The sequence below is a fragment of the Paroedura picta genome, chromosome 7, assembly GCF_049243985.1.
Source record: "Paroedura picta isolate Pp20150507F chromosome 7, Ppicta_v3.0, whole genome shotgun sequence".
Taxonomy (NCBI): domain Eukaryota; kingdom Metazoa; phylum Chordata; class Lepidosauria; order Squamata; family Gekkonidae; genus Paroedura; species Paroedura picta.
In genome coordinates, this window is record NC_135375.1 from 122053106 (window position 1) to 122194712 (window position 141607).

Sequence of the window (141607 nt, forward strand, 5' to 3'; positions counted from 1 at the left end):
TCTTTGCCTTTGTTCTCACTAGCCGTGGATCCTTTTGCACCTTCCCTTCTTATATTGTACTTTTATATGCCATTAAAGCAGGGGTAGTCAAACTGCGGCCCTCCAGATGTCCATGGACTACAATTCCCAGGAGCCCCCTGCCAGCATTCGCTGGCAGGGGGCTCCTGGGAATTGTAGTCCATGGACATCTGGAGGGCCGCAGTTTGACTACCCCTTAAAGGCTTCTTGTTGTTGCACCAAGTGAGGTAGGTGGGGCTGAGAGAGCTCTGAGGGAGCTTTGACTGGCCCAAGGTCACCCAGCAGGCCTGATTTATCTCAAAGCATCTGACAATCGCCTTCCCTTTCCTCTCCCCACAACAGGCACCCTGTGAGGCAGGTGGGGCTGAGAGCTCAGAGAGAACTGGGGCTGGCCCAGGGTCACCCAGCAGGCCTCTTGTGCCTCAAAGTGGCCTTGTTGGACCTGCCGGATGCCTCTTATGAAGCAAGATGGGGAATGCACATCATCGTCCGGGACTGTGAGTCGCATGCAGCAGGCGAGAGGGGGTCAGGAGGAAGGGCAAATGCTATGACCCACCCGATCCCAGGGGCTGTGTCCAGGCGCAAGGCCCCTCGTTTTCAGTGGGGCTTCCTGGAAAGCAGGCCTCCCTATGCCGCCTTAATCATTGGCAATTTGAACATCAGTCTGCTTGGTTTGTGTATTTTTTATCCTCCTTTGGAAGCATGGTAAAAAAAAACAAAAAAAACACCCAAACTGCCAAACCAATTAATCATATACTGCAAAGGGGAAGTATTCAAAGTTTAAATCATGTCCCAGCATGTGATTCCCTCGGATATTCTTTTTCCACTTCCCGAGTGGAAGAATCTTCCTCAAATGGTAAGCAGGGATCTCATCTTAGCCTTAACTGCTAAGGATGGGGTAGGGTGGGCTCACCTTTGACCCTGCTTGGTTTGCTTGGTGGTGGGTTTTCCTCCTTTGGAAGTTTTTAAGCAGACGGTAGGTCTGACAGAAATGCTGATTCTGCGAAGTGAGGCAGGTGGTGAGTGGGTGGGCAGGAGGGATCGTGCCCACGCTTGGCTCTTGTGGCTCTTCCTGGCATGTCTGGGGAAATGCCAATGGGCACTTTGTGTTCGGGAGGCAAATTCCTTCTAGGCCCGACTGCCTGGGGATTCTGGGATTTTTTTGTGGAGAGAGCATCATCTGGGCATGGAATTGGGGTCACTGTGGGTGGGCAGGTGGTGGTGAATTGGACTAGATGACCCTGCATTCTGCAGGGGGTTGGACTAGATGACTCTGAAGGTCCCTTCCGACTCGATGCTTCTAGGATTGGCTCTACGGATAATCCCACAGTTTGTCTGCCACTGCCTTTGAGCCGTCCTCTCCACCCACCCAACACACCGAAACCGACAGAGAAAACTTTTTCACGCAACTCACTCTTTCGACCACAAAACCATTTCTAATGTCCTTTTGCTGGCAATAATGATGCACCCATTTTAATGCCGCTTTGGTGAAGCGGTTCAGGGGTCAGACTAGGTGCCTGGAGACCTGGGTTCGAATCTCCACTTGCCATAGAAACTTGCTTTGCCACTCCTTTTCCCTAACCTTCCTCGCACGGTTGTTGTGCAGATAAATATAGAGGAGAGGAGAAGGAGGCAAGCTGGTTTGGGTCTCTCTTCAACAGGGACAAAGGCAAGGCATCCATGAAGTAAATGTTGAGAATACAGGGTGATGAATGGTTGGAGGCTTTCACAGCCCAAATCAACTGGCTGTTTTGGGTTTTCTGGGTGGTATGGGCGGGGTCTAGTAGCTTTAGTCCCTGATGTTTCACCAGTACCTGTGGCTGGGGTCTCCAGACATGGCAAGATGGGAATTTCTCCAGGCCAAAGTGTGAACAGTTCTTGGCATTTAATTATCTTGGGGGGGGGGGGGGAATTTACGCATCATAATCCTGTCTCATCTGGGAGGCACCCAGGGGATAGATTGGCACCAGGAAGTGTTTTCCGGGGGGGGGGGGAGGGAAGAGACAGGAAAAGTGTTTCCTATTTCTAGTCCATCCCCTGGAAAATTCCCAAATAAGTCAGGAATGTGGCATATCACACACAGATACACGCACACTGCCTCTGAAGATGCCAGCCACATTTCCGGGTGAAAACCACCAGACCACGGCCACGGAGCCCGGAAGACCCACAACAACCTGAATGCAGCGCAGTCTGAAATCGTCCAATGTGTTAAGGCAGGCTTTCTCCACTAGGGTTTCTTGGTGGCCCCAGAACGGTTTCCTGAATGGGTGGGAATTAATTAATTTGTGCATATTTTTTAAAACTTGTTAAACATTTATTGGGTAATAGGACCATAAAGAGTCATATCGACCCCCCCCCTCTCGAAATGGCCAATGCTGGGCCTGGAGGTGGTGGTGGGGAGGGGCCCCAGGTGGGCGTGTCCACGGCTCTGGTTCCCAACCATATTTTGCATGATGGCGCCACTTCTGAGGAATGTGATAGGGGATCCAGTTGAGAGAGGCTACCTTAAGGGGTCAATGCAATTGTCACTCTGGCACTCATCTAAGGTGGCCAGGTGCCCACTGGGGGAGGGAGGTTCCCTGACCCCAGGGGCCTCTGTGATGGATGCCTTCTGGTTCTGCCCCCAGGTTCCCCAGCCAGGCCCTCCCACGAGGGGGAGTAGTAGGCAGACACTAAGCGGCATCTGCCAATTGGGGAGGGGGGTCGGGGGGGGGTGAGGGAAAGTCTGCCTGTCATCCGCCCCACAGAACCGCCATGAGATCACTTAGGTAGCGAGGGTTTGCCCAGTGAAGGAAAAGAACTTGGACCCCTGCAATATTATTTAATTGCTTGCATATCATTTGCAAATCGTGTGAAAAAACAGAGAGAGCAAAAGAGAGGGAGACTTTCTTTCTATCTATTAAACTGAAGGAGGACAACCCAGCTGGATTTGCACTAGTCGGAAATCCATTTCACACTCCCTGCCCGGCTATATGGACTTTGCAGCCATTGACGGCATTGACTCAAGAACCTGGAGATTTGCTTCTGGAGCTTTGGTCTCCAACCGCTGTTCCTCTGGCACTGGATCCGGATCCGGCGTTCTCTCTCCACTTCTGGCCACGGTGAATCTGCTCATGCGTAGGGCCTCCTCGTAAATGGGGGGTGTCTCACTCCCGGGAGAGGGAGGGGCCCCTGGCACAGCGCTGTGGGAATGAGCCACGGCGAGGATCCGTCGGGCCGCTGGGCCAAGCGCCGAATGGAGGGCTGAGAGAAGGGAAAAACAGACGTGCTGAGGAGCGCCTGCAGAGCCCACCACTTCTCATGTTTGTCCCAACCTTCAGCAGCAGTGCTGGTTGAATTCCAGATCAAGTTTAAGGTGCTGGTTCTTACCTTTAAAGCCCTGGCCAGGCATTCCTAAGGGACTCCCTCTCTGCCTATGTTCTGGGAAGAGCATTGCGCTCCATAAATCCCAACCGGTTGGCAGTCCCTGGCCCCAAGGAAGTATGTCTGACCTCAACCAGGGCCAGGACATTTTCAGTCCTGGCTCCCGCTTAGTGGAAGGAGCTCCCAGAGGAGATTGGGGCCCAGACGGAGCTTACCCCGTTCCACAAGGCCTGCAAGATGGAGCTCTCCCACCAAGCTTTTGGTTGGAGCCAGTGACATCCATAAGAGCCTCCTCTGGATAATCCCTTCCCTCCTCCCAAGGAGAATGACTTCTGATGGTTTTACATCTGAATGGAATTGCATGGTTGCACCGAGATGTTGTTGTCTCAATTTCATGATGGGTTTAATTAAAGTTTGTATCGATGCTTATGTTTTATCGTCATTAATGAACTCCTGTTGTTCACCGCCCTGAGCTGCTAAGAAGAAGAAGAAGAAGAAGAAGAAGAAGAAGAAGAGTTGGTTCTTATATGCCGCTTTTCTCTACCCGAAGGAGTCTCAAAGGGGCTTACAGTCGCTTTCCCTTTCCTCTCCCCACAACAGACACCCTGTGAGGGAGGGGAGGCTGAGAGAGCCCTGAGATTACTGAAGAGGAAGAAGAAGAGTTGGTTCTTATATGCCGCTTTTCTCTACCCGAAGGAGTCTCAAAGGGGCTTACAGTCGCTTTCCCTTTCCTCTCCCCACAACAGACACCCTGTGAGGGAGGGGAGGTTGACAGAACCCTGATATCACTGCTCAGTCAGAACCGTTTTATCAGTGCTGTGCTGAGCCCAAGCTGGCTGCATGTGGGGGAGCGCAGATTCAAACCCAGCTCGCCAGGTTAGAAGTCCGTGCTTCTAACCACTACACCAATCTGGCTCAACAATAATAACACTTGTTGTTGTTGTTGTTGTTGCTGCTGTTGTTATTCAGGAGAGATGCACAGTGCTCTGAATGCACATGAAGCTCTCTTCTTTAGAATTCACCCATGCGCGTCATCCGGAAGAAGAGAAGACAGCAGCAAGGAAGAAAAAACAGTGAGCAACCAGCAACCATGTGTTCCTATGGCTGTTCTCTCCTCCAGAGCTTGGAGGCTAAGCAGGGTCTCTCTTCAACAGGCTAAGCAGGAGGCTAAGCAGGGTCGACCGTGGCTAGTATTTGGATGGGAGACCTCTGAGGGATGCTAAGGGCATGACACAGAGGCAGGCAATAGCAAACCACCTCCAAACATCTCTTGCTTGGCTGCCAGATCTCCCCGGCTCTCCCAGCCACCCAACACAGCATTTTGCTGTGAGATGCTTCCTGAGCTGTTGGGGCTTGTGCATCACTCACAGGTGACGGTGCTCTGAAGGGTGCTGCTGTCGTGATCGAAGGCGATGACCGTCACCTCGTAAGGCCGAGCGCTGCGCTCCTCCCCGGCCGGCTGGCAGTTCAGGCAGCAGCACTTCACGCAGACGGAGACCAGGCCGCACAGAAGGAGGAGCCCGCCAATGGCGACCGCAAGCCTGGAAGGGAAGAAAGAGGGCCAGAGCCGGGATTGTTGTTCATGGAGCACAGCGGCGGCCAAAGGGTGGCTCTCCAAATGTCCATGGACTACAATTACCATGAGCCCCTGCCAGCACGCTGGCAGGGGCTCATGCTAATTGTAGTCCACGGACATCTGGAGAGCCACCCTTTGGCCACCTTGGATGTAGGGGAAGGGTCCTGGGAAAGGGTTAAGGTGGGCCTGATTGCCTGAGCCAGGGTCGCCACTCTATGGTGAGTTGGGTCGAAGGTGCTGGAGTTTTTCATTCACTTTATTTTTAATGGGAACCCCAAATGTCTTCTGTTGTTCCCTCTTCTCTTTTTATTCTCATAACGGCAGCTGAGAGCATCTGACTGGCCCTGGGTCTGGTTCTGGGGCTCAGTGGGGATTCGAACCAGGTCTTCCCAGTCTGAGAGTAACACTTTAACCATTACACCTTGCTTGCTGGATGGCTCTGGCCAAAGAACCTAGCTGTCACTTGCAGGCCCCGTTGGAGTTCCTTTAACCCCCTGCTTTCTGCTGCATGCACCAATTGCTTGGAAAGTTCAAGGCAGTTTGGCAAACTGTTCGCAAACCAGGAAGAGGGCAAAATTTGTGACCCATTTTGCTTTGTAGTTCAGTTCCTGCCCACCCCAATGCCTCAATGAGAAGAATGGAGAAATAACCAGCACAATCCCCCCACCCCACATGCCATGGAGGAAACAGGGAACTCTTAACGGACTTTCCCTTTTTGCACTTACCAGATGTACCAGATGTGGATCAAGTGTGCATCTGGACAACTTTAGGAGAGGGAAACGTTCAAGAGAAGGTTAGTGTCAGCAAAGCAACCAGCTGGTTTGCATATGGATTTATAGCATTTAAATTTGCTTTAATTAATCGGTTCGTGGAATCGCTCCCCATAGCAGGGATGCTGGAGGGGGAGAGGTGCTCTGGATTGTGTGTGCTGCTCCCACTCTGACATACCTTCCCTTTAAAACCCCCCACCCCGGGCCTGTTTACAATGATTTACATCCAATCTGTACACCACTCCACGGGAGCGGTATAAATAAAACAGTAAGGGGTGTGGGGGAGGGCTCGGCCCGGGATGCAGAAGAGAGCCCATTGGCCCCTTGCCCCCGGACTGACGAGTCAGGAGGTGCTTTGTGCCTCCTGACCCGCCCACCGCCCAACCTGGGCCACCTTCGGCCGACAGCCGCCATTACGCGGCTGTCCGCTGACAAGGCGGGTAGGCGGCCAGTCTAGCCTAGCTTGCGGCCCTGGGGGGGGGAGGCTGAAGCCCCGGAGTCATCCCTTGGCCCGCCCCAAAGCCCCGGAGTCAGGCGGGGGGGCAGGCCGGGAGGAGGCTTCGGGGCTAGACATGCTTGCGGGGGGGCGGGCCACCTAGTGCCCGCTGTATGTTTCATACAGCGGGTTTAATTTCTAGTAATATTATACATTTAATAATAACAGTTATTTATAAATACATAATTTATGATTTGATAATATTAATCAATGTATCATTATTAATGAAGATCAAGGGGTCCCTCTACAACTCCGTATTCTATACTGAATGGGAGATTTTGACTGAAGACCCCCTGAGGCACTGGAGGGGGGTGGTCAGAGGGGAGGGTTAGTTGGGGGGGGTCTCTTATCTGCTCACCACCGGGGTATATTATTTTAAACAGGGACTATTGGTGTTTTAATGGTTATGTATTTGGGGTTTTATAGTTATTGTAACCTGCTGCGGGATGTTTATCAAGAGCAGCAGGTAATAAATCCAATGAATAAATGAATGAATGAATGAATGAATGAATGAATGAATGAATGAATGAATGAAGTTGCCTTTGCATTGGCTGTCCCTACTGTGTGCCTGTCTGTTCTGTAGAGATCAGGTGAACATGAAGGTACCATTCCTACTTTCCCTCCCTCCCCAGGCATTGAGTCATACTGTCATCTGACTTATGCATTCCGTGTGAGAAACAACAACTGAAGGGCATGGTGGGGTAAAACAGCCCCTTTCAACCGGTTGCCTATGGAGGAACCCCATAAATATTTTCCAGCCTTTGAGGACCCACAGAAGTGGTGCCGTGCCCCTTCGGAGAAGTAAGATGCAGGAACTGGCCAATCAATCGATCCATCATTCACCGTTTTTCCAATGTGGAGAAAGAACTGAGGCCTGTAGAGCAACAGGGGAAGCGCTGTCTAGTGCTGTCTAGTGGTCCTGGTATTTGGAGAACTTGAGAAGATCCAACATTTTCTTAAATGCCCCCCTTTAACCACACCAAGGCTTCACAACCTTAGTTCAACCTTCATCTCTGACTCCCGTGGATACCCACTTGAGTGAAATCAGATCTAGGAAAGGTTTTTGGTTCTCAGTTCCTTGGAAGACACAAGTGGCGGCCGCCCTCCTTAAAGGCCCAAGGGGACCATTCACCCAGCCCCGCAGATCTCCCCTTTCTCAAATCCTCATCCTTCCAGCTATGGGGGCACATGGGAATCTCTGGTGTTTCAGTGGGTTTAGGGGGCGGAAATACTCACTGGCCAGTGTTTGTGCAGCTCCCCTGAAGTTCCACCAGAGGAATCTTCAAAGAGAAAGAGAACTTCAGAATGGTTGGATGCTGCGTTCTCGTCCTTTAATCTTTGCTCATCCCATCTTCAATCCCCCCTCCCCCCCCAGGAAATTCACTGTTTCTCCTTCTGTCTACTCAGATCTCAGCATCTCCCTTCACTTTTTTGTTGAGACAGATGTCTTTTTTGGCCTCTGGGTGTGTATCTGTATTGCCTTCAACCCGCAACTTATAGGGACCCAGCAAGGGGCTTTCAAGGGAAGTTAGAAGCAAAGATGGGTTGTCAGTGTCTTCTCCAGTCCTAGACCTTTCCTCTTTCTTCTCCATGGCTGAGAAGTATTTTATTGTCAGGAACCAGGCAGAAGACACTCAGTTAAAGTCTGTTGCAAAGGGAACTCCTCGAGATCACAGTTGTAGTGAAATCCAAAAGGAACCTTTATTCAGCAGGCTAATACAAAAGTATCCACAGGCAAAGTTTGATGAACAAACTCTTTGGCAGAGACAAGGGATCAAAAGCCCCAAGGGGTTACCTATACAGGAGTCTAAATAAGGGAGGGGGGAAGAGGGGTCTACAGGCGGGAAAATACTATAGTTCTCAGGAGGGCCATCTGGCCTATGTTCTGATCTGAAAGTTACAAGTGTTGAGACTTCACAGATTCTAGCAAGGCCAATAAGAGCAGGGAGAGATAAGTTGTTCCAGCAGAGAGATGCTTTGGTATGCAAGGGAGGACAAGAACTAAAAGGCGATTTATGGCTTTATGACAACAACCCGGCAGTCACCGGGAGAACACTGGAGAAAGTTGGGGTTCATGACATTTATACATTTTGAATTATTTCTCATTAATTACCACCTTCCCACGTGACTTACCTGCGATAGACATGACCAAGCTGAGATGATCACGACGTGGCTGCCCTTCCCCATGAGTAAATGCTTCATTTCTTCTGCTGCCCAAGGCTTCATCCTGTTTCCAAACTCATGTTGGCCCCATGCAGCCCTTAGACTGGGATAAGAAAGAGAGAAATCTTCCCCTGTCACACAACTTCGGTTAATGTCCCCAATTTCTTCTGGGAGAATGGTTCAGCTCTCTCATACAGACACACAAAGCCTTACACACGCTCCTTTTCAGAGGCAACAGAGCCCTACAACTCCCTGAAAAGCACCCGTGCCTTTTGAGTGTGCCGCTTCCGCTCTCCCCACCTTCCTAGTGCAAAGTGAAGGTCGTATCGTTTGACCTTCTGCTCCACCTGGGATGAGAGCGCCGTACTTTCCTCTCTTGCATCTGAATATTTATATCAGTTCTTCTGCGAGGGAAATGCTCCTTCTGGGTCAGTAAATTGGTCGCGTAATTCGGAGCCAGAGTCCCTCGGCATTCCGTTCTGGGAGTCTGACCAACCCAGTCCAGCCTTTTTCTCTAAAGCTCTCACGTGGGTCATCTCAACGTGAACCTAAAGCCGGCTGCTGCCGCTTCCAGAAGTTCTGCCCCTTTTCCATCGGCAGGAAAGAGACTGTTCCTGCTTTCTGCCTACAATTATTCTCCCGCAAGCGTTTCCACGAAATGGAATCGCTTAATGACCCCTGTTGTTCTCTTGATTGCAATTCCACTTGCGAGCCACTTCTGTATATATGAGCTGAGTTTGTGTGTATTCAGGCGCATCATTTCTCTGGGATGCTGTATCAGGAAAGGTTTGGCTGTTTGGCCATTCAGGTTTTCAGTCGGCCAGCCTGAAGAGGGCTTAGCCTGAAGATCGCTTTCGCCTGGGCCGTGTGATTCCCATGTGTGCGAAAGCTTGGCCAGTGTCGGACATAAGAGGGGTTGTTCTCCACTGCTGCAGCCATGTAGCTTTCCTAATTAATCGGGTGAATCATTACTCCGGCATAACTTTCAAAGGCAGAAAGCGGAACAAATGGGCCCGTGAACACATGCGAGAGGAGTTCCAACAAGTACCTGCCGCTTGCGGGTTGCTCACGCGTGACGATCGCAGAGCGAGGTGCATTGAAAAAAATAATTCACATTTAGGTCCCACCTGAACCTCTCAGAGGGAAACTGTGGAATGTTTTGCCATTCAGGGTTATGGTGTAGGGCAAAGGGGCAAACGAGTTCATGAAGAAGAAGAAGAAGAAGAAGAAGAAGAAGAAGAAGAAGAAGAAGAAGAAGAAGAAGAAGAAGAAGATGATGATGATGATGATGATGATGATGATGATGATGATGATGATGATGAGGAGGAGGAGGAGGAGGAGGAGGAGGAGGAGTTGGTTTTTATACCACATTTTTTACTACTCAAAGGAGTCCCAAAGCAGTTTACAATCACCTACCCTTCCTCTCCCCACAACAGACACCCTGGGCGGTAGGTGGTGCTGAGAGAGCTCTGAGAGGACGGTGAGCAGCCCAAGGTCATCCAGCTGGTTGCATGTGGAAAAGTGGGGAATCAAACCTGGTTCTCCAGACCACCATTCTTAACCACCCCACCATCCTGCACTTCACCACCCTAAGTAGCTCTGTGTCCTTTTCACTAAAGTCTAGGAGTGTGTGTATTTGTGTCTCTGTTGTGTCTCCCACAAGAATGCAACAGAAAGATGTTTTTATTTGAAATGAAGTTATGTTCTTGCTATCTAAGACCTGTCACAGAAGAACCACGCAAAGCATTAAATACAGCATATAAATATTTATTTACATTTATAGGGGGATTTATATCCCACCCCTTCACTGGTAAGTCTCAGGGCCGGTCACAAACACAGAATAAAATAATCCCAAATACATTTAAAACATAACCCTCGACCCTCCCTCCCTTCCTGGCTGGACAGTCCACAGAGGAAACTAGGTACTGAAGGCCTGAGTGGAGAGGTGTCATGTTTTCATCAGGCGCATTTTATGGATGTAGGTGCCTGCCAAATCCCCAAACGGAGGCTGTTCCGAAGTCTGGGGCCACCACGGAAAAGGCATGCCGCCACCCCAGGCACCTCTGAAGGAGGCGGAACTGCAAGTCGGCTCTCTCTTTGAGATCTCAGTGTTCAGGGAGGTCTGTACGGGAGAAGGCGCCATTTCGTGCTTTATATATTAACTGACCCGGTGTGCCCTAAAATGGAATGCCCTGCATCAGAGAGAGAAGCTTTATGAAGGACAGCAGCTGGCAAATAAAGCAGCTGGAAGACTTCCTGCTAAACTGGGGCCGTAATGAATAAACTACAGAAGTTTTACCCAATTACATTGAGCAGCGGGAGTCAATGGAACGTATCCCTTGACAGCAATTTCCCCAAATTACACTGAGCGACAGATGAGAAGGAGGCGCTTCCTCACTGGTAGCTTTTCATCAGCAGCCATTTCCTCCGATCTTCCCACGAGCAGAGAGAGCAAAGGACAAACCTACTGAAAATATAGGCAATGATGTTGAATTCAGTGGGCTTCAGATCTGCACTTTCTGGCCCCACTTCTGCACCCTCCGCTCATGAAGAGCAGGAAGCAGAGAGGACTCCACCCCCCAGCCCAGCTTCCTTCCTGCTTCCCCCAAAGGTGTTTCTACAGCTCGGCCATTCTGCAACTTGACCTGCCGCATCCAACAGGCCTCCCTTGTCCTGGATTCTATGCATGTCACCATTCATCCTTGTGGTTAGATGAGACTAGGGATGCCAGACCCCCATGCTTGGGCACCTCCCCCCTGTCTGGGCTCACACAACTTCAGTCTGGTATGGAATTCCCAATCGCTCTGGGTGTGTGCAACATCAACCGGTAAAGGTAAAGGTATCCCCTGTGCAAGCACCGGGTCATGTCTGACCTTGGGGGTGACGCCCTCCAGCGTTTTCATGGCAGACTCAATACGGGGTGGTTTGCCAGTGCCTTCCCCAGTCATGACCGTTTACCCCCCAGCAAAGCAAGCTGGGTACTCACTTTACCGACCTTGGAAGGATGGAAGGCTGAGTCAACCTTGAGCGGGCTGCTGGGATCGAACTCCCAGCCTCATGGGCAGAGCTTCAGACTGCATGTCTGCTGCCTTACCACTCTGCGCCACAAGAGGCTCTTACATCAACCAGTAGAAAGAATCAAATAGCTATTTGTGTGAGTGCAGCCATGGGAGGAACCCATGAAATTATATATATAACATTCTTTGCCTCACCACACAACATAGGAGAGAATAACAACTGGTTGTGGGAAAGATATAACACTCTCGAAATGTGTGTTCATTATATTTCATGTATTTTTACCACTGTTGGGGCTGAATCCTAGAGTCAGAAGGGACCATACAGGCCATCTAGTCCACCCCCCTGCTCAATGAGGGATTATCCTCAAGCATCTAGTGGGTTTCCCTGGCAAGTCTCAGCTCACTCCCAGCTTGGCCCTCCCTGGTGGCTGGCCTGCAGTGCTGCCCTGTAACCTGTTTCTTGAACATTTCCTTTTCCTTCCTTCCCTCCTCCTGCAGTTCTTTGTTCATCCAAACAGGCTTCTTGGATCCCCTTCGCTTTGATCAAATTGGGCTTTTTAAATACTCTGTAATCCAACCCTGAGTGCCAGTGAGAAGGGAGCCTATTAAAAAAGGAGATAAATAAAATTAAAGGAACATTCTGTAGTTCCCCGTCCCCTTCAGGCCCAATGCAATTTGGCCTTTCAGCTGAAAAGCGATGGAAAAGGTTTGGTTATTTCTGTCCTGTGGTTTGAGGTCAAGTGCCGAAGGGAGTGATTCAGTCGATATTTGCGTCCTGCTTTGAATACGGGAACAAAGTTGATCTTAAAAGCACGGCTTGTTTTTCCTGGATTGCACCGAGCAGCTTTGTTCACTAGAAACAACTCCCGAGAAGCCCGGCATTTTAAAAAAATGGCTCATTTTGGATTTCACAGTAGTAAAGGTAGAAAATGCCGGTGTCAAAGCGAGCGTCTGGTGACTTTCCGTAGGGCGAGCCTGGGCCAGCCAGGGCAGATTTTTAGGGTTGCCAACCTCCAGGTGGTGGCTGGTCATCTCCTTCATGGGGACAGAGATCAGCTCACCTGACTCTTCTTCTCACCTGAGAGTTTCCGGCAGTTTCCTGGTGAGTTGAACCCCCACCTGATGCTCCCATTTTGCAGCACCCCTTTCCGGAAATTGGCACATATTCTGGGGAATTTTTTCCTTGAGGTCGTATCCGACCGCCCCCCCCCCCCCCGTGTGTTCCACGATTCCTTTGAAAAGGGGCTGTGTCGCCACGTTCTTCATGAGTGACCGAACCTAGACCCTGAAAGAGGGTGACGCCCCCTGCCCTGTTTGCTCCTTCTTCTAGGCAACATAGAGGCATCCAACAGGGGAAGGAAGAGGGAGGCTGCTGGGCGTGGGGGGGGGAGTAAGTGGGACACGCATGGCCACACCAGCCCCCTGCTCCGTTATGATCCCCTCCTGCTTTGAGGAAGTGGCAGGAGTCCAGTCATGCACTGAGTAATGCCCCCCTTCCCCTTCTCTCCAAGCCACAAAATCCAGCGCGGCTGTGCATCATGCCCTTGTGACTATAAAGCCTCTCTCTGCTTGTACTCAACTGTGCGGGGCTCCGGTTCTCCTGGAAGCCAAACCCAAAATGGCTGAAGAAGTGACCTATGCTGACCTGAAGTTCATGACTCTGAGGCAGACCAAGAAGCAGCAGGAGGAAGGGGGAATCAGAGACAAAGGTACCGGGCTGCATACCTCCCCCCCCCCACCCCCAAATCTGGATTCACTCGGAGGCATTTCTGAGGCAGACCAGAAGGAACAGACGTGATGGTTAAGTAGCTGGAGGGCTGGGCTTTCATGCTCTGTCTGCGTGTCACTCCAGGAAGCAATTGGAGACGGAGGCAGAGCTACCCTTGTGGTATGTTTGGTCATGGCGGAGTGGTTAAGAGAGGCAGCCTCTCATTTGGAGAACCGGGCTTGATTCCTATATCCTTCACATGCAGCCAGCTGGTTGAGCCTGGGCCAGTCACCGTTCTCTCAGAGCAGTCTGCTGAGAACAGAGCTCTCTCAGCCCCATCTATGCTACAGGCCTTCTGTTGTGGGGACTGGAAGGAAAGGCGATTGGAAACTACTTTGATATACATGAAACCAGCTGGGTGACCTTGGGGCAGGTCTCGGTTGTCTCGGAGCTCTCCCGGTCTCACCAACCTCACACGAAGTTTGTTATGGGGAGAGGAAGGGTAGGCAATTGTCGGCTGTGTATAGAATGGCAGTGTACATTTGCTAAAGAGAGCATGTGCTAACAGGGGCTCATGGGGATGGTAGTCCATGGACATCTGGAGAACCATTTGGCTTAACAGGGTATCCCACATTCTCTTGGAACGGCAGAGGACCACCTTAGTTTCTCACTGGCAGATATAAATCCATCCATTACACCCCGGGCTGGGATTATTGATTCTTAACGTAGATATGTCTCCTCCTATGGCCAAGGAAGGCTCTGCAGAGGAAGGCCATGGCCAACCACCTCTGCTTCTCCCTAGCCTTGAAAGCTCTTTCCTGAGATCACCTTAAGGCTTGGATGAGAGGCCATCAAGCAAGGCTCTGCAGAGGAAGGCCATGGCCAACCACCTCTGCTTCTCCCTTGCCTTGAAAGCTCTTTCCTGAGGTCACCTTAAGGCTTGGATGAGAGGCCACCAAGGAAGGTTCTGCAGAGGAAGGCCATGTCCAACCACCCTGCCCTTGTAAGCCTCTTGGCTGGGCATGCCATGAGTGAGTTGCAGCTTGAGAGCACTTACATGCAGAGGCATTCCAATGTCAAGGTTTGGTCTTCTGACACCCTAGATCTCTTTCTTCAGGGCTTAAGAGCCAATTAATGCTAACTTAATTCTTTCATTGTGATTGGTTTTGTGCAATTCTTTTGACACTGGAGTTCGGAGTAGAGTGTTTGGCTACATAGGGGCAGGAAATGAAATCTTGCGAGGTGGAAAGAGGTGATTTCAAAGGCAATATTTAGGTGTCAGCTGTTCTCCCCCCCCCCCCAGCCTCTCCACTGGTCTCCCATCGCTGGCGGCTGGCGGCTGCGATTCTCGGGATCTTCTGTGTGGCTCTCCTGGGCGCTTCTGGAGCTCTGAGTTTCAAAGGTAAGCAGCAGAGGGACGGCATTTGGCCATTGCTGGGATTCAGTGCATTTCTGCCACTCCTGGAAGCTCATTGGGGAGGGTGGCCAACTACCAGCTGGTGGTTGTAGACCCCCTGCTATTTCATCTGATCCTCAGGCAACAGCCATCAGCTCCCCTGCCTGCTGCCAAACGTGGCCTGTACGGCATTAGAATCCTTCTGGACAGGAGTGGCCAAACTGTGGCTCTCCAGATTGCCATAGACTACAATTCCCATGAGCCCCTGCCAGCATCTGGAGAGTCAAAACACGCTGCATCAGAGTGCTTCCCCTGTTGGAAGTTCATACTCTCATTAGTCTCTAAGTTGCTGGGGGACTCACGTGTCGCTATTCTGCTGCACAGCAACATGGTGGCCCTGTAAAAGACTGCTTGTGGAACAGGGCCGGCCACATCCCACCTGACCACTGGTGCTGGGAGTTACCAGGAATAGGAAAGAGGCCCAGCCCACACGCAAGTAGGTGCTTACATCACTGCCCATGTGACCCAGAAGTGATGTCATCACATTGAGGGGGACACTCTGGTATTTGGGTAAAACCTCTATGGTAAATTTGGCTTCTACCATAGATTTCTTGCCCAAATTCCAGAGTGTTGCCCCAACACTTCCGGGTCATTTGGGCAGTGATGTAGACACTAACTTTCTCTGAAGGCAAACAGGGAGGAAGTATTCTCAAAGGGGCAGGAAGTCTCCAATTGGGCCAATTGGAGATTATTGGAAAAATACCAGGAAGTTCTTGATCTAATCACGTATCTCCCTCATGCCCCCTGTGGGATATTCTCAAATCCTGCACACTACAAATCTTGCATATTCTAGCATTAAATAACACATGGTAGAAGCAATCATAACAGCAACAGCCGCAGGAAAATTTTATTTATCTTTGTTGTGGATTTAAGTTTTGCAGGTGCACCGAATAGCAAGAAGGCAAAATGAAAACCTGACCCAGCAGAGAGAGATGGTCGAAAACCTGCTGACGACGCTGAGTGTTCTCCAGGACCGGAATCTAAATCTTTCCGAGACTGTGCAGCAGTTGTCAAACAAGGGAAGTAACAGTAAGTAGAAAAGAGCTATAGATTTTGTCAAGGTATTCTGATTATAGGTTTGAGAAAGCACTATTGGATCGCTGCTGCCCTCTACAGGATAAAATGGGAACCAGGGTGAGTGAGTTTTGTTTTCCCAAAATCCAGTTCAGGGCAGTGATAAAACCATCACAGTGACATAGCAGCCACTTTGCTCAAGAGGCCCCAGAATGTTCCTTCTGCAGGTGCTTTTGTTACAGGAAACTGCACAAAACCAGAAAAGTTGATAGATTCAAGTGGGTGGCCGTTTTGGGCTGAAGCAGCAAAAGTTTGAGTCCGATGGCACCTTGAAGACTCAAAAAGTTTGATTCAAGGTATTCTGGAGAAAGGGAGGGCAGCTGGAGTTGTTGTGACACCGCACCAGCCAATAGTCACAGATGCCTTCATGATAGAAGAAGAAGAAGAAGAAGAAGGAGAAGGAGAAGGAGAAGAAGAAGAAGAAGAAGAAGAAGAGTTGGTTCTTATACGCCACTTTTCTCCACCAGAAGGAGTCTCAAAGCGGCTTCCAATCACCTTCCCATTCCTCTCCCCACAACAGACACCCTGTGAGGGAGGTGAGGCTGAGAGAGCCTTGATATTCCTTCTTGGTCAGAACAGCTTTATCAGTATTGTGGCCAGCCCAAGGTCGCCCAGCTGGGGAGGAGCGGGGAATCAAACCCAACTCACCAGATTAGAAGTTCGCCCTCCTAACCATGACACCGAATTGGCTCTCCACACCAAGCTGGCTTTCCTGGAGCCCCGTTTAACACTGAAGCGGTACCCATCGGAGTCCACTTTGAAGGAGGAAGGTTTGCCGCTTGTCATGGGCTGGCAGCCATATTTGCAGTGGATGAAGATCTCTATAATCTGTTTGGCCACTTCATTATCGCTGACCCTCCCCCCCCCCATGGTCAGTTTGGCATGGTCATTGAGGTGCCATGGGTTTTAACGTAAGTCCTGTTCATGTGTTGCATTGGAAAAACAACTCAAAACCTGTGCATATTTTTTGTTAATATTTGCATTGAGCAATTTTCATGACCCACTTAATCATGTGATATAAAACCCAGTTGGTCCCCAGTTGCAAACTAAATGTGGGCCAGCACTTTCTTGCAAACAGACACAGGCATGTACAAGCGAGGTATACATACATTCCGTGTCACATGTGACATGTGTCTGCTCCTGTATCCGGAGAGGGAGATGCCCCTGGCTTCTTTTCCTCTGCCATGATCTCAAGAATGGCTTTAGACAAGGCAACACATTTAGAGTCCAGTGGCACTTTTAAAACTGACACAGATGGATTCAGGCGTGAGCTTTCCTGTGGATGCACTCTTCCTCAGACAATGGAACAGGGATCATAAGAGTACAGATATAAGGAGAAAGGAAATTAGTAGCAAATCAGGGTTTCCTTTCTCCTTATATCTGTACTTGTACGATCCCTGTTCCATTGTCTGAGGAAGAGTGCCCGCACACAAAAGCTCACACCTTGAATAAATCTTTGTTGGTCTTAAAGGTACCATTGAGCTCGCATTTTGTTGTGCTACTTCAGACCAACATGGCGACCCACTAGAATCTACCTTTAGACAAGACAGTCTGTCTGTAGGGGCAGAGATTGGTGGGTAGAGCCTGGAGAGAGCAAACTCTGTGGAGCGGAGGGAGCCCAGTGTGTATATGTGTGGAGAGGGGGTGATGTCACAGACTCTGTCCTCCCAAGCAGCCCTTATCTTCAGGGGGAACCGATCTCCTCAGTCTGGAGAGGAGCTGTCGTTCTGCCCCACCTGGAGGCCGGCATCCCTATTTCTGTGGTGTGGCTTCTTCATGGTCTTTCTCTTTTTTAGGCCATCGATGCAGCCCTTGCCCAGAGCGGTGGATACAGCATGGGGAGAACTGCTACTACCTTTCAACCAAGTGGAACTCCTGGGAAGAAAGCAAAGTTCAGTGCGCGACACTCAACTCCAGACTTCTTAAAATTGAGAGTAAGGAGGAGCTGGTAAAGACTGCCTCTCTTCTTTCTTCATGATTTGGGTACCATTTCACAAGGTCTCCATGTTGGTCTACAGCCAGAAAGCAAGATACGAGTCCACTAGCCCCTAAAAGACCAAAAAGATTTTCGGGGAATGAACGTTTGAGAATCAAATCTTCCTTAGTCAATAAATTGTTTTGTGCATTTGGAGGGGGGTGAGTAGCGGGGTACCTCAGGGCTCGGTGCTCAGTCCGGTACTTTTTAACATATTTATTAATGATCTAGATGAGGGGGTGGAGGGACTACTCATCAAGTTTGCAGATGACACCAAATTGGGAGGACTGGCAAATACTCCAGAAGATAGAGACAGAGTTCAACGAGATCTGAACACAATGGAAAAATGGGCAAATGAGAACAAGATGCAATTCAATAAAGATAAGTGTAAAGTTCTGCATCTGGGTCAGAAAAATGAAAAGCATGCCTACTGGATGGGGGATACGCTTCTAGGTAGCACTGTGTGTGAACGAGACCTTGGGGTACTTGTGGATTGTAAACTAAACATGAGCAGGCAGTGTGATGCAGCGGTAAAAAAGGCAAATGCCATTTTGGGCTGTATCAACAGAGGCATCACATCAAAATCACAAGATGTCATAGTCCCATTGTATACGGCACTGGTCAGACCACACCTGGAGTACTGTGTGCAGTTCTGGAGGCCTCACTTCAAGAAGGACATCGATAAAATTGAAAGGGTACAGAGGAGAGCGACAAAGATGATCTGGGGCCAAGGGACCAAGCCCTATGAAGATAGGTTGAGGGACTTGGGAATGTTCAGCCTGGAGAAAAGGAGGTTGAGAGGGGACATGATAGCCCTCTTTAAGTATTTGTAAGGTTGTCACTTGGAGGGCAGGATGCTGTTTCCGTTGGCTGCAGAGGAGAGGACGTGCAGTAATGGGTTTAAACTACAAGTACAACGATATAGGAAATCAGGAAAAAAAAATTCACAGTCAGAGTAGTTCTACCTAAGGAGGTGGTGAGCTCCCCCTCACTGGCAGTCTTCAAGCAAAGGCTGGATACACACTTTTCTTGGATGCTTTAGGATGCTTAGGGCTGATCCTGCATTGAGCAGGGGGTTGGACTAGATGGCCTGTATGGCCCCTTCCAACTCTATGATTCTATGATTGATTACTGGGTTTCCCAGCAGTATTGGCCAACCCCCTTATGATTCTTCTCTCCCAACAAATGAAAAGATGCCCAGTAATAAGTGTGCTAGGGCAGTGGTCCCCAACCTTTTTATCACCGGGGACCACTCAATGCCTTTCACTGTGGCCCGGTGGGGGGGGGAGTTTACTCCTCTACTCTCAACCACTGCCCTAACGCTCTCTGATCGCTATGGTAATGTTTAAACATCCCTTCAAAATAAGAGACAGACACGCCACAACAATGAACATAAGGAACATTTTATTTTCATGGAAATTTTAACTCATGACAATGACCAATCAATGGGAACCCTGAGCTTGTTTCTCTGCGATGAGATAGTCCCATCTGGGAGTGATGGGAGACAATGACACCCAAAGTGTGTTGTAAAGGGCCAGGGGGGACAAAGTAAAGGGCCGGGGGGGGGAAGGGTCCAATTAGTCGAGGGTCCACATGTGGTCTGCCGCCCAAGGTTGGGGATCGCTATGCTAGGGTACCAACTTCCGGGAGGGCCTTGGAAAGCTCCTAGGATTACTACTGATCTCCAGGCTACAAATAATAGTTCCCCTGGAGATAGATTCAGATGGGCTGCCGTGTTGGTCGGAAGCAGCAGAAAAACATTTCAGTCCAGGATGGGTTTGGCAGCCTGTCTGGAAGCCACCTTGACTTGGGATTATGCAGCACAGAAAATTCTCCAAAAAACTGCCAAAAAATACACCTTATTTTTAAATTCGTAACATGGCACCATTTTTGCATCATGAAACCCCTTGTATTATTTTATGCTCCCCACAGTTCCGGCAACGTTTTTTCAGTGAGGCTTCTGAAACTAGACTTATGGCGACTTTTCTTGTGTGACGGCACTGAGGACAGTCTTTTCTTGATACATAAATGTTAGTGTGTTTCTGGTCTCCTCCCCTTTTCTGCTCACAGTCCCTCATCTACCAATGGGCGCTCGAGCACCTGCCGCTGATACTGTGTCTTTGTCAGCGATCACATGAACATGCCATCTGCCCCGGCAAGCAAGCTAACTTTATTGCTATGTAAATTAGTAGAAATGACCCTGTGGCATGCATGGCATTTCCTCCCCAGTTTTCCACAAATGCTCCTGAGATGACAAAGCTCTACTTCTGATCAGTGACCATGGGGGGGGGGGGAGGGGGGGCTTGTTTGAGGGTTTATCAGACTGGCAAAGTGGAGGAGTCTGAAATGCTGGATCCAGGTTGCAGGATAATGGGGAAGTAGAGCTGCTTCAGGTTATGGACAGAGGCCCCCATTTTGGGCTCGACAGTGATTTAAGAAAACTTTCACTGAGGAAGGGATGGTTTAGTGGGGGCTTTACGTTTGCATGGGAGCCTGCAGTCCATCCTGCCCACTCTCTATGAGGAACAGTAAACCTCAGGAGAGGAAAGGTGGTACTTTTTGGCATTCAGAACATTCTGTTTGTCCCACAGAAAAGTCTCTATGTCCATGAACTACAATTCCCATAAGGCCCCACCAGCAGCATGTGCCAGAGTCGCAGTCAAGTGACTTTGGAAAACAATGGAGGAAGTTCCCTCTCCCAGAGTTACAGTCAGAACAGTTTAGGGTGCAGAATTGCTCAAAAATGCAACAGCACAGATCAGAGCATGTGCACAAATGGGAATGCTTTTAAAAAGGGTCGGTGAATTGACTGCAGAGGAAAGTCGTACATGCATAATAGGCCCTCGACCCGCTTCTTCTCCGAATGAACGAGCGTTTTTTCTGGTCCAAGACCAACCAACAAAAATAGATCCCACAATAAAACTTTCCATGGTAGTATCATATATATTTCATGGTGAAAATATTAATAGCAGTATGAATAGATCTATATAGGTAAAATACATTTTAAGCAGAGAAAATACATCAAAATGTATTCCCTTCATTAGTCCAAGAACTTCTAAATCTAGAAGCCAAGCATCCAACTTAGCTCCTTTAAAGATTAATTCTGTATTTCTTTCTGACAAAATATGCAGGGGAAGCCTCGGATGATAGGGGGATGACAGCTTCACGGATCTGGCTCTAGATCAGGGGTAGTCAAACTGCGGCCCTCCAGATGTCCGTGGACTACAATTCCCAGGAGCCCCCTGCCAGCAAATGCTGGCAGGGGGCTCTTGGACATCTGTCCATGGACATCTGGAGGGCCGCAGTTTGACTACCCCTGCTCTAGATCTTACAGTCAGGAATGGCAGATTCAAAGGTCTCGAGGTCACCCCATCGCCACTGAGGCTTCAGTGTCCTTCAGGCGGAATCTTTTTAGAACTGCCTTCAAGAACAGCAGAAGGAAGTTCCTAAAGGCCAAAGTGCTCTTGTAATGAGGGCTTCAGCCAAACCTCATCCAAGATGGTTGCCCCAAATAGTACATTTTTCATTTTCTTTAAGTCATGTTGTCTTTCAGCTTCCCGAATCCTTTGCTCAACTAGCACTTTGGCCTGTTCATAAGTCATGGTCAAAAGCAATTCTTGTGAGAGGTCACAGATCTACTCCACACTGAGTTGAACCAAGGAGAGACGCGATTCTCCTGCGGGGCCAAGGGCTGCAAGATCTTTTTGGGGTTTTTTTTGGGGGGGGAACTAATTCTAATCAGTAGAGAAACACAGCAGACTACATCTCAGCCTCAACCGAAACCATGCCAGCTTCCAACCAGCAGGGTTAGAAAGACCCTTACTGAGAGCTCCCAGGGGAGCCTGGAGATCGTCCAGAGACAGCCTGGAAAACAGGGCAGCTTGTGTGTGACATTATAGCCCGCTCTCCCTAAACCCCACCTCCCCTGAGCTCCACCCCCAAATCTCCAGGAATTTCCCAACCTGGAGCTGGCAACCCAACCCTGGCCACCTCTTTCTCCACCATAATCTGTGCCTTGTTTGTGTGCCGGCTGGCTGGGCAGACACAGCACTGTGGCTTTGTGCGTTCCTCTCTTTGACAGTGGTGGGTTTTTTGGCAAAATGGAAACTTATTTTTGCCTTTCCTTGTTTTTTTCTTTCTCCCATTCAGGCTTTTGTGCTGGAGTCAAACCAGGCCAATTACGCTTTCTGGATTGGCCTGATCCGCAGGACAGCTGGCTCACCTTGGCTGTGGGAGGATAACAGCACCTTCCCGAGTGACCTGTAAGTCTGTGTGTGTGTGTGTGTGTGTGTGTGTGTGTGTGAGTGAGTGAGTGGGGTCCTCATGGCGGTCCCACTTGGGTGAGAGAGGGAGCCATAGAATCCTAGAGTGGGAAGGGGCCACAGAGGCCATCCAGTCCAACCCCCTGCTCAGGGCAGGATCAGCCCAAAGCATCCAGGATTAGTATCTGTCCAGCCACTGCTTGAAGACTATAGGAAAAACCCCTCCCTCCCTCCTCCTCCTTCCTTCCTTCCTTCCTTCCTTCCTTCCTTCCTTCCTTCCTTCCTTCCTTCCTTCCCTTAGCCTTGAGTCCTATTCTCCTTCCTTCCTTCCTTCCTTCCTTCCTTCCTTCCTTCCTCCCCTCCTTCCTTCCTTCCTTCCTTCCTTCCTTCCTTCCTTCCTTCCTTCCTTCCTCTCTCCTTTCTGTCTCTTTCTCTCTCTGCCTCTGTCTCTCCATCTGTCTTTCTCTCTCTCTCTGTTACTTTCCTATATCCATCCATCCATCCATCCATCCATCCATCCATCCATCCATCCATCCATCCATCCATCCATGTATCTCCTCTGTCTCCCATCCATTCCTTTGTCTTCTGTCTTATATTCTATGTTTCTTCCTGTCTTTCTTCCATCCCTCTATCTCCCCTTCCTTCCTTCCTTCCTTCCTTCCTTCCTTCCTTCCTTCCTTCCTTCCTTCCTTCCTTCCTTCCTTCCTTCCTTCCTTCCTTCCTTCCTTCCTTCCTTCCTCTCTCTGTCCTTTCTGTCTCTTTCTCTCTCTCTCTCTGCCTCTATTTCTCCATCTCTCTTTCTCTCCCTCTGTCTTTATCCTTCCACCCACCCAGCCATCCATTCCTTTATCTCCTTTCTGTCTTCCTCTCTCTACCACAATTTATCTCTCTCTATCTGTCTCTCATGGACTCATGAGCATGCACAGTCCGTGGATATCAGCCCCTTCCACTAAATATCAGCCCCTTCCGTGGATATTAGCCCCTTCCACACTGTGACCCGCCACGAGCCGCAAGGGAGTGGCGGGAAATAAATCTAATAATAATAATAATAATAATAATAATAATAATAATAATAATAATAATAATAATAATAATAATACCCCTTCCACTGCTGAACTAGACTCCAAAAATCCTAAAGTGGGAAGGGGCCATGCAGGCCATCTAGTTCCACCCTCTGCTCTATGCAGGATCAGCCTGAAGCATCCAGGAGATCTACCATTCTAGGAAGTGTGTGCATTCTGGGCATTTTTTAAAACAACAAATGATTATTTTTCTCTTACAGGTTTAAAATTCCGGAAGACGGCTCCAGTAATTACCCGATCTGTGTGTCTATCCAGGGTGGGAATCTAATTGCATCGGATTGTTTGGGGTACCGGTTCTGCATGTGTGAGAAAGTGGTGTCTCCAGCGTAATTATGATGTAGAACTTCAAATGTAACCAAACATTGAGAAAATGGCTCCTTTGGAGGGGGGGGGGGATTCCATAGCATTATTCTTCACTGAAGTCCTTCCCGGCCCCAAATTCCGCCCGCTCACAGCTCCACCGCCAAAGTCTTCAGGTATTTCCCAACCCAGAGCTCCCAGCCCTAGAGAAAGCAGAGTAATTGTGTAAACCCAACAGATCCGAATGGATTTGTACTCAGCCACACAGCATCTTGGAAAGCAACAAGTCTGATGTGAGCCAAACCAGCTGGTGCTTGAGCATGCCATCGCAGAATGTCGCTTGACAGTCTGTGGCCCCTGGAGGGCAACGAGGATGCTCTGTCCTCTTAAGAACATCGGAACAGAAGCCATATTGGATCAGGCTAATGGCGCCTCCAGTCCAACACTCTGGTCATCCAAAAATTCACCAGTGTTGCCAGAACACCAGAACTCTGTTTCCCCTCAAGAATACTGGACATCCACATAAAGTGTCCCTTCTATACCTTGTGGCTAAGAGCCACTTGTGGACCTCTGCTCCATGTGGTTGTCCAGTCACCGCTTGACGCTGTCTGTGCTCTTAACGCTGTCTGTTCTACACCAGGGGTAATCAAACTGTGGCCCTCCAGATGGCCATGGACTACAATTCCCATGAGCCCCTGTCAGCATTCGCTGGCAGGGGCTCATGGGAATTGTAGGCCATGGCCATCTGGAGGGCCGCAGTTTGACTACCCCTATTCTACACTATCTGTGAATTTCCCATTCCACACTCTGCCCCCATATCCTCCTTGCTTCTCTCTCTCTGTTTTAATTAATATTTATTAACTGCCACTCCTGGATCCTGCCGGCTGATGGTGGCTTACAATAAAAATTTAAAACCCACATAAAATACATAACAATGCCCTATGAAACAATACTAGTGGCAAAAACCCAACAGATAGAGCTCCCCCCTCCCGCCCATCCGTACCCGGTCGTAACAGCTACCACCACACCCGGGGGGGGGGGCATCTTCTTCTTCCTGGGTTTCCTGGAGGTCCACTTCTGTGGGATTAAAAGAACATAATAGCCAGGCTCTTCGCAAGTAGGAAACGTAAGAAAAGTGGTGATGATGAAAAACAGCAGGACAAACCATGTACAGTTCTCTGGAAAAGGTGCCGTGAGGGGACATCGCAGCAATATATTTTCTCTACCACAAGTACAACGTTAGTGCTGTCTCGTCTTTTATATGAGAGGATGTTGGTCGAGCTCCCATCTTGCTTGCAAGAAGTGATTTGGAGAGCCAAACACTCAACCTACAGTTCATCAGAACCCCAAATGCTAGAATAGGGCCAATCGTGGCGACTTCGCAACTAACAACAGCGCATTCCTTTCCGTGACGAGGGGGCGAGCTGGCCTACTGCAGAGGCAGGACGATGCGAAAAGCACTATCAAGGACCTTATGCGGCTCTGGACATCTCTGAAACATGCCAAGTAAACTCACGAAGTCTGGATAATCTTCCCCTATGGCCTACTGTTCAACTTTCTGAGATCAAAAATTTGATAGGTACACTGTGGCCGGGTAAGGCAGGTGGATTTGACTAAGTCCCCCCGGACCTAATTAAAAGAAATGCAGAATGGTGGGCACCGGTATTGGTCAATTTATTCACGATGATTGATAAGACAGGGAAAATTCCAAAGGGTTGGGAGGTAGCAATCATTGTACCCATACATAAAAAAGGGAATCGGAATGACCCAGCCAATTATAGACCGATAAGTCTACTAAGCGTAATAAGCAAACTCTACGCAAAACATCTTCAGTGGAAACTTCAGGATTGGCTGGACCAGAATAATTTTCTGGCAGACGAACAAGGAGGATTTAGGGAAGGTTGTTCAACACAAGATCACTGTACAATACTTGATCATCTCGTAGTTAAATACTCTTCCAGCTCTATGACAACCCTGTATGCAGCTTTTGTTGATTTGAAATCGGCTTTTGACTCTGTGTCAAGGGAATTACTATGGGAGAAATTAGATAAGACTAACATAGATAAGCGTCTTCTATTTTTGATACGTGCTATGTATGAAAATACTACCATCAGAATTAAGTGTAATGCCCATGGTCATCTGACTAATTCTATTAAAGCACTTAGGGGAGTTAAGCAGGGTTGTGTTTTATCACCCCTACTGTTTAACATCTTTATAAATGATATGGTTGAACATTTTCGGAATAGTGAATTACATCCCCCCATTTTAGCTAACTGCTCTATGCAGATGACGCTGTCCTGTGATCAAGAACGCCACATGGAATGAGAAGGGCCTTGGTTCTACTGGGTACTTACTGCCAATTGAACCAGCTAGAGGTCAATCATTCAAAAACAAAGATTATAGTTTTTGGTAACAAACCTAAAACATATACATGGCATCTCAATTCATCACCCATAGAACAGGCCAGATTTTACAAATATCTGGGAGTACTATTCCAATCTAAGGAAGGCCGAGCGTCAAAGAATTGAGGCTTTTGAACTCTGGTGCTGGAGAAGACTCTTGCGAGTCCCTTGGACTGCAAGGCGAACAAACCGGTCAGTCCTAGAGGAGATCAACCCTGACTGCTCTTTAGAAGGCCAGATCCTGAAGATGAAACTCAAATACTTTGGCCACCTCATGAGAAGGAAGGACTCCCTGGAGAAGAGCCTAATGCTGGGAGCGATCGAGGGCAAAAGAAGAAGGGGACGACAGAGAATGAGGTGGCTGGATGGAGTCACTGAAGCAGTAGGTGCAAACTTAAAAGGACTCCAGGGAATGGTAGAGGACAGGAAGGCCTGGAGGATCATTGTCCATGGGGTCGCGATGGGTCGGACACGACTTCGCACATAACAACAACAACTATTCCAATCAAATGGCCGTAGAAACTCCCATATATCATACATTTCCTCAAATGCCCAGAGAAGCTCAGGTGCCATTCAGAAATTCTTCTGGCACAAAGGTGGGCGTAATGTTCCCTCAGCCCTTAAGCTGTTCAAGGCAAAACCTCTAGCACAGATGGTGTATGGGGCCCCACTGTGTATAAATGCCAATATTTCCAGCCTAGAAAAGACCCAGGCTAAATTTTTAAGATCCCTGCTCCAAGTACCAACCAGCATTTTCAACGCTGCAATCCAGGTGGAAAAAGGAATGTATTCTGTCCAGACCAGAAAATGGATATGTACGTCCATGTACTGGTTAAAATTGCTTTTTTCCACAAAGGGTTTGCTTTACCTAATGATGTCTGAATCATTGGTTGTGCCGTGGATATCCATTCTTGAGAAAAAACTTTGCTCATATGGTCTATCCAAACAGTTAATACTGTCTCTGGGTTTCAACCGAGCAAAGGAAACGATAAAACAAAGAATCCTAGATATCCTTCGCCAACAGGATTTCAATCAAGTAAAAAATCCACCTTTTCCAATGCCTCCACTTAATAATTTGAGGCCATTTCCTTATTTATCTAATCTTGTTTTCCCAGAACATAGGAGATCATTTACTCTCTTACGATATAACATGCTCCCATCCACTTTTGGGGAAGGCTTAATTCAAAAAAATACCCAACTGTGATCGTTTATGCATCTGCCAGGATGGGAACATTGAGACATCTGAACATGTATTACTCCAATGTAGGCTATACGATCAATTCAGGGGAGAACTTATATCTTCCCTACAGAATAAGCCCAACTCAGAGGCGATCACAGACATGTTGTCAGACAAAAGCACAGAAATAACTTATGTTGAGGCCAGATTTGCTTGGAGAGGAATCAAAACAAGGAAGATCTGGGTGGATTCGGAGCAACTTAGGTAAAGATACTCTCAATTGCTTGAGATAATGCTTGTGAGTTTTAAAATTAGAATGATTCTTATAGCTGGAATGTTTTTAAATTTTATACTATTTTAGTTATCAATGATTCTTTTATCTTGTTAATGCCAGTTGTTTTTATGTATTTTGTAATTTGACTACTGGTCTAGTACCGTAATAAATTTATCTATGTCTATGGCCAATCGTGGCAAAAGATTATTGCGCATCCAACAGAGTGCTTTATGACAACACCTTCAGCCTATGAAACAAATTTTAGTTGAGACTTGCTACTTTTCTGTCTCTGAGACCCATTCCACACGGGCAGAAAAGGCTGTGGTGCTTATATCATGCTTTCATACATATTCCTTTTCCTCTGGCTTTCCAGATAATCCTTCTTTATTCATGGCTATCTTGGGCAGTTCCTCGTGCAACTTTCCACAGGCCTGCTTCTGCTCAGGGACCTCCATTTACATTTTCCAAAACATCTTTGTTTTTAGGACTTTGTACCTGTAATTTCAGCTGAGATACTGACTTACCTCCATCCAGTTTATCTTCCTGCTAGTAGGAAAGCCCATTTAAAAAATGGGCCCTGGAAAGGGTTTCCCGCAGCCTCCGCCGCCAGCTCCTTGGTTGGGCAAGGGGCCACAGAAAGCTCCCCCCCCCCGCCCAGTAATCCGGTGTCTCCAGGAGGAGCTGCTCAGCCTGCGAAGTGGCGAAGAGGCCTTTGCGGGGCAAACAGCTAGGGAAAGCCCCCCCCCCCCAGCGTCTGCAGACACAGAAACCTGCGAGCCATGGATGTACCCTACTTGCCGGCCAGGAAGCTTCTGGCAGTGAGGCTGGGAGAGCAGCTCAAAGAGGCGGGCGCTCCAGGGACCGGCCCAATCCAGACTGGGCGTGTCCAGAGTGGCCCGCTGGAGCAGAAGCACCGGCTGGATGGCAGATTCCTGTGTCCCGAACAGCATCTGGACAGCAGACGGACAGCACTGCCCAGATGGCCATTTCACAAATAAATAGAGGAACTGTGGCAAGGATTTCAACCAGCCCATTGTAGGCTCCAGCGAAGAGCCTCTTGTGGCGCAGAGTGGTAAGGCAGCCGTCTGAAAGCTCTGCCCATGAGGCTGGGAGTTCAATCCCAGCAGCCGGCTCAAGGTGGACTCAGCCTTCCATCCTTCCGAGGTCGGTAAAATGAGGACCCAGCTTGCTGGGGGGTAAACGGTCATGACTGGGGAAGGCACTGGCAAACCACCCCGTATTGAGTCTGCCAAGAAAACGCTGGAGGGCGTCACCCCAAGGGTCAGACATGACCCGGTGCTTGCACAGGGGATACCTTTACCTTTACCTTTATTGTAGGCTCCCCTCTGCCACCCACAGCAAGCGATATGGCGGAAATATGGGCAAGGCGTGTGAACAAAATGGTGGCTTGGCAAAAGAAGGAACATTGTTCAACAACGATACATTTTAAACTGTACTTTGTATTTTACTGATTGTGGATTTAAAAAATGTTGCGAACTTCCCCGAGCCTGCTAGTGGGGATGGCGTGGTTAATAAATTGAAATTATAATCATAATTTTAAAAATCAGAAGTGGTTATTAACACTTAAATATTGCTTGTTCCAGAAAACATTTCTATTATAATTTAGATTTAGATTTATCCCTCTAGTCCAGCTCGTGGTGGTTTACAGTACAAGAACAAAAATATAATACAATATAATAAAATTACGGTGAAAAATTAATAAGTAGTAACAATTAATAGAGCCTCTTGTGGGGCAGAGTGGTAAGGCAGCCGACATGCTGTCTGAAGCTCTGCCCATGAGGCTGGGAGTTGAATCCCAGCAGCCGGCTCAAGGTTGACTCAGCCTTCCATCCTTCCGAGGTCAGAAAAATGAGTACCCAGCTTGCTGCTGGGAGGTAAACGGTAATGACTGGGGAAGGCACTGGCAAACCACCCCGTATTGAGTCTGCCATGAAAACACTAGAGGGCGTCACCCCAAGGGTCAGACATGACCCGGTGCTTGCACAGGGGATACCTTTACCTTTACCTTTTAAGAATTAATACGTAGATAGATAAGGAAGAGTTGGTTCCTATATGCTGCTTTTCTCTACCCGAAGGAGTCTCAAAGCGGCTTACAGTCGCCTTCCCTTTCCTCTCCCCACAACAGACACCCTGTGAAGTGGGTGGGACTGAGAGACCCCTGAGGTTCCTGCTCGGTCAGAACAGCTTTATCAGTGCCGTGGCGAGCTCAAGGCCTCCCAGCTGGCTGCATGGGGAGGACGAGCAGGGAATCAAACCTGGCTAAACAGTTTAGAGGCTCCCCCTCTTAACCACTACCCCAAGATGGCTCTCCACCAGATATTCGGAGATGTCTACATCTACATCATAAAAAAAAACTTTTTTCATATAGAAATCATCTTCAAGATGATAATTAGTTGTTTCTCCCTCCTGTAAAACTTTTAACAAGACTGTTTCACCTGCCATGAGACTTCTCACACCCTCTGGGTGCATGTGCCTCTGCCCAGGGATTTCTTGAGCGCAACTTGGACATCCTTGTTCCTCAGGCTGTAAACGACAGGGTTCAGCAAGGGAGTAAACAGTGTGTACGTGACGGAGATCAAGGTGTCCTCATCCAAAGTGTACCTGGATTGGGGCCTCAGGTAAATAATGGAAGCGCATCCAAAGTGCACAACCACCACAATGAGATGGGAGGCACATGTGGAAAAGGCCTTGCGCTTGCCCTCGGCTGTGGGGATTTTCAGGATTGTGTTTAAGATTAAAAGATAGGACAGGAGGATCAGAAAGAACAAGAACAATACCATTAAAATACAAATAAGAAAAATGACAATTTCTCCAATGTAATTTCGGGCGCAGGCCAGCTGAAGCAAAGGTGCTATATCACAAAAGAAGTGATGGATTTTATTCGGCCCACAGAAGGGCAAGGCAAAAACGAAATATGTTTCCATTATAGAAAACAGGAAACCCATTGTTACTAAAAAGACCACCAGTTTAGTGCAAAATCTTTGATTCATCAGAACCGGATAATGTAGAGGTTTACAGATGCACACGTACCGGTCGTACCCCATAGCTGTGAGGAGCAGGCAGTTTAAGTTGGCAAAGGCCAGGAATAGATACATCTGTGTAGCACAACCGGCGAATGAAATAGTTGCTGTTTCTTTAAGAAGATTTACAAGCATATTGGGGATGATGGTGAGCGTGTAGCAGGTCTCTGAACTGGAGAGCATCGCGAGGAAGAAGTACATGGGGATGTGGAGGCTGGAGTCACGCCTTATTGTTGTAACAATGATGATATTTCCAGCCAAAATCGCCAAGTACATGATGGAAAACACCACAAAAAGTGGAGTCTGCAGGCCAAGGAAATTGGAAAATCCCATCAGAATGAATTCCATTGTCACGCTTTGATTTTCTCGTTTCATTCTTGGAGCATCTGGAAAGAAACCATTCCATGCTTACAAACCATTTCATGCTTTCAAATTAGAAATACTTTATACCAGCGATACTCAGTGGCTTGGGAGCCACGTGGGACCTTTGGCTCTTTGGAGTACCACTCCCTAACGTGGCACCAGCCTCATGTTTCCGGGAAGTGACCCAGTCCTTTGTCCGGCTAGGCTTCTACTTCCCCTTCTGGGAAGGGCGGAATATAAACACTGCTATTGTTCTTGTTAAGGTAGATAGATGTGTTGTTCAAATTGTTTTATTGTATGCTGGTTTTATGGTTGTGGGCTGCTGTAAGCCAGCTGTACTGGGAGTGGTGGGATAGAAATACAATTAATTAATTACACTGACAAGTAGAGTGGTTTCCAAACTGAAACTTCAAGGAAGGAATGAGCTGGGAGTATTTTCGGGGTACAGGCCTCGTGCCCAGGATCGAAATAAAGTTGGCTGTAATAATGAATTCCTCTCCATGGGCTTAGAAGACCCCTTTGTTTATATCAGCCTTTCCCAACTTTTTTACTGTTGAGAAAGTCCTGAAATATTCTTCAGGCTTTGAGAAACCTCAGAAGTGGTGCAATCCTGCAGAACATAGATATGTACACTCCCCTTCCCACCCTCTCCAGGCCCATCATTGGCCATTTTGGAAGGGGGGTGGTGTCAAGAGCAGACAGAACTCACAAACAAACTTCTATAGAAAGACAGCTTTAATTGGAAGTAGATCTGAACACTTTAACATTCAAAGTCAAGACTGTTCGATATCAGAAGAGCAAGCAGTTATCAATACAATTCTCCCGCCAAAACCCAAGCGTTCCCAAGGGGAGGGGGTCACCCTCTCAACCAGGTGCCATCCCAGGCTTCCTGCCAAGGTGCCAAAGTTAGCACGGCCTTGGTCAGGCCGGTGCCCCAGGCTAGCAGATAAGATGTTTACAGGAACGCAGGCAACAATGTATCACAGCAGGGAGACTATGCAGTGTGAAAACGAAGAGATCAAAAGGAGGGGGGAATCAAAGGAAAACTACAAGCGTAAGCATTCTGGTTACATGGGAAAGTTAGCAAGGACAAAATATACCAAGATGGAGTCTCTTAGGTTCACTGAAATCAAACATGGCAGAGAGCAGGGACTGATCCTGACAGGTGGGTGGGTTGACATGACCATATATGGTTATAACAACTGATAAATGTTTAACAAATGTAAAAAAATATATATAAAGCATTAGTTAGCTCGCACCCATTTAGGAAACCCTTCAAGGCCCATCGAGAAACTCTGGTTGAGAAAGCCTGATTCATATCATGGAATTATTTGTGTACATCAAAATCCTCCAGGAGTCAAGTTGCATGAGATGTCTCCCCACAGACAGTGGGGAACTTTCCCAACCAATCTCTATCAGAATTTTCCCAACCAATCTCTATCAGCATATTTACCCGTAGCCAATTAACCAAAGAGTCAGACGCTGGTTCAGAGTTGCTCCCACCTGAACAGGGAATTGGCATGAAGAAAGGTGGAGCCCGTTGTCATCAATGTATTGTCATCAAAATCATGGATGATTTCTCCAAAGGGCTTTAAATGGAGACTGAATAAGTGGCAGTTCCCATATTTTAAACAACTTATCTCCAACAGCAACTTTCTGAGTTCTATCTATAAGGAAGAAGGAGAGCTGTTCTTTCGTACCCCACATTTGACTGCCTGAAGAAGTCTGAAAGATTCTCACAACCACCCACTCTTCCTCTCCCCACCCTGTGAAATAGTGGGGCTGAGAGAGCTCTGAGAGAACTGTGACTGGCCCAAGGTCACCCAGCTGGCTGCACGGGGAGGAGTGGGGAATCAAACCCAGTTATGCAGGATAGAGGCTGCCACTCTTAACCTGGACACCAAGCTGGGTCGCCATGACTGAATGCCTGAATCCAATCTAAAGCGCACCCTTCAGCCCCTACTTCTGACTCCAAACTTTCCCACAGGATGGCATCATTCACCTCACAAAGGTGGTCGAGAAGTGTAGTAAAAGCAGCAGAGAAGCTTGCATTTTGTCTGCATTTAGACAGAGATCATCTAGTCCAGGGGTAGTCAAACTGCGGCCCTCCAGATGTCCATGGACTACAATTCCCAGGAGCCCCCTGCCAGCATTCGCTGGCAGGGGGCTCCTGGGAATTGTAGTCCATGGACATCTGGAGGGCCGCAGTTTGACTACCCCTGATCTAGTAGGACAACCAGGCCATCTTATCCCCATAGACAGGCCTGCACATACATACATCTATCTATCTATCTATCTATCTATCTATCTATCTATCTATCTATCTATCTATCTATCTATCTATCTATCTATCTATCTATCTATCTATCTATCTATCTATCTATCTATCTATCTATCTATCTATCTATCTATCTATCAGATTTATTCCTCGCCTCTCCCCAGAGGCCCAAGGCTAGTTACAGACATATAAAACCCCAACAAAAACATACAATAAAACACATACAACATGTCACACATAAATCCCCAGAGCAGGATGTGGTAAAAACTCAGTTTATATCTACTCTGCCCCTTGGTAGCCCACTATCGAGGGGGAGGGAGACAGAGGGTGCCGGATGGACTTCGCTACTGCCGCTGTAAGGGGGGGGGCCAGATCTTCCATGCGCCCCGGCCTCACCCCCCCCCCCCCGACCTGGTGGAAGAGCTCCGTTTTGCAGGCAGGAAATGGAATTAAAGGGCAGGAAAGAAGATTTATCGAAGAAGGCCTGAAGCTACTCTGCAACCGCTTTTCTTATCATTCTGCCTGGGCAGTCATAGACCCCGCAAGTCTTCTCTAGCTGGCTGTTTTAGGCCATAAAGAAAGAGGCCCCGGGATCATGACAGAGATTCTTTGGCAATTTAGATACTTGGGATGTTGCTTGGGGCTCTGCCCAGGAGCTCTGGGTTTGCAGAAATCGCAAGGAAATTATATGCAAAACCCAATGAGATTTTAAGAAGCAGCGATCAAGCTTACAGAAACAATAGGCTAGGCTCTGTCTGCTGGGTCTTGAATACACATCTGCTAAAACTAAGCATCTTATACCTTAACTAGGGGCCAAGCCCCTTGCATTCAGGAATACAGCGGGAGCTATATTGGTGGTGGGTGGGGTGGAAGAACTCTGCCCAAAGCCGTCTGAGTCGACATTCTGATCAATCTATCGATTTATGGATTGCTTCTTCTTCCTGTAGCATTCCTCCCAAATCCTTTCACAGACCCGCAACTTGAGATCCGACTGCACTGATGGTGCCTGGAACAAAACTGGAACTCTTTTCATTCCAAGAAGGTGTTCTGCCCCTGAGCTTTGAACTTCAGTCTACAAAAGGGACAGAGAGCCTTTTTGCTTCATAGAAGGCCCTACAGAAATTGACACTACATTCATTAATCAAGAAGGAACATATAAAACAGAATACTTACGGGGAGACAAACTGTAGGATGCCATTCCAGTGGACAGCTAATTTACCCAACATCTTTCTTTTTATATGGTTTCTGTACAGCAAGAAGGCTTGTAAACATGTCTCTAAGTCCCGTAGGATGCTGTCTCTTTGGTATTTCTTTGAAATTGAGAGCTGAGAAAGTAGAAGTAACAAGTTCCTCGAGGAAATCAGGAAAATGTTTGGGAAGTTTCCCCTCCAGGATCATGTTAACTGATTTAGCCTGGAGCAGACCAACCTCCCCTTTGATTTGTCAGAATTTGCTCAGGGCCCCTGGCCCCAGAGAGGTAAGACTGGCCTGGTGGAACACTCTAGTCTAATGAGACCAGAGTCCTGCGGGATCTTAAGGCAGGGCTGTCCCACCAGGCCTATGGCTGAGGCCTAGAAATAACATCAGATTATGCTAGCCTCCCATAGACTCCCCAAGGACATTTTAGTCGAGTTGGTAGAACTCCCTGTAAGGAAGAGCCTGGAGGCGTATTGGTGGATCGTCAAATATAAATACAGTTTAAAATTCAAAAATGTTATAATTTAATTTATGTTTAATTTATCTGTATTTTGATATTATATCGAATCCTCTTGTGATCTACCCTAAGCCACCTGGGAAGGGCAGAATGCAAGTGTCAAATTAAACAACTGGAGAAAAAAGGAAGCTGCAAACTGCATACACAGCATTCGAAGTAAAGATCTACAGACTTGGCTTCAGTGAAAGCTGAAAGTAAGCTGTGCATGCCTAATAGGCCCTAGAGACATTTAAATTCAGGCTCAGGCCTGGATGAGGGACAGAAATAGCTTTGGTCACCTTGATGGATGATCTTTGCCAGGACTGTTTCTGCACTAGTGATATTGCATTTTTAAATGGTTGACTTTTTCATCTGTTTCCACAATAAAATTTGCTTAATTTGGGAACGGCCCCTTCCTAATCACATTTTTGAAAGGGGGAAGAGAGCCAAGCATGGTGGGAGGCCGCCTCTGTCAGACTCAGTGCAGAAAGCATGTTTCGAATTTCAGTCTGGGAAATGAGCAGAGGAAAGCCCAAGTGTGGAAAGACAGAAACTCTGTTTAACAGAGTTAAAATTAACGTAATGTTCACAAATATTTTCCTATATAAACCCAGGTTGCCTTCAGCCATGTGGTGAAGACCCCTGTGCTTTGAGGGCAGCTGCAGAGTCTGCAGAGCCTAGCCCTTTGTAACCTTTTGAACTTGAAATAATTTTTTTGAGTTTTTTAGAAGTCCCAGTGATGGGACTTCTATCCACACACGCCTGCCACACCCCCAGAACTAGACGTATTACTAGACGTCTTTTGCAGAAGGAAGCTAAATGGATCTTTAAATTAAAAACCTTACAACCTGAGGGACTAAATCATTTGTTGGAACTAACAAGTTTTTTTTAATAATTGACTTTTGTTTATAACAAGTGTTAAATGGAGTAAACTCCTTTAGAACAGCGGTCCGCAAGCTTTCGTTTGCGCCGCCGCCATGCCGGCCCTTCCCCCTCCCGGCCCTTCCGGGCCGCCAGCAAATCAGCCACTAAAGTGGCCAGTTAGCTTGCGGCTCGGCAAACTTCTCTTCCCTCCACTCCCGAAACAAGAAGCTTGCCGGGCTGCGAGCTAATCGGCCGCTTTGGCGGCCGATTTGCTCGCGGCCTGGTGAGCTTCTCGCTTCGGGGGGCCCGCGGGTTGGGGCCCACTGCTTTAGAAGACTTGGAGAGGAATCTGTATCAGAACAGGTGCAGTTTATTAAACAATATACCCATGAGTCATAGTGAAATGTATGTTTTATAAATATAGTGGTTGTCTAGAGGCTTTGGGGTCACTTATAGGATTCCCTAGAGGCTGCCTACCTTGGTGGACCTTTGATATTAGTAGACCCAAGATTTATGTCTTAGAATATAAGGTATGGATATTTGGTATATGTTCTTTAACAATTTGCTTTTTTGCCTTTAATTCTTTTTAAATAAAATGTATATATCTGTTTCCATATATAGGTTTCCTGCTGAAGACCAACTTATTTATTTATTTATTTATTCATTCATTCATTCATTTTTTATATTCATATTTATATATCGCCCTCCCCGGAGGCTCAGGGCAGTTTACATTGAACTTATGAACCATACGTAAAACAATCTGCATTAATAACCATACAATAATATTAATAACAGTATAACAATTTTTAGTTATATAAAATATACATATATATCCTTTATGTTATATAAGGTCTGCATGAGTCCTGTCAGTCCAACCTGGTTTCCTTTTTTGACCAAGTAACGGGTTTGCTGGATTGTGGAAATTCGGTAGATGTCATTTACTTGGATTCTAGTAAAGCTTTGACAAGGTTCCCCATAATGTTCTGATGGATAAGTTGAAGGACTGCAATCTGGATTTTCAGATAGTTAAGTGAATAGGGAACTGGTTAGAGAACCGCACTCAAAGAGTTGTTGTCAATGGTGTTTCATCAGACTGGAGAGTGGTGAGTAGCGGGGTACCTCAGGGCTCGGTGCTCGGCCCGGTACTTTTTAACGTATTTATTAATGATCTAGATGAGGGGGTGGAGGGACTACTCATCAAGTTTGCAGATGACACCAAATTGGGAGGACTGGCAAATACTCCAGAACAGCGGTCCGCAAGCTTCCGCTTGCCGCGGACCGCTGTGGAGTTGTGGGCGGAGAGGGCGGCCCCTGTGAGTCGGGTAGCTTCACCAGACATCAGCCTACTGGAGGGGATACGCCAGGGCGGTGGCCCACTTGACTGGCCCCAAGGCACCTACGGGCGAGGAGACCGTCTCAAGCACGGTGGATGACAGTGCAGAGGGTCAGAGTTCTGCTTCAGCGGACACTGAGCAGTTGTCTGGGCCATCACGCAGGAAGAGGCGAAGGAGGTCAAGCCACAAGAAACATTGCAGGGCACGGTGCTCCCGTTCCTCTGCTGAGTCATCCACCAGTGAGGAGGGGGAAGGGGTGCATCAGGACGGCCGCTATTGGCTTGAGGGGGCTTTTGTCCCAAGTCTGCCTGCCTGGCTGCACAAACGGCGGGCTGAGGCCAAGCGGCTTCTGGCTGCTGATACCTTGGCTGGGTTTCCCACGGACCCACCAGACCAGTATGGGGATGCTGATGCTCCTCTCGGCATACACCTGCCCCGCAGGTTACGGGTCAGGGCCCTGGATGGGTATTTTGTTGACATGCTAGCGGTGGTCTGGTTGGGTCCCAAGGGAGGGGACATGGGGAGGCGTAAGGATAAGCGTAAAAAGGATGTCCCCAGATGTGAACGCACCTTTCAGAACTGATAGAGGGGCTACGTAGGATAGTTGGTGCTTATTGCTGCTGCGTACTCTGCAAGGGGATGGCATTTAGTGCGCCACTTATCACATGTTCTGGAGGCCAGGGAGTTTGCTGGGGAGGAGGCAGCCCTGGATTATGATCAAGATTTCAGGGAACTGGCCTCCCATAACCTCCTGGCTAGATGGGACATTAGGAACAGGGATTCATGCTTGGTAAAAGTCGGGCCTAATGTGCACCAGGCACGGGAGAAGGAGTGCAGGCTGATGCCACTGCGGCGCCAGTTGGCCTTCCCATGCTGGGATTTCAATCGCAAGACCTGTAGGCGGCCTCTGTGCTGGTACAGCCATGTATGTGAGCTCTGTGGGGGCGGGCACGATGGCCAAACGTGCACTAAACCCAGTGGATCACAGCAGCCCTTTCGTAGGGCCAGGCCCACCATGCAGAAGGATGGGGGTCCGGGTACAGGATGAGCTTTTGCAACGGCCTAACGCACTTGCTTGCACGGCTGGTGCCCAGTGGGGTCTTGCTCCCACTCCAGTAAAGGTAAGTGACCTCCGCCTGTGGCTGGACAGGTACCCTGACAGGGTGGCTGTCACCTATGCTGGAAGGGAAGGGAGCATGTGAAGGGTGGGCGCTACTCAAACAAGAGCTATTGCATGCTCAATCAATGACTATCCCAGAAAGATGAAAACACTGCAGGAGCTCTAAGAAGCCTATTTGGATGAACAGAGAACTTCAAGAGGAACTAAGAAAGAAAAGGAAAATGTTCAGGAAATGGAGGGAAGGACAGGGCTCTAAAGAAGAGTATCTACAGGTTACTAGGCACTGTAGATCAATAATCAGAAAGGCCAAAGCTGAGAGTGAGCTAAGATTGGCCAGGGAAGCCCATTGTAACAAGAAAAGATTTTTCAGTAATGTGAGGAGCAAACGTAAAGTAAAGGAGGCAATAGGCCCACTGTTGGGTGTGGATGGACAAACTCTAACGGAGGATGCAGAAAAAGCAGACAGGCTTAGTGCCTATTTTACATCTGTTTTTTCCCACAGGTCAAAGTGTTTAGGCACATCTAGAGATGGCCGTAGCCAAAGGATAGTGTCTGAGTGGCAGGTTAACATGGATAGAGAGGTTGTCGAGAGGCATTTAGCTGCACTGGACGAGTTCAAATCCCCTGGTCCGGATGAAATGCACCCGAGAGTGCTCAAAGAACTTTCCAGAGAACTTGCACAGCCCTTGTCCATCATCTTCGGAACCTCTTTAAGGACTGGAGATGTCCCAGAGGACTGGAAGAGAGCAAACGTTATTCCGATCTTCAAAAAAGGGAGGAAGGATGACCCGGGAAACTACAGACCAGTGAGTCTGACCTCTGTTGTGGGGGAGATAATGGAGCAGATATTAAAGGGAGCAATCTGCAAACATCTGGAGGACAATTTGGTGATCCAAGGAAGTTAGCATGGATTTGTCTCCAACAGGTCCTGCCAGACCAACCTGGTTTCCTTTTTTGACCAAGTAACAGGTTTGCTGGATCGGGGAAATTCAGTTGATGAATTCACCCGCTGCACAAGGCCAGTCTTACTTGGATTTTAGTAAAGCTTTTGACAAGGTTCCCCATGATGTTCTGATGGATAAATTGAAGGACTGCAATCTGGATTTTCAGATAGTTAAGTGGATAGGGAATTGGTTAGAGAACCGCACTCAAAGAGTTGTTGTCAATGGTGTTTCATCAGACTGGAGAGAGGTGAGTAGCGGGGTACCTCAGGGTTCGGTGCTCGGCCCGGTACTTTTTAACATATTTATTAATGATCTAGATAAGGGGGTGGAGGGACTACTCCTCAAGTTTGCAGATGACACCAAATTGGGAGGACTGGCAAATACTCCGGAACATAGAGACAGAGTTCAATGAGAACTGAACACAATGGAAAAATGGGCAAATGAGAACAAGATGCAATTTAATAAAGATAAATGTAAAGTTCTGCATCTGGGTCAGAAAAATGAAAAGCATGCCTACTGGATGGGGGATATACTTCTAGGTAACACTGTGTGTGAACGCGACCTTGGGGTACTTGTGGATTGTAAACTAAACATGAGCAGGCAGTGTGATACAGTGGTAAAAAAGACAAATGCCATTTTGGGCTGTATCAACAGGGGCATCACATCAAAATCACAAGATGTCATAGTCCCATTGTATACGGCACTGGTCAGACCACACCTGGAGTACTGTGTGCAGTTCTGGAGGCCTCACTTCAAGAAGGACGTAGATAAAATTGAAAGGGTACAGAGGAGAGCGACGAAGATGATCTGGGGCCAAGGGACCAAGCCCTATGAAGATAGGTTGAGGGACTTGGGAATGTTCAGCCTGGACAAAAGGACGTTGAGAGGGGACATGATAGCCCTCTTTAAGTATTTGAAAGGTTGTCACTTGGAGGAGGGCAGGATGCTGTTTCTGTTGGCTGCAGAGGAGAGGACACGCAGTAATGGGTTTAAACCTCAAATACAACGATATAGGCTAGATATCAGGAAAAAAAATTCACAGTCAGAGTAGTTCAGCAGTGGAATAGGCTGCCTAAGGAGGTGGTGAGCTCCCCCTCACTGCCAGTCTTCAAGCAAAGGTTGGATACACAGTTTTCTTGGATGCTTTAGGATGCTTAGGGCTGATCCTACGTTGAGCAGGGGGTTGGACTAGATGGCCTGTATGGCCCCTTCCAACTCTATGATTCTATGATTCTATGATTCTATTTGTTGAAAGGTTTCACGGAGGGCTTCTGTATTCCCTATACTGGGGAGCGGGTGGCCACAGATTGTGGGAATTTGCGCTCGGCTTGGAAGTTACCACAGGTTTTGGAGGACAAGATCCGGAAGGAATGCCAGGCATTTGATGCCCCTCCCATGGTTAATCTCAGGGTTTCCTCATTGGGAGTGGTTCCCAAAAAGGCCCCTGGCCGGTTCAGGATGATCCATCATTTATCCTATCCTGCAAGGGACTCAGTGAATGCTCACATACCACAGGAGCTGTGCAAAGTGAGGTATACGTCTTTTGACCAAGCGGTGTCCATGGTGTGCTCCTGTGGGCTAGGGGCATTGATGGCAAAATGTGACATACAGTCGGCATTTCGCCTCTTGCTGGTGCACCCAGCGGACTTCTGCTTGTTGGGCTTTAAATTTCACGAACAATGGTATTTTGACAAGACCATGCCCATGGGCTGTGCGGTAGTCTGTGCGGCCTTTGAAAAATTTAGCTCCTTTTTGGAGTGGGCAGTTAGGGAGCTGGGCCGCTTTCAGGAAGTCACTCATTTTTTCGATGACTTCCTGTTTGCAGGCCTGGCTGGGTCGCCGGCTTGTGCCTTCGAGCATTCCAGCACTGGCTGGGCACCTGAGGGTGCCTCTGGCGCCTGACAAGACCGAAGGCCTGGCATCATGCCTCTCATTCTTGGGGGTAGAATTGGACACCGTGGCTGGCACATCACGCTTGCCTGAGGGGGAGTTGGCAACTCTCAGGGCACTTATCACAGCCACGTTGTGCAAGTGGAAGTGCACGCTGAGGGAGTTCCAAGTTCTCTTGGGACACCTTAATTTTGTGTGCAGGGTCGTGGCCCCCAGCAGGGCTTTTTGTGCTCAGCTGGCACGCCTGACATTGGGGGCTACGGCTCCCCATCACCACATCTGGATTTCCAGACAGGTAAAAGAGGATCTCCAGGTGTGGTGGGTGTTTTTGCTCAGCTACAACAGGGTGTCCATTTGGTTGCACTCCACGGAGCTTCAGGATGCCTTGCAGGTGCATTCTGACACAGCCGGCAGCACAGGCTTCGGTATATATTTCAGGGACAGATGGGGCGTGGCCAGCACATTGGGGCGAACGTATTCGGAGGGATTTGACATTTTTGGAGCTCTTCCCCATCCTGGTGGCTGTCTCGATTTGGTGGGCGGAGTTTGCCAATTGCAGAGTGGTTTTTTGGTGTGACAACCAAGCGGTTGTTCACGTCATAAACTCACAGTCATCACGATCCGAACGGGTCATGTGGCTGGTGCGCGATTTGGTGCTGACGTGTCTGTAGGCCAACATCGCGTTCCGGGCTAAGCATGTTCCTGGCTTGGATAATACATTAGCAGATTCCCTTTCTCGCCTGCAGATCGACAAATTTTACCAACTCGCGCCAGGGGCATGCCAGGATCTGGAAGAATTTCCGAAGGAGCTCTGGGCTCTTCGACGGGAGTGATCATGAGAGGTGTCCTGAGCTCCTTGGCCTCACCCAGACACAGGGCTTATACAGGAGCAGCCAAGGCATTCATGAACTTCGCTGCACAAGGCAGATATTCGCTTGCTTGGCCGATGCAGGAGCACATTCTGTTGTACTACTTGGTACATGTAAAGGGAAGGGGCATGGCACCGGGCACCATATGGGTTAACCTCGCCGGCTTGACATTTTTCAGCAGGGTGTTAGGTTCTTGGGACCCCAGTTCTTCTTTCCTGGCATGGAAGGCGGTGGAAGGCTGGTAGCGGGACACACCGTTCCGGCGGGACCACCGTCGTCCTGTCACCGTAACACTGCTGGCCCAGTTGCTCCACCTCTTGCACAGAGTCTGCCTCAGTCGCTATGAGATGAGGCTGTTCGCCGCAGCTTTCACTCTGGCATTTTTGGGGGCATTTCGCAGCAGTGAATTTTTAACACCCTCCAAGCGCGTTTCTGGCCCCTTCTCACTCACAGTGGAGAACATGGTTGATCATGGGGACCACCTGAAGATCACCGTGCAGCGATCCAAGACGGACGAGAGGGGACGGGGAGTTTCTATTCGTCTGTGCGCCCAAGACAAGCACCCTTGTCTGTTTACAGTCTGCGGCGTTACCTTGCATCCTGCCCTGGGGTGCCAGGCAATTTATTTATCCACGCTGATGGGTCCTGTTTATCCAGGTTTCAATTTGTGGCAGCACTTCAGGCATACCTCGGGCAGTTGGGGCTCCCATCACAGTGTTATGGAGTTCATTCATTCCGGATAGGGGCTGCCACACAGGCCCACATGCAAGAGGCTTCCTCCGAGCAGATAATGTCCATTGGCTGTTGGCGTTCGGCGGCATATAAAGGGTATGTGCGGTTGGGGGAAGGGATTAATCTCTGATGTATTGCAGGACTGACAGCCGCTGTCTCGATCTGGATTATGGGGCACAGCTATGTCTACTGGGCCGGACACTACGCGGAGAGGTCTGCATGGGGGCCCAACCTTGGACTTGGTGCTGACGTCCAGATCGATTGGATCGGGAACAGGGGAATGCAGTGGTCGGAGTTTCTGGATGCGGTCCACAGGGCGCTGGTCTGCTACAGCCGTCGGGTGCGTTGCTGATCCATCTTGGGGGCAATGATTTGGTCCAGGTTCAACGCGTGCATCTCATGAAGGCCATGGTGTTGACCTTGCTGCAGCAGCGGTTGCCAAACACACTGTTGCTTTGGTCGAACATTGTCGAACGCAGGGTTTGGAGGGGGGGAGACTCAGTCAGGAAACTTAACCGTTCGGCAAGGAAACTCAATGGGGTTATGGCTAAGTGGGCAACTGCTCAGGGGGCATGAGTTGAACACCACTATGGTATTGATAAGGACATAGAGGCTCATTACCAGTTGGACGGCACTCATCTTTTGGATTGGGGCTTGGAAGTTTGGCTTCAGGGCATCAGGGCCACGTTATCTGATTGGTTAGGAGGTGTTGGCGGAAACCGAACCGGACGGTCCTGTTCTGGTGGTGGATTGGGTCAAGGAGAGGAGCCAAAATTGGTGGAAGGAGTCGGGTCACAAGAACCAGACTCAAAGGTATAGGGACCTCCAGGAGGTGGCTAAGCAGTAAGGTAGGCCGGACTCGGATGGGAATGGCATGGAGCCAGATGGTTCGGGGTGGGCCTAAGAAGGTGAACGCCTTCAACAGCACCCGGGTGGAACATCCCCCTGGGGAATAAGATGGCCATCACAAAAAGCAGGAGATGCATGAGGCAATGCAGCCTCCTGAGCTGATGGGTAAAGGCAGAGTGGTCGGCTGACCATGAGTAATATGACTTCTTGTTAGGCCAACATCCTCATGTTTTGGTTAAACAAAGTTGTGGCCAGTTTTGAAGCCATATCTGTGTCGGCGTCATTCTTGAGCCAAAATGCCAAACCTGCAAGTCAACACAGCAGCCAGATACTTTAGCTAACAAAAGTCTACCAGGTAACCCTCTACTTGGAAATCATATGAACATAAGAACCCAAGAAGAGACCTGCAGGATTAGACCACTAGTCCATCTAGATGCAGGGGCAGTCAAACTGCGGCCCTCTAGATGTCCATGGACTACAATTCCCAAAAGCCCCTGTCAGCAAATGCTGGCAGGGGCTCATGGGAACTGTAGTCCATGGACATCTGGAGGGCCGCTGTTTGACTACCCCTGAAGAGCAGCATCCTGTCTCACACAGTAGCCAACCAATTCCCCTGGACTGTCAACAGGGCATAGAAATGCCTGCCATTTCTGAATAACATCTTTTATGGGAACCTCTAATCTGGAGAACTGGGTTTGTTCTCCCACTCTTCCTCCAGCTGGAGTCAGCTGGGTGATCCTGGGCCAGTGCCAGTTCTTGCAGAACTCTCACAGCCTCACCTCCCTCACAGGGTGTCTGTTGTGGGGAGAGGAAGGGAAGGTGAGTGCAAGTTGCCTTCAGGCTGTTAAAAACAAAACTCTTCTTCTTCAGAGATCATTTCATCAGAGTTTTGCCTCACAAAAGCTTATAGAATAAAATATGTTGGTTTTTAAGCTTCCACTGGACTCATATTGTGTTCTACTACTGCAGGTTAACATCGATCCCCGCATGAAATCCATCCTTAGGTACGCAGACTCTCTTCTTAAGTGAAAGATAACAGGTAACTAGCTCCTATTTAGGTATCATACACTGATGGATTGAATTTAGTATATCCAGCTGTGGAACGGGCTCTGTTGGTTCCCCCAGCGCAACAAGGGAACATGGAAGAATCCTGACCCTCATGGCCTTTTCTGTTCATGTGGAATTGGCCTCAGTGGACAGCTCTTTACACAGCTCAGGTGGTTGTGGTGATGATACCCCAAAGAAAGACAGACAAATCTCTCAATGATTTGGGACCCCTTTGGAGTGGTCAGGGTGGAATAAGGTCTGCAGACCAAACTAGGCCCATTCTGCCACAACCCTCAGTTTTGCCTTTCTCCCTGCCCAGTCTTCCTTCAACTCCAAACTTCTGTCCTGTACAGCTTTTCCTCCAGCTACCCAATTAGCCCTTCTTTGTTCAGCCATCCTGTGCAGTTTGTCATGCAGCAGGGGCATGCTTGCAGAGGCCTGCTACTTCTCAGGGATCAGAGGTCTGTGTTTGCAGACAGGGTTTTTCAAAACATCCTTGTCTTTAGGGCTTTGTGCTTATAATTTCAGTTGAGATACTGCCTCCACAATCCAATCTGTTTGCCTGTTTCAGCTAAGCAGAAAACCAGAAGTGGTACTTGAAATCTAAATGCAGCTTCTTCCAAAACACGTTTTTAATAACTGGTACACCAAGATTCACAATGCCTAGAGAAGTATCTGAAATACCCTTGCTCCATACAGTCACAAATGTTAAGTGATGTACAAAATATATTATTTTCATAGTGATTCTTTGTTATTTCCCCAAGAAGTAAGATAAACGACAAGACTGTTTCAGCCACCGTGATTGCTTCTCACATCTTCTGGGTGCATGTGCTTCTCCCCAAGGATTTCTTGAGTGCTACTTGGACATCCTTGTTCTTCAGGCTATAAACGACAGGATTCAGCAGTGGAGTCACCAGTGTGTACGTGATGGAGATAAACATGTCCTCAGTCAAAGTATAACTGGATTGTGGCCGCAGGTGAATAATGGAAGCACATCCAAAGTGCACGACCACCACAATGAGATGGGAGGTGCAAGTGGAGAAAGCCTTGTGCTTCCCCTCCGCAGTGGGGATTTTCATTATCGTGTTTAAGATTAGAATATATGAGAGAAGGATCAGCAGGAATGAGAACACTATCACTAAAAAAGAAAAAAGGAAAATGAGAATTTCCCCTACATAATTTTGGCCACAGGCCAGCTCAAGTAAAGGTGCTATATCACAAAGGAAGTGAGTGATTTTATTTGGCCCGCAGTACGGCAAGGTAAACACGGAATATGAATAGATTGCCGAAATTAAGAACCCACTTATTATTGAAAAGACCACCAGTTTAGCACAGAGTCTCTGATTCATCAGAAGCGGATAATGTAAAGGTTTGCAAATGCACACATACCGGTCGTATCCCATCACTACAAGAAGCAGACAATTTGTACATGCAAACCCCAGGAATATATACATCTGAACAGCACAACTAGTGAATGAAATAGTTGCCTTTTCTTGGAGAAGATTTACAAGCATATTGGGGATGAAGGTGAGCGTGTAGCAGGTCTCTGAAACGGAGAGTGTGGCGAGGAAGAAGTACATGGGGATGTGGAGGCTGGAATCATGCCTTATTACAATAACGATGATGATATTTCCAGCCAAAATAGCCAAGTACATGATGGAGAACACTATGAACAAAGGGACCTGCAGGCTTGGGAAACGGGAAAATCCAACCAAGATGAATTCTGTCACCACGCTTTGATTTCCTTGTTTCACTGATGCAGCATCTGGAAAGAAAGCATTAGACTCTTACAAATTTGAAACAGTGAGATTCAACTGAGAATATATATCAGTGATACAGTGGCTTATAAGACACATGTGGCTCCTGGGCATACTATAGGGGGCTGTTCAGTGCGCTATTGCCAAATGTGGCCACAGCTCCATGGACAAATACCTTGTTTGCTAGAGTTGTGGTTGGCATTTGGTTGCTAACTCAAGGAATGGGAAAGTTGTGATCATTTTCAAGGTATAGTCTTCATGCTGGGAATGGGAGCAAATGTAACTCAGTTTGGATGAAAATGTTACAAAGCTGTCATCAATAATTATTGATTAAAATATGACAATATAGGAAAATTTAGTCTTTAATTGGGGTTTAATAAGGGTGATTTTCAAAACTGAGGTTTCATATGTCTCTAATTCATTCATGTATCGTTTTCCTAAGTTTTCTACTATAGAGCTGTCCATCCAAACTGAATACAGAATTGTTTTTTCAAAGCAAAAATAACGGTTAAACAGAACGAGATCCAACAAATCCAGCAGAAAATGCTAGAGTGGATCCAGAAGAGGTGTGCCATGTAGAAAATGATAGTCTGAGTTGATTTTTGTTGTGGTAGTTATAGGCCAGAACAGCCCGTCAAGTACACCAACATATAACAACACACCCTCCACAACAGAGCAATTGGAGTTGTCAAGTATCTATCACAACATTAAAACTAGATTAACATTAAAACAAGACTATCACAACATTTAAAATACTAGATCCAACATTTGTTTTTTAAAAAATGCACCTAAAACTTTATTAATCAGTTGCCAGCGATACAATTTAGCAGCTTACATAAAAGGTAAGTTCTAGATCAAGTGGACACTTTTTGGAATTGTGTTTGCTCTTGTTTTCCTTGCCACTAAAGCAAAGAATGGCATTGTAAGAAATAGAAGGTTGCTCGTCTGATAACAAATAGATTAATTTGTTTGAATCACTAAGGGAGGACATGGAAGTTAAAACTGTATCCAGGAATTGATCCCAGGGATCTGAGAACAAGGGATGAACCAAAATATAGTAGAGAAGGTCCTCCACTGAAATTCCACAAATACAAATGTGTGTAGTGATGTCTACCTGATACTGAGCTCTCATGTGATCTTTCTTTATCTATTTGTACCTCAGAACCAATTTCAATTGGACAACAGAAGAGTTAAAAAGTTTAAAAATAAGATGGTAAGAAATAAATGCAACAGAAAAACAAATATCCATAAGAGAACATGATGGAATTAGCATTTGTCTAAAATGCTTGCAGAATGAGCAGATAATAATTTCTTCCTCATATTTATAAATAAAAAGATGAAAGTAGCCACTGTGAGGATAACAAAAGGGGTAGCATCAGCCAAAAAAATTAATGCAATCCTCATCTGAGCTAGAAAACTTTACAAGAAGTTGGTTAAGCAGTTTGTTTTTAATGGACCCAGAGAAGTAGTATTGTAGAACACTATATCCATCTGATTAAGACCACAAGAGCAGAGGTATTATTCCTCAAGTTTTTTTTTTTATATCTACCCTGGAAATGCTCAGATGGCACTGTTTGAAAATTTGCTATAGGAAATGCCTTTCCATGTAACATTAGAAAGGTCGAGTAAATAATGAGATAAGAATTAGTTTTTCCTCATTCAAGGATATCACAGAAATAATTTGGATTATCGGACCCTACCAATATGACAAAATGCATCTTTTTTAAAAAGCCAAATGTGAATTTTGCTTGAGTCCCAAAATTTTACAACCACTGCAGAGGATAAGGCGTATAACTGCAGAATATGGGACAGCAAATTTGATTACTGATTCCCTTCCTTGTATTATCAAGAACACTATTTTACCGAATGGTCTTCAGAAATATTATTGAATTTCTCATAATATTGTAATAATTTCAGTGATAGAAAATGTTCTATAAAATACCTAATTTCATTATTGCATGTAGATTTGTATAAAGAATCAACATGCAGGATAAGTAATATCTTTCTCTACCTGAATCTTCTCTACTTATATAAAATGTGAGTTGTCCTCACTTGCAGATATTGATCATTTTTGAGATATGAGGACTGGCCTTTTTAGAATTTGACTCTTAGATTGTGTTGATATAATTATTGATCCCAAAGATGATCAGTAATCTCTGAGAGATTACTCTGAGAGGATGGTATTCTCATGGGAAGAATTAATGTTTCCTGGCAAATTAGAAGGTTTCTCAGATTTTTGGGAATTGATCTCAATAGCCAAACTAACAGCATTACAAAATCGTAAGAATATTTTAGATGACAAGCATTGGAAACAATCGGCTGCATTAAAAAAAATGCCTCAGATGTTGGGAATCTACGGATAAGAAAATAATTACAACCATGTATACTGTCTTTCTTCATTTGTTTTTGATTTACTGTTTTCTCTGGATAGTGATTCACACCCAGATTAATAGCACACATATTTTCCTCCACACACCAACTTCTCTACTTGTTGGATAAAATGCATGGAATCCTCAATGTAAGAGACGGATTGTCTGGAAAACAGTCTCATAAAGGAATGTTGTTCTAAAGTTTCCCAGAGAGAACCAGGATGCAATGCCAGGCAGGGGAAATCCCTTTTTGTGGATCTTGGGATATAAATAAAATCTGGAATCATGGGTGAATCTTTAATTTTTAAAAACTCCTGTAGAGTGAGAAATATGGTATATTATATAACCCTGAAACAAGTTTATGGAAAAATAAATATCTGTTATAAGGTCTCTGTTAATTAACATGAAATTGAAATTTCTAGACAGCGTTGACACTTGGGGAATATTTTGGGTCCTGGACTATTTAAAACCACACTAATTGAAGCCCAGATTCCCAAGGTTCAGAAAGGTACTACCAAGTCCCTATGAAGATAGCTTGAGGGACTTGGGAATGTTCAGCCTGGAGAAAAGGAGGTTGAGAGAGGACATGATAGCCCTCTTTAAGTATTTGAAAGGTTATCACTTGGAGGAGAGCAGGGTGCTGTTTCCATTGGCTGCAGAGGAAAGGACGCGCGGTAATGGGTACAACGATATAGGCTAGATATCAGGAAAAACAATTTCACAGTCAAAGTAGTTCAGCAGTGGAATAGGCTGCCTAAGGAGGTGGTGAGCTCCCCCTCACTGGCAGTCTTCAAGCAAAGGTTGGATACACACTTTTCTTGGATGCTTCAGGATGCTTTGGGCTGATCCTGCATTGAGCAGGGGGTTGGACTAGATGGCCTGTATGGCCCCTTCCAACTCTATGATTCTATGATTCTAAGTCTAAAAGGATGTCTGCATGGTAAAGAATCCAAGTCAAGGAAGGGCATAGCATCTCTACTCAAACAAAGGAAATAATGGCACCATTATGGCCCATGGGTGGTAGACCTAGCCTCTGACGCTAGGTCTACACAATCAGCTAGTACTCTTCATCTCCACTTACTTTAAATACTAAAGGGCCATTACGTTCCTCAAACCTCAAATGCACCAGGTTTCATCTCCCTCACCCCACCCGAAATAATCTCCTGTCAGATCTGGATCGTTAACCAAAGATATGCGTAACACTGCCATGGTGTCCGAAGGCCTCTGAATCTACCTTCAGATCCATCCATTGATGTGGCTGTGGGCTCTTCCAAAGTCCTGCTGCACTTCTCCCAACTTACTTGTGGAGGCCGTTCTCAGCCCAGCTATTTACATGTTTTTTAACTGATGGTTCCAGGAATTGTTACTCGACCTAGAGTATCTTTTGTTTGAGATTTACATAAAATAACTATCAAAACTGATGCTATCTTAATGAGTCAAGAAGGAATATATAAATCAGAATGCTTCCATGGAGGTGAATTGTGGGATTCCATGCCAAGAAAAGCTATTTGCCACATAGCCTTCTTTTTATATGGCTTGCATACGATACTGTAAAAAACTTTTAAAATCCCTTAGGATATTATCTCATTGGTATTTCATCATTTTAAACTCATTAGCCATCACATCGTCATGAGAGCTGGGGTGAGTAATAAGCTCCTTCAGGAAAGAGGAAAATGCTTGTGAAGTCCATAGTCTTCATAGTCCATAGTCATACTCCATAGTCATATGGTATATACTGTGATAATATCTAGATTAGATTACTGCAGTGGGTTTATGGGGGGCTACCCTTGAAGAATGTTCAGATCCTATAGCTAGTACAAAATGGTGTAGCCACAATGCAGACCGGAGTGAGTCACAGGAACAGTAAAATTTCAGTCTTGTTCCCTCTAGACTGTTTGCATCAGTGGGGATGATAAGGAAGAGGGCAGAAAATTATAAGAGGAGCCAAAGCAGATTAACCCTGATTTTGTACTCATCCTTTCCCCTTGCAACATGAAGAACCCCTGAGCATAGTCAAAAGAATCTTAACAGATTATGTGTCAATAAACTTTAGAAGAGTCCCTTACTTGGTTCAGTAGGTTGTGTGCTATCATAGATTGTGTTAAGAGGAAAATGGCGTGGCTGTCACTAACCCTTCAAACCACCTTGTCCTCAATTACGATTCATTCCAGAAAGAGAGAGCATAACTAGTGATAGGGAGCATGCTAGTACTATGAATGTCCAGGACCACTGCCTGGAGTCCTCTGAACCTCTTGCCCTTGGACAAGTGAGCAGTGCTCAAGGTTATCTGCACACACAAAAAACCAACCTTGGAAAGTATACGAAGGTTTTATACTTTAAGAAATAAGATATTCCTTGGCGACATTGCCTCTACAATCCTACAGCAAGAACATAAAATGCTACTAATACTTTGATAGTGCTAATACTTCCAAGCAGGCTAAGACTGGCCAGGGCAGGTGAAGAGTCCCACTCCTGGTGCTCCAACTCACTCCACATAAAGTGTCACAGTGCTATGTCAGCTCAATCGAGGGAAGGGGGAACACCACCACACAGCCAGCAGGTGAGGGGGCCAGGGGAAGAGGAAATGGTGTGCCCAGGATATGTCATTGTTGCCATACCCTTTATATGTGCCTGGTCCAGAAGCCTCTGATAGAACAGCCTTTGTATCACCATTGGGACACTCTCAGGTTTTTTAAAATTAATTAATTATTTTGGATACTGGTAGTGGTTCCCTGTATCACATAGACCTTCACCATCTCAGATGGTGTAAGGAGGAATTTCAGGCAGGATGGGGGAGGCTGGTAGTTGGCAAGTTCCAGAGGTACACCCAACAGTAAATTCTCCCCAGGGTGGCCAGGTGCTGGGCAGCAGGAGACACAAAGGCAATAAGATATCTCTAGGCAACATTGTCTCTAATCCTGCAGCAAGAACATAAAATACTACTAATACTTCTGTACCCCTGGCTCTCTAGCATGCTCCACTTAAAGACGTCACAGTGCCATGTCAGCTCCATTGGGGGAAGAAGTAGCCCTGCCACACAGCTAGCAGGTGAGGGGGCCAGAGGATGAGAAAATGGTGTCGGTGGTACATTTCATTGTTGTCGTACCCTTTATATGTGCCTGGTCCAGAAGCCTCTGAAAGAACAGCCTTTGGGACACTCAGATTTTTAAGGACACTTTTTGGACTGAATGGAACACTTAAAACCTTCAAGAGCTTAATGAATTAAATAATTAACAGACTAATGCTTATCAGGATGCCATTGCCATCAACCACTTGGGGCGAACATCTTGAATATATGTGAGAAGTGCTTTGAAATGAATTCAAAGAATTCATGATGCAGCACTGACCATCAAGGCCTCCAAGTGTGAGTTTGGGTATAATTATGTCATTTATTTGGGTCAGTTGACTGAGTTTAATTACCTCTCGCGAGGCTAAAATAGTATCTTGAACTGACCCAGGCCTGTTGCCAAAAAAGATGTGCAAGCCTTCCTATGCCTCTTTGGCTTCTAGCATCATTTTGTTGACCATTTCAACCCTTGGGTCACCACATTGATGGATTTGTTCAAGAAAAGGGCCCCCACTAAGGTCATTTGGATCCTCAAATGTCAGCACTGGTTCCCAAGGGGCCCAAGATATCAACAAAAATCATCTAAAAAACCTGGTGGACAACGGAGAATGGTCACAAAGATATTATGAGATGACCCTTTAGAAACCCTACTCTCTGAGAGACTTCAGAAGCCTGAACACTCTTGTTCATATAACCTCCCCCCAAATTGTGTGACTTTAGCCAGTGTCTTCTTTAATTGTGAATTGAGCTAAAGGTAATCAAAAGCAGAAGGGTATGTGCTATAGATCCTATCAGTTATGGCTGACCCCTGCAACTATGTAATTATGTATTTTCTAGGGGGAAAAGCCCATTGTACTTTGAAATAAAGGGTACTAGCCTCCCTCCCACACCTCCAGGCAGGCCGACCAAGGCCTGGAGAGGCCACAGTGGGCCTTTTCAGGTTGAGAGGGAGCTCTGGTGAGGATTCCCCTCCTCTTCCCCCCCCCACCAAAAAGGCCTGTCACGGCCTCTTTAGGCCTTGGTGGGTCTTTTGGGGACAGGGGGGGGAGTGCTGACAGGAACTCCATTCCTCCCCCCCACACCCCCAGGCAGGTCCACCAAGGCTTGGAGAAGCCACAGCAGGCCTTTTCAGGCTGGGGGCAGGGAAGGGTTCCACCTCCCCATACCCCAGGCAGGCCTTGGTGAGGCTGCCTGGTGTGTGTGGGGAAAGCTCACCATAGCTGACAAAGGCAGGAGCCCTGGCTGGGTTTGAATTGAACTGTTCTGTAGTATCTCCACCAAATACAAGAACTGGGAGCTTGGCACAGGCAGGAATGAAAAGGGCCCAATCCACGACCAGCCTGGTGGTTGTATCATGTGGAAAGGGAGGGGGCATAGCTCCTATTTCATATAAGCACCCTCTCCATCTTTTCTGCCTGTGAAGAATTGGCTAAAAGGGGTCAAGAATTATCTTACAAATTGTCAGCCCATTATCTTGGTGTCAACAATTGGCAAAGTATATACAGTCTTTCTGTATTTGAAGCTGCTGAACTGGGTACAGTAACTGTATGGAATCCTGAGCAAGCAGGATTCAGGATTCAGGAGGGGTGTTTCAGTCCTTATCAGTGTCTCACACTGTATCATTTAGCTGACAAATAGTCTTCTTTCTCAGGAGGCTGTTTCTACTCCGCATTTATGGATCTTAGGGATGCTTTCAATTAAGTCCCAAGATGTTGCCTGTGGCAAAAATGGCTAAAACAATAGATAAAAGCTAATCTAGCTATTTTTTAAATAATATGAGAATGCAACAGTACAAATTTGTTGTGGGCCAGAAGATGAACTGATTGGTTCTATGCCTCTATCAAAAGGTGTTAAACAGGGCTGTATTTTAGCCCATCTACTTTTTTATGTTAAAACCTGTTATGCTGCAGCCGTAGAGAAATGTTTGAGATATGCAATGAAAAATGCAATAGAAATCCATTACAGAAGTGATTGTCAACTGGTAAAATTAAAGAACATGGAGACACAAGCTGTAAACATCCAGGAGGCTGGGCATGAGGTGTGCACTCCACTACTGTGCACACAGTGAGGCCACAAGCAACAAGCTTAATGCTCAAGCACTGCATTGAAATATATATATATATTGCTTTTTGGACAAAACCAATATCAGGCATCAGGAATCTGTAGGATTTTTCAGAATGTCTTTGTCTTTAGCACTTAATGGGAATACTTTCAGTTGAGATACCACCTTCTCAATCCAATTTTTTTGCTTGTTGCATACTGAGCAGAAAATCAGAAGTGTTATTTAAAACTTAATTGCTGCTTGTTTGTGAACATATTTTTAATGTGGTGTGCAAAAACAAAACAAAAATTGTATTTCTTAGTCGTGCAGCTCGAGAGGCACGGGGCGCTCGACCATAAATAGGCCGAGTGCACAGACCGAGGCCCTCTTTGTTCCGGCCGCCGTCGGGACAGCGTGCTGTTCTGACCGCGGTAGCGAGAAGGCCTTCATCGAAGGGAGTGGTGAACGGCGCTGACGGCGTCCGCCGGCTCCCGATTGCTACCCCCACCCTTCACGCGAAGACAAAGTAGGTAGTGGGAAGGGGGGTCCGGCACAAGGATGCCACGCCGGCAATGGCCGGTGGCTCGAGGGAGAAGCGCGGCCGGAGCGGGCAGGTCAAGTGGGGGCGGGGGAGCCGGGGAAGGCCCATCAGAAGCCCAACCCCCTAGACAGCCCAGGGGACAAGGAGGTCGCCGGGGTGGGCAGAGCACTGCCCAAGCAGGATCTGGCGGCAGCCTGCATGGCTCCAGCCCCCACGGGGGCAGGGAGGCCGTGGCTGCAGGGTCCACTTTGGGCCAGACCGCAAAGAATGGCGGCAGCAGCCCCCCCGGGGGGGAGGGGCCACTCGCCACGCAGCACAAGGACACGCCACACAGGCAGGAGCCCAGCTAGGCCCCCAACCTCCCACGGGGACTGGGGAGACTGCACCGTGCGGGGAAGGGCCAGACCCCGTTCCCCCTCACCACTGCGGAGGCCAGAGCGGTTCCGTAGGTGGCGAGCATCGCATTCCAGCAGGTCCGGTTCCAGGGTGTCTGGTGGGGAGGGGAGACGAATTTCTCGCAGTCACCAGCTGGGGTCACCAACTGGTGCGGGATGGGTCACTCCCCCATGGCGGTCCCGGTCCTCGTCAATTGATCGGGCCGCCTGTGGGAAGTCAGCTGAGTACTGGGAAGGATATGCTAAAGCCCTGGCCCTGTTCACGATGGGGTGATCCGAACGCCGGAGCCCCCCCCCGCTCTCTCAGTTCTTCCAGGAGTCCCGGCAGGAACCCTGATAGCGCCAGGCATGGCAAAATTCCCGAGCGCAGTGGGAAGCGGCATCGGAGGACACAACGATAGACGCACAAGCAACGGCGTTCTTCGCGGCACAGCTCACTTTCCGGTGAGTCGTCATCGTGGGAGGAAGGGGACAGCACAGTGCATGATGGGTGGTACTGAATCGAGTCCGCCTTTGTTCCCGGAATCCCATCTTGAATGAAGAGCCGGAGGCGTACCACGAAATGCTCGCTGGACGAACCTGGGGTTAGTGAGAAATGGTGCGAGCCCCCGGGCTGGTTCAAGAACGGGGAGACTCCGCCGGGGATCCACCTCCCAGCAAAATTGCTGGAGAATGCCCTCGATGGATATTTCATCGACTTGTTCGAGTTAGTTAGGGGGCGGAACAAGGGCGCAAGGACAAGGAAAAACACGAACCACAGCCCTGTGAGCAGAATATGCTCAACTGGCTGAAGGGATCGCGGAATTCCATAGCCTCATATGTGAGGCTTAAACCGAGAGGGGTTGGCACCTATCCCATTATGTGTACACCGTCCAAGAGGCATGGGAAACAGGGGTTGAAGAAGTGGCCATGAAATATGACAGGGAGTTCAGTGAGCTCGCCTCACACAATGCATCCACACGTTGGGACTTAAAATTGCATGATGCCTGGATTGTCCATGTGGGGTCCCCTATGCAGCTGTGGAGGGAGAAACCACACACCGGTTACACGGCCCCCACGGAAGATCAGCGGCTTAGTATGCTGGGACTTTAACAGGGGAGGCTGCAAGCGGTGGAGGTGCAGGTTCGAGTACCACTGTGAGTTTTGCGGTGGGAGTAATTCCATGGCATCTTGCACTCAGCCCCAGTCGTCCGGGCAGCCCTTTCGCGGCACCTGATCCTCGGGGAGAAAGGATGGGGGATCGGGAGCCGTGGCACCTTCCACAGCGCAGAAGTCATCCTGAGGCGGCTGCCCAGCTCAGGGCGTTAGCCCCCACGCCCATCAAGTTGGGTACTCTGGTGGACTGGCTCCAGGGTTATCCCAACAAGTCAGCCGCAGTTTACCTGGCAAAGGGTTTTATCGAGGGCTTCTGAATCCCTTACACAGGTCAGAGGGTGCCATTCATGAGCGGGAACCTACGTTCGGCCCAGGACCTTCCAGACGTGGTGGTGGCAAAACTTGATAAAGAACGGGCGGCCGGACGGATAGCTGGCCCGTTCAATGAACCGCCACTACCGAATTTGAGGATTTCTCCCCTGGGTGTCATGCCCAAGAAGACACAGGGAGAGTATCGACTTATACAACACCTATCCTACCCACGAGGTGGGTCGTTGAACGATCATATTCCTCAGGAGCTTTGTGCTGTGAAATACACATCGTTTGACACGGCAGTTTCCATAGTTCGCAGCTGCGGCCTCAGCACGGTGCTCGCAAAATGTGACATGCAGTCAGCGTTTCGGCTTCTTCCCATCCATCCTGACGACTACTGCCTACTGGGTTTCCGTTTCCGGGACAAGTGGTATGTAGACAAAGCCATGCCAATGGGCTGCTCCATTGCCAGTGTGGCTTTCGAGACGTTCAGCTCTTTTGTCGAGTGGGTGGTGTGGGTCAGGGTCCGATTCGCCAAAATCACCCATTAATTGGATGATTTCCTGATGGCCGGGGCCAGGGGCACAGTGGATTGCGACTTCCGACTACGCAAGTTCCAGGAACTGATGAAGGAGCTGGGCGTTCTGTTGGCAGAGGGAAAAACTGAAGGCCCGGCCACCAGGATCACTTTTTTGGGTATCGAGCTTGACACCGTGGCAGGCACCTCCCGACTGCCAGGGGACAATCTAACATCCCTGCAGGGGCTCCTCAATCAAATGGTAGGAAAGCAGAAAGCCACTTTGCGCGAAGTGCAGGTTCTGCTGGGGCACCTCAACTTTGCCTGCAGGGTGGTGACCCCCGGCAGGGCCTTTTGCTTCTGTTTGGCCAGTGCCACAAGGGGCTTAACCCGCCCCTTCCACTACGTCCGGATAACCAGCTCCATCAAGGAGGACCTCAGGGTATGGGCCCATTTTTGGTGTGCATTCAATGGGGTGGCGATATGGCTGTCATCATTCACCCCCAAAGACACCCTGCAGGTTCATTCCGATGCCGCGGGGGCCAGTGGCTTTGGCGTGTACTTCAACGGCAGGTGGTGTGCCGAATGCTGGCCTGCTGAGTGGCCACCTGAGGTCCTGCGGGACTTGACCTTCCTTGAATTCTACCACATTCTGGTAGTTGTGCTCCTGTGGGGGGCCGATTTCGCAGACAAGAAGGTGGAGTTCCAGTGCGACAATCAGGCGGTTGTCTTTATCATCAACCGGCAGTCATCCAGTTCGGCACAGGTGATGCGTCTAGTACGGCGCTTTGGCCTGGCTTGCCTGTTGCACAATTGCACCTTCAGAGCCCGCCATGTCCTGGGGGTCACTAACGAGCTCGCCAACACTCTCTCCCGATTTCAGGTTGAGAGGTTTCGTTGGCTCGCTCCGGGGGCGGCCAGGGACCCAGAGACTTGCCCGGCAGAGGTCTGGCGTCTTGGAGTCAACTGATCCTCGACGGCGTCCTGTCCTCCCTGGCTCCATTGACACATTGGGCTCATCGCCAGGTGGCCGTTGGCTTCCTTGATTTCGCCGGGAGGGCAGGGAGAAGATCCGCTTGGCCGATGGACGAGGAGATGGCCCTTCGATACCTGGCCCACCTGCGGGAGTGGGGGCTGTCGCGCCACACATTGAGGGCCACGATTTCAGCATTATTTTGCAGCAAGACCGCCGGGTCATGGGACCCCAGCAGGTTGTTCCTGGAGCGACAGGCAGTCAGGGGTGGGGGAGACAGACCCCTCCTAAGCCTGACTCACCCTGCCCCATTACACGGGCGATTTTGGCACGACTATTGGAACGCCTCCCGGCCGCATGCCACTCCAGATATGAAGCGACCATGTTCAGAGCGGCATTCTGCACGGCGTTTCATGGGGCCTTCAAGGTCGGTGAACTGGTGGCCCAATCTCGAACCCCCGACATGTTTTCCAGGCTGCAAATCATGGACGTCCACACAGACGAGTCCGGCGTGGAGTGTTTTCTCCACCGGTCAAAGGCGGATTAAAGGGGCAAGGGGCGGCACATTCTCATTCCACCTATCCAGGGGTCCCCTGATTGCCCGTTAAGCTGCATGTCCCAGTACCTTAAAGTCTGGCCACCTCTCCCGGGTCCCCTTTTCCTCCACCAGAACAGGACTTGCCTCTCACGGTTCCAGTTCATTGCCATCCTCTGGGCATGCCTCGAGGCGGGGGGCTACCAGGCCTCAATGTACGGCACCCACTCGTTCCGCATTGGGGGCCCCACACAGGCCTACCTGGCGGGAAAGAACACCCGGGACATAAAGCAGTTGGGGAGATGGCGCTCCCGGGCGTACAAGGTAAATATCCAACCGGGGCAGGATGACTAACATGTGGTTCTTTCAGGTGTTTCACCGGCAGCATCTGTCGCCATAGTGGGGCACAGCATCCCATATTGGGCTGGCCGTTATGCAGCGTCAACCCGTTGGGGACCGGATCTCGGGCTTGAGGACACCTGTCAGATTGCCTGGTGGGCAAGACGCGGGCTCAAGTGGAATTCCCTGCTGCCAGTCGTGGCATCTGTGATTCGTCATGCTGGGGCTCCAGATGTCTTGGTCATTCATTTCGGTGAGAATGACTTGCCCACGATGACGGGCCAACAACTCAGCGCACACATCATGGCAGATTCATTGGTGCTACGACAGCACGTTCCAAAGTCCCTGCTGTTGTGGTCTGAGATGCTGGACAGGCTGACGTGGCAGACAGAAGTTCGTCACGACCGGGTGAACTGGGCCAAGCAGAAGGCCAACAAAGTGGCCAGGAAGACGGTGTTGACTTTGGGGGGCAGAGTGATTCCCCACCCGGAGATTTCCTTTTGTTCTCCGTCCCTTTGCAGGACCGATGGAGTCCATTTGTCAGAGCAGGGCTGTGAGCTATGGTTGACTGACATGCGGGATGGGTTGCAAAAAGTTTTTTCTGAGGGTTGGCGGGAACAGGTTTAGCATTACCTGTTCAGTGGCGGTTATGCTCGGTAGGGAGCCTATTGGCAGGGAGGCCCACCTGCGCGTGGGACTCCCTGAGGTGGGGGTCTCAGTTAGGAGACTGGCAGTTACCTGGGCGTGGCCTACCCAGCTGGGAGGCCAGGGGCCCGGGGGGCCAAGCGGCAAGCAGGCACCAATGGAGGCAGACGCCCTTTGGTACCTTGCCACCGCTTCCCGGAGTTCTGCGGCGAAAGGCGTCCCATCCTCCTGGCTGGGAGTGAGGCGTGGAGCCCGAGTGCCACGGTACCGTCATGCAGCTGGACGGCTGACGGGGTCAGGCTCCCTTACCCGCATAAGGCCAACCCTCCGTTGGGGGTTGTTTGTTTGTTAATAAATGGCTGCAGCCAATTTATTTACCAAACATGGAGTCATGTCATTGCTGGGCCAGTCGCCACCTGCTAGTCAAAGCCAGCTTGGTGTAGTGGTTAAGAGCAGCAGCTTCTAACCTTGCAAACCGGGTTTGATTCCCCACGCCTCCTCCACATGCAGCTAGCTGGGTGATGTTAGGCATGTCACAGTCCTTTTAGAGCTGTTCCCACAGAGCCATTTCTCTCAGAGCTCTCTGAGTCCCAACTACCTCACAGAGTGTCTGTTGTGAGGAGAGGAAGGAAGACAATTGTAAGCAGCTTTGAGACTCCATCAGGTAGTGAAAAGTTGGATATAAAACCAGATGTGGTATTAAGATTTGGTATATATTCAGGAATGCCACATTTTTCCAGCTATAGCCCCACAGGCTATAATAGAGAATCTATCTGGGGATATCAGGGGGGGGGTATTTTTTGAAGAAGAAACACAAAATTTGCAGCATAACTTCTGGTGCAGCTCTAGAAAATGCCAAGGGGTCCATTCAAACAGTTCACTAAGAATGTGCTTCCATTCACCATTGATTCCAATTGAGGGGGGGGGATCTTTAAACTTTAAAGTGAAAGTAGTGCCTTTAAAATTTAAATACTTCTTGCAAGTCAGGGTCTCTGAAGGAATCTCTGGGTCTCTGAAGGATCTGTGAAGGAATATAAGGCCTCACAGTCCCTTTAAATGAATTTTTCAAGCTAAGAGTTCAAAGTGAATTTTGGGGATTTTTCAGACTCAGTCATTTTGGATACCTGAAAAATACCCCCAAAAATCTGTTTAACACGTGGGAAATACCAATATAACATTTTTCGAGTGTATTTTAGGTCAGATTAGCGAATAGCACACTATTTTTATTACCTGGTAGATCGATATTCACAAATGCCTACATCTTTTTCAGAAATATTCTTGCTCCATGCCATAAGAAAAGTTAAGTGTTCTTCTAGACATCTTTTTTCAAAGTGACAATTTATTGTTACCCAGGAAATAAGATTTTTTACAAGACTGTTTAATCAGACTTAACTGCTTCTCACACCTTCCGGATGCACGTGGCTCTGCCCAGGGATTTCTTGAGTGCTACCTGGACATCCTTGTTCCTCAGGCTGTAAACGACAGGGTTCAGCAAGGGAGTCACCAAGGTGTATGTGATAGAGATAAACATGTCCTCATCCAAAGTGTACCTGGATTGGGGCCTCAGGTAAATAATGGAAGCGCATCCAAAGTGCACAACCACCACAATGAGATGGGAGGCACATGTGGAGAAGGCTTTGCGCTTGCCCTCCGCAGTGGGGATTTTCAAGATTGTGTTTAAGATTAAAATATATGAAAGGAGGATCAGAAAAAATGAGAAAACTACCAGTAAAACACAAAAGAGAAAAATGAGAATCTCCCCTACATAACTTTGAGCACAGGCCAGCTGAAGTAAAGGTGCCAAATCACAAAAGAAATGATTGATTTTATTTGGCCCACAGTATGGCAAGGTAAACACGGAAAATGAATACACTGCCGAAATTAAGAACCCACCTAGTACTGAAAAGACCACCAGTTTAGCACAGAGTCTCTGATTCATCAGAACTGGATAATGTAAAGGTTTGCAAATGCACACATACCGGTCGTATCCCATCACTGTGAGAAGCAGGCAGTTGGTACATGCAAAGCCTGAGAATGTGTACATCTGAAAAATGCAACCGATGAATGAAATAGTTGCCTTTTCTCGTAGAAGGTTCACAAGCATATTGGGGATGATGGTGAGCGTGTAGCAGGTCTCTGAAACGGAGAGTGTGGCAAGGAAGAAGTACATGGGGATGTGGAGGCTGGAGTCACGCCTTATTGTGACAACGATGATGATATTTCCAGCCAGAATCGCCAAGTACGTGACGGAGAACACCATGAAGAGCGGGACCTGCAGGCCTGGGAAACGGGAGAATCCAATCAAGGTGAATTCTTTCACCACACTTTGATTTCCTTGCTTCATTGATGCAGCATCTGGAAAGAAAGCATTAGGCTCTTCAAACCATGAGCGGCACTTGAGACTTTATATCGGTGATCACCAGTGGCTTAGAAGCCATGTGTTGCCCAGCAAACGGTCCCCAAAAGGACTTAACATGCCGTGCTAAAGGTTCCCAAGGAGAACAAAGGATCGAACAGTCAGGGGAAACCCATCCTTAAGAATCTGGGGTTATACACAACATTTAGAATCCTGGGTGAATCCTTAATGTGAAAAAATTAAACTCTAATGAGAAATATATTATACCAGTAGAACCATAGAGAAGTGCAAGATTCCAGTAGCACCTTAAAGACTAAAAAGGTCAGTTTTAGGTGGGTTGCTGTGCTGGTCTGTAGCGGCAGAAGGGCGTTTGAATCCAGGGGCACCTTTGAGACCAACAAAGTCTTATTCAAGTTATATGTTTTTTTGTGTGCTTCCACATTCTCCAGATACAGTGAAACAGAATTTCTTCAACGTTAGCTATAGGTAGTGGGGGGGGGGGGTTAGTGAAGTTTGCAGGGATTCACGCAAGATCCTCCTTGTTAGTTGTCAAGCTGCTCCTGGACTCTTTCCTGCTTCCACAGACAGACTAACCCATCTAGTTGAACTATAATCTTTCAGGCAAATTAAATATCTGGTCTTGCGTCCCTGTTAATTACCATGAAATCCCAAAACAAAATCTTGCCACCAGGGGTTACTCTGATCTTATCTTTTAAAAAATGCAGGTCACAAAATGAGAGAATTATCATCAGCTTGACCTCTAGCCACATGATTATACACTTAAGAAAGATAATATCTAAAAACTGGAATAGGTTATAGGATGCCGTAAGCCTACTCACTCTCTTTTGAAAGAACATCTCTAATTTAGAAGACAAATTGGCCCATAGCAACACCTTTGTTCCCATGGACCTACAAAGAGCTATCCCAGGAGCAGCTTTGCCCAAAGGCCCTTGTGGCAAGGGACGAGCCCTAACTGACCTGGGACTTCTGACCTTGCTCAGTGAATCACTATTCGTTATTTTACAGTCCTTCAGACCAAAATGTCAGATGCACTACTATACAATAGCAGTTTATACAAAAGGAAGCTAATACATAAAGAATGGTTAGAAATGCATCAACAGTAAAACTTGATAACTTATAACCATAAAAGTCAACATTTTAAAAAGCACTAAATACCACTGACTATTTTACAAAAACAAAATGAGAACATGAAAGCAGTAAAACTATTAAAACTGTTAAAATAAAAAACAAAAGATGAGAACATACCATAAAAGCTACTAACCAAAAAACATAAGAAATTATGTGGCCCTATCAGCAAAGTTATAATGGCTATACATCAGTGACACGATGTTTCCTAGTTCTTAAAGCTAGCCACGCAAAGTTTGCTACTTTGCTAGTTAAAAAATCATTTGAATCCGATAGCAATAGCTGCAGGCGATGCTTTCTCAGGCTGCGAGGGCATTCGATAAGCGCTGGTACTAATGCACCTGTGCGAATATGATTATACAGCATGCACTCAAATAAGATGTGTTTTGTGGTCTCTACTTGACCATCACTGAAGAAACAGAGCCGATCCTTGAGAGGGAGTCCATCAAATTTCCCACTCAAGTAAGCAGAGGGCAGGGCATTGTGACGAAGGAGGGTAAAGGATCTCCTGTGCTCAGGATTTACCGCTTTTCTTAGATATTGCATCAGGGTGTTCCTGTTTAAAAGATCTTTCTACTTCTATCACTCTTGCCTTAACAAGATCTACAGCCTTGTCGTAACCCATAGACAAAAACAATTGATATGAGAGACCAAACTAGCACAACTTTTTAGTGAGTGCTGCATGTATTAAAGATGCTTCCCTTCAGTGTGAAAAAATGTAATTGCTCTGGCATGCTCCAACCCTGTTCCGGTCTGTATTTTCTTCATATATTATGTATTTTCATTGTCTTGGTTCATGTCCAATGTATAGTTTATTTATCTTAGTTTTCATATTGACCGGGATGTATCTGTTTTCGAAAATAATGTTAATCCTTTGAATACTGTTTTAATGCCTTTGGAATAACTTTGATTAAAGAGTCTTTCTTTTATTCTGTTATTTGTATTAAGTATAAAATTGTGTTTGTATAGATTCCCTCTGACAAAGCCTACATAACGAAACACACAGAAACTTTGCAGAAGAAACCAGTCATCCGTCACCTGGCATTTTTTCCTTTCTGTTTTGCAAGCTATTGAAAACCACCCTAATTGCAGCCCACCGTCCCATTTTAGGAATGGTCCTATCAAGTCTATCATGGTGAACATTCCCAGTCAAGGAAGCCCATGGCCTCTCTGCCAAAATGTCGATGCCTCCGTTATTCCCCACGGGTGGTGGGCCTAACCTCTGAAGCCAGGTTTACACAATCAGCTGCTATTGTTGTTGTTGTTATTTCTTACCCACCCCTCTCGGCATTCCAGCTCGTGGCAGGTTACATTACGAAAAGTCCCATAACAATAATCCCAGTAAAAAAAACCATTAAAACCACACAGAATAATATGCAAAAAAATCCCCAATATGTCAGAAAAACAATCCTACTCCCCACGGAATGCCTGCCACCCAGGCAGCAGGCGGCTGTGTCAAAAACCCCCATCACCCAAGATAGTCAAGGGTGGCAGACATCTCGATGGCATACTTCCTGATGGGGAGCCCAACTAGATCTTCCTCCTACACGGACCTCAACCGTAAATCTGGCGGAAGAGCTCTGTTTTACAGCCCCTGGGGAAAGCTGAAAAATCCTGCAGGGTCTGCAGCTCTCCCAGGAGCTCATTCCACCAGGTAGCGGCCAGGACTGAAAAGGCCCTGGCTATAGTCAAGGCCAAGCGAACTTCCCTAGGGCTGGGAATGACCAGCAAGTTGGTACCCGCAGAAGGCAAAGCCTTGCAGGGGGCATAGGACGACAAATGGCCCCTCAGATACATGGGGCCCAGACCACGAAGGGCCTTAAATGTTAAAACCAAAACCTTGAACTGGATCTGGGCCGCAACTGGCAACCAACGCATAATGTTAGTCATCATCTCCACTTACTTTAAATACCAAAGGGTCCTTATGTTCCTCAAACCTAACAGGTGTAGAATCCAAATGCACCAAGATGCACACATACATACACCATGGAAATAATCTCCTGTCAGTTCTGGATTGTTAACCAAAGATATGCCTAATGCTGCAGTGGTAAAATGGTGGCCTGAAGCCCTCTGGATCTACCTTCAAATCCATCCATGGATCTGCTGGCTGTTGGCTGTTCCAAAGTCCTCTCCCAAGCTGATTGTGGGGGTCTTCCTCAGCTGGGCTAGTTACGTGATTTTTAGCTGATGATGCCAGGAATGGAAGCTAGAACGCTTTGTGTGCAAAGGAGAAATTCCACTGCTGCACTCTGAATTCCCATCCACAATGTGTACAGAATACCTTTTGCTTGAGATGCATAATAATAATAATAAGAAGAGTTGGTTCTTATATGCCACTTTTCCCTACCCGAAGGAGTCTCAAAGCGGTTTACAGTCGCCTTCCCTTTCCTCTCCCCACAACAGACACCCTGTGGGGTGGGTGAGGCTGAGAGAGCCCTGATATTCCTCAGTCAGAACAGTTTTATCAGTGCCGTGGCGAGCCCAAGGTCACCCAGCTAGCTGCACTTGGGGGAGTGTGGAATCGAACCCGGCATGCCAGATTAGAAGTCCGCACTCCCAACCACTACACCAAACTGGCTCAAAAAACATACTATCAAAACTGACACTACCCTAATGAGTCAAGAAGGAATATATAAATCAGAATGCTTACATGGCAGTAAACTGTGGGATCCCATGCCAAGAGACAACAATTTGCTATATGGCTTGCATACGATACTGTAAAAATCTTTTAAAATCCCTTAGGAAATTATCTCGTTGGTATTTCATCATTTAAAACTCATTAGCCATCAATCATCATGAGAGCTGGGGTGAGTAATAAGCTCCTTCAGGAAAGAGGGAAATGGTTGTCTCTCATCACAGTTGTATAGATAGATATCATGGTGATATCTAAATTAGATTACCGCAGCGGGCTTATGCGGGGCGTCCCTGGAAAGCTATTTGGATCCCACGACTGGTGCAGAATGCTGTGGCCAGAATGCAGATGGGAGTGAGTCATGGGACCATATCAATTCACTCTCATGCCATCTGGACTGGCTCCACCAGTGGCAGCTGGAGCCCAGTGAGGCTGACAGGGCAGAGAGCAGCAAATTAGGTGGGAGCCAAAGCGAATTAACTCTGATTTTGTTCTCACTGTCGTCCCTTGTGTTGGGACTTACGACTAGATTCAGCCCTAGGTCCCTCCTGAAAATTAGAGCTGCAGAGTAACAGCATTTTGAAAGATGCAGTTACCTTTGTGGATGAGGCACAGTTCCAGACTCACAGCACTTTAGGATGTAAAAGAGAGAGAATCTTTATTGGAAAGATTATTTACAGAAATATATTCATCTGCTTCAGTCTCCTTTCTGAAGCAGAGTACAAAAGCTTAAAAGATAGTTGCTTGGAAAATATATTGCAAGCCCCAATGGCTGGCTCAAGCAAACTACATGCCTACACATCAACAGAGAGCCTTAATTATTACTGCTGCTTGCATGCTTGCTTGCTTGCTTGCTTCTGCAAAGCATACACGCTGATCTTTTTCTTCCTGAAGAAGCAGGAAGTGGGCGGGAGCCCAATTTAAGGTATCTCCAGGACATGTACTCATGGGTTTTTCATTGCAACCTCACCTGTAACTACTTGATGGACTAATGAGCACACAGGTACAGCTCAGCTGCGGAAATGGCTTAACAAGAGCCCTTCAAGGCTGACTTCACCAAATTGCTTACTGATTGCAATTCCAATACATTGGAACCTGAAGAACCCCCAAGCGCAGTAACAAGTTTCTTAACTTAATGGGTAGATGAACTTAAGAAGAGTCTCTTATCTTAGTGCAATAGGCTTGTGTATTGTCATGGCTGATTCTTTGATAGAGGAACATGGTGTGGCTTGCATCAACCCTTTAGAATCATAGAACCATGGAAGGAGCTACACAGGCCATCTAGTCCAACCCCCTGCTCAACAAAGGATCAGCCCAGAGCATCCTAAAGCATCCAAGATGTGTATCCAACCTTTGCTTGAAGACTGCCAGTGCGGGGGAGCTCACCACCTCCTTAGGCAGCCTATTCCACTGCTGAACTACTCTGACTTAAAAAATCTTTTCCTGATATCTAGCCTATATCGTTGTACTTGAAGTTTAAACCCATTACTGCGTGTCCTTTCCTCTGCAGCCAACGGAAACAGCATCCTGCCCTCCTCCAAGTGACAACCTTTCAAATACTTAAAGAGGGCTATCATGTCCCCTCTCAACCTCCTTTTCTCCAGGCTGAACATTCCCAAGTCCCTCAACCTATCTTCATAGGGCTTGGTCCCTTGGCCCCAGATCATCCTCGTCGCTCTCCTCTGTACCCTTTCAATTTTATCGACGTCCTTCTTGAAATGGGGCCTCCAGAACTGCACACAGTACTCCAGGTGTGGTCTGACCAGTGCCGTATACAAGGGGACTATGACATCTTGTGATTGTGATGTGATGCCCCTGTTGATACAGCCCAAAATGGCATTTGCCTTTTTTTACTGCTGCATCACACTGCCTGCTCATGTTTAGCTTACAGTCCAAAAGTACCTCAAAGTCTTGTTCACACACAGTGTTACCTAGAAGCGTATCCCCCATCCAGTAGGCCACCTTTGAACCACCTCCTCCTCAATTAAGGTACTTTCCAGAGAGACAGAGATGGCTAGTGCCAGGGAAGTGGCTAGTAATATGGACACAGATCTAGAGTCCTCATACTCTACCTCCTCCCATACAAGAGCACAGAAAGATAGATGCCTCCAAATAGTTCTCTGAAACTGGGCATGTTTTTTTTTCATTTGTTTGGTTTATTTTAAACATTTTATATTAAAATTATATAAGATAGATGAGTTACAGCAGCATTCCAACAGCAATGTAAGAAGCATAACTATCAAACCAAAGACCCAAATGGACAAATAACCTTGATGGGCTTCTTTGGATTCTGTTTTTTTTAGGGGGAGGGGTATTATGGACTCATACCTTCTCCTTCTGTCTTTTTATTTATTTCTTACCTACTTGTTGAATTTGGCCCAATGTTCTTTTCTCTTCCCAAGCCATGGACTGTGTTATGATTTAAATGTGGAATGTATTTAATCAGTTATAGGTCCATGCACAGGAACTTCTTAATGAGTTCTTTCTCACTTTTTCTTGAATTTTTAAACTCTTTTTCTATTATTTTTCGACCTTGTGCCATTGCTACTAACATTGACATTCCTCAATAGCTTTAAATAGCTATGATTAAAAAAATCATACTGTGGTGGCAGTGTGGACAACGAAACACTCTGTGGGCATACGTGGCACTAAAGACATCCATTTTATCTACCATGTAGTTTAACATTTCCATGAAACCACTGGGAGAGAGTGTCTGGGGATTTGGAATGAAGTGTCACCCATACATAGATGACCTCCAATTCTATAGCTCCATATCAGCTGAGTCAGGGAAGTCATGGAAGTCATGAACTGATACCTGGATAAGGTGATTGGATGGATGAAAGCCAATAAATGATGATCTATCCCCAGAGGAAGATGAGAGCTTTTTGTACCCTGCTTTTTACTAACCAAAGGATTCTCAAAGCAGTTTACAAAGACCTACCCTTCTCCCCACAATGGATTCTGAGAGAACTGCTCTGTGAGACTAGACCAAGGTTATCCAGTTGACTCCATATGCAGGGGGGAAGAATAAAACCCAGTTCTCCAGATTAGAGGCCATTGCATCTGGAGACCTAGGATTCCTCTGTGGCACACTGCACATTTTACTGCCAGTTATGGCTCATCATCTATGCATACACGGTTTTGTTTGTGAAAAAGTCAACCCACACACACACAATCTGCTTTGAACAGGGACATGAATAAAATACATGTTTTATTCGACACTGTGTATGCACCTCTTGCATCATGACCTCAGTGCCCGAGAAAGCTGTAGCAAGTAAGATTTTGACAGTATGGTTCAGAAATATTTTCTTGTTTACCTTCAGTCACACAGTGAAGATCCTTGCTCTGTGCTGGCAGAAGCTGCCAAAGCAGCTAGAAAATCTGCATAGCCAGTCAGATCTCCAGTGGCCAATCAGAATCCCTGATAGGCTAAAGCTGTACCTGCTCCACCAACTTTCACCTGGTGGATGCCATATTAGGAACCCCTGTTCTAGATACAATGTTCAGGAGTGCCACCAGCCTTTTGCAAGGAAAGAATTTTCTGTGATAGTTTCAGGAGACTGAACATTACCTCACTGGAAGATGCTCTGGAAATCAAATTTCATTTATACAGGAGATGAGCTATTTACTGAACAACTGCTAAGGAGGTGAAACTGCCTTCTCTAGTGGCTTAGGCATTGTTTTGAAAGGTGCAAAGTATCTCAAGACATATGCTGGTATCTCTCCAACACTGATGATCCGGTTGTTCTGGAGTTTACAATGATCTCAGCGTCCTACGCAGAGTTATAGCTGTAATATCTCATGGAGCTGTTCTAGGTGACAAACATAAAGGATTTATTTTAGATACTCATCTCTTCTTTTGGTTAGGTTTCAAGCCATAACAATTTTATAGGTAAAGAAGTTTACTTTGTGAGTCAGAGGGCAGTCGCCTACTTCTGGCACACAGTGCAAGATTCAAGTATGGATGAAAGTTTAAAGACCAACAAAACATTTTAAGCTGTAAGATTATATTTTTGGAATTTTGCCTCATGAAACCTATTTTGTTTTGCTTCCACTGGTCAACATGGATTCCCATATGAAACTCATACTTAGGTATGCAGACACTTTTACTAAGTAAAAAATACCAGGTTACTACTAGCCCCTACTGAGATAACATACATTGTTGGATTGAATTTAATATGGTACACCTAGCTACAGAAATGAATGTCATTTCCTCAGAACTCACTTCCCCATGGGCATCTTCTTTGGGGGACATAGCTCAGGCCCTATTGATCCAATCTGCCCCAAAGTTGGAGAGGAGATAGCGGAGAGTCATCTGAACCTCCCCTATGAATATGGTGTATCTATCATGTTGGGGAAGCATTTGAGAAAACTCGTGAACTGAAAATTTGTTCGGCAACTCAGTTTAGTTATTTTTTCAGTTCCGAAACTTCCTTCTCTATAAAATTACTTGGCCTGTTTCAAGCTAAGCAAGAAATCTGAAGTTTCATTTGAAACCTAAATGTTGCTTGTTCAAGAACATATGAATGTTCACAAATTCCTACAAGTCGAAAGTATTCTTGCTCCATACTGTAACAAGAGTAATGGATGCTACACGTATTTTGCAAGGTGCTAATTAGTTGTTGACCCATGGAGGAAGATTTATGACAACTCTATTTCATCCTCCATAATTTCTTCTCATATCTTCCAGGGATTCTGCCCAGGGATTTCTTGAGCGCAACTTGGACATCCTTGTTCCTCAGGCTGTAAACGACAGGGTTCAGCAAGGGAGTCACCAGTGTGTACGTGACAGAGATGAACGTATCTTCATTTAAAGTATACCTGGATTGGGGCCTCAGGTATATAATGGAAGCGCATCCAAAGTGCACAACCACCACAATGAGATGGGAGGCGCAAGTGGAGAAGGCCTTGCGCTTGCCCTCGGCTGTGGGGATTTTCAGGATTGTTTTTAATATTAAAATATATGAAAGGAGGATCAGAAGGAATGAGAAAACTATCACTAAAATACAAAAAAGAAAAATGAGAATTTCCCCTACATAACTTCGAGCACAGGCCAGCTGAAGTAAAGGCGCTATATCACAAAGGAAATGATTGATTTTATTTGGCCCACAGTATGGCAAGGTAAACACGGAATATGAATACACTGCCGAAATTAAGAACCCACCTAGTACTGAAAAGACCACCAGTTTAGCACAGAGTCTCTGATTCATCAGAACTGGATAATGTAAAGGTTTGCAAATGCACACATACCGGTCGTATCCCATCACCGTGAGAAGGATGCAGTTGGTACATGCAAAACCCAAGAATGTGTACATCTGAAAAATGCAACCGATGAATGAAATAGTTCCCTTTTCTCGTAGAAGGTTCACAAGCATATTGGGGATGATGGTGAGCGTGTAGCAGGTCTCTGAAACGGAGAGTGTGGCGAGGAAGAAGTACATGGGGATGTGGAGGCTGGAGTCACGCCTTATTGTGACAACGATGATGATATTTCCAGCCAGAATCGCCAAGTACGTGACGGAGAACACCATGAAGAGCGGGACCTGCAGGCCTGGGAAACGGGAGAATCCAATCAAGGTGAATTCTTTCACCACACTTTGATTTCCTTGCTTCATTGATGCAGCATCTGGAAAGAAAGCATTAGAATTGAGTCAATTGAGACATTATACCAGCAATACTCAGTGGCTTCCGAGCCACATGTGGCTGTTGATGAACTCTACTAGTGGTCTTCAGGGTCCTGCTGCCGAATGCGGCCCCAGCCTCATGTTTTTGCTTGTGGCTAGCATTTGTTTACCCACTTGAGCAGCCACGGTCCACGAATGGGTAAGCTGTGAACATTTCTAAGGTGCAGTCCTCATGATGGGAATGACAGTAAATGTGGCTCTTTCAGTTGATGCTCCTCACTGGAGGGGCTCTCCCAACTGAGAGAGCCACTGTTTTGTGCAGAATTATTTCAGAACACATTTCCCAGGAATACATTTACTTTGCAGCCATAAAAACCGATTGTAAAGGAACCTCTTTTAAGATGTCTTGGATAATAATTGCATTCCTGTCCATAGGTTTAATTACTTTTAAACTCTATTCTGGAATTATTTTAATATCTTTTAGTGGCTGGCTCATTTAACCTCCTATGGCTACCTACCTGAATTTAAAAACTGGATTCCTGGATGCCTCCTTAAGCAAGACATCTTGGGTCAACTGAGAAATCACATATGAGAACTAGATGCGAGTCCAGTAGTATATTAGCGACAAAGATTTATATTATAGTACTACTGGACTCAAGTCGAACATATATATTACATACATACATACATAAATACATACATACATACATAGAATCATACAGTTGGAAGGGGCCATACAGGCCATCTAGTCCAACCCCCTGCTCAACGCAGGATCAGCCCTAAGCATCCTAAAGCAGTGGTCCCCAACCCGCGGCGTGCGGCCCGGTGCCGGGCCACGAAGGCCTTGGCACCGGGCCGCAGCTCCTTCTTCCCTCCCTCCCAACCGAAGCGAGAAGCTTGCCAGGCCGCGAGCAGATCGGCCACCAAAGCGGCCGATTAGTTTGCGGCCCGGCAAGCTTCTTGTTTCAGGAGGGGGGGAAAGAAAAGCTTGCCGAGCCGCAGCCGGGGCATGGCTGTTTTTAAATTCAGGTAGGTAACGGGGGAGCCGCGGCCGCCGGCATGGCTGCAGTGCAAACGCGCATGCTCGTTTACACTGGGGCTTCCACGCGTGCGCGGGACCCCGGGCCGCCCTCTTCCCCCCACTCCGGAGCAGCAGTCCGCGTCAGCCAAAAGGTTGCGGACTGCTGTCCTAAAGCATCCAAGAAAAGTGTGTATCCAACCTTTGCTTGAAGACTGCCAGTGAGGGGGAGCTCACCACCTCCTTAGGCAGCCTATTCCACTGCTGGACTACTCTGACTGTGAAAAACGTTTTCCTGATATCTAGCCTAAATCGTTGTACTTGAAGTTTAAACCCATTACTGTGTGTCCTCTCCTCTGCAGCCAACGGGAACAGCATCCTGCCCTCCTCCAAATGACAACATTTCAAATACTAAAAGAGGGCTATCATGTCCCCTCTCAACCTCCTTTTCTCCAGGCTGAACATTCCCCTCAACCTATCTTCATAGGGGTTGTTCCCTTGGCCCCAGATCATCCTCGTCGCTCTCCTCTGTACCCTTTCAATTTTATCGACGTCCTTCTTGAAGTGAGGCCTCCAGAACTGCACACAGTACTCCAGGTGTGGTCTGACCAGTGCCATATACAATGGGACTATGACATCTTGTGTTGATGTGATGCCCCTGTTGATACAGCCCAAAATGGCATTCACCCCTTTTACCGCTGCATCATACTGCCTGCTCATGTTTAGTTTACAATCCACAAGTACCCCAAGTCTCGTTCACACAGAGTGTTACCTAGAAGCATATCCCCCATCCAGTAGACATGCTTTTTATTTTTCTGACCCAGATGCAGAATTTTACACTTATCTTTATTAAATTGCATCTTGTTCTCATTTGCCCATTTTTCCATTGTATTCAGTTCTCGTTGAACTCTGTCTCTATCTTCTGAAGTATTTGCCAGTCCTCCCAATTTGGTGTCATCTGCAAACTTGATGAGTAGTCCTTCCACCCCCTCATCTAGATCATTAATAAATATGTTAAAAAGTACCGGACCGAGCACTGAGCCCTGAGGTACCCCGCTACTCACCTCTCTCCAGTCTGATGAAACATCATTGACAACAACTCTTTGAGTGCGGTTCTCTAACCAATTCCCTATTCACTTAACTATCTGAAAATCCAGATTGCAGTCCTTCAACTTATCCATCAGAACATCATGGGGAATCTTGTCGAAAGCTTTACTAAAATCCAAGTAAACAACATCGACCGAATTTCCACGATCCAGCAAACCTGTTACTTGGTCAAAAAAGGAAACCAGGAGGTGTGGCTAAAGATGTCCTGAGGGGATTGCAGTGCGGAAGCAATTGTCAGAAAAGAGGAGGGGTACGCAAACCCCACCTCACCTTTCTACCCAGGAAGTCCTAGGGAACTCTTGGGGCCGTCTCCAATCCTTTAGGGTCTCCCCGGATTACAGGCTGTCAGCGTTTCAGGTCAAGAGGACGACCGCCATATTCTATCTTGGACTTTCTTTCTTTCTTTCTTTCTTTCTTTCTTTCTTTCTTTCTTTCTTTCTTTCTTTCTTTCTTTCTTTCTTTCTTTCTTTCTTTCTTTCTTTCTTTCTTTCTTTCTTTCTTTCTTTCTTTCTTTCCTTCCTTCCTTCCTTCCTTCCTTCCTTCCTTCCTTTCTTTCTTAAAGAATCTGCTTTAACCCTCCACTATGATTTACTGCAAATGAACGCTGTGGACTGAGGGGAGGACAGCATCTGTTAGCCTCATGAAAGCCATTAATCAACGCACAGAAACTCCAAGCCATTAATTAACGCACATAGCATCTCATAACTTCAATGAAATCAGGTAAAGCACTGGGCCCTGATGGCAACCAAGAATGGTGGTCTGAACCACTGGCTCATCTATTCACCTTAATTGATAAATTTGGGGTCTTACCCGATTCATGGCTGAATTCCATTATTGTCCCAATTTTCAAAAAAGGTAGCACTAACATTCCTAGCAACTATGGCCCCTAAGTCTATTATCTGTATTGGGGAAACTATATTCAAAACACTTACCGTATTTGCCGGCGTATAAGACGGCTTTTTTCCTCTGAAAAACATGCCTCCAAGTGGGGGGGCCGTCTTATACGCCGGGTGCTCTTCTGGTGAGCAGCAAGCGGCGGCGAGCGGCGAGCGGCGGCGAGCGGCGAGCGGCGGCGAGCGGCTCCCCCCCACTGGGTGAGCTGCGCCGGCGGGCGGCGAGCGGCGGCGGGGAACGGCGAGCGGCGGTGAGCGGCTCCCCCCCACTGGGTGAGCTGCGCCGGCGAGCGGCGAGCGGCGAGCGGCGGCGGGTGGCGGGGAGCGGCGAGCGGCGGCGAGCGGCTCCCCCCCACTGGGTGAGCAGCGCCGCGGGCGGCGGGCGGCGGGCGGCGGGCGGCGAGCGGCAGGCAGCGAGCGGCTCCCCCCCCCACTGGGCTCACTCAATATTTTGAGTTGAAATGTTGGGGGGTCGTCTTATACGCCCAGTCGCCTTGTACGCCGACAAATACGGTATATTATCCTTTCTAGCAGAAAAGTACTCCTTACATCTAAAAGGCAAAGTATATGCAGCTTTCATTGATTTACGGGGAGCATTTGATTCCATCAATAGATCCCTATTATGGAATAAATTAGCTGCTCTGGGAATGGACAAGCGATTGTTTTTCCTAATTCGTAAATTACACACTTCAAATAGCTGTCAAGTGAGATTTGACAGTAACGGTTCCTTAACTGAAAAGATCCCGGTCACTAAAGGAGTGAAACAAGGATGCCTTCTGGCCCCATCATTATTCAATTTATTCTTAGTAGATCTTCCTAATCAACTGGCTGAATCTGAAGGTCACGCACCTAGGTTAAATTCCCACCCTATTCCTCTCTTGTTGTATGCGGACGATGCAGTTCTTCTTTCCATCTCTAAAATTGGGCTCATGCGTCTACTCTCAGCATTCTCATCCTTTTGTTCCCAAAACAGCTTGTTTATCAATTTTGATAAAACTAAGATAATGATCTTCTCTAAGACCTGGAAATGCAGCCAATGGAAAGCAGATGGAAATCTTGTGGAGCAAGTAAAATGTTTCAGATACTTGGGCGTTAGTTTTCACCACCAAATGAATTGGTCCTTGCATCGGAAAGCAGCACTTGCCGCGGCAAAGAACCAGTTAAGTGCAGTCTCACGTTTTCACTTTCGTAGTGGGAACCAGTTTGTGCCAGCAGCGATCCAGATTTCTCAGGTGAAGGTTGTTAATCAACTCTTATATGGGATACCAATCTGGATTGAGTCTTTGAATGATGAAGTGGATCGTATAGCCGCAATTTTCTTTCGTTGTATTTTGGGTCTTCCAAATATGATTAGTCTTGCCACCCTTTGTAATGAGTTGGGTCTTGGTCTGTTGTCATCTAGGGCATGGTTATCCACTATCAAATTCTGGATAAAATTACATTATCGCTCCACTCCTAATATTCTCTTGTACGATCTGCTAAGTGATCCCTTTGTTTCTAAATGGTACTCGCAGATCCAACATAAAATTCACACTCTGGGTATCAACCTGAAGCCTCTGGCTAATTATGAGGAGTTTCAAATATACAGTATTATTAGACATAGAATCCGTGATATTGAGAGACAGACCATCGAAGCGGGAATCAATCGGACTTGTTCCCCCCGCTTCTTCGGCCTTGCTTCCAATACAGGTCAGGGAGCTACTTATATGCAAAGTCTTATTAACCCACTCCATCGTCGTGCTTTTACGCTTGCTAGATTAAACATCTTCCCATCAGCTGTCGTAGCAGGCAGATCCAGCAATGTACCAATTGGGAACAGACTTTGTAAATTTTGCCAATTAGAGCCTGACTCAGTGCCACATATTCTACTCTATTGCCCATCACATTCTATGCTTAGACAATGACTTGTTGTCCCTATCACAATGGACCTTTCTGGCCCTATGGACAGAATAACCAGACATTTGTTAGCTGATAGGTCCCCGAAATAACGGAACTGGTGGCCGAATTCTTGGCTACTGTGATACAAAAGGACAGTCGGCTAGGCCGACTGGTCTAGACCAGGGGCACCTACAACTGGTGGAAATTACTGATTGCTGGACATTCTGGAGGAATCTACTGCTTATTTTATTTTCTTTTATTGTTTATCTAGACTATGTAATTTTTATCAACTAATTATAATTATGAATTACCCTTGTTCTTATGATGTTTTATATGCCATTAAAGGTTTTTGAGCAACAATAAAGCTAGTGGTGGTGACAGCATTCCAGTTGAACTATTCAAAATTTTAAAGGACGATGCAGTAAAAGTGCTACACTCAATATGCCAGCAAATTTGGAAAACTCAACAATGGCCACAGGATTGGAAAAGGTCAGTTTACATTCCGATCCCAAAGAAGGGCAATGTCAAAGAATGTTCAAACTACCGCACCATTGCACTAATTTCTCATGCTAGCAAAGTTATGCTCAAAATCCTACAAGCTAGGCTCCAGCAATATGTAGACCGAGAACTTCCAGAAGTACAGGCAGGATTTCGAAGAGGCAGAGGAACTAGAGATCAAATTGCCAACATACGCTGGATCATGGAGAAAGCTAGGGAGTACCAGAAGAACGTCTACTTCTGCTTCATCGACTATGCTAAAGCCTTTGATTGTGTGGAGCACAACAAATTGTGGCAAGTTCTTAAAGAGATGGGAATACCAGAGCATCTTATTTGTCTCTTGAGAAATTTATATGCAGGTCAAGAAGCAACAGTGAGAACTGAACATGGAATCACTGACTGGTTCAAAATTGAGAAAGGAGTTCGGCAAGGCTGTATACTGTCGCCTTGCCTATTTAACTTGTATGCGGAGCACATCATGAGAAATGCGGGATTAGAGGAGTCACAAATTGGGATCAAGATTGCAGGGAGAAATATCAACAACCTCAGATATGCAGATGATACCACTCTAATGGCAGAAAGTGAAGAGGAACTAAAGAGCCTGTTGATGCGGGTGAAGGAAGAGAGTGCAAAAGTTGGCTTGAAACTCAACATCAAGAAAACAAAGATCATGGCATCCGGCCCTCTCAATTCCTGGCAAATAGATGGGGAAGAAATGGAGATAGTGACAGATTTTATTTTCCTGGGCTCCAAGATCACTGCAGATGGGGACTGCAGCAAAGAAATTAAAAGACGCTTGCTCCTGGGGAGGAAAGCTATGGCAAATCTAGACACCATCCTAAAAAGCAGAGACATCATCTTGCCAACAAAAGTGCGTTTAGTCAAGGCTATGGTCTTCCCAGTTGCAATGTATGGCTGCGAAAGTTGGACCATAAGGAAGGCCGAGCATCAAAGAATTGAGGCTTTTGAACTCTGGTGCTGGAGAAGACTCTTGCGAGTCCCTTGGACTGCAAGGCGAACAAACCAGTCAGTCCTAGAGGAGATCAGCCCTGACTGCTCTTTAGAAGGCCAGATCCTGAAGATGAAACTCAAATACTTTGGCCACCTCATGAGAAGGAAGGACTCCCTGGAGAAGAGCCTAATGCTGGGAGCGATCGAGGGCAAAAGAAGAAGGGGACGACAGAGAATGAGGTGGCTGGATGGAGTCAGTGAAGCAGTAGGTGCAAACTTAAATGGACTCCGGGGAATGGTAGAGGACAGGAAGGCCTGGAGGATCATTGTCCATGGGGGCGCGATGGGTCGGACACGACTTCGCACCTAACAAAAACAACAAAAGGTTTTTGAATTTCGCACAGAAACTGCAAGTATTCCTCCGTTTTTCCGTCTCTCTCCTTCCCCCCTCTAGCTCTGCCTGAAGCCACCTCGTTATGAGGCAGGCTAATTCTCTTTCTTAATCAGAAGAAGAGGACTTAAATTAACTCAAATTAATTAGCAATAGCTCCTACTGCAATTGTTTTGGTTTTTGGAGAAAAGAGATAAGAGCCGTGAATGGGAAGATCCCATGAGAACTCTGCTCCAGAACGGGACTATCTGCTTCACTGACTTCAAAACATCATATAGGCCCATTATGCACGGCCGCCGAAACGGCGATTTCGGGTCACATGGAAAACGCGGAGGGGGAAGACGCGACGCATACCGGTTATACACGGGGCGGGGCGCGACGGCGGCAAAACCCAGAGTAACCGATTATGCACACGCCGATCCGGGCGCCGCTTCTGGTTGCGCCCCGCTCACCCGGAAGCTGCGCTTTCTTCCGCGTTTCACTGATGCGGCTTTTTCGGCGGCATGCACCGAAGCTGCAGCCGGTTGCAGCCGGCTCCGTGCGTTATCCGTGATTTTAGTCGCCGCCATTCCACCCCGAATGTGCGCTAAACCCCCCGTGCATAATGGGTCTTACTAGTGCCAGGAACATCAGAGGACAAAACAGACTTTTGCTCTCGCCTAGGACTGTATAGGACCTCTACTGGCTATTTGCAAAATTGTCTGAGATTGGTTGCTGACTTACAAGCCTAAAACATGTCTATGTTAAAAAGAATGGCTCATCTAATAGAGAAACAAACCCAAGATTTGAAAGCATTCACAGAAGGATTGCTTAAGAATATTTTCAAGGAGATCCAAGACGGCAAGGAAGAAGTTTTTAACAGGAATGATGGATCAATAACAGTGGTTGATAATAGCTCTAAACAAGGTGGAAAACCATCAGCAGAAGAGAAATTTGAAATTTTGGAGATGGAAAAGGGGATGTCGGAGCCTTGCAGCCTAGATAAGGACACCCTTCTTAAAAAGACATACAGCCATTTCAAAGCAACAGTACACAAGAATCAACCAAAAGATATATGGATCTGCTTTGAAAGTAATCGATTTAAAGGAGCTTTTTTGGGAAAAAATTGTATTGATATTGGAGTCCAGGAGGTGCAACTGCCTCAAGATTCATCGATGCATACTCTGCGGGAAATAGTACAACTGCACTTTCTATGCCAAAGGCCAGCTGGACAGAACGTAAGTCTATGGGAACAACAAGATGCAGCAAGCCTCGATATGAGACCCCCTTAAAAAGACCGGGGAAGGGAAAGGAGAAGCAATATTTGAATTTTTTCTTCTTCTGTATATTTCTAAGGCAATATAATCGTAAGTGCTGGAAATGTCATGATAAAACGTTTTCCCCCCCCCTTTCTTTCTTCTTTATTAGTGTATTGTTATAGGGCCAAAGTTCATATTGTTCTGCAAAAAATGTTCAATGTTAAGCATTTAATTCAAATCTGAAAATAAATCTGTCAGGATGGCTCTTAGAATGTGTCAAGTATAAAATGTTTTATAGATGTATGTGACAATAAAAGTGACTGTAAAAATTACTAAAAACCATGTTAAACATTGGAAATGTGGTAACAAAGTAGGCTTCTTTTCCTATATGTGGCGGAAATGTGAAAAAGCTTATAAGTTTTGGGCAAAAGTTTATACCATTGTGTAGTTAACGTGGGGTCTTAGATTTCTTATGTACGCTGAATCTGTATTAAGGGAAAGGAGAAAAAATAACTCAAATCTTCTCGTAATTTTTTTTTGTACACTTTCAAGGCAATATAATTGTAAGTGCTGGAAATGTCATGAAAAAGTGGGGGTTTACCCTTTTTTTCTTTTTTTATTAGTGTATTGTTATATATATTGTTTTACAAGAAATGTTCAATGATAAGCATTTAATTTAAATCTGGAAATATCTGTCAGGATGGCTCTTAGACTGTGTCAAGTAGTTAACATGGGGTCTAAGATCTTCTAAGTAAGCTGAATCTGGATTATTAAATATATCTCTGCAGTGCCTCCCAGCCTAAACTTAAAGCTTAACTAAAAGGAGACACCTAATAGAGTGGGTTTTATAACAAATGAAGACTATATTTTACTGTTCGTTGTAAGTTCATACCATTATGTAGTTAATGTGGGGTCCTAGATTTCCTATGTAAGCTGAATCTGTATTATTAAATATATCTCCGCAGTGCCTCCCAGTCTAAATTTAAAGCATAACTAAAAGGAGGCACTTAATGGAGGGGGTGTAAATGTAACAAATGAAGACTATATTTTACCATTCTTTGTATTAACAACTTATACTGTCTCTTTTTTATATTTCTATCTTTATGAAAATAAAAAATATATATTAAAAAAGAAAGGAAACCAAGTTGGTCTGACAGGACCTGTTGGAGACAAATCCATGCTGACTTCCTTGGATCACCAAATTATCCTCCAGATGTTTGCAGATCGCTCCCTTTAACATCTGCTCCATTATCTCCCCCACAACAGAGGTCAGACTCACTGGTCTGTAGTTTCCCGGGTCATCCTTCCTCCCTTTTTTGAAGATCGGAAGAACGTTTGCTCTCTTCCAGCCCTCCGGGACATCTCCAGTCCTTAAAGAGGTCCTGAAGATGATGGACAAGTTCTCTGGCAAGTTCTTTGAGCACTCTCGGGTGCATTTCATCCGGCCCAGGGGATTTGAACTCATCCAGTGCAGCTAAATGCCTCTCGACAACCTCTCTGTCCATGTCAACCTGCCCCCCAGACGCTATCTCTTGGCTACTGCCATCTCTATATGTACCTAAACCCTTTGACCTGAGGGGGAAAAAAACAGATGTAAAATAGGCACTAAGCCTTTCTGCTTTCTCTGCATCCTCCGTTAGAGTTTGTCCATCCGCACCCAACAGTGGGCCTACTGCTTCCTTTACTTTACCTTTGCTCCTCACATAACTGAAAAATCTTTTCTTGTTACAGTGGGCTTCCCTGGCCAATTTAGCTCACTCTCAGCTTTGGCCTTTCTGATGATTGATCTACAGTGCCTAGTAACCTGTAGGTACTCTTCTTTAGAGCTCTGTCCTTCCCTCCATTTCCTGAACATTTCCCTTTTCTTTCTTAGTTCCTCTTGAAGGTCTCTGTTCATCCACATAGACTTCTTAGAGCTCCTGCAGTGTTTTCGTCTTTCTGGGATAGTCATTGATTGAGCATGCAATAGCTCCTGTTTGAGTAGCGCCCACCCTTCACATGCTCCCTTCCCTTCCAGCATTCTTGTTCATAGTATGACACTCATCATGTCTCTGAGTTTATTAAAGTTTGCCCTACGAAAATCCAACATCCGCGTCTGGCTACAAGCTTCCTAGGCTCCCCATCTCAAAAGGAATTCTATGAGGACATGGTCACTTCCCCCTAGGGTCCCCACCTCCTTCACCTCATCCACCAACTCTTGCCTGTTGGTCAGTATTAAGTCCAGTATGGCTGAACCTCTTGTGGGTTCATCTACCATTTGAGAAATGAAATTGTCAGCCAGGCAGGTCAGAAAGTTGCATGACTGAGGACGCTTTGCAGAGTTTGTTTCCCAGCACACATCTGGGAAATTGAAATCACCCATGATGACAAGGTCCTGACGCTTAGATATTTTCTCAAGCTGCTCACAAAGTGCAGCATCCACATCCTCTCGTTGGTCAGGCGGCCGGTAGCAGACACCAACCACCACACTTTGTTTTCCCCTCGCTTATTTTCACCCAGATGCTTTCCACCGTAGATATGCTCTCCTTCACTAGAATTTCCTGACAGGTAAGCCCTTTCCTCACATACAGTGCCACTCCTCCACCTCTTCGATCTATTCTGTTTTTTCTGAACAGTTCATATCCATCCATTATTACATTCCAGTCATGAGAATCATTCCACCAAGTTTCTGTGATGCCTACTAGATCATGCATGCATGCATGCATGCATGCATGCATGCATGCATACATACATACATACACACATACATACATGCATGCATACATACATATATAAGACCTTTACTGGCTTTACACAGAAAGAGAGTCCAGTTGACAAGACATATAACAGTAGTACATACAACAATAAAAATTAATTTTATACCATAACTAAAACTCTGGCGAGCAAACTGAACATTCTGTAGAAATATAGCTGCCTATTCAATGATCTCGGGAACATATATTGTATTTCCCAAAATACCAGAGCATTTCTAATGAAGCATTCACCAAGGATTCCAGGTTTTTTTTAAATGTTACCCAAGATCCATATGGTCAATTAAATATCTGTTCTGACATCCCTGTTAATTAACCTTCAAATGGGATGATACTTGGAATCTCTTTAAAACTACACTACATGGTCATCTTGAAGCATCATCTGCATGCACAAGAATTGTATTTTCCCCATCACCATGAAGATTGACATTTTGACAGCTAGAAATCAAGCTATTTACATATATACTAGAAAGAAAGGGGGCAAGAAGACAACCCTATCTTACACCTTTTTGCAAAGCTATTGGTTTGGGTAACTTGCCCTCTGGTGTAAATCCTATCTGTAGGATGGCGTTCTCAAGTAATTTAATCATCAGATGTTGAATGGAATTGACAAAATGTGGCCCACAGCCTATTATGCACACTGTAGCAAAAGCTACCTTCAAATCCACAAAAGCGGGATTCACATCAATCTGCTTGTGGGTTTACGAAGTAGTAAATTGTTTAATGGCCTTGTGCAAAACAAGAATTTCTCCTGCTCCAACCACTTACAGAATTTAACACATAGGTTTTTAGTGTAGTATTGAGCAGACTAATCGGCCTGAAACTATTTGGATCCACCCTGTTTTTTTTTTTCTTGAAAAGAAGAATTATGATTGCCAGACTCCATTATTTTGGGATTTGGCCTGTCTGGTCAATAAATGTAAAAATGTTCGACAGTATTGGAGCCCACCAGTGCAAATTTGCTTTGATCCATTCCGCTGTAAAAAAAAAAGCCACTCCCTGGCACTTTCCCATTTTGGTTTTGGAACTAAAACAGTTCCACAATGCCTGCAAAAGGGAGCTCTTCCACCAGGCATTTGGTTGAGGCTGAGGGAAACCAGCAAAATCCACAGGGCCCCTACTCCCTCCCCTCCCAGAAATCCATTCATGCTTCTGCCCCTCGACCTGTTTACACCTCAGTTACAGTTATTAATGTTAACATTGTTGTGGTGGTTATTTATACGTTATGGAACAACTAAGTTCCTTGTATTGTTTTCTATGATCTATGTAAACAGCCCTGAGCTTCAGGAGAGCACAGTATATAAATGAAACAAATAAATGAAGAAATAAGTAATTTTTTAAGGCAAGTGTGACATTTTCTGTACTGAGAAGGGCTCCCTAGTTGGTATTTGCTTATGATGGAAATTCAGGATGATTCTCTTTATAGAGAGCAGTAAAATGACTTTCCCAAGTTTTGCCAGGGATAGTATTAGCCATGCTTTTTGTGCTTATTTGTTCCTGTCCTCAATTTCCAAAATACCCCATTGTCTTTGCCTTTAGCTGCCTTTATTAAAGCTTCCCATTTAGAGACATAATTAGCTTTCTTCTTCTCTCTCCTGAGCTTTACCTCATCCTTCAGTACTGGATTTGGAAATTTTTGAAATTTTTCTAAAATTCCCAGGAATCTTATGTTTGGCCAGAATACCATCATGATTGGACCGGCCTTTATTATTGTTATTTTTCGGATGCAACTCAGAGTTCTTCCTTGATAGAACTGGGATCATATTTGAGATAAGTCATGAGTAAAACTCTAATTAGAAGTTTGCTTCATCCAACGGATTACACATCTCATCTTAAATTTGTTTGCCCATCTTAGACTTAGCCCAGGGGCGAGATTCATCCTTTAGAATCCCATACCATTTGATTTTTCCCCTAACTAATTCAATCTCACCATCAAGAGGAATGTCCTGTGCCTATCAAGCTATTAGTGCTATCGTCTTCTCCCAAGTTTTTCGTGGAGGCCTTTCTCAAACCCGCTACCTGAGATCTTTTTAAAATGATGGTGCCCAGAACAGAAGCTGGAACAGTTTACCTGCAAAGCAGGTATTCAGTCACTGAGGTTCGAACTTCCACTTGCAAAGCACATAGAGTGCCCTTTCACCTGAGATTCACATAAAACAGTATCAAAACTTTATAAACCGAGAAGGAATATATGAAACAGAATGCTTACGTGGAGATAGGCTATAGGATTCCATTCCACAGGACTGCTGTTTGCCACAATATCTCTCTTTTTATATGGCTATATAAAGAGAAAAATGCATTGTAAACAATTTTTTTAATCCCATAGGATATTATCTCATTGGTATTTTGCCATTTAAAACTAATTAGCTTTCACTGAGTAATAAGTTCCTTGAGGAAGCAGGGAAATATTTCTATAATAATAACAATAACAACAACAACAATAATAAACAGCTTTATTCTTTTGGCCCACTTTTCCAGGTGGATGCGCTGGGCGGAGTTTTTCTCTCACTTCAACTTCACCCTGAAGAATCTGCCTGGCAAAATGACGTGCTTTTGCGCCTCCCCCAGTATGACTGTAAACGTGACCGATTGGTCGACACGGTGTTTACCCCCTCCCAACTGGGTCTGACTGTGATGACACATAGCAAGACGAAGGGGGGAGGACCCTTCCCTGGGGGCTGGGTTCAGAAGGATGTGTGGCTGGACTATAAATTCGCCAGCCTCTGACCATCTCTTCTCGAGAAAGAGGGTTTGTTTTTTTAAGGGGATCGGCTGTTTGTCCCTTTGGCAACACGGAAAGACGTTTTGAAACTGTGCCATGATTCTAAGCCCGCGAGGCACTTTGGTTTTGTGAAAACTCTGCACCTGGTATGCAGGCATTATTGGTGGCCCACCTTGAGGAAGGATGTGGAGCTTTATGTTCAGGGGTGCCCCGTATGCCTTACTGCTAAGCCTATGGGGGGCAAGTGGAAGGGGCTGCTGCAGCCTTTGCCCACACCCTTATGTCCGTGGAAAGAGATTACAATGGACTTTATTACTGACCTCCCGCCCAGTCATGGGAAAACTGTAATCTGGGTGGTGGAGGATGCTTTTCCCAAACAAGCCCACTTCATCCCGTGTGCGGGATTGCCGTCTGCACCAAAGTTGGCTTTGTTATTCATTGAACACGTGTATCACCTGCACGGGATCCCGGGGAGGGTTCTGACAGATCAGGGCCCCCAGTTCGTTGCCAAGTTCTGGCGGGAGCTTTTGAGGCTGCTGGGAGTGGAACAAGTGCTTACGTTGGGCTATCACCCAGAGAGTAATGGCCAGACCGAGCGGGTGAACCAAACCCTGGAGCAATACTTGCGCTGCTTCATTAACCATCAGCAGATGGACTGGGTCTCCCTCCTCCCCCTGGCTGAGTTTGCCTACAACAACAGGGTCCACGCGTCAACTGGGGTGTCCCTGTTTAAAGTGGTCTATGGGGCCGACCTAACTGCAGTACCCACCTGGGAAATCTCTTCCCCTGATGCCCGGACATTCAAAAATGGGTGAGGGGGGTCTCCAAGGCCTGGCCGGATATTGTTAAGTGCCTGGAGGAGGTGAAACGTATGTACAAAGTTAAGGCTCATAGGAAACGGGCGGAGGCCCCTGCCTGGGCTGTAGGTGATCTGGCTTATCTATCTACTAAGATCCTGCAGTGTTAGCAGCCATCACGAAAACTGGGGCTGAAATTTGTGGGGCCTTTCCCTGTGAAAAGACTGATTAACGCGGTAACTGTTGAATTGTCCCTGCCTAAGACTTATAGACATGTGCATTCTGTTTTTCATTCCAGCTTGCTGAAACGTGCCCCGCCCCCAGGCGCCTGGTACCCGCCTACTGCGGCCCCAATTCCTGTCTATGTGGACAAAGACACGCACTACGAAGTTAACAAGATCCTGGACTCTCGCTGGCACAAGGGGAAGCTGCAGTACCTAGTGGACTGGAAAGAATTCCCCATGGGGGACAGAGAGTGGGTGGAGGCGGGTGATGTCCGGGCCCCAAAATTGCTGCGGGATTTCCATCAGGAGTTTCCCCACTGTCCTCGTCCCATAGATGGGTGAGGGGGAAAGGTGTTTTTGGACCGGAGGAATGTCAGGATCAGCCTCTGCTCTCTGCCATGTTTGATTTCATTGAACCTGAGAGACTCCATCATTGTGTGCTGTGCTCTTTCTGTCTTTCCCATGTAACCAGAATGCTTATGGCTCTGTAGTATCTCTTTGATCCCCCCCTTCTTTGATCCCTCTGCTTTTACACTGCATGTTCCCCCTGCTGTGATACATTGTTGCCAGTGTCCCTGTAAAATCTTATCTGCATCCTGGGGCGCCAGGCTGACCAAGGCCGTGCTAACTTAGACACTTTGGCAGGAAGCCTGGGATGGCACCTGGGTGAGGGATGACACTCTCCCCTTGGGAACGGGTCTAGTTTTGGCGGGAGAATTGTATTGATAACTGCTTGCATCCCCGATATCGAACAGTCTTGACTTCGAATGTTAAAGTGTTCAGATCTACTTCCAATTAAAGCTTTCTTTCTATAGAAGCCTGATTGTGAGTTTTGTCTGCCTTTGACAGATAGCTCAGAGTGGTTCACAATGTAGTTTAAATCTCTCCTTCATGATCTTATGGTGCATGCCCAGGTAAAACACCCTTGTGCATCATCTTGATCAGTTATCATTCTACAGATAGCATTGTTAATGCAATTCCTTTGGACATCGTGTTACTCAGGGACACCTTTATTATTTTCCTAGAAGAGAATGGTCACTCTCCTTCTGCAGTAGTAATTGGAGTGATCACTGTGATTCTTATGCTAGACATTAATGGTGTAATATCGACTTCACCACGAGAGGGAGCAAAACCATAGGTGGAACAGAATCCCGCCACCCAAGACACAGGAAAAGAAAAATGCACACAAGTCGACATACTCCATGTATACCTCGATAAATTTCTCTGCATCATCTTGAATTTCTCTGCATCATCTTAAATGGCAGGAGAGATTACTGCAATACCATCAGGAGTAGAAGAGCTCTTGATGTTTCTAAAGTCACAGAAAAAACCACCACCTTTTGATGGTGATGAAGTGTGCCATCAAGTCACTGCCAACCCCGTACAGTTTTCAAGGCAAGAGACAAAGAGGTCACTCTCCATTGCCTGCCTCTGTGGGGTACAGGTGTTCTCAACTGGGGTTTCTTGATGGCCCTGGAAGGGTGTCCTGAATGGGTGGGAGTTCATTAATTTTTAATATATATATTTTAAAATTTGTTCAACATTTATCAGGTGATATGACCAGATATAGTCATATCAGCCCACCCCAACTCCCCAAATGGCCAATGAGGGGCCTGGAGGGAGTGGGAAGGGGAAGGGCCCCAGGTGGGCATGTTCAAAACTATGCTTCCTAGCCGCATGATCAAGCTATTTCTGGGGGTTTTCAAAGCCTGAAGAATGTTTCAGAAGTTTCTCAATGGTAAAAACTTTGAGAAAGTCTGGTAACTCTGGACTTCCTTGGTGGTGTCCTATCCAAGCAGTGGTCCCCAACCTTTTTGAGGCTGGGGACCGGCAGGGCAACTGCCCGCCTGCGCATGCCATGCATGCGTGACTGTGCCCGCGCATTGCGCATGCGTGGCCAAAATAGCGCATGCGCTGCACTTTTGCGCATGCGCGCATGCGTGATTTCGGCCGCGCATGGCGCATGCGTAATGCATAGGCGCAGCCCTGATCCCCTCTCCTCCCCTCCCGCAGTAAGAAGCTTCCCGGTCCCCAAGCTTGCGGCCTGGGAAGTTTTTTACTGCGGGGGGGGGCGGGCAGAGGGAGCCGCGGCCCGGCGCCATGGTCTTCGTGGCCCGCGGGTTGGGGACCACTGCTATCCAAGTACTAAGTAGTACTGTCCTTGCTTTGCTTTTGAGATCTGATAAGTTCATATATCTTTGACTAATCCAGCTTCTATTTTCTATATGAATTCCTTGCATCCACATATAACTGTCCGGTTTCCCTACAAACCATGACATTAGGGCTCTTAAAATTGAACCATTACCGCATGGGAGGCTGTGTGCTGCACTGGTGCCTGGTGTTTGGTCTGGGGCTGGTTGCCCCAAGTCTTCCCATGACCACACGAGGTGGCATTTGGACTGCTTGGCCTGTCTGCCCCTGATTTTCACTACCACACAAGGAAGCCAATGGACAGGAAGTGGAAACTTCCCAGTGTTTGTTTGCATCGTCAATCATTGTGATGTGGCAACAATTCTCCAATTGCCTTCCAGCACCATTTGAGCACCTCCCTCTCCAACTCTGAAATAATTTTTCTTTTAAAATATTGCCAGAATTGTGTCATAACACAAAAACATTACAAAACACATCTGTGTGACATAGAATGTTGAACTGCATGGGCCACTGGCCTGATCCAACATGGCTTCTCTTATGTTCTTATGTCTGGGGCAGTGATGTTCTGTCTTCTTGGAACTTGGGAGACCATTGCAGGAGGGCTTCCCAAGTTCTGGCCCTGCTGGTGAACCTCTTGATGGCACCAGGGTATTAATCAATGTGTGACATAGAATTTTGGACTGGATGGGCCATTGGCCTGATTCATAGAATCCTAGAATCCTAGAATCATAGAGTTGGAAGGGGCCATACAGGCCATCTAGTCCAACCCCCTGCTCAACACAGGATCAAAATGACTTCTCTTATGTTCCTATGGAAGAAACATTCTGGGACAGTGATGTTCCATATTCTTGGTGTTTGGGGGGGGGGGGGGCAACAGTGGATGGCTTTTGGAGTTCTGGCCTCACTGGAGACACCTGGGATTTGGCTACTGTGTGACACAAGATGTTGGACTGGATGGGCCCATTGGCCTCATCCAACATGGCTTCTCTTGTGCTGTTTGATGTTTTTATGTTATGTTTTTATGTTATGGCTACTCACTCTCTCCCAACTAACCTACTTCACAGGATTTTTGTGAAGATAAAATGGAGAGGCAAGAGCAATGCTTTGTCACTTTGGGTTCCTACTAGAGAGAGAAAATTTCACCTAAATGAAGTACTTTTTATAGTGCTTGGCTGAATTGTTATATTTTTCAAGAAGGGGGATTAGGAGCAATTGTATCAGCACCATGCAGCCTGCTAACATTGACTTTCCTCAATATCTTTAAAAAGTTATGATAAAAATCATAGTGGGGTGGCAGTGTGGATAACTGAAAACTCTGTGGGCATATGTGGCAGTAAGGGCATCCATCTTATCTACTATGTGGTTTAACATCTTCATGAAACCACCAGGAGAAATTATCTAGGGCAATGATCTCCAATCCCCGGTCCGGGGACCGGTGCTGGTCCATGGATCGGTTGGTACCGGGCCGCGGTTCTTCCTCCTCCCCGGCTGCTGCCTCAGGGGCTGCCCCTGCCACTCTGCCACTGGCTCACCTTTGGTGCTCTCCAGTGGCCGCCATGGCTGGGGCTCCCCCTTGGTGTGGCACTGCGCAGCTGCTGCTGGCAGCGCCCCCCAGCGGGCTGCAGGAAGTCAGGGGCACCAGCGGGAAAGCAAGCGGAGCAGGGGCTCAGGCAGCGGCAGCAACGTCCCTCAGCAAAAGACTACCCCCCCTCCGGGCCTCAGTAAAATTGTCAAGCGTTGACCGGTCCCCGGTGATAGAAAGCTTGGGGACCACTGATCTAGGGATTTGGAATGAAGTGTCACCCATACATAGATGACCTCCAATTCTATATCTCCATATCAGCTGAGTCAGGTAGGTCATGGAAGTCATGAACTGATGCCAGGATAAGGCAATTGGATGGATGAAGGGCAATAAATGATTATCTATCCCTAGAAGTCAAGAAGAGCTGAGTTTTGGTACCCTGAATTTTACTACCCAAAGGAGTCTCAAAGCAGTTTGCAATCATCTACCCTTCACCCCACAATGGCATCCTGTGAGATAGATGGAGCTGAGAGAACTCTGAGAGAACTGCTCTGTGAGAACTGTGACTAATCCACAGTAACCCAGTTGACTCTGTGGGGAATCAAACCATGTTCTCCAGGTTATAAGAGATTGCTCTTAATCACTACTCCAAGAGCCAGCTTGGTGTAGTGGTTAAGAGTGCAGACTTCTAATCTGGTGAGCTGGGTTTGATTCCGTGCACCCCCACATGCAACCAGCTGGGTGACCTTGGGCTTGCCATTGCACTGATAAAGCTGTTCTGATTGAGCAGTAATAGCAGGGGTCTCTCAGCTTCACCCACCTCACAGGCTGCCTGTTGTGGGGAGAAGAAAGGAAAGGTGAATGTAAGCCACTCTGAGACTCCTTCGGGTAGAGAAAAGCGTCATATAAGAACCAACTCTTCTTCTTCTTCAGTAATATCAGGGCTCTTTCAGCCCCACCTCCCTCACAGGGTGTCTGTTGTGGGGAGAGGAAAGGGAAGGAAAATGTAAGCCACTGAGACTCCTTCGGTTAGAGGAAAGTGGCATCTAAGAACCAACTTTACTGCTTAATATCAGGGCTCTCTCAGCCTCACCTCCCTCACAGGGTGTCTGTTGTGGGGAGAAGAAAAGAAAGGCAAATGTAATCAACTTTGAGACTCCTTTGGGTAGAGAAAAGAGGCTTATGAGATGCGTCTTTTTCTTCAAGTTATAAAACTTTTGTTCATTGACAAAGCTGAGAGAAGACTGGGGAGTCCTCCTGTCCTGGGGGAGGGGATTTCAAATGGACTCGCTTCAGGTGGCTGCTGGATCCATCTGGAGCAGTGGTCCCCAACCTGCGGGCTGCGGCCTGGTGCCGGGCCGCGAAGGCCATGGCGCCGGGGACCGGCTCCCTCTCCCTGCCCCCCCCGCAGTAAAAAACTTCCCAGGCCGCAAGCTTGCGGCCCGGGAAGCTTCTTACTGCGGGAGGGCGGGGAGAGGGAATCAGGGCCGGGCCACGCATTGCGCATGCGCGGCCCGTCGGGGCATGGCCCGCGGGTGTGGGCGTGACCCGTGCAGGCGCAGCCCGTGGGCGCGGCCCGCTGCGCGGGCGTGATCAGCGCAGGCGCGGCCCGCTGCACGGCCCGCTGCGCGGCCGTGGTCCGCGCAGGTGCGGCCCGATGCCCTGCTGGTCCCCAGCCTCAGAAAGGTTGGGGACCACTGATCTGGAGGACCAGGTTACCTCTGTGGCACACTGCACCTTTTACTGCCAGTTTTGGCTCATCGGGTTTTTGTTTGTGAAAAAGTCACCCCACCACACACACAAACCGCTTTAAACAGGAACATGAATAAAATACATGTTTTATTTGACACAGTGTATGTTATGCTCCTCCCGCATCATGACCTCAGTGCCTGAGAATATTGTAGCTAGTAAGGTTTTTTCCCATTTCAGTCTGGAAGAGGGGCTCCCGACCACTTTTGAGCCCAAGGGCACTTTGGGGATTCTGAAACGGGGGAATGGACAGCTGTGGGGGCAGAGGGAGCTGCAAAATGTCCATGACTGAGATTAGGCACAGATTTCACATTAACTTTTCAACAGTTCAGGCCGAAGATCTCTTATTGGAACTCTTTTGAAAATGACAATATGATGCAGAAATATTTTCTTGGTTACTTTCAGTCACACAGTGAAGATCCTTGCTCTGTGCTGGCAGAAGCTGCCAAAGCAGCTAGAAAATCTGCATAGCCAGTCAGATCTCCAGTGGCCAATCAGAATCCCTGATAGGCTAAAGCCCCACCTGCTCCACTGACTTTCACCTGGTGGATGCCATATTAGGAACTCCTGTTCTAGACACAACGTTCAGGAGCGTCACCAACATTTTGCGGGGATAGAGAGTTTTCTGTGATAGTTTCAGGAGACTGAACATTACCACACTGGAAGATGCTCTGGCAATCAAACTTCATTTATACAGGAGATGAGCTACTTACTGAACAACTGCGAAGGAGGTGAAACTGCCTTCTCTAGTGGCTTAGGCATTGTTTTGAAAGGTGCAAAGTATCTCAAGACGTATGCTGGTATCTCTCCAACACTGATGATCCGGTTGTTCTGGAATTTACAATGATCTCAGCGTCCTACGCAGAGTTATAGCTGTAATATCTCATAGAGCTGTTCTAGGAGACAAACACAAGAGTTTTGTTTTAGGTACTTTTGTTAAGTTTCAGGCCATGTCAGTTTTATAGGTGAAGAAGGTTCCTTTGCACCTCAGAAGGCAGTCACCTACTTCTGGTGTGCAGTGCAAAATTTGAGTATGATGAAACCTTCAAGACCCATAAAATGGGCTGTAAGTTTCTTTTTGTCAAAGGTGATATCACTGGAATTTTGCGTCATGAAACCTAGAAAAACATGTTGGTTTTTAAGGTGCAACTGAACTCAAATTTTGTTCTGCTTCCGCAGGTCAACATGGATTCGCATATGAAACTCATCGTTAGGTATGCAGACACTCATACTAAATAAAAAATACCAGGTTACTACTAGCCCCTACTGAGATAACATACATTGTTGGATTGAATTTAATACGGTACACCTAGCTACAGAAATGAATGTCATTTCCTCAGAACTCACTTCCCCATGGGCATCTTCTTTGGGGGACATAGCTCAGACCCTATTGATTCAATCTCCCCCAAAGTTGGACAGCAGTTAGAGGAGTATCATCTGTACCTCCCCTATTAATCTGTTGTCTCTATCATGTTGGGGAAACATTTGGGAAACCTTGTGAACTGAAAATTTGTTTGGCAGCTAAAAGTTTGGTTATAATTTCAATAGTTATACTGCCTTCTCTGTACAATTGCTTGGCCTGTTTCAAGCTAAGCAAAAAATCTGAAGTTTTATTTGAAACCTAACTGCTGCTTGTTCCGGAACATATTTTTAATTACCAATAGATGAATGTTCACAAATTCCTACATGTCGGAAATATTCTTGCTCCTTACTGTAATAGGAGTAGTGGGTACTACACATATTTTTCAAGGTGCTGATTGATTGTTGACCCAGGGAGTAAGATTTAGGACACGGCTGTTTCATCCTCCATCATATCTTCTCACATCTTCCAGGCACATGTGCCTCTACGCAGGGATTTCTTGAGCGCAACTTGGACATCCTTGTTCCTCAGGCTGTAAACGACAGGGTTCAGCAAGGGAGTCAACAGTGTGTACGTGACGGAGATCAAGGTGTCCTCATCCAAAGTGTACCTGGATTGGGGCCTCAGGTAAATAATGGAAGCGCATCCAAAGTGCACAACCACCACAATGAGATGAGAGGCACATGTGGAAAAGGCCTTGCGCTTGCCCTCGGCTGTGGGGATTTTCAGGATTGTTTTTAATATTAAAATATATGAAAGGAGGATCAGAAGGAATGAGAAAACTATCACTAAAATACAAAAAAGAAAAATGAGAATTTCCCCTACATAATTTCGGGCGCAGGCCAGCTGAAGTAAAGGCGCTATATCACAAAGGAAATGATTGATTTTATTTGGCCCACAGTACGGCAAGGTAAACACGGAATATGAAATGATTGCTGAAATTATGAAACCAACTATTATTGAAAAGACCACCAGTTTAGAACAGAGTCTCTGATTCATCAGAACTTGATAATGTAAAGGTTTGCAGATGCACACGTATCGGTCATATCCCATCACTGTGAGAATCACACAATTTATACATGCAAAACCGAAGAATGTGTACATCTGTAAAACGCAACCGATGAATGAAATAGTTGCCTTTTCCCGTAGAAGATTTACAAGCATATTGGGGATGATGGTGAGCGTGTAGCAGGTCTCTGAAACGGAGAGTGTGGCCAGGAAGAAGTACATGGGGATGTGGAGGCTGGAGTCACGTCTTATTGTGACAACGATGATGATATTTCCAGCCAGAATCGCCAAGTACGTGACGGAGAACACCATGAAGAGCGGGACCTGCAGGCCTGGGAAACGGGAGAATCCAATCAAGGTGAATTCTTTCACCACACTTTGATTTCCTTGCTTCATTGATGCAGCATCTGGAAAGAAAGCATTGAGATGTTATACCGGCAATACTCAGTGGCTTCCGAGCCACATGTGGCTGTTGATGAACTCTACTAGTGGTCTTCTGGGTCCTGCTGCCGAATGCGGCCCCAGCCTCATGTTTCTTGCAAATGGGGAAGTCCCTCCCCTGTTAGTGCTTGTGGCTAGCATTTGTTTACCCACTTGAGCAGCCACTGTCCACGAATGGGTAAGCTGTGAGCATTTCTAAGGTGCAGTCCTCATGATGGGAATGACAGTAAATGTGGCTCTTTCAGTTGATGCTCCTCACTGGAGGGTCTCTCCCAACTGAGAGAGCCACTGTTTTGTGCAGAATTATTTCAGAACACATTTCCCAGGAATACATTTACTTTGCAGCCATAAAACCAATTGTAAAGGAACCTCTTTTAAGATGTCTTGGATAATAATTGCATTCCTGTCCATAGGTTTAATTACTTTTAAACTCTATTCTGGAATTATTTTAATATCTTTTAGTGGCTGGCTCATTTAACCTCCTATGGCTACCTACCTGAATTTAAAAACTGGATTCCTGGATGCCTCCTTAAGCAAGACATCTTGGGTCAACTGAGAAATATCACATATGAGAACTAGATGCTAGTCCAGTAGTATATTAGGGACAAAGATTTATATTATAGTGCTACTGGACCCAAGTCGAACATATATATTACATACATACATACATACATACATACATACATACATACATACATACATACATAAGACCTTTACTGGCATTATACAGAGTCCAGTTGACAAGACATATAACAGTAGTATATACAACAATAAAAATTAATTTTATACCATAACAAAAACTCCAGCAAGCAAACTGAACACTCTGTAGAAATCTAGCTACCTATTCAACTATCTTGGGAATGTATATATTGTATGTCTCAACCTACCGGAGCATTTGTGTTGAAGAATTTACCAAGGAGTCAAGTTGTTTACAATTCACCCAAGATCCATATGGTTAATGAAATATCTGTTCTGACATTCCTGTTAATTAACATTAAAATGGGATGATGCTTGGAAGCTCTTTAAAACGACACTACATGGTTGTCTTCAAGCATCATCTGCATGCACAAGAATTGCAGTTATTTCTCCATCACCATGAAGATCAAAATTCTGACAGTTAGAAATCAAGCTATTTACATATATATTAGAAAGAAAGGGGGCAAGAATACAACCCTACCTTACACCTTTTTGCAAAACTATTGGTTTAGGTAACTTGCCCTCTGGTGTAAATCTTATCTGTAAGATGGTGTTCTCGTGTAATTTAATCATCAGATGTCGAAGCCTTTTGTCTGAGGATGAGTGCTTGCACTTGAAAGCTCACACCTTGAATAAATCTTTGTTGGTCTTTAAAGTGCTACTGGACTCTCATCCTTTTGTCAACAGAATAGACAAAATTTGGCCCACAGCCTATTATGCACAACTGTATCAAAAGCCACCTTCAAATCCACAAAAGTGGGATGAAGAATACCTTTATTCACATCAATCTGCTTGTGGATTGATGAAGTGGTCAGTCGTTGAATGGCCTTTTGCAAACCCTGCTTGCTTTATAGCAAGGAATTTCTCCTGCTCCAACCACTTACAGAATTTAACACATAGGTTTTTAGTTTAGTATTGAGCAGACTAATCGGCCTGAACGTATTTGGATCCACCCTGTTGTTTTTTCTTGAAAAGAAGAATTAAGATTGCCAGACTCCGTTACTTTGGTATTTGGCCCATCTAGTCAATAAATGTCAAAAGGGTTGACAGTACTGGAGCCCACTGGTGCAAATTTGATTTGAGCAATTCCTCTGTAAAAATGTCACTCCCTGGTGCTTTCCCATTTTGATTTTGGAGCTAAAACAGTTCCGCAGGGCCTGCAAAAGGGAGCTCTCCCACCAGGCATTTGGTTGAAGCCGAGTGAATCCAGCAACATCCACAGGGCCCCTGCCCCCTCCCTCCCACCCTCCCTCCCACCTCCCAGAAATCCATTCACATGTTCTGTCCCTGGACCTGTTTGCACTGTTATAATCACCTCTGTTACAGTTATTAATGTTTATATTATTGTGGTTATCTATACGTTATGGAAAAACTAATTCCTTGTATTGTTTTCTACGGTCTCCCCTGAGCCTCAGGGGAGGGCAGTATATAAATGCAATAAATAAATAAATAAATACATACATACATACATTTTAAAATCAAGTGTGACACTTTCTGTACTGAGATGAGCTCCCTAGCGGGTATTTGTTTATGATGGAAACTCGAAGGATTTACAGGATAATTTTCTTTATAGAGAGCATTAAAATGACTTTCCCAAGTTTTCCCAGGGATAGTATTAGCCATGCTTTTTGTGCTTATTTGTTCCTGTCCTCAACTTCCAAAATACCCCATTATCTTTGCCTTTAGCTGCCTTTATTAAAGTTTCCCATTTAGAGATCTAATTAGCTTTCTTCTTCTCTCTCCTGAGCTTTACCTCATCCTTCAGTACTGGGTTTGGAGATTTTTGATGCCCGGGAAGTTTACATTTGGATGGAATACCATCATGGTCGAACCAGCCTTTAGATTTAGTTTATAGTCTAACTGGGCAGTGCCTTCAGATGGAAATCATCTCCTGTCAGTTCTGGACAGTTATCCAGCATTTGCCAAACATAGTAATGGTTGGCCAAATTGCTCTGAATCTGCCTTCAAGTCACTCTATCAAGCTATTAGTGCTATAGCCATTCTCCCAAGTTTTTTGTGGAGGTCTTTCTCAAACCCTGAGATCTTTTTAAAGCTACCTGAGATCTTTTTAAAATGATGGTCCCTAAAATAGAAGCTGGAACAGTTTACCTGCAAAGCAGGTATTCAGTCACTGAGGTTCGAACTTCCACCTGCAAAGCACATAGAGTGCCCTTTCACTTGAGATTCACATAAAACAGTATCAAAACTTTATAAACCGAGAAGGAATATATGAAACAGAATGCTTACGTGGAGATAGGCTATAGGATTCCATTCCACAGGACTGCTGTTTGCCACAATATCTCTCTTTTTATATGGCTATATAAAGAGAAAAAAGCATTGTAAACATTTTTTTAATCCCATAGGATATTATCTCATTGGTATTTTGCAATTTAAAACTAATTAGCTTTCACTGTTTGAGTAATAAGTTGTAGCCCACTTCTTGTAGCCCACTTTTCCTGGATAGCTCAGGGTGGGTCACAATGTGGTTTAAATCTCTCCTCCATGATCTTATGGTGCATGCCCAGGTAACATCTGCATTAGATTACTGCAGTGGGTTTATGGAGGTCTCCCCTTGAAGACTGTTCAGATGCCACTGTTGGTAAAGAATGCTGAGGCCCGAATGCAGACTGGAGCAAGTCTCCATATTACACTGGTTCTCAGAGTAGCAGCTGGTGCCCAGTGGGCTGGTAAGTCGAGGACAGCAAATTAGGGGGTGGAGGGAACCAAAGCCAATTAACTCTGATTATATTCTCATCCTTGTCTCTTGCAACAGTCTGAACTCTCAAGCATAGTAATAAGTTTCTTAATGAATAATATATAAATTAATTTAAGAAAAGCTTCTTACCTTTGTTCAGCAGGATTAATTGCTGTCATGGTTAGAACACAGAAAGATCCATCCTGGATCAGTCCAGTGGTCCACATGAGATGTGGAAACAGACCGTGTCTCCATGTTTGGAGACTAAATGGGGCCTTGATAGAACAGGTCCAACAATATAAATATCTTGGCGTCATATTCCATGCAACTTATGCAAGATCTGCCCATATCAATCTCTTTAAGTGCAGAGAAAAGATTGGGCAGTATTAAAAAATTCTTCCGGGAGAAAGGAGGTCATTGGACTTCAGGAAAGTTGATTTTCACAGACTAAAAGTATGTTGCGTAGAGTCCCATGGTCAGAAAGACTTAAAGAGATGGAAGTCCAAGAGGGCTGGGAGTTTCTTAAAAGTGAACTACTGAAGGCTCAATCACAAACATACATGAGACCCTTGAGAAGAAAAGATGGAAGGAGCCTAAGCAAGCCACGTTGGCTCCATAAGCAGTTGTCAAAGGATCTGAGGAATAAAAAAGAGTCATTTAGGAAATGGAAGGAAGGCCTTATTACCAAGGATGAGTATAAACTAATAACCAAAAATTGAAGGGGGAGTGTTAGAAAAGCTAAAGCTCAGTATGGGCTTAGGCTAGCAAGAAATGCTAAACATAACAAAAAAGGATTCTTTAGTTATATGTCAAGGAAGAAAAAGGATAGGGACACCATAGGACCACTGAGAGGACAAGAAAGTGAAATTATAACAGATGATGAAGAGAGGGCTGAACTGCTTAACTCCTATTTCTCCTCAGTCTTCTCTTGTGAGGGAAATAGTGATCAATGTGGCAAAAAGGTAACACAACACGGGGAACAGGAATGGTGGCCTAGGATCACTGTTGGAACAATCCACAAACACCTAGTTTCTTTAAATGAAACAAAGTCTTCTGGGCCAGATGAACTGCATCCAAGGGTACTAAAAGAACTTGCAGATGTCATCTCTGAACCTCTGTCCATTATTTTTTACCCTTCTTGGAGAATAGGTGAGTTGCCAGATGATTGGAGGCGGGCAAATGTTGTTCCCATCTTCAAGAAAGGGAAAAAGAAGGATCCGGGTAATTATCGACCCGTCAGCTTGACACCTGTAGCTGGCAAAATTTCGGAACAAATAATCAAACACTCTGTCCTTGACCAGCTGGAACTGTGATTTCTAAGATTCAGCATGGGTTTCACAAGAACAAGTCATGTCAGACGAACCTTATCTCTTTTTTTTGAGAAAGTGACTACCTTGCTGGATCAGGGGAATGCCGTGGACATAGTTCATCTGGATTTCAGTAAAGCTTTTGATAAAGTTCCACATGATATTCTAGTTCACAAGTTGGTAAAATGTGGTATGGATCCTAATTCTGTCAGGTGGATCAATAACTGGTTGACAAATCGTGCCCAGAGGGTACTTGTTAATGATTCAGCATCTTCTTGGAAAATAATGACAAATAGAGTACCCCAAGGATCTGTCCTGGGGCCTGTGCTGTTCAACATATTTATAAATGATTTGGATGAGGGATTAGAGGGGATACTTATTAAATTTACAGATTATACTAAACTGGGAGGGGTAGCAAACACAACCGAAGACAGCAACAGAATACAGGATGATCTTGACAGGCTTGAGAAGTGGGCTAAACTGAATAAAATGTTCAATAGGGACAAATGTAAAGTTCTGCATTTAGGTACAAAAAACCAAATACACCAGTATAAGATGGGGGAGACTTGCCTTGGCAGTAGCATGTGCGGAAAGGATCTAGAAGTCTTAGTAGACCATACATTGAACATGTCAGCAATGTGACTAAACAGCCAAAAAGGCAAATGGGATTTTGGGCTGTATCAAACCGAGTATCATGTCCAGATCACGGGAGATGATGATACCGCTGTGCTCTGGTTCGGCCTCACTTGGAGTACAGTGTTCAGTTTTGGCGACCCCAGTTGAAGAGGAATGTAGACAAACTGGAGCATGTCCAGAGGTGTTTGCAACAAAGATGGCGAGGGGTTTGGAGACCAAGGCATATGAAGAAAGGTTGGGGGAGCTTGGTCTGTTCAGCCTAGAGAGGAGATGACTGAGAGGGGATCTGATAACCATCTCCAAGTATTTAAAAGGCTGCCATATGGAGGATGGAGCAGAAATGTTCTCTCATGCCCCAGAGGGATAGACCAGAATGAATGGGATGAAATTAATTCAAAAGAAATTCCATCTAAATAGCCGGAAGAAATTCCTGACAGTTACAGCAGTTTCTCAGTGGAACAGGCTTCCTCGGGAGGTGGTGGGTTCTCCATCTTTAGAAATTTTTAAAATAGAGGCTGGATAGCCATCTGACAGAGAGGCTGTTTCTGTGAAGGCAAAGGGGTGGCAGTTTACAGTAGATGAGCGATTGGGATGTGAGTGTCCTGCATAGTGCAGGGGGTTGGACTAGATGACCCATGAGGTCCCTTCCAACTCTATCTTTAATCCGCTCCTGCGGAGCGGATTGAATAAAGCAGTAAGGGCTGGTGGGGAGGAGTTAGGGCGGGCTCTGTCCGGGATAAAAACTCCGAGTGGCACTCCAGGGCCAAGTGTCCAATTGGGAGGCGCGCGACACTTGGCCCGTCTCCCGAACGCCGCATCACACACTCCAGTCCTCCCGAGCCGCCATCCTGCCTGGATGGCTGACAGGGAGTAGGCTTGCCCCACACCACTGGGCTCCGGGAAAGCGATTTTCCCACCACCCAGCGACTGCCCTCGAATGCTGACGGGACTCGCTGCTACCCCACCCCCCCTCCCTGCACACCGCCAGCCGCCTAACTTGCGCAAGGAACCTGACCTGTCATCCACGGCGCATGCCCTTACCCACCATGAGCGTTTGTCCACGCCCAACCCTGCCTGCCCCCTTCCCACCCCCACCCCTACCCCACAACTTACCCATCGCCGCTTCCCCGATCCTTGCCTGTCCCGGGCCTTCGCCGCCACCGACGCGCCCAGGCTCCGACCACCGCCTGCCTGCTGCTGTTGGCCCGAAGACAGCCCCGCCCAGGCGCTCCGCCGTCGCTGCTCCACCTGCGTCCCCGCAGCTTTCAGCCGCTGAGGAGCCGACAGCGCCGAAGACAGGCAGGCCGCTTCCCCCAAATCCAGCCCTGGCCCTGCTTAAGCCTTCCGTGGTCCGCTGTGGGGAGGAGGAGAAAGGCTTCTGCGGCCCCACGGACCCCGTCCACGGCTACACAGAAGCCTTTGGGAGTCGGCGGGGGAGTCCAAGGCCATCTAGCGCCCATTTTATTTTCAATTAAAATGGGCTTTAGATCTAATTATTCTATAATTCTATGATTCTATTCTATGAAATCTAGACAATCTAAAAATGGTCCAATCTAAGGTCATTTCTGCACCCATTAAATATAGTAAAATGCTTACCTTAGGTAGTCATTATATTCCAGCCCCTCCATATGACACATCCAGCATGTGGGCACTAACCAGCTGGCTCCATGATCTCTCATATCGATTGACTTCGGCCATGGGCTAAAACAAGGCTATAGGCCTTATTAAGACAGGGCCGACAGAAGTAGAGAGGCAACGTGATCATAAATCCAGGATCCTTTCTTTAGGAAAGATCTATTAATTAGGAACAATTTGATGCCATCTCTAATCAATGTTGCAAACTCCAAACACAAACTCTGATTACCCTCCATCATTATAATGCCCTAACTAACCTCTGCATATTTGATTGGGAAATTCAATGGTCTCCTATTAGCATCTGCAAAGAGGGCCAAATGGAGGCCACATAACATGTTGTTTGAGTGTGAATTATGTAGATGCATACGTCCAGGAGTATTAGTTTCAATGCCAAGAAACCAATGCTTGCATCTGTTGTTATCAGATTCAAACAATGATTTCACAAATAATGTAGCTAGATTTGCTTGGCTAGCTTCTAGAATTAGAAAGCACTGGGTTGCTAATATATATTCAAGTGGGTGGCCGTGTTGGTCTGAAGTAGCACAATAAAATCAGAATCAAGGAGCACCTTTAAGACCAAGCAAGATTTATTCAAGTGTGAGCTTTCGAGGGCATGCACTCTTCCTCAGATGGCCCCAACCTGCCCTGCTTGCAAGAGGTGGCTCTGCCAGCACAGCCAAGAACACACCGCCTGAGGTGCTCCACTTTCTAGAACAGCCCTGGCACTCCCAGCCGGAGCGGCACAGCCTTCCACCCCTTCCGCCGATGCGCTTGGCGTTCTCCGCTCTCATAGTCTGAGGAAGAGTGCATGAACTCGAAAGCTCACGTCTTTAATACATTTTTGTTGCTAATATATAGTCATTTCATGTACACTGGTAGGTTAATGTTGACTGTTCATTACTAATCATTGTATTTATGTTGCTAGCTTTCCTTGGTGTTTCTTTTAATTCATATTTAGTCCATATACCTGGTTTGCTATTATTATTGTCGTATTTTATCTGTTACTTTTATATTTTATATTTTTTTAGTCCGTGACTGTGAATAAACAAATTGATTGACCAGTCGTCCATCTAGTCTAGCTTCCTGTCTCACACAGTAGCCAACCAGTTCCTCTGGAGAGACCAATGCCTTCATAAAAACAGCCCTGCTGGATCAGACCAGTGGTCCATCTAGTCCAGCAGCCTGTCTCACATAGTGGACAAGTTCGTCTGGAAGACCAGTAACAGGGCAGAGAGGTCAGGACTTTTTCTAGTGTTCCCTCCTGGCTCTGGGATTTAGACATTTAGTGCCTTTGAAAGTGAAGGTTCCCCTCAGCCACCATGGCTAGTAGCCACTCATAAGAATATTCTCCATGAACTTGTGTAATCTTTTAAAAAAATTTCTGTGGCCTTCACAACATCCTCTGGGATTGAATTCCACATTTTAATCACTCTCTGTGAAAAGAAGTATTCCATTTTTTCCTTCTTCAGCTATTCCACGATGACCCCTCTCTGTCCCATCAAATTCATTTAATCAATTTTTAATCTGTAAGAGAACCCATCTTCTTATCCCATGACTGTTAACCACTCAGGAGCCTTTGTGAGGTACCTTGTCAAAAATCCTTTTGAAAGGCCAAATATATAATGTCGACATGCTTGTTTGGTTTCTCAAAGAACTCCCAAAGGATGGTGAGGCGGGCCTTTCCTTTTCAGAAGCCATGCTGATTTTCCTTCAGCAAGTTTTGTTCTTCCATGTGCCTATCTTTGATTACAGTTTCTAGTCTGGGGCAGCATGTAATTTCCTGGTTCCCCTCTGGATCCTTCTTTTTAAAAAAAAAATGTAACGTTTGCTATTCTACAGTCTTCTGGTAAAGTGTCTCTATTTGGTGATAGGTTACATATACACTTTAGTAGCTCAATCTCTCTCCTATGAGTTTCCTAAGAATTCTTGCGTGTACGACACCAGGACCTGAAAACGTAACAATTTTTAATTTCCACAATAGATCTTCATCTCTAGCTGCTTGAGTTCTTCAGATTACTTTCCTGAAAACAGTAGTTGTGGCATGAACTTCCAACTATCCCTCCAAGACTTGTGTTCATAAAGGTTATTTCATTGGAATCTGACCAACGGGAAAATTTAATGGAAACCTTCACCTGGGTTTACTGCAAGGATTATAAAGTTTACTGCTGGGCTAGATGGATCACTGGTCTGATCCAGCAGGGCTGTTCTCTGGCATTCAGGATGAGAATTACCATTACTGCACAATCCCTGCAGAACCTTTCAGCATTCCGCAGGGCCTGCAAAAGGAAGCTCTTCCGCCAGGTCTATGGTTGACGCTGGGGCAGTGGGGAAGATCCATGGGGTCAAACAGCAACTCAGGTTATCTTGTCCCTCCTCCCTCTTACCTCTAAAGGTAGGGTCTGTGTGTGTGTGTGTGTGTGGGGGGGGGTGCTTTGCCATGCTGTCTGGTTATTGTATCTAATTATTTTTGTGACCATTTTTAAGGGTTTTTAATGGGTTTTTAACTGGACGTTTGTAATCCGCCATGAGCCAGTTCGGGAGATGATGATGATGATAATAAAAATAATAATAATTATTATTATTATTTCCTGATTGTTTTCCCATTCTAACAAAGTGGACAGATCAGTGGCAGTTTTTAAAAACTAGAGTGTCATTTATTCCAAGTACCATTTTAAGAATTCATACATTCATGTTAGGGAAAGACTACATGGCTTTGAAAAGCATTGTTACCCCCATACAGTAACAAATATGAGGTCCATTCCATCATTCTCCATGAAGGTGATGACTCTCTTCCCCTCCTCCCCACATAACTTTAACACCAAGTTTCATCTTCCATGAACCCATAAGTGCTTCTTATACCTTCCAGGCACATGTGCTTCTTCCCAGGGATTTCCTGAGTGCAACTTGGACATCCTTGTTCCTCAAGGTATAAACGACAGGATTAAGCAACGGGGTCACCAGTGTGTATGTGACGGAGATCAACGTGTCTTCATTCAAAGTGTACCTGGATTGGGGCCGCAGGTAAATAATGGAAGCGCATAAAAAATGCACAACCACCACAATGAGATGGGAGGCACATGTGGAAAAGGCCTTGCGCTTGCCCTCTGTGGTGGGGATTTTCAAGATTGTGTTTAAGATTAAAAGATATGAGAGAATGACCAGAAGGAAAGAGAAAACAACCACCAAGAAACAAATGACAAAAATGACAATCTCCCCTATATAATTTCGGCCACAGGCCAGCTCCAGCAAGGGTGCTAAATCACAAAAGAAGTGGTTGATTTTATTTGGCCCGCAGAACGGCAGGGTAAATACGAAATACGTCTCCACTGTAGAAAAAAGAAAACCAGTCATTACTGAAAAGACTACCAGTTTAGTGCAAAATCTTTGATTCATCAGAACCGGATAACGTAAAGGTTTACAGATGGACACATATCGGTCGTACCCCATCACTGTGAGAAGCATACAGTCCGTGCATGCAAAGCCCAAGAACGTACACATCTGAATAGCACAGCCAACCAACGAAATTGTAGCTTTTTGTCTTAGAAGATTCACAAGCATATTTGGGATAATGGTGAGCGTGTAGCAGATCTCTGAACCAGAGAGGATGGCCAGGAAGAAGTACATGGGGTTGTGGAGGCTGGAGTCATGCCTTATTGTAGTGATGATGATGCTATTCCCAGCCAAAATGGCCAGGTACATGAAGGAGAAGACCACAAACAGGAGGACCTGCAGGTGTGGGAAGCTGGAAAATCCAACGAAGATGAACTCCTTCCCCACGCTTTGATTCTCACGGCCCATTGATCTGGAAGCTGCAAAGAAGCCATGACACTGATAAATGCATACAAGCACAAGTAATCGGCACTTTATGCAGTGGTTTTGAGGGAGAATTGCATTCACAATTTGGGGGAGAATTGCCCACCTATTCAGTGTGGCAGAATGGCTGGTTTATAAAGGGCTCTTTCCCCAACAATCACATTTCAGCAAGGAGGAATTCACGTGGCACTCACTGTAAAGGATCTCACAGGCAAAGGTTCTGGTCCTGTTGCTTATTAATTCGTACCACCCGCTGATTTTCAGAGCTAAGCCGGGTCTCCTATGCAAACATAAGAACAACATGTCAACGGCATGGAGGGAAGGGCTGGCGAGACCACCTGGGACTCACAACGCCCCTAGAAATGCTTGACATTGGGAGGTTCTTCTGAATAGAAAGAAATGGAAATTGCCAGTGCCTTTTCATGGTATCTGTACTTACCCCTATTTAATAAAGTTGCCATAGTTTACTTGAAAGGAAGAACAATGTGAATCTAAGGCAACCCCCTCCAAGAGGTTAATTAAAAAAACAAACAAACATAAGTGTGAGATGGGGGTGATATACCTGGCCAGGGGAACTCATCTTACATTTCAGTCAATCCAGTAAAAGAATTATTAAAAGGTAAAGGTAAAGGTATCCCCTGTGCAAGCACCGGGTCATGTCCGACCCTTGGGGTGACGCCCTCTAGCGTTTTCATGGCAGACTCAATACGGGGTGGTTTGCCAGTACCTTCCCCAGTCATGACCGTTTACCCCCCCAGCAAGCTGGGTACTCATTTTACCGACCTCAGAAGGATGGAAGGCTGAGTCAACCTTGAGCCGGCTGCTGGGATTGAACTCCCAGCCTCATGGGCAAAGCTTTCAGGCGGCTGCCTTATCACTCTGCGCCACAAGAGGCTCTTAAAAGAATTATTATCATTATTATCATGGATATTGTTGTTAATTTTGTTAATGAACTGAAGAACCACTGGGTTTGCTACAGAATGAAGTCAGAGTCCAGGGGCACCATGAAGAACCACCAAGTTTAATTCTGAGTTTACGTTTACTGTGCATGCATACATCTTCAGGTTCCTTCACAAAGGGGAATCTTGAAGATCAACCAAGTTCAGTTTTGGGGAGAAGGTTTCATGTGTCCAAAGTGGGTCAGGACTGTTTGTGCTACTAGATCTCTCAGCAGCGTTTGATGCAATCGACCATGAACTTTTAGCTCACCACCTCACTGACCCTGGGATATGAGGGACAGCCCCTCCAATGGTTGATCTCCTTTCTCCAGGATCATAGACAAAGAGTAGCAGTAGGAGAGAGGTTATCAAGCTGCCGCCAGCTCACATGTGGAGTCCCCTGTGGGGGAGCGGTCCTCTCTCCAATCCTATTTAATGTGCCCTCTTGATGTGCCCTCTTGCTCAGCTGGTATGGAGGTTTGGGCTGGGATGTCATCATTATGTAGATGACATGCAGCTCCTCCTCCTGATGGACGGCCACCCTGATTCTCCTTCAGAAGTCTTAGCCAGACATCTGGAAGCACTGACAAGGTGGCTCAAGCAGAGTCGTCTAAAGCTCAGCCCTTCAAGGTGGAGGTCCTATGGCTGGGCAAGAAAGGTCCAAGTGAGGAAGTGCATTTGCCCAACCTGGATGGTATACAGCTATTAGTGGCTCACTCTGCCAGGGACCTGGGTGTGATACTTGATGCCTCCCTCTCAATGGAGGCCCAGGTCACAAGAGTGGCATGGCTGGCATTCTACCACCTTCACCAAGCCAACTAGCGCCCTACTTGGCCCCAGAACACCTAGCCACAGTAATCCATGCAACAGTCACCTCTCGGCTGGACTTCTGCAACTCTGCCCTTAACCCTGATCTGGAAACTACAGCTGGTCCAGAATACAGCAGCCAGGATCCCCACAGGAACACCATGGAGGTCCCACATTCAGCCCATTCTCCAACAACTGCACTGGTTACCAGTCAGATTCCAGATCAGACTTAAGGTTCTGGTGATGACCTTTAAGGCCATACACGATCTGGGCCCAGTGTATCTGAGGGGCCGCCTCTATGCCTACACTCCTCGAAGAGGTTTACGCTCTGCCACCTCCAACTGCCTCGTGATCCCTGGCCCCAAGGGAGCTCTCTTGACTTCAGCCAGGGCCAGAGCCTTCTCTGCCCTGCCCTGCCCTGCCCTGCCTGGTGAGACTTGCCCAAGTTGGTGCTTGTAGGGTTGAGCGCCAAAGCCTTATTGTGACTTTGTCATATGTTCTTTACAGGCACATATACAAAGAGGACACAAGTAGTGTCAAACACGAAGAATGCAGATTTCCCTGGAAGCCATTTGAATGGTTCTCCCACACTGCAGCCCCAGTTCTGATGGCCTGGTGGAAAAGAAAAAGATTGCAGCCTTCTGATTGATCATACAGTTATTAGGGATGGGCTATAATTCTACATTCTGGTCAGTCCTAAGAACTGACCATCATAACAGTAGGAATATATAAGCAAAAGTTAATCTTGTTGCATCAGTAAACTGCGTCACAGCAACCAAGCAGCTGGTTTGGCAGAGAGTTCTCATGTGGCTCCTACTTTCATGATGGTCAGTTCTTGGTCTGAGGAAGAGTGCCTGCACTCGAAAGCTCACGTCTTGAATAAATCTTTGTTGGTCTTAAAGGCGCGACTGGACTCTGGAACGATACGCTCTCTCACAAAACCAAAGTTTATGTCATAGCTGAGATAGTCCTTCTCAAGGCTCGAGAAATGGAAGAAGAGTGTGTCATTACTGTTTAGGCAAACCATTGGCGGTTGGGGGAGAAAGCATCCGAGCAGCTCTTTGGACCTGCCAGGTGTTCCTGGGAGGCTGGCGTAAGGACTGCAGGCAGGGTAGGGAGTTCCTGGGAGGTGGAGTGGGGAGGGAGAGACCCCAGGCTCATCCTGCAAGGAGTATAATCTCTTCCCGCCTCCAAGGAAAGTGCATTTAACACGATGTAATCCTATTGTTCTCTGCACAGATTTGGGAACTCCCCTGTGTCTATATTTCTTCTACAGTAAAAATGTAAAAAAAAGGTTTTCTCTCAGTGTGATTCACTGGGGTTGGGCAAAAGAACCCTAATTTGGCCGTTTGACTCTCAGTTCCAACCAACTCCTTCTAGAAACTGTCTCCCTCTCTCTGTCTCTGACACCTTCATTCCCTGCTCTCTTTTTATCTTGCTGCCTGTTTCGACAAAGAGAACTTTCCCTTTGCTTCAGCTGAGCACCAATGCCACCCTCTTCAAGGCACCCAGAGCTGCCGAGAAAAGGGGAATGGCAGGGAGACAAAAAATCTATCCTCTCATGTGTATGAGGTCCTCTGGATGCTCAGCCTCCCTTTTAAGAAGGTCTCTTGCTCTTCCCATTGCAGAGACAGGCAAGCCTTTCCCTTTTATGTGACCACAACAGAAGGGGTGAGAGAGAGCCACACCTGAGGGAAATGGAAGCTGGGAATTCTGGTACACGTGTTTGTTATAAAAGTAGATCAATACAGTGACATTCTAGGGTCAGCTAAAAAGATATGAAGCCATCCTTTGGTGGACAGTTGTGGCCACTATGGGGACGGTTTCAGGGGAAATCTGCCTCCTCCCCATGAAGGGGCCCACTGGCCTTACACGTCTCCCCCATTTTCCTCCCCCATTAAGCATCTTGGAGTCAGCATTAAGAGCGGTGGCTTCTAATCTGGAGAACTTGGTTTGTTTCCCCACTCCTCTTCCACATGCAGCCGGCTGGGTGACCTTGGCCCAGCCACAGTTTTCTCAGAGCTCTCCCAGCCCCACCTCTCTCACAGGATATCTATTGTAAGGGGAGGAAGGGAAGGTGAATGTAAGCTGCTTTGAGACACATGAGGCCTGGTGGGTGACCTTGGGCCAGTCACAGTTCCCTCAAAGCTCTCTCAGCCTCTCTTACCTCACAGGGTGTCTGTGGTGTGGAGAGAGAAGGAAGGTGATTGGAAGCTCTACTCAGCTGTTAGCTTTAAGTGGGCCAAACAACTCAACCAAACTGGGCAAAAGTCCAGTAAATATTTGGGGAAGGCACCTTCCCCAAACATCACTTGGGAGGCTCCAAACTGGGTCGTTCATGCCAAATTTTGACTCATGAATCAGTTCAAGCCCATTCCTAACATAGAATCCCTTTTCCCTCATGAAATCCACACAAAAACTCTTGAAACGGAGACCACATCATTTCTGAATCAAGAAGGACTACAGAAAAGAAATACTTACGTGGAGGGGAGCTGCAGGATTCCATACCAACAGCCGGCAATGTGCCACGTTATCCGTCTTTTACGTGGCTTTTATAAATTATGAAACATCGTAAACAAGTTTCTAAATCCCCTGGGATATAATCTCTATTGTATTTGAAAGTTTGAACTCATTAGCCGTTAGGATGTCAAAGAGACCTGATAAGATCCACATAATGTGTTCTTTGAAAAATCATTAAAAAAACAGAGAAATGTCCTCTCCAGAGTCACATTAAGTAACTGATTGGAGCAGACCCCTCTGTGTCATACAGAACCCCCAGGATTAGTTTCTGACCCTCATGACATGTGACTTTGCAACAACAGTGACCAAATGGTGGCTCTCCAGATGTCCATGGACTACAATTACCATGAGCCCTTGCCATGGGACTTGTAATACATGGACATCTGGATAGCCACTGGTTGGACACCCCTGCTTTATAATATGCCTGTGTGTCTGAGACTCCTCTGTGTAGGGCAGTGGGCAGCACCATCCTGAGGGCTGCCAAGATGTCCGGCCATCTTCGTGCTGCTGGCTCATTCTCTATGGACATCCCGCAGTGGGACATAACATGTGCCCTCTAATAAGCATGCCAGAATCCACAGCAGCCCTGCCAATACCCACGCCTTGGACATAGTGCAGCTACTAGTGCCCTTGTGACTGGGTCAACTCAAGGACAGACAGGCACCATCTCCTGATCTGGCCACTGCCCCTTGAAGCCAGTCCTCCCCACAGGTTCCATTGGACAAGTTGGAAAGACTCATCAACACTCCAGAGGCCGTGGCCTGAGAGCACCTGAGAGCAACCAACAGACGGACACCTCTGTGGAAAGCAGGAGCGGCAAAACAGCATCTTTCACCTAGAGAGGTGGCAGAGAGTAGGTTTTAGCAGGGGAAAGATGATAGAGACCTGATTTGCTGGTTTAAAAAGGAATCTAGAATTTATTGAAAGATTGGATAACAATAGTGTAAGTGTATGTATGTGTGATTGCAGAGTTATCCTAAGCAAATACTGGCAAAAACTAAATCAAAGCAGAGACAAAAACCAGGTCTCTTATTGAAACTATGTAAAAAAAAAAAGATTGTCATGTTAAGAAGCATGCATGTGAAAACATCAAACATTAAAACTCCCTATATTTTTTTGTGTTTATTTATTCTGTTTTTTTAATGTTAAATGGTTTTATGTCAAATTAAAGATCTCAACGAGATGAAAGTGTTGGTTTTTAAAGTTTTGAAATCGTTCAGAAAATAACGGAGATATCATGATGCAACACTGGAGCATTATGCTTGCTGATTGTGGCCGTACTGCATGGAGTATGGCTTACTAGTGAAGCACACACACCTCATGCGCGGCCCCCGATGTTTACAGCCCCAGTCTGCTTGAATGATACATACGTACATGGAACTGGTTCAGCAGACTCCTCCTGACTTCATAGAATCAAAGAATCATAGCTGGAAGGGGCCACATAGGCCATCTAGTCCAACCTCCTGCTGAGCGCAGGATCAGCCCAAAGCATCCTAAAGCGTTCTCAAGAGCCTTGTTTTTATTGAAACATCCAAATTACCATTGCCTATGTGCATAGATGAGCCTCTTGTGGCGCAGAGAGGCAAGGCAGCAGACATGCAGTCTGAAAGCTCTTCCCATGAGGCTGGGAGTTCGATCCCAGCAGCCGGCTCAAGGTTGACTCAGCCTTCCATCCTTCTGAGGTCGGTAAAATGAGTACCCAGCTTGCTGGGGGGTAAACGGTAATGACTGGGGAAGGCACTGGCAAACCACCCCGTATTGAGTCTGCCATGAAAACGCTAGAGGGCGTCACCCCAAGGGTCAGACATGACCCAGTGCTTGCACAGGGGATAACTTTACCTTTTTATGTGCATAGATATACAAGGCTGCCGTTTTGTGCAGCTGTATGCTGATACATTGTTACCTATACATTTTTAGCTACAAGCCCCTATGGTCTAATGTATGAAGGTTACTCTCATGGTAACCATATCATGCACTGTGTTGGACACTGGCCAGGAGGGTGTGCTCTCACTGGAGCCACGTTAGCACAAACACAAATGAACCTTAAAGGTCATGTTGTCTCTCCACATTTACTTCAACTATTGAATGAGATTATAGACAATCCTGGAAAATCCCTCCCAAAATCATGGTAACAGGCCTCAATAACACTCATTCATAAAGAAGGAGGAGACACGAATTCACCCAACTCGTATAGACCGATTTCTCTGCTAAACGTGGACTATAAAATTCTGGCAAAAATCTTAGCAGAAAGACTGAAAAAATTTATCGGAGACGTTATACACCAAGATCAAACTGGATTTATGCCAAGAAGACTAATGAGGAACAACATAAGATTCGTTTTGAATGTGTGTAAAGAAAAGTTGTAGGCGGCTTTCATATTCTTGGATGCGGAGAAAGCTTTTGATAACGTTAGTTGGGACTTCCTGTTTGAAACATTGAAAGCAACCGATTGTGGTGGTACCTTTCTGGAATTTATCAGACAAATATATTCAGAACAAGAAGCTAGAATATTAATAAATGGAATGCTCACAAAACAAAATTTAATAGGGGATGGAAACGGGGAACCAAATATATTAAATGAAGAGCATAACCTCTCTTTTTTCTGTATTAACAATGTAGATTACTTGTATTCTATTATCTTTAATCTTGGAGAATAAAAATAAAAATCTAAAAAAAAAAAAGAACAATCACCAGAGCTACTCTGTTTTGAAGCAGAAGTTGTTCATGCTAAAGGTATAAATGTGAGGAAAAATGGGGAACAGGGCAGAGGAAAAAATCTGTTGGGACAAAGGTATCTAGGTTTACAATGCGGGGCCTACATAGCAGAGGGGCAAAGTGCCAGCTCTGTGTTGTACAGTATATTTTAGAGATAGATCAAGATGGGGAGCAGAGATATACCTTTCCTAATGCGCATAACAATCATATGATCAGACTCAAATTACTGGCTCTAAAGGACCGTAGGATCACATGGGACCTTTTCAGGAAACAAAAGCTTGCAACAGAAGAGAAGAAATACTTGGGAGATGGGCAACCCACCAGGAGAACATGACAGAACTGGAGAAAATACTGGGGGATGGCAGCTGGAAGGGTTTGGTTAAATTATAATTCAGAATGACAGTACTGGGAATACGAGGCCGTCATAAATTCAGCAGGAACATGAGGACAATGGGAAAGTGTACATTGGAGGTTTCAGGCTGCCCTAGGGGATTCAACCTCCAAATTGTTTTGCTGATTAGTGATTGCATATCATGTGAAAGACAACATGAGTTGCATCTCTGCCTTCTGGCCTAGCTTAATTTCTTCTTTCCCGGAGAGACAATTGCAATTGTTGACTCGGCTGCAGGATCCTTTGGGTTCATTGCCGCAAGATCCATCCTGCAAAACAAAATATGGTGATAGACCCTGGTGTCCTGTGCTTGCTTGCAACTTCCTCAGTGTGACACATGCAGGCTGGAAGTGAGGGGTATGCAGATGAAATGGGGGCTGGGAATAAGGGCACCGGGTGTTCAAGTAGATCCTTTTAGAATACAAGCAATTGCAAACAGCACCCACAGACCAAAAAGGGGCTCTAACGTTTCTGTGAATTATCAGTTTAATGGGAAGCTTTAAACTCAATCCAGGTAAACGTTCTATGCATTTAAGGACAGCGTTTCAGACTGGATTGCTATCAGTAAACTGATGACACCCAACTATTTCCTGTTGATGGGCAGCCCTCTGTCCACATCCTCAAATTCTTTGGCCAGTTGTCTGGAGGACTGATTCAAGCGGAGTCAGTTGAGGTTAAATGCAGACTCTGGCCTCCCTGCCTGAGAACAAAGCCAAAAAGGGAAACAAAACCCAACCAAAACGTACAAGTTAGGAACTGTCAGAAACCCCCATCTCTTTCTGCCATAGATTTTTCTTGCCTTCATGCTTTGGCCTTCATGCTTTGATGTAACCCAGATGCATTCTGTTCTGGCACCCAAGGCCATGTGACTTTGTTGTGTTCTGAATATGCCCACTACCCTTGCAGCCCACCCCTCTCCCTTCCTCCCCTCCGTCCCATTTGGTTCCCTTCTTGCCCATCCTTCCCTCCTATTTGTACTTAGGTTTTCTTATCACCATGTTGAGACTCCTTTATGTTGTATCTGGTTTGTGTCCCAGCTTGGTATAGTGGTTAGGAGTGCAGACGTCTAATCTGGTGAGCTGGGCTAAATTCTGCGCTCCTCCTCCACATGCAACTCACATCCAACTAGCTGGGTGACCTTGGGCTCGCCACGGCACTGATAAAACTGTTCTGACCGAGCAGGAACATCAGGGCTCTCAGCCTCACCTCCCTCACAGGGTGTCTCTTGTGGGGAGAGGAAGGGAAGGTGATTGGAAGCCATTCTGAGCCTCCTTAGGGTAGAGAAAAGCGGCATCTGGTGTAGCAGCTTGCTTTTCTAACAAAGAAGCTTTTCTACATGAAGGTTTGCTTATTTAAAAGTGAAGAATCCAACGCAACCTTCAGGTGCCTAACTCCCCACCTGAGAACCCATTTGCCAAAAAAAAAAAAAAAAAACTCTCCAAGCTCTGACTAACGCCTCCATGTGGGTTTGACTTATTAGAGAAGGCAAATGTAATGTTTTAAAGTGTTTTAATAATTAGATGTGCAATTGTTTTAAACTTGTTGTTACCTGCCCTGAGCCTACAGGGACGTTTGGGGGGGAGGGGCATGAGATACACAAGAATAAAGTGTTGTTATTTCTCCTGCCTCCATACCTGATGGAATCACATGGCCCCAGATTACTGGAAGAAGGGTTTTAGGAAAGTGTTAGGGTAGAAAACAGCGAACAGAGTGATCTAACTAAGTCAGCTTGGGGTTAAGAGTGGCAGTTTCTAATCTGGCAAGCCGGGTTTGATTCCCTACTCCTCCACATGCAGCCAACTGGGTGATTTTGGGCTAATCACAGCCTTGATAGAGCTGTTCTCACAGAGCAGTCCTGTCAGAGCTCTCAGCCCCACCTACCCCACAAGGCGATTGTAAGACGCTTTGAGTCTCCTTCAGATAGTGAAAAGCGGGGTATAAAACCAACTCTTGTTTTGTGTGATCTCCTGAATTCAAAAGCAATAATAATAAAAAAAACAGCTGAAAAAATATAGGACAACTTGATAGAATAGGTTGGGTTTACGTTGCTTGGGCTTTCCATGAAAACCTCTGCAAACTGCTGAAGGTATTTGTAGACTATTATAAGGGGGACTTATAAGTTATGGTACCACTCTGTTTCACATTGGCCAGGCCTCATTTGGGATACTGTGTTCATTCTGAGGGCTGCAGTTCAAGAAGGACCTTGACAAGAATATGTGGTCTTGGATTGTGGTGGAGATTCCTTCACTGGAAGTTTTTAGGAGGAGATTGGATGAGCAACTTTCAGGAGGGTGGGTTTTAAGTCCTTGAGATGGTAGATGGCCTTTTGGGATATCTTCAAGCTCTTTGTGTGATTCTGATTCTGACTTCAGGATACTGCTAAGCACGGTAACAACCTAATAGCAGGTCTAGCTTTTCACATAATGGCACTGAAATTACATCTGGCAGAATTTACCCTTTGGTGTACACATTATGGAGACTAAGGCTCAGGGGCTTCTTTGGTTCCAAAGGTTTCTTCTTAACCACAGTCCTGTTTCTTCAGGCTTTTATTATTATGTTTATTCTCAGCCCTGCCTTTTTCTTGGCCTCTTCTCTGTTGACTCCAAGCTTCCACATCATATACATTTTCCTCTGTCTTCCCAATTAATTCTTCATTCAGCCATCTCAGACAGTTTCTTATACAGCCGGGGACACATTTCCAGAGGCTTGTTCTGAGGGACCAGGCACCTTGAGTCCAATACCAGGAGTTTTCAAAACCTATTTCTCTTTTGCACTTTGTGGATATAGTATCAGTTGAGCTTTCACATTCTAACTCATTTCATTTCAACTAAGCAGAAAATCAAAACTGGCATTTAACGCTGCATGTTTTTACTAAATTAACTGGTATACGGATATTCAGGAATGTCGGTAACCATGTCAGAAATGGTCTTGCTCTGAACAGCAATAATGATTAAGTGGTGGCTGTATAATTCTTCTTCAAGGTGGCAAATATTTGTTTCCCTTCATGGTACAGTTTATGAAAAGACTGTTTCAACTGTGGTGGTATACAAATTTAATCATCTTTAAACAGCCCCGCAGCGCGGACTGAATAAAAGAGTAAGGGCTGTCTGGGAGGAGTTAGGACGGGCCCTGTCCGGGATAAAAACTCAGAGGGGCCAATCAGGAGCCGCGAAGCAGCTCCTGATTGGCCCATCCGAGTGTCCATCCCAGCCAAGCAGCCACCACATAGACTGGACTGCCAGCCGATGCGGTGAGCGGCTGGGAGAAGGCTCCAAAGGGCAGGGAGGGGGGCCGGGAGCCGGCCTTCTCTTGGCCCCGGGAGCAGCCTCACCGCGGCGAGGCCACTCCCGGGGGTGAGAGAATGCCGTTTGTAGCCTCAGGGAGCGTGGGGGGGGGGGGGAGCCAGCCTTCTCTTGCCCCCAGGAGCGGCCTCGCTGCGGCGAGGCTGCTAACGCCGTTTGTAGCTTCGGGGAGGGTGGAGGGGAGGGGCGGGAGCCAGCCTTCTCTCGCCCCCGGGAGCGGCCTCGCGAGGCCGCTCCCAGGGGCGACAGAATGCCGTTTGGGGCTTCGGGGAGGGTGGGGGGGGCGGGAGCTGGCCTTCTCCCAGCCCCGGGAGCGCCCTCGCTGCGGTGAGACTGCTCCCAGGGCCGAGAGAAGACTGGCTCCTAGCGCCCATTTTATTAAAAAATAAAATGGGCTTGATTTCTAGTAAATAAATAAAATAAATGAATAAATACATCTTTTCTGGAGGCAAGTACTTCTGCTCAGGGATTTCTTGAGTGCTGTTCAAATGTCCTCATTCCTCAAAGTGTAAACAACAGGATTCAGCAATGGGGTCACCAGTGTGCATGTGATGGAGATAAAAATGTCTTCCTTCAAAGTGTATCTTGATTGGGGCCTCAGGTAAATAATGGAAGCACATGCCACAATGAGATGGGAGGCACAAGTGGAGAAAGCTTTGCGCTTCCCATCCGTGGTGGGGATTTTCAGTATTGTGTTTAAGATTAAAAAACATGAGAGGTGGATCAGAAGAAAACAGAAAACTACTACCAAAACACAAAAAAAGAAAAATGACAGCTTCCCCTATGTAATTCCGAGCACAGGCTAACTTAAGTAAAGGTGTTAAATCACAAAAGAAGTGATTGATTTTATTCAGCCCACAGGGTAGATACAAAATATGAATAGACTACGGAAATAAGAAAGCCAGCGGTTATTGAAAAGATCACTAGTTTTGTACAAAGACTCTGGCTCATCAGAACAGGATAATGTAAAGGTTTACAGATGGACACGTATTGGTCATACCCCATCACTGTAAGAAGCAAACAGTTTGTGCTCCCAGATCCAAGGAATGTATACCTCTGAATAGCACAGCCAATAAATGAAATAGTTGCTTTTTTCGGACAGCACGGAGAGGAAGAAATACATGGGCATGTGGAGGCTGGACTCAAACCTAATGGTTGTGATGATGATATTTCCAGCCAAAATAGGCAAGTACACGAGGAAGAACACGAGGAAGAACACGACACACAGTAGTATCTGAAGGTCTGGGTAACTAGAAAATCCAATGAAGATAAATTCTGTCACCACACTTGGATTTTTTTGTTTCATTGTCTTAAAATCTGAAAAGAAACAATTCCACAAATCTCAAACCATGCCAATCAACGGAGACGCTATACCAACAATATTCAACCCAGGTCCCTGTTATTAATTAATATGAAACTTGATATAGTATTGATTGATAGAGGGATTGATAGAGGGATTGTTTGACTGAGGTTATCAAGAAAGTGGTAAAAGGGGGAAAGACTTCTTTGTAAAAAGTGGAAGGTCTTCCCCAATGAAGTGAACAGAAAGAAGCACAGAAAGAAAGTCTGGGAAAGTGTAACGTGACCATTTGAGAAGTGAATAGAGAATTTTCTCATCAGATTACTAAAAGTATCGAGCTAATGAGTGAGGGAAGCACTTTGGCCTTTGGATTACCAAGAAACATAAGAATTGTTTTAAGGGAATGGGGGGGGGGGAGCAGCAAAGAATCGAAGCTGACTCTCTGCAACTGTCTTCCCTGTGGAAAGTGTGGGGCATGCTCCCAAGTCAGAGCCCATATCTTCCAGAAGGGTGTCAAATTGTAGTGGCAAGAGATGACGTTCTAGACCAGTACTTCTCAACTTGGGGGTCAGGGCCCATTTGGGAGACAAACAACCCTTTCACAGGGTTCGCGGCAGGGCAAGCAGTTTGGCTATGGGGGGCACCATCCACCCAACAGCTTTGCAGGGTAGATTGAGATAGAGCATTGGTCTGTCTGGAGCAGCTACCTGGCAACGCCAGGATTTGAAACTGGAAGCATATCCATGCAAAGAAATTAGGTTGACCAAGCATGTAGAGTGTCTTTTTTTGCTGGAGAGTCGTATAAAACATTATTGAAACTGGACTACTTTTGTGGATCAAGAAGGGGTATATATAAATCAGACTGCTTACATGGAGGTGGACTTTACGGTTCCATTCCAGAGGGCAACAGTTTGCAAATGGCCTTCTTTTTTCATGGTTTTTATAAAGTAAACAAGTTTTTTAATCCCATAGGATATTATCTCTTTGGTATTTTCTTGTTGATGAGACCTGGGTGTAAACTGCACGGAGCTTTTATTCCAACCCCAGGTCGATTCAGTCCCTGCCCTCTACACAGAATGCGATTTCCGTTTGGAATTTGGGCAATTTAAATTTTCCTTCTGCAGCAAGAAGGATTGATCCGGAGAGACCCTACCTTTATTGTGCTTTATCTTGGAGTTCTTTTAATGCTCAATATTTCAAGATTCGGGGCCATTTTGCACAGAGCTCAAAGTGGCTATTTGGTTGCTGTTTGCGAAATCGCTACTTCAACTAGCGAAATGTAACTAGCTGTGCCCGTAACGCACAGCTGCGGTTTTTGCGGAATTTAGCACTTTCACTTCTCGTCACTTTCGTAACCCACAGGCTTCTGGTTCTCCGTCTTTTCGCTACAAAGGAGGTCCCTTTTTAGCGCTTCTGGCCTCCCGTGCCCGTCAATCAAACTGCAGGCACACCTTTGACCTCGACCCTAAAGCCGGACTTGTCGGGGTTCCCTTTTTTTTAAAAAAACCCAGGAAACCCCATAGCAACGCGTTATCGTCCAATCATTGGCGCCCTTGGAACGTGTTTTCTATTGTTTTCTATGAACCAGAGGTTGATGCATTGATATGTTTGATTGGTTAATCCCCGCCCACAGTACACGCCCACAGGTTACCTGCTTATATGCACCTGGGCAGACACACGGTCGGCCTCACTCTTTGTTTGCGTAGCCTACTGCCCGCAGCACAGGTTAACGTTGCAATGGAGAGGATTATTTTTCAATTGTTGGCTCAGATGCTTGCGGTGGTCCAGCGTATCCATACCACCGTGCGGCATAGGAGGGCTGCTATCGAGGACTACCGAGAACGTATTGCCGGAACGATGACCACCAGTAGAAGACGTTCTCTACGGGCAACCATGGCGGCAAAGAAGCACTGGCAAGCTCTGGCAGAGGTCCGGTTCCCCACCCGGTTCTGGGTGGACGAAAGATCCTCTGACTGGTGGGAAAATTTTGTGTGGGCTCGCTGGGATGATGACCACTGGATTGCCAACTTTAGAATGTCTAGGGGAACATTTTTTGAACTCGTGGAGGCTCTACGTGGACGCATGGAAAGGCAAGTCACTGGCATGCGGCGCCCCGTGCCAGTGGAAAAAAGGGTGGCAGCCGCATTGTGGTACTTGGCCACCCCTCAGTACTTCCGGACAGTAGCCCAGCAATTCGGACTCGGAGTCACAACAGTTGGCGATATCCTTAAGGAGTTCTGCCTCGCCATGGAGGCGGAATTGTTCAGCAAAGTCGTGTGCCTCAGAGACCGGCTTGGAGCGGTGAGTGTCATTCTATCCCCTTTGCCCTTTAAATTTTTTTTCTTGTTTGACAGGTCAGCAACGAAGACGCGATGCACCCCACGCTGACATGCCATGGCTTATATTCTTTTCTTTCCCTTATTCCAGAGTATGGACGGGTTTGCCAGGCTTGGATTCCCGCATTGTTTTGCGGCCGTCGATGGAAGCCACATCCCTATCCGTGCACCGGGGGAAGCATAAAGGAGTACGGGAACAGGAAGGACTTTTGTTCTGTTCTCCTGCAAGGAACTGTGGACTTCTCCGGACGGTTTATCGATGCTGAGGTGGGGTGGAGTGGCAGGAGGCATGATGCCCTTGTTTTCAGGGAATCGAACCTCAGGAAAGCCATGGACGAAGGGGTCTTTGTTCCAGGAAACCCCACCGCCACCATTGAGGGCGTGCGTGTGCCGGCGTTGGTGCTCGGGGACGGAGCCTACCCATTACGCCGCTGGCTCATAACTCCCTATAAGCGGCCAAGGACAGACGTGCAGAGCCACTACAACCTCAGTCACTCCCGGGCAAGGAATGTAGTGGAGCGTGCCTTTGGACGTTTGAAGTCCCGGTTCCGTTGCTTGATGTCACGACTCCATGTGCATATAGACAATGTGACTCCGCTGATCATCGCGTGTGTCATTTTGCACAACATCTGCGAGGACAAGGGACATAACATCCCCTTCCCTGTGGATGAACCTGATCCTGTAGTCCTTGAGGACACACAAGACATCCCTGAAGCAAGGAAAAAAAGGATCTATGCGGAGGGGTGCAAGGTTCGGGACGCTATAGCCACCCACATCTACAGAAACAGGAGGCGTGTTTGATTGTTTTTCCTACTCTGGTGTTGAATAAAGTTTTATGTTCTTTGTTTAACCTTGTCTTGTGCGGTTTGTCTACTTAGCCAGCAAAAAAACGGGGATTCTCTGGTCCAAAAGCACTTTGACAGCCCTAAATGCTAACTCCCCGCTGAAATTGACAAACACAATACTGAAGCGCTGAACGGAGAAAGTTTGGGGAGGCGGGTAGCCAGGAAGTATTGGCGACCCCTGTCAAACTGAAGGATCAATCCACTTATGTTCCAAGGAATAATTTCATTGGTGGGCAGCTTTGATACATTTAAAATAGGGGTGGTCGATCGGAGCAACGCATGTTCGTTCCCTAACCGTCATTCCGAAGATGCCGAAGCCACGGAAGGGCTCCTTCTGGCAGCGCGCCGAGGCTGAGGCACTTCTGGAGCTTGTTCTCCAATCAAAAAGTGTTGGCCGCCTTATGGCCAGCACCCACTGCCACACCAAGGGTGCTTACCTGGTGTTGGCATCAAAGCTGAGGGAGAGGGGCTACGTCCGGACCTGGGAGCAGGTCCGGACAAAATTTAAGAGGGTGAAGCTGGACTTCCTGAACAGTCTAGAACAGTGGGGGGGGGGGGGGTCCCGCAGCCAAGTGGGAGAACGGTCTTCCACGACCAGATGGTCAAGATATGGGAGAAGGCTGGGAAGCCCCCCCTGGAAATGAGGAGGCATATGGGTGAGTGCTGCCCTCGTTGTGTTTTACCCTTAAACATGCATGGAATGACTAGCTGCCTCTTTCCCCTACTGTCCCCAATGAAATTCGAGAAAGTATTAAGATGCTGTCAACCCCCTCTGACTTAGCCCGCCAGTACTGTAGAACCACTTTGGTAATGCGCTTTGACTCTGATTGTGGTGTGGCCATCAGCTGTGTTTCATCTCTGGTTTGTGTGCTTTTACTTATGATTTCTCTTTTTCTTTGCCCAGCTACACAATCACCATCCAAGCTAGCAAAAGCACCTGAGCGTGAGGAAGGGGAGGAAGAGGGACCTTCCACCTCAGGACAGGCTGCAGGTGAGAGTTTTATGTCTTTGAGGGAGACCCATGTGTGTGTACCCCCATGGAGCCATAAGGGAGCCTGCTGTGATGCTTCCATTTGAAGTGTGATTAAATTCTTTATTTGATTTCTATAGCAGAAACTATGGAGGCAAGGCTGCGTGCCATGGAGGCCAGGGTGACTTCCTTAGAGGCTGAAGTGGCAGACCTAAAAGGGGAGATGGAGCGGCAAAGGCAGCAGAGGGAGGCGGAAGAACGTAGGTTATGTTCCCCACTGCCCAACTCTTCTCACACTGTGGCTAAGGCCACTAAAAAGTGTATCCATGTAAACTCCAGATTGGAAAATATGTTTGGCACTAATGTGTACTTTTTCTCCCTCCCCACACAGTTAAGAAGAAGGAGGACGAAGACCTCTTCCGCCGCAAAGTCAGGGGGACCATGGGACGGTTGTGCAGGAGAGTGAGGGAGATGGAAGGGGCTGGTGAGGGGAGCAGTGGGACCTGAGTTTTGTTTTCTGTTTGTGTTTTGGGGTGGGGGGTGTTGGGGGGGTTCCAAGTTACATTGCCTATTTTTCTATCCCTGTTTAACTGTTTATTAAAATAAAATGTTGTTGCAAATTTTCTGAAAAAGACTCCAGTGTGACTCCTTACACTCGCACACCTTTCACCCCAAACTCCTAAAAAACCTTTAACCTTTAAAACACTCTCCAACCTCCAACCCACACAACGGTACCAGAATAGACACAATCACTAGAGAGGGTACACAGAGACAGAGTCAAAAATATAAACTTTATTTAACAAACAACAGCAAACACAGATAAGGTTAAATAGACAAACTGGCCCAAACTAGGAGGGGGAGAACTTGTCCGCGGGTTTTATTATTCTCTTCCCGAGAACAGTCCTCCTTCTAGTTTGGGTCGAGGCATTCTGAGACGGGGTCGGTGGGGTGGGTGCTGGAGGTGGTGGTGTAGGTGTGGGTGTGGGGGGGGGACGTGCACGGTAATCTGAGGAGGGTTGGCCGTCTCCATTACCACGACCGCCCTCTCCATCAGCCTCCTTATCAGTCTCACCTCCTCCACGCTTTCGCGTAGGGATTGGTTTGACTCCCTAAGGATTGCCCGCAATTTTTTCCCCTCCTGGGCCACGAGGGAGAGCATTGCTTGGTCTGCGGCCGCGGCACGCCTTGACTCCTCCTGGCAGTGCTCTAGGATCCTTTCTCCAACACTTGTTAAGACGGAGACGTGCCTCAGCCTGCCGCGTTCCCTCGCAAGCCTCTCCTCTGCTTGGAGAGCACCTCTAGGTGGTGAGCCGGCTGGACCCAGGGCTGGCTCATCTTCATCTGAAAGGACCTCTGTTGGCAAAAAATGAGAAACAGAACTGTTAGTACCATCGAGACAGTCAAAACCCACCCTGGTGCACATGGTGGCCTTTTTTGGTTACATATTGTTAAACCAAGACTCAAAACAATGCCAGGGGAGCACATAGTTATTGTTTGTTTGCCCATGGTGGCCTTTTTTGGTTACATATTGTTAAACCAAGACTCAAAACAATGCCAGGGGAGCACATAGTTATTGTTTGTTTGCCCATGGTGGCCTTTTTCCTTTGCCTACTTTCACAGCAAGACTCACAAAAATGAAAAGGAAGCACACGGTTAGTGGCTTGCGACATTGTCCTGCAGCCATGGCTCGAAAGGAACAGTTCATGCACGCTCACCATCTTGGATCTGTATCCGCCTGCGCTGGGCAGGAGGTCCAGCCACCCCACGCTCCTCCTCCTCCTGCGTCCCGGGTATGAAATCTGCAAAAAGGAAAAAAAAAACATGATTTAGGACCAAAGTGTGGCAAAGCAAGCTTCAAACCCTAAAGCAGCAACGTAGAGGGACTCTCTTCTGTCTCTTAGCAGTGCTGCTGCCCTGCACAAACAGAAAAGCACAAAGCAGTTAAACCCCCTCCCTTAATGCAACTGATACTTACCAACGTTTGTTGACGCCCCAGAATCACTGTCCTCGGCCACCGCTGCTGGGGACTCGAGGACCACCGTCCCTGGCATCTGTGTCTCTGTGGACAAGAGCAGAAAATAGTGAAAAAGGAGCAAGCATACAACCTGAACCACACAGCAAGCTCCCAAAGTAGTGGCTAAAGCACTGCAGAAGGCCTATGGCTGAGGCATGCTGCAAAACTTTTTGGGTTGTTGGTTAAACAGTACCGTTTTAAAAAGCCACCATAGCAAGCAATCCACAAACAGGCTGGCATATTATGCTTTGCAACGAACACAAGGCATACAGTAGTGACAAAGGAGCAAGCATACAACCTGAACCACACAGCATGCTCCCAAAGTAGTGGCTAAAGCACTGCAGAAGGCCTATGGCTGAGGCATGCTGCAAAACTTTTTGGGTTGTTGGTTAAACAGTACCGTTTTAAAAAGCCACCATAGCAAGCAATCCACAAACAGGCTGGCATATTATGCTTTGCAACGAACACAAGGCATACAGTAGTGACAAAGGAGCAAGCATACAACCTGAACCACACAGCATGCTCCCAAAGTAGTGGCTAAAGCACTGCAGAAGGCCTATGGCTGAGGCATGCTGCAAAACTGTTGTTGGTTAAACATAACCGTTTTAAAAAGCAACCATAGCTAGCAATCCACAAACAGGCTGGCATATTATGCGTTGCAACGAACACAAGGCATACAATAGTGAAAAAGGAGCAAACATACAACCTGAACCACACAGCAAGCTCCCAAAGTAGTGGCTAAAGCACTGCAGAAGGCCTATGGCTGAGGCATGCTGCAAAACTGTTTGGGTTGTTGGTTAAACACAACCGTTTTAAAAAGCCACCAAAAGCAATCCACAAACATCCTAGCATATTATGCGTTGCAACGAACACACGAGAAAACGATTCCCAAACGTCAGAACACACATTTGCTCAAAATGAAATATAAAATTAAAATAAAAGTGCTTACCGGAGGCAAGGGGCGTTTGCTGAGGAATCTCTTCTGGCTCCCCAGGAGCGATGGCCAGTAGGTCCAGCGTGACCATGTCCGCGCCTCGTTGCTGGACGGGGGGTGGAGGCCGGACGGTGGACGAGGTGCCCTCGCCGGGATCTTCCTCAGCGGGTGGTTCCTCGACCGGGGCAGCCGGCTTCCGAACCACCTTCAGGCTCCTCCCGACGCGCTTCGGCCTGCCGGCTCCTTCCCCGTCGCCGTACAGCGGGCGCTGCTCCTCAAAGTACGGGCAGGTCACCTTCTCGTTGCCGGAACCCTTATTGTGGTTCACGGCACGCATATACTCCGCCCGCATTGTTTTAGTATTTGACCGGCATTCAAGGCCGGTCCTGTTGTGGCCCAGGGCACGCATCTTGATGGCCACTTGTTCAAAGACCTCCCGATTCCTGTGTGAGGACTGGAAGGCGTCCTGGATTTTCTCTTCCGAGAAAATCGCGATCAGGTCCCTGATCTCCGCGTCCCTCCATGTTGGCCCACGGCCGGTTGCCGGGACGGACGACGCTTGCGAAGAAGATTCCATGTTGCCTTCGCGAGTAGCTGAGCAAAATGGAGGTGGTGCGAGGTGCAGGGTGCAACGGATCATATACCTTCCCGCACACAAAGACAAAGGGACTAGCCGGCTCCTGATTGGTGGAGGGCAGTAGGGGACACGCACATTGGCCACATGAGGTCACATGTCACGTTCAAAACTCCTCGCGCGGGAACAGGATCTGCCCCTAATGGCCAGATTAGCGCCCTTGTTGTTTGACTTCTCGCATGCGCTGATTCGTCTACACGCGAGAAGAGCAGTTTGAACATGCAGCGGGAGCCATTTTACTGAAATGTCCGCCATTACAAAAACGCATGCCGGTGTAAAACCGAGAGCAAGTGCAGCGGTACGCGACAGTTCCCCAATAATATTCACCAACCAAAGCATAAATCAATGACATGTTACTGGCGAACGTTCGTTGGCACGCTCAGCGGAAAGTTTTTTAAAATGAACGGTGGACGGCGACTCCGCTTGCCGGAGGTCTAGCCGCCGATGGAAGGGGTTGTCCGCACCCAAGCACAACCACGCACCGGGAACTACACAAAGACCCACTACACATAAACCGCCCCTCATGATATCACCTCGAATCATTTCTATTGAACCCCTCTAAGCTAAACAGGAGACTGCGAGCGGCGAACGTTCGTTGGCACGCTCAGCGGGAAGTTTTTTAAAATGAACGGTGGACGGCGACTCTGCTTGCCGGAGGTCTAGCCGCCGATGGAAGGGGTTGTCCGCACCCAAGCACAACCACGTACCCGGAACCACACAAAGACCCACTACACATAAACCGCCCCTCATGGTATCACCTCGAATCATATCTATTGAACCCCACTAATCTAAACAGGAGACTGCGAGCGGCGAACGTTCGTTGGCACGCTCAGAGGAAAGTTTTTTAAAATGCTCCCTGTACGTTGACTCCGCTAGTACTGGCCAAAGGTAGACGGGGTTTTAAGCTTTGGGCAAATGTTTGGAACGTGACGGTGTGTGCCACTGTGCTTTTGAAATACTCTTGTGGTGTCCAGGCAGAATTTCCGAAAGTGATCGTGCTTGAAAGCCAGTCGCTGTCTTGTTGCCTCGTTGATCCCCGCTCGCTCGGAGAAAAAAAATGGCGGACAGTTCGCCGGAAGTTTGGAGGAAAGGCTCGGGAGGAGGGACTTTGAAGAACCCGCAACAATGGTAACGCACAAGTCTTTGGCGCTATTGTCGCAGATTGGTTGCAGGACTGTATCGCTATCCGGAGGGTGAATCCACTTTTCTGGATTCCCCTAGAAGCGCTACAACGAAGCGCTTTTTGCGGGTCGGTTGCAGGACTGTTGCAGATTGTCTACGACGTCGTGGGTTATGGCAAATTAGTAGCGTTTCCAATTAGCAACCATTGTGCTACTTTGAAGCCGTGCGAAATGGCCCTCGGATTAGAGAAACCAGGCTGTTTTGAATCTGGGCTCTCCTCTGTGGTAGAGGACCCATGATTGGCCACAGGTGGTCATGTGGCAGACTTGCCTTAAAGGAGAAGCCCCTAATTTCTCTCAACTTCTGTCGGTCCTGGATTTTTCCTCTCTTCTCTGCCTTTTCCGATCCTCCTCCCCCCAAAAAGAAAGAGGCTCCCTGCTTGGCTCCCCCCCCCCTTTAAGAAAAGAAAGAGGCTCGGCTCCCACCCCCCTTCTGAACTACCCTAACCATGTGCAGAACACTTTACTCTTTCAATGGGGGGGGGGGAGAGGAAGATCCGAGTTCAAAGTGGTCTGAATTCAACAGGATTGACAATGGAATAAACAAAGTAAGTGCAGACTCTGCCCTAGTAACATAAAAGGAACAATTTCCTGGAGGAATTGGGGAACTGTTGTTATGTGGGCTGTCACCCCTCCATCAAAGGCTGGCACACCCGTGTCAACCCTTCCTGACACTCCTGCGCTGACCCTGGCACCAGAGAGAGAAAAGCCAGGTCAAGCCTTGCAAAGCATCATGGGAGAGCAACTAAAACCCACTTCTGGCTCTGAAGCAGGACTTGGAGTTAGGCTTCCCCCAACCTACTTGCTTGCAAACAAAAGAGGAGTTTGTCAGCACACCTGGCAAGTACAGAGAGACAAAGGCACCCCACCCAAGACTCCCCTCCAGCCAGCCAAGCACATTGTCTTGTAAGGGGAACTGGCCACTCTTTTTCAACACCAAATCTAATCCAAGATTTGGTCTTTGTCTTTTCCCTTACCACTATCCCCAGGCACAAGCAATCATCCAGGAATTGCCAGAAATGGGCCATCAGCCCTTCTAGACAGGAAATATTTCTTCATATTCCCAGCAGCTAGTTTCTTTGTCTCCGCAACCCGTTTCTTTGTTGGGACCTGGATCCAGCCATCAAACTCTTTGTCCAAGCCCTGGACAAGGTAGGATCAGCCCCCTATCACCTCAGGTCACAAATTTCCTTTAAATATTGGGCTCCCACAGCCACAAAATGCAGTCAGTTTCCAGGCTACAGAAACTCTGTCCGACGTTCGTCTTGGTCCCTCGGCCGTCGCCCCAAATTGCTTCCCCTTGACCTCCAGAACTCTGCTCCACCCAGAAGACAGGTAGATATCACTTCCAATCAACCCTTAGTATAGGTTCTTTCCCTATAAGCCTTTTGCTTGTGTGCTAGTGGCTAGGAATGTACATTTCTTTGCTAGGGTACGCATGTGTTGTCTTTTGTCTAATTAGTGTTTGTTAATAAAGTCCTTCCATGTTTAGATCATTGTCTGCCTTGGTTCTATCTCAGTGACATAATTACCCAGTAAACTGTGCAATACAAGGTCCCACATTATGCCACGCTGCCTCTTGCTGGCTCTACTAGCTGATTCCCCACAACTGAATTTAGACACGTGTCCTTACAGACACGCATTTGGCGTAACACTGTTTGGGAAATTTCCCCTCCAGGATCATATTAACTGATTTGGCTTGGAGCAAATCAGTTTCCATTCTGATTTGTTCCCCCTCCCAGATGACACTCAACTAGGTATACAGCAAACTTCAACTTCACCATGATAGTCAGATAACCTCACCTTGATTGATTCCCTCAGTTAAGCACTCCTTCCTTCCTTAACTCTCTCCCTCTCTCTCCCTCCCTCCCTCCCAGGGTCGGCCCTCCATACCCACCCACTGCCCACTAGCACCTGCTGTATTTTTTTCACAGCAGGCTTAATTTCTTGTTATATATATATTTGTTGTGTGATTTTAAAGTGATGTAAGCCACCCCAAGCGAGCTTGCTGGGAGGGCCGGGGTACATAAATCCCAATATAAAATGAAATAAATATACCTGCAAGGCTTTAGAGAGCTCAAATGTGAGATTAGTGGTTTATTAATCTGTATACGTGATTCATCCCTAAAGTCAGCCAATGTATCAGAAGATTAGAGACTAACAATTTTTGTATCAGTTTATAAAAGGAGCCCCAAGGGAATGTGGAAATTACAGGTCTAATCTATGTTCCTAGTAAAATTAGTAAAAGCTGTAATGAAGGACAAAACCAGTCCATTGATTGACTATTGTCTATTCTAAAGCACTACAGATGTCATCCATGGATGCCTGCTGCTAATGAATTTGCTACCTGACAACGCCAGGATTTGAAACTGGAAGCATTTCCATGCAAAGAAATTCAGCCTCTGAGTTTTGAAATTAAGTTGACCAAGCATGTAGAGTGTTTTTTTTTGCTGGAGAGTCGTATAAAACATTATTGAAACTGGACTACTTTTGTGGATCAAGAAGGGGTATATATAAATCAGACTGCTTACATGGAGGTGGACTTTACGGTTCCATTCCAGAGGGCAACAGTTTGCAAATGGCCTTCTTTTTTCATGGTTTTTATAAAGTAAACCATAGGATATTATATCTTTGGTATTTTCTTGTTGATGAGACCTGGTAACATAAAAGGAACAATTTCCTGGAGGAATTGGGAAACTGTTTGGGAAATTTCCCCTCCAGGATCATATTAACTGATTTGGCTTGGAGCAAATCAGCTTCCATTCTGATTTGTTCCCCCTCCCAGATGACACTCAACTAGGTATACAGCAAACTTCAACTTCACCATGATAGTCAGATAACCTCACCTTGATTGATTCCCTCAGTTAAGCACTCCTGATTGTGCATTGCTTATAAGAAACCTTGATGGTCATTGTTGAACTTTGTCTTGAGCCATTCTATACTTCCACAGTCCTTATGTGTTCTATAGGCCAGGTTTTGTGACCTCTTCCATTGTTTCAGCTCTCCTTATATGTTACATATTAATCTACCCTCCCACAGGAATGCCTATATTTGCCTAACCCAAAGAGTTCTGGCTTTAAAACCCAGAAGCTTGGATAGTATATCTATTTTGAGTTCACATTAGGGCCCCTCCACAACGTTAGCCCTCCTCTCCCGATATGCCCCCTGGAAGAGCATTACAGTCATCAAACACTAAGATGGTGGTGGTCTCTGGCCTGAATAAAAATGTGTCTGACCTTGACCAGACCCCTGGGATTTTCGGCCCCAGCTCCAACCTGGTGGAATCAGTTGCCAGCTGAGACCGGGCCCTGATAGAATGGGATGTGCACTAACAGGAAAATCAACAGAAAGACCGGGTTTCTGCAAATAGCTGATCTCGAGAATCCTTCCTGTGTGAAAATAAGCTATGCAGCATCTTGAAACTGGATAACAATGGAATGTGTACATAACTAAGCTTCTGCAAACCTTTGTGTCCGCGGATGTGTATTGTGAAGTCTGTTCTCCTGAGCTGTTTTAAAGTGAATAAAAAGCTTAGCCTGCTCAAGGAGGAAAGCAACACGCTCTGGGAAGCAAGCTCTGGAGCAGGCAAGCAGAGAGAGAAGGAAGCCTCGTGTCTGTCATTATTTCACGACTTTCTTGAGAATTATTATTATTATTATTATTATTTATTTGATTTGTATGACCGCCGCTCTCGGAAACCGGCTCGCGGCGGTTCACAACATTTTAATACAGATACAATATATTAACCATTAAAATTCCCCATTAAAACCCCATTAAAACAATGACTAAGTCACAATGATGGCGATTAAAACTATTCCCGTACAGGCCCACTGGATGAGCAGAAGGGAACGGAGGATAATTGGGCATAGGATGGAACACTCTGGGGAACCAGGTCAGTTTAGTACTGGCCTCCCCCCTCCGGGGAGAGGGGTCCGATCTTAGCCCCGGGCCATCACCCGGCCTTAGACAAACGCCTGGCGGAAGAGCTCCGTTTTGCAGGCTCTGCGGAACTCAGAGAGCTCCGACAGGGCCCGCAGCTCTTCAGGGAGCTCATTCCACCAGGTAGGGGCCAGGACCGAAAAGGCCCTGGCCCTTGTCGAGGCCAGGCGTGCCTCCCGGGGTCCTGGGATCATCAGCAGATTCTTACCCGCAGAGCGAAGTGCCCTGCGGGGGGCATAAGGAGATAGGCGGTCCCTCAAGTATGCAGGACCCAAGCCGCGTATAGTCTTAAAGGTTAATACCAAAACCTTGAACCTGATCCGGAAACAAACTGGCAACCAGTGCAGCTGCTTCAGCAGAGGCTGAACATGGGACCTCCAAGATGATTTAGTGAGGACCCGTGCAGCTGCATTCTGTACCAGCTGTAACTTCCGGGTTAGAGACAAGGGTAGGCCCGCGTAGAGCGAGTTACAGAAGTCTAATCTAGAAGTAACCGTTGCATGGATCACAGTGGCCAGGTGTTCCGGGGGCAGGTAGGGCGCTAGTAGCCGAGCTTGGCGTAGATGGAGAAACGCCGTCCGGGCTACCTTAGTGACCTGGGCCTCCATGGAAAGTGAGGCATCCAGAATCACTCCCAAATTCCTGGCTTGGGGCACAGATGACAATTGTACCCCGTCCAGGCAGGGAAGACGCGCTTCCTGTTCCTGCTCCCTTCGGCCTAGCCAAAGGACCTCCGTCTTAGAGGGGTTGAGTCTCAGGCGGCTCTTCCTGATCCATCCAGCCACTGCTTCCAAACAACTGGCGAATTTTTCTGGGGGGAGATCTGGCCGGCCATCCATCAAGAGATAGAGCTGGGTATCATCAGTGTACTGGTGACACCCAAGCCCATAACTCCGTACCAGCTGAGCCAGGGGACGCATATAGATGTTAAATAACGTGGGGGAGAGCACCGCTCCCTGTGGCACCCCACATGGGAGTGCAAAGGCGTCGGATAACTCCTCCCCCACAGCGACCCTCTGTGATCTGTTCTCTAGAAAGGAGGATAGCCATTTAAGAGCCACCCTTCCAATCCCAGTATCAGCGAGGCGGTGAACCAAGAGCTCGTGGTCAACCACATCAAATGCGGCTGACAGGTCTAATAGCACGAGAATGGCCAACCCGCCCCGGTCCAGCTGGCGCCGGAGATCATCTGTCAGGGCGACCAGCACAGTCTCCACCCCATGGCCAGGACGGAAGCCAGACTGGTATGGATCAAGGGCCGAAGTTTCCTCCAAAAATGCTAGGAGCTGGTCCGCGGCGGCCCTCTCAACCACCTTGCCCAGGAATGCAAGATGCGATACCGGGCGGTAGCTGGCGGGGTCCCGCGGATTCAGCGATGGTTTTTTCAGAAAAGGGCGAACCACTGCCTCCTTGAGCCGCTGAGGGAATTCTCCCGATGTAAGGGAGAGGTTTATAATCTCCCTCAGGGGAACACCTATCCGTGGGTCGCTGATCTTAAGCAACCACGACGGACAGGGATCAAGGGGGCAAGTGGTCGCCCTCACCGACCCTAGCAATTTGTCCACTTCGGATAAAGAGAGCCGCCTGAAGCCATCAAACCTAATCCCCCGTAACGGCCACGGAGCTTCTAGTTCACGAACTGTATCAACTGTGGCAGTAAGGTCACGACGGAGCGACAAGATCTTATCCGCAAAATAGCTCGCAAAAGCCTCGCAGCCTAGTTCCAATTGACTACTATTTTGATGCCCTCCTTCGAGGGCAGTAAGGGTCCGAACTATCCTAAATAATTGGGCTGGGCGAGAGCTAGCGGACGCGATTTCCGCAGCAAAGTAGTCACACTTTGCCGCTTTCACCGCCATCTCATACGCCCTCATAAGCGTGCGATGAGATGTTCTTGTAGCTTCGTCGCGGGTCTTCCGCCACACTCGCTCTAGCCGTCTCACCTCCCTCTTCCTCTCCCGAAGCTCCGCGGTAAACCACGGGGCCTGCTTGAGGCGAGGGCGGAGAGGGCGCTCAGGAGCTATCTCGTCAATGGCGGCCAACAGGCGGGACTGCCAGTCCTCCACCAAGGCCTCCAACGAGACACCGGAGGGCATCGGGTCCCGCAGAGCATTCAGGAATCCTTCGGATTCCATAAGTCTCCGTGGGCGGACTAAAATGCGTCCGTCACCCAAACAGGGGAGGGGTGGCATCCGTAGGCGAGCCTTCAGGGTATGGTGGTCAGACCACGGAACGATGTTGTTAGCCACCAGATCGATCTCAACACCAGCACCAAAGATCAGATCCAGGGTGTGGCCAGCCTGATGAGTGGGACCAGCAACAAATTGCGAGAACCCCAGTGTCGCCATGGCCGACACCAGTTCCAGGCCAAGTCCTGGAGCCGACGAATCCGCATGGACATTAAAGTCCCCCAAAATTAATAATTTGGGGAACTGCAATGTCCAGGCGGCCGCCGCCTCCAGCAGGGCCAGCAGGGCATCGGGCGGGGCAGTGGGTGAACGGTACACCGCCCAGATGGCCACGTTCTCGACCGATTCCCACGTCAGGCCGACACATTCAACTCCTGGGATCGATGGTGCTGGGAGAGCCCTGAAGGCATAGCTGTCCCGGACTAGGATCGCCACCCCACCCCCCCTACCATGGAGCCGGGGCTGATGGAGGACCGAGAAGCCGGGTGGCGCAAGATCTTTAAGGGCGACTGTTTCACCTTCGCGCACCCAGCTCTCGGTGATGCACGCCAGGTCTACCCCATGCCCTGCGAAATAGTCCCGCAGGGTTGAGGATTTGTTCTTGATCGACCTGGCGTTGCATAGCATCAGCACCGGCTCCGCCCTAGCCCTCTCTCCTACAGATTTGGGGATGGGACGGAGGTTTGAAGGACAGCGAGCACATCGACCGTGTTTCCACGGTCGGGGCCTTTCTGGACCTGCGTGTGCCGCTCTCCCCCTATTATTGAACCTCCTCCCACCGCCATACCTCCCTTGGCCCAGAAGTGCTGGAATAATTCTCCCAGGTTGGGTTATAACCCCCTCTCCCCTTCCATGCCCACTCTGTCGTTCCTGTCTGGCAGACCATGCCATGTCTAGCCACGTCCAGTAGTGCCTTGTATATTGGCCCCAACCTTATCTAATTACTGCAATACTTTGGGTAGAGCGGCTGTAGCTCCTCCCTCTCACTGGCCCTAACCAATCTAACTAATCTAATTTAACCTAGCTGCTACCAATTCCCTCCCTAACCCACCCTAACCTCACCCTCCCTACACAGCCCCCTACAAAAATCCCCCCTAGCCCACCCAACCCAACCTGACACCTAACAGCTGGTCTAACCTCACAGAGGAGAGGATCTGCCAGATCCCGCCTTTCGGGGCTCTCTAGCTACCCCTCTCCCCCACAACTCCACTTAATGTGTTAGGGGAGTGAGGAGAGATAAAGGGACTCGTCAAGTAGTCATGCTGTGTACGTTTATGTAGATGTTCATTGAATCTAAGTCCATAATATTAGTGTCGGGAACACCCCGGTCTCCCCGACAAACCTGAGCTTCCTCTGGAAGGCACAGGTATCTGAGGCGAGGGAGCCTGGCATCGGCAATTGACAGGTGAGGTGGGAGAAGCGCCAAAGCTTCCTGACAAACGGGACAATGCTCGGAAGACAGCAACGGAGGTGTCCCCCTTGGCAGATGGCTCGCAGTGGGGACTGGAGTTGAGGGGCAGCCATGTGGTGGTTCAGAAGATCAGGGCAGTTGGCCGAGAACCGGCCGGGGCAGCCAAGCTGGGCGTGGGTGCAGCTGAGGGTGGGACACCTGATGCAAGACGCTGGGTCTTGGAGGGCGGGGCAGGCTCTTGAAGACTCGGGAGGTGGAGGCATGAGAAAGGAAGGCTCCTTAAAGGCGGAGGTTGGTGTCTGTGAGGAGGCAGGGCTCATCGGCAGTGAAGTGACCACGATGAACCCAGGGGAAGGAGAGAGGAAGAGATCCCAACTGACCGCCTCCAGAGAAAGAGCCATTCCTGACCCAGCCCTCCAGCTCCTGGCATTGTGGCCGATAAGAAGTGGCAGCAGGACCTCACAGACTCTGACATTCGTATATCACAGAGATGAAAAGTGCAGATTGAATTTGAATTTGTTTGGTACAAGTAGCAACCATTGCCTGGACTCACCAGGAAAACTCTGCAAATGACCCATAACAGGTCCAGATTGTTAGAACAGGGACTGGATTCCGGGAAATCCTCCAGCTTCCCCAAAGAATTGATCCCAGGCCATGTGAAGGAACTCAGCAGTTTTTTATTTGCATATATACACTGGGAGGCAGATGGCTTCTCTTCCAAACATACTCCTCTATAACACCCACTCACCCTTTGTGACTATTTACCACACTGACAAAACAGCTTGTGTGGAAGCAACCACATGCAGGGGGCCTCCCCAGGGCAAGCCAAGATGGACGACATGGCGGCCGAGGACTTGTATAATGCCCATTTCCAGCTCCACACCCATTTGTCAAATGTGTCTGCCCTCTTCCATTACTGCTGGAGCGTCATAACCTTCCTAGGTTTGGTCACCTGTGTTTCATGCCAGGATTTTTAGAAATATCTTTGTGGTGTCGTGGTTAAGAGCAGCAGATTCTGATCTATGATTAATCTGGAGAACCTGGTTTGATTCCCCACTTCACCACATAAAGCTAGCTGGGTGATCTTAGGCCTCTCACAGTTCTCTCAGAGCTCCCTCAGTTGTGGGAAGAGGAAGGGAAGGTGATTGAAAGCCACTTTGAGCCACCTCAGGCTTTCTGGATGGCCTTGGGTCAGCCACAGTTCTCTTAGTGCTCTCTCAGCCCCACCTATTTCACAGGGTGTCTGTTATGAAGAGAGGAAGGGAAGCCGCTTTGAGACACTCGTAATTTCAATTATGAGATAATGCTTCCTCTCATTCCAGCATTGTTTCCATGGTTAGACTAAGCAAAACCGAGAAATAGTTTTTAAAAACTAAAATGTCACTTCTTCCAAAGGCATTAAAACTCACCAGTAGAAGGATATTACCAAAATGACTACATTCCTGTGAGAAGTACTCTTGCTTAATTCATTTACAAATATTAACAGGCTCTCTCATTTTCACTGAAGACAACTCTTCGTTTCCACCTAAAGTAAGATTTATGACAAGACAGTTACATCCCCCAAAAGTATTTCTCACACCTTCCGGATGCACGTGGCTCTGCCCAGGGATTTCTTGAGTGCTACCTGGACATCCTTGTTCCTCAAGCTGTAAACGACAGGGTTCAGCAAGGGAGTCACCAAGGTGTATGTGATAGAGATAAACATGTCCTCATCCAAAGTGTACCTGGATTGGGGCCTCAGGTAAATAACGGAAGCGCATCCAAAGTGCACAACCACCACAATGAGATGGGAGGCACATGTGGAAAAGGCCTTGCGCTTCCCCTCCGCAGTGGGGATTTTCAGGATTGTGTTTAAGATTAAAATGTATGAAAGGAGGATCAGAAAAAATGAGAAAACTACCATTAAAATGCAGAAAAGAAAAATGACAATTTCCCCTATATAATTCCGGGCACAGGCCAGCTGAAGTAAAGGTGCTAAATCACAAAAGAAGTGATGGATTTTATTTGGACCACAGAAGGGCAAGGTAAAAATGAAAATTGTCTCGAGGATAGAAAGAAGAAAACCGGTTGCTGCTGAGATGACCACCAGTTCAGTACAGAATTTCTGATTCATCAGAACCGGATAATGTAAAGGCTTACAGATGGACACGTATCGGTCATACCCCATCACCGTGAGAACCATACAGTTCGTACCTGCAAGGGCCAGGAAAATGCACATCTGAGTAGCACATCCAATGGGTGAAATAGCTGCCTTTTCTCTTAGGAGATTTACAAGCATATTGGGGACAATGGTCAATGTGTAGCACGTTTCTGAACTGGAGAGAATGCCAAGGAAGAAGTACATGGGCACGTGGAGGCTGGAGTCGAGCCTTATTGTTGTAACAATGATGCTATTTCCCGCCAAAATGGCCAAGAACATGAGGGAGAACACCATGAAGAGCGGGATCTGCAAGAGGGAGAACCTGGAAAAGCCTATCAGGATGAATTCTGTCACCACGCTTTGATTCTCGCGGTCTGTTGATCTGGAATCTGCAAGGGAAACATGACGCCTTTACAAATTTTCATTAGTGCCAAATAACTGAGACTTTATGAGGAGATACTTGGGAGAAATTAAACTCGCAAATTTTGTTCCACCTACGTCCTACACAAATATACATCCATTACAGGCCATGACAAAGTACACTGTGAGTTTCACTGCTTCTAAACTCATTTTGAGACTGTCATCGGGTTTAATGGCGTGATCATTAAACGTCCATCTTATTTGTTGACAAATTGAGAAGGCCTTTGCTTGTTTCTTAATCCATAGTAAAAGAGGAACAACAACAAAAACTCTTCAACCACCTCAAAATGAGGTCTATTAACAAAAGAGGGAGGGAGGGAGGGAGGAAAATTGCCTCATGAATCTTGAGGAGGAAAGAATCCATTTGGGCACCCCTTAATTCCTGTCCTCTAAACCAGTGGTCCCTAACCCCCAGTCCGGGGACCAGTACCAGTCCGTAGATCAGTCGGTACTGGGCCGTGGCTCCTCCTCGTCCTCCTCCCCGGCTGCTGCCTTGGGGGCTGCCCTGCCACTCTGCCATTGGCTCACCTTTGGTGCTCTCCAGTGGCCACCATGGCTGGGGCTCCCCCTCTGCATGGCAGTGCATAGCTGCTGCTGGCAGCACCCCCCAGTGGGCAGCAGGAAGTCAGGGGCACCGGCGGGAAAGCAAGTGGCGCAGGGGCTCAGGCAGCTACGATGTCCCTTGGCAAAATACCCCCACCCTGGGCCTCAGTAAAATTGTCAAGCGTTGACCGGTCCCCGGTGATAAAAAGGTTGGGGACCACTTCTCTAAACCATGACTAGGCACAAACAAAGGGGGGAAAATACAACTCCTAAGAAAATTTAAACTCTCGCAAGCCCCTAATAATTTATATCAGAGCCCTGCCATATGGTAAATCTGTTTCACATAATATATTTCCGCTAAGGCCTTGGAAGAGAAGTGTGTCTCATTACATTCATAATACAAAGTACCCTAACACATTCAAATCAGTTCTAACTCCCATTGTAGCTTCCCCTGAAAGGGAATGCAATTTTCAGTACGTAGAGCTAAATGCAACAAGTAGAATATTAGGTCAGTTTATGCCTAAACACTCAGATCTTCTGAATAATGTTAGCTCCCTTTCCAGAACCCTAAATAATCCTTTCGGAAAACCCACATTGTAAAAAAATTCCAGCCAGGAAACCATCCACCGCCTAGTCACTTGTTCCAATACTACGATGTCTTTGCAGCTACAAAAACGGACTGCAAGGTGAGTTGTCTTTACAATGCCTGGAAAGATAGCAATTGTAATGCAATAACAGTTTCCTGCCTGGGGTCTGCAATTTCTTTTCACTTGCATGTTGCTTTTAGGGCTGCTGTGCTGATGAACCCAAGGGCAACATCTGCCTTTCTAAGAACCAGCATGGTATTGCAGTTAAGAGCAGTGAGCTCTAATCTGGAGAACCGGGTTTGATTCCCTACTCTTCCTCCACCTGCAGCTGGGTGATCTTGGTCAGATCCTGAAGATGAAACTCAAATACTTTGGCCACCTCATGAGAAGGAAGGACTCCCTGGAGAAGAGCCTAATGCTGGGAGCGATCGAGGGCAAAAGAAGAAGAGGATGACAGAGAATGAGGTGGCTGGATGGAGTCACTGAAGCAGTAGGTGCAAACTTAAATGGACTCCGGGGAATGGTAGAGGACAGTAAAGCCTGGAGGATCATTGTCCAGGGGGTCGCAATGGGTCGGACACAACTTCGCACCTAACAACAACAAGTTTCAGGAGTCTGCTGGCCATGCTCTGCTACAAGCTTAACATTTGAAATGCAGCCTTCTAAAGATGGTTGGCTTTCCAACTTGCTGTGGAATGCAGCAATCTGTGCAGGAACTCCATATAAAACCCAGCAGATTCATATATACTGAAACTGACACTGCGTTTACAGAATGCTTACGTGGAAGTAATTTATAGGATTCCATCACAAAGGACAGCAGCTTGAAGAAGAGTTAGTTCTTATATGCCACTTTTCTCTACCTGAAGGACTCTCCAAGCTGTTTACAATCGTCTTCTCTTCCTCTCCCCGCAACAGACACCCTGTGAGGTAGGTGGGGCTGAGAGAGTGCTGAGGGAACTGTGAGACCAGCTTCTAACAAGACTGTGACTAGCCCAAGGTCACCCAGCTGGCTGAATGTGTAGGAGCAGGGAATCAAACTCAGCTTGCCAGAATAGAAGCTGCCGCTCTTAACACTACGCCAAGAGCTGCGACAGAATCTTTTAAAAATATGGCATATATAAACAAAGTAAACAATTTTTTTCTGTCTGATTGGATATTGTCCCTGTGGTATTTTATTTTCAATGGGAGCTGGTAAAATATGAGTAACAAATTCCTTTGGATCGTTGGCTAAATCACAGGGAAATGCTAATTCCTCCCTTCTCTTAATAACATTAACAAAAAATGAATAGTATGCTTCTATTGTTATTGTTGCCAACCTTTCAGTCATTTCCCCCTCTTGACAATCCCAAGACACAGCTGTTGCCACAGTCCCCAGTCCTGCACTGTCTCCCTCAGCCCTGCAATGTTCTGGTCGAGGTCCATTTTGATCGTGTCTAACCTCCGTGTTCTTTGTAAGACTGGCTCCTTTTTCCCACTGAGCAATCCTAGCATCATTGCCCGTTTATCTTGATTGCCAGCCACCTTTGGGGGAGTGCCCTGGGTGGCTGCTGGTAAGGTTGTTTGTTTGTTTCTTTGGTTGGCCTAGGTAGAGTTAGCTGGTTTGGTTAGTTGTTAGGGCCTTGCAGGGCAAGTTTTTCTTGGTAGCCACCTTTGAGGGAGTGCCCTGGGTGGCTGCTGGTTGTTTGTTTGTAGAAGCTGTTTCTTTGGTTGGCCTAGGTAGAGTTAGCTCGTTTGGTTTGGCAGGTTGGGCCTTGCAGGGCCACTTTTCCTCTGTTGCCACCTTTGGGGGAGTGCCCTGGGTGGCTGGCAGCTGGTTGGTGTTTCAGAGATTGTTTCCTGGGGGGAATTGCTGCGTTCTTCTTGGGGTGCCCAATTGGGGTGCCCAATTAGTGACCCTTTAAATAGGCAGTAACATCCATAGTTTCAGGAAATACTCATTTTTTAGAACAGGAAAACTCCATAGAAGTTAGGTCAGCTTAGGGTCTATCTAAAAAAAATAAACAGGTAGCTGGGGGGAGGTTTTATAAGTTGCAAGGTTTCCTTAGAAACAGGTGTTAGGGCAGTTAGTGGCAGGGCCTCAAATTTCCCTGTCTCTTAGATTAGAGCTAGAAACAGTTTGTCCCAGGGAACATGAGTGGCAAGAAGGAAGGTCAGGCTAGGGGCCCTGGGGGAAAGGCCCTACAGAAAACTAGAGGGCCTGTCTTGGGTCGACCTTCCACCACTCCGAACTCTGGCCGGAGTGGTGCAATAAAGAGTGTCCGCAAGGGTCTCTTTATTGAGGCGGCTGCCGGGGCGCCCCCTTCGAAGGTGCGTCAGGCAGGGGTCTTTGCTGGCACTTCTGCGGGGCCTGCTGATCAGGCAGCCCCTCGTGTCACTCCTTTTGCTAGCGAGGCATGGGGGCGTCAGGAGGAGTTGCCTGATCTCTCCCTCAGGGTGAGCCTTGCGGACATGAGTGGCTTGTCCTTCATGTCCCCAGGCATCACCTCGGGGGTGCAGAGAGCCCTGGAGGAGATGGGTGAGGGACTGGCCTGCGGCCTCATGAACCACCTGAAGAGGCACCACCAGGCTGTCCTGCTTCAGGGGGAGAGACAGGCTGGCAGTGGGGTGCCTGCACAGGCACAACCTACCAGCACGGGGCTGGAAAGTCTCCCCGACCTCCACCTCCAGAGCTCTCCCTAAGAGTTCTGCTCAGGGGGCAGGTGGAGTTAGAGGGAGGCAAGCGACCATGGTGGAGATGCTTGCCCGGGCTGGCAGTGGAATGCCAAAAGGGAGGTTTGAGGCAGGGTGTAGGGCCGCGAACCATGACCTAGCTGCGCTCATGGCCGTGGGTGGGTACCCCTTTCGTCTGGCCGATCACGTGTACTTCCGCCGACTATGCCGTCGCATATCCACCTGGTACACGCCTCCTAGTCGTACCACGATTAGCAGGACAGTGTTGCCCTCTCTTTATAGGGCAGCCAGGTGCCGCGTGGAGGTAGAGATGTCCCTGTTAGGCAGGGTGAAGGCTGCCAGGCAGGCTATCGCCATGCCTTGCTGCACATCAAGCCGTTCGATGTGCAGCACACGGCAGAAAACATCGAGGGCACCATTCGTAGAATGGTAGATGGGTGGGTAGGCAGTGGGACGGGGGTCACCAAGGGCTTCTTGGTGACAGATGGTGCCCTCAACATAACCAAGGCGGTCAAGGGCATGGGCCTGAAGCACATCTCCTGTGCGGTCCACCTTCTCCACCTCGTGGTTAAGGATGCCCTTGGGATCGGCTCCAAGGGAACCGGTTCATCCGCCGAAGCCATTGACTTTTGGCATCTCATCGAGAAGTGCCGGAAGATCGTGGCACATTTCTCTCACAGCTCGCACGACGTCTCAAGGCTGGAGAGAAAGCAGATCCTGATGGGCGTGCCGCAGCACTGCCTTATCAGAGACGTCAGCACGCGCTGGAACTCCACCCGCGCCATGCTTGAGCGCTTGGTGGAACAGAGGAGAGCCTTAGACACCCTTGTCCAGGAGACGAGGATGTTTATGCCTGGGGAGTGGCTCACCCACCGAGAGTGGGAGATCATTTCTCAGACCGTGGAAGTGCTTGGGCCCTTCAAGACTTTCACGGAGATGCTCTCGTCTGACACGGCGAGTTTGGGTCTGGTCGTGACCATGGTCCACAAGGCCCGTGTGGTGCTGGCCCCCTTCCTGGACTCGGCTCGAGGACGTGCAGACGCTGTTCCAGCCATGTGCGCGCTTGCGAGGACAGTTCTGAGAGGGCTTGACAGCCACTTTGAACCCCTCTGCAAATCAGTGACATACAGGCTCGCCGCCATGTGTGATCCGCGCATCAAGGGCAGATTAGCAGAGAGGGAGAAGAGCCTTCCTGAATGGCGCGAGCTGCTCATTCAGAGGCTTGTCTGGTGGAAGTCCAAGGAGGCTGAGGTGTCAGGCCAGGCAGGGGAGGAAGGAGCCACCACATCCGCTGCTCCCCCCCCCCCCCAGCCTCTGCTGGCACATCAGCCACTGCAGGCCACCCTAGCGAGAAGGCTGAGCAGGGCAACTTCTTGCTGGGGTTCCTCCAGCCCACTCCTTCTCTTGAGGGCAGCGGGTGCCCGAGGGAGGACAGTGCGTCTGGGATGGTGAGGGCTTACCTCAGTGAGCCCCAGAAGTCCGAGAACGCCTGTCCCTTGAGATACTCGGCCAGGATGGAGGCGATCTGGCCCTTTCCTGCCTGGCCCGTGTCTACCTTTCGTGCCCGCCAATGAGCGTCCAGAGCGAGCGGGCATTTTCTCATGCGAGCAGCACCGTCTGCGAGTATCGCTCCCGCCTGGCACCCGAAAGAGGCCAGCAACTGGTCTTCCTCAAGGTCAACTTGCCGTCTCTTGGCCATCCAGGACTATTCTTGGAGGACTGAGGTGAGCACAGAATTGCTGTGACTGCATCCCCTCTGAGTCTGTTCTGGGTGGCGGGGATGAAAAATGCTCGCCCAAGGTAAAAATTCAGACAGGAGCAGTGCCCTGGCCAATCTAAATTGCCCCCCCCCACCCCACACACAGAAATGCTGCAATTACCAGAGGGCCAGAGATTAACTCTGGGTCCCTCAGTCATGCCACTCATTTTGAAAACTTTTCCCAGTCCCAAAGTGAGCCTTAGAGCTCATGTTAAACCCAAGAAGTAACTGAGCATTTCTCAGTGGGTGCCCAGGAGGAGTTTGTTGTTTTGCGTGCACCTATTTGTCTTTCTGCTGCTGCCAGGGCTCTCTCAGGATGTGGCCTGAGTAGAGCGGTTGGATTTGTGGCGTTTGAGGGCAGTGACCCAAGTGTAGGAGGGGAAAGGTGACTGGAAGCTGCTTTGATACACCTTTGGGTTGTGAAAAGCAAGTCTTCCTTTTGCTCTGTATTTGTTAGAGGGGGGGAGGCTGGATGGGAGAGCCAGTGATGGGTCCACAGCATGGATGGAGCATCCAGATTCTCCTCTGAGCTCCTCCATTTGCTTTCTGAGGCTCTCCCGGGTTAGTGCGTAGGCGCCGTGAAGCTTTAAACTGGGTTTTTTTGGGGGAGGGGATCTCCAGGTCTCCCCTGGAGGTTGACATCCCTGAGCCACTAGTGTTCCTGGTGGTGCAGGGATATCCCCCCCCCACAGGCCAGTGCAGGGCCCCCCTCTTCTCTGCAGGGGAACCCAGGTGAGCACTCAGTGGACCTTATTGGTTCTGCAATTCTCACCTGGAGGCTGCTTAGGCTGCCAGCCACAGGTTCCCCTGCTCCTGGGAGAGAGAGTCCCTTCCTGGCCTGCTCTGTTTGGAGCCAATGCAAGTCAATGGCTCCATTGACTTGCATTGGAAATCCTTCCTCCGCCTTCCTCGGGGGCTGGGGGGGGGTGTAAGTGGCACCCCTGAAACGTCTTGGGGAGTTCAGGGAGGGTCTTCCCTGAATCCCCTGAAAGTGTCAAGAAGATTGGATCAAGGGGTCCAAATGTGTGGGGGGAAAATGATTTCAGAACAAGGAAATTGCCAATTTACCTTTCTCACGCTTTTGGGAGCCCCCAGGATGGG

The 141607-nt window shown here is 47.2% G+C and overlaps 9 protein-coding genes, 1 long non-coding RNA gene and 1 pseudogene across 12 annotated transcripts; 2 read left to right on the top strand and 9 right to left on the bottom strand.

The window, feature by feature from the left end:
- Window positions 1–2349: 2349 nt before the first annotated feature.
- TMEM52B (transmembrane protein 52B) lies at window positions 2350–9247 on the bottom strand. 2 transcript variants are annotated; one of them, XM_077346255.1, is made up of 6 exons: window positions 8656–9247; window positions 8357–8489; window positions 7460–7503; window positions 5683–5721; window positions 4750–4922; window positions 2350–3261 (listed from the first exon to the last, which is right to left on the bottom strand). In XM_077346255.1, the coding sequence occupies exons 2-6, from the start codon at window positions 8447–8449 to the stop codon at window positions 2987–2989; spliced, it is 624 nt and encodes a 207-aa protein (XP_077202370.1). In that variant the 5' UTR covers window positions 8450–8489; window positions 8656–9247; the 3' UTR covers window positions 2350–2986. The 2 variants fall into 2 exon arrangements, with proteins under 2 accessions (XP_077202370.1, XP_077202369.1); XM_077346254.1 differs by having other exon boundaries at window positions 2351–3261; window positions 8357–9246.
- A 3736-nt stretch (window positions 9248–12983) lies between these two features.
- LOC143841641 (oxidized low-density lipoprotein receptor 1-like) lies at window positions 12984–27269 on the top strand. Of its 2 annotated transcripts, none has more exons than XM_077346256.1 (6): window positions 12984–13112; window positions 14415–14513; window positions 15441–15596; window positions 17438–17589; window positions 21766–21878; window positions 23161–27269. In XM_077346256.1, exons 1-6 carry the CDS (start codon window positions 13022–13024, stop codon window positions 23288–23290), a joined length of 741 nt encoding a protein of 246 aa, XP_077202371.1. In that variant the 5' UTR covers window positions 12984–13021; the 3' UTR covers window positions 23291–27269. The 2 variants fall into 2 exon arrangements, with proteins under 2 accessions (XP_077202371.1, XP_077202372.1); XM_077346257.1 differs by having other exon boundaries at window positions 17438–17575; window positions 23161–23299.
- Window positions 27270–29584: 2315 nt separating this feature from the next.
- On the bottom strand, window positions 29585–34259 carry LOC143841906 (olfactory receptor 10R2-like). Its single transcript, XM_077346465.1, has 2 exons — window positions 33969–34259; window positions 29585–30540 (listed from the first exon to the last, which is right to left on the bottom strand). Exons 1-2 carry the CDS (start codon window positions 33991–33993, stop codon window positions 29585–29587), a joined length of 981 nt encoding a protein of 326 aa, XP_077202580.1. The 5' UTR covers window positions 33994–34259.
- A 10687-nt stretch (window positions 34260–44946) lies between these two features.
- On the bottom strand, window positions 44947–54763 carry LOC143841978 (olfactory receptor 10T2-like). Its single transcript, XM_077346526.1, has 3 exons — window positions 54715–54763; window positions 54334–54402; window positions 44947–45902 (listed from the first exon to the last, which is right to left on the bottom strand). The coding sequence occupies exons 1-3, from the start codon at window positions 54761–54763 to the stop codon at window positions 44947–44949; spliced, it is 1074 nt and encodes a 357-aa protein (XP_077202641.1).
- A 5359-nt stretch (window positions 54764–60122) lies between these two features.
- Window positions 60123–61067, bottom strand: LOC143841907 (olfactory receptor 10R2-like). Its single transcript, XM_077346466.1, has one exon. The coding sequence runs from the start codon at window positions 61065–61067 to the stop codon at window positions 60123–60125; it is 945 nt and encodes a 314-aa protein (XP_077202581.1).
- A 7530-nt stretch (window positions 61068–68597) lies between these two features.
- Window positions 68598–83527, bottom strand: LOC143841909 (olfactory receptor 10R2-like). Its single transcript, XM_077346468.1, has 3 exons — window positions 83415–83527; window positions 70108–70483; window positions 68598–68669 (listed from the first exon to the last, which is right to left on the bottom strand). The coding sequence occupies exons 1-3, from the start codon at window positions 83437–83439 to the stop codon at window positions 68657–68659; spliced, it is 414 nt and encodes a 137-aa protein (XP_077202583.1). The 5' UTR covers window positions 83440–83527; the 3' UTR covers window positions 68598–68656.
- An 8662-nt stretch (window positions 83528–92189) lies between these two features.
- LOC143841910 (olfactory receptor 10R2-like) lies at window positions 92190–93134 on the bottom strand. Its single transcript, XM_077346469.1, has one exon. The coding sequence runs from the start codon at window positions 93132–93134 to the stop codon at window positions 92190–92192; it is 945 nt and encodes a 314-aa protein (XP_077202584.1).
- Window positions 93135–102826: 9692 nt separating this feature from the next.
- LOC143841911 (olfactory receptor 10R2-like) lies at window positions 102827–103959 on the bottom strand. The gene has a single exon (XM_077346470.1). It carries the CDS (start codon window positions 103944–103946, stop codon window positions 103002–103004), a length of 945 nt encoding a protein of 314 aa, XP_077202585.1. The 5' UTR covers window positions 103947–103959; the 3' UTR covers window positions 102827–103001.
- An 11159-nt stretch (window positions 103960–115118) lies between these two features.
- LOC143841979 (olfactory receptor 10R2-like) lies at window positions 115119–115940 on the bottom strand (annotated as a pseudogene).
- Window positions 115941–119967: 4027 nt separating this feature from the next.
- Window positions 119968–120556, top strand: LOC143841912 (uncharacterized). The gene is made up of 3 exons (XR_013232941.1): window positions 119968–120106; window positions 120226–120345; window positions 120477–120556. It is a non-coding gene; the product is annotated as an uncharacterized LOC143841912 (long non-coding RNA).
- Window positions 120557–133960: 13404 nt separating this feature from the next.
- On the bottom strand, window positions 133961–135044 carry LOC143841980 (olfactory receptor 10R2-like). Its single transcript, XM_077346527.1, has 2 exons — window positions 135026–135044; window positions 133961–134916 (listed from the first exon to the last, which is right to left on the bottom strand). The coding sequence occupies exons 1-2, from the start codon at window positions 135042–135044 to the stop codon at window positions 133961–133963; spliced, it is 975 nt and encodes a 324-aa protein (XP_077202642.1).
- Between the last annotated feature and the right edge of the window lie 6563 nt (window positions 135045–141607).

Coding starts and splice junctions, on each gene's coding strand:
- LOC143841911 (XM_077346470.1), bottom strand. CDS start 103,946: ATGGGCCGTGAGAATCAAAGCGTGGGGAAGGAGTTCATCTTCGTTGGA.
- LOC143841978 (XM_077346526.1), bottom strand. CDS start 54,763: ATGACGACTCACCGGAAAGTGAGCTGTGCCGCGAAGAACGCCGTTGCT. Junction 54,403..54,714: donor CGCGAAGAACGCCGTTGCTT/GTGCGTCTATCG, acceptor CCTCCCCACCAG/ACACCCTGGAACCGGACCTG. Junction 45,903..54,333: donor CCGCTCTGGCCTCCGCAGTG/GTGAGGGGGAAC, acceptor CTTTCTTTCCAG/ATGCTGCATCAGTGAAACAA.
- LOC143841641 (XM_077346256.1), top strand. CDS start 13,022: ATGGCTGAAGAAGTGACCTATGCTGACCTGAAGTTCATGACTCTGAGG. Junction 13,113..14,414: donor AGGGGGAATCAGAGACAAAG/GTACCGGGCTGC, acceptor CCCCCCCCCCAG/CCTCTCCACTGGTCTCCCAT. Junction 15,597..17,437: donor GTCAAACAAGGGAAGTAACA/GTAAGTAGAAAA, acceptor TCTCTTTTTTAG/GCCATCGATGCAGCCCTTGC.
- LOC143841907 (XM_077346466.1), bottom strand. CDS start 61,067: ATGAAGCAAGGAAATCAAAGTGTGGTGAAAGAATTCACCTTGATTGGA.
- LOC143841906 (XM_077346465.1), bottom strand. CDS start 33,993: ATGGCATCCTACAGTTTGTCTCCCC. Junction 30,541..33,968: donor ATCCTACAGTTTGTCTCCCC/GTAAGTATTCTG, acceptor GTTTCTTTCCAG/ATGCTCCAAGAATGAAACGA.
- LOC143841910 (XM_077346469.1), bottom strand. CDS start 93,134: ATGAAGCAAGGAAATCAAAGTGTGGTGAAAGAATTCACCTTGATTGGA.
- LOC143841909 (XM_077346468.1), bottom strand. CDS start 83,439: ATGGAATCCTATAGCCTATCTCCAC. Junction 70,484..83,414: donor ATCCTATAGCCTATCTCCAC/GTAAGCATTCTG, acceptor CTTTCTTTCCAG/ATGCTGCATCAATGAAGCAA.
- TMEM52B (XM_077346255.1), bottom strand. CDS start 8,449: ATGAAGCCTTGGGCAGCAGAAGAAATGAAGCATTTACTCATGGGGAAG. Junction 4,923..5,682: donor ATCCACATCTGGTACATCTG/GTAAGTGCAAAA, acceptor CTTCCCTTCCAG/GCTTGCGGTCGCCATTGGCG. Junction 3,262..4,749: donor CCTTCAGAGCACCGTCACCT/GTGAGTGATGCA, acceptor CCCTTCTCTCAG/CCCTCCATTCGGCGCTTGGC.